This window comes from Streptopelia decaocto (genome assembly GCF_964273445.1).
Source record: "Streptopelia decaocto genome assembly, chromosome: 7".
Taxonomy (NCBI): Eukaryota; Metazoa; Chordata; class Aves; order Columbiformes; family Columbidae; genus Streptopelia; species Streptopelia decaocto.
In genome coordinates this window covers 11,798,099-11,928,893 of record NC_138661.1, presented here as the reverse complement: position 1 = coordinate 11,928,893, position 130,795 = coordinate 11,798,099, and the positions used below count along the sequence as shown (strand labels likewise).

At 45.5% G+C, this 130,795-nt stretch overlaps 1 protein-coding gene across 1 annotated transcript; it reads left to right on the top strand.

The window, feature by feature from the left end:
* Positions 1-45,384: 45,384 nt before the first annotated feature.
* On the top strand, positions 45,385-130,056 carry RCOR1 (REST corepressor 1). Its single transcript, XM_082059381.1, has 12 exons — positions 45,385-45,798; positions 45,905-45,964; positions 87,726-87,809; positions 106,014-106,066; positions 109,913-110,074; positions 112,673-112,791; positions 116,352-116,430; positions 120,588-120,782; positions 121,606-121,683; positions 122,388-122,445; positions 122,985-123,214; positions 125,639-130,056. Exons 1-12 carry the CDS (start codon positions 45,612-45,614, stop codon positions 125,678-125,680), a joined length of 1,347 nt encoding a protein of 448 aa, XP_081915507.1. The 5' UTR covers positions 45,385-45,611; the 3' UTR covers positions 125,681-130,056.
* Positions 130,057-130,795: the final 739 nt, after the last annotated feature.

The window sequence follows — 130,795 nt, the reverse complement described above, 5'->3', positions numbered from 1 at the left end:
GTTTGGTGGTGAGGAGAACAGAACCAGCAGATAGACCTGGGATGTGGCTGCGAGTCCCAAGTCCTACCTGCTTGGAAGTGCTTCTGCTCCTTGAGGAGGGACCTAGCTGGGTGAGATCTCCAACCACTGTTATTTCCCCAGCTCCTCTGCATCCCTCTCTATGTCCTTTGCATAAACAGCTGTGAAAAGGGAGCCTTTGTTCCCAGCAGCGTTGGAGGAATGGCTCGTGGTGGTACAGACAACCCTGCCTGCAAACAACTGGGAGGCTACAGTACAACCGGGAGGGTGCACGATGAATTATTCACCAGCTCTTTTCGCTCCTTCCAAGAAGTTTGCTGTAAAACCAGGAGCAGCAGTGGTGCATGGGGGGTGCGTAACCAACTGCACACAAGGAATTTGAGCTTTTGGCTCGCTGGGTACTCAGTCTGTTCTGGTCACAGGGACCTTCTGGTTTGTGCAAATTTGTGTCCAGACCTCTGTGGTGTTTGACTGTGGGTGGCCTATAAACGTGTTTTCTTCACTTTCTCGATGTCGGAAGACCTGAAAACCAGATTTACAGAAGTGCCAGGTGCCTGCAGCTTTGACAGACGTTAGTAGGGGTGATGCTTTAAACATACAGTGTTTAATGGTGCCACGTACCCTGACAACTCAGGTCTTGGGGTATTCTGCTTGGGCTCCTGCTGTTACTGGCCATTTGCAGCCTCTCCTTGGTGTGTCCCAGTCCCTGAGGTGGGGATAGCGACAGCCCTCCACTCCTTGGGCTGTAGTTAGAGAAGATGCTCTCAGGCCTATGGAGCTGGAAATAAAGCTCTGAAGGGCTTTTCTCAAAGGCACTCTGGAGAAAAGCCTGTGTGAAAAAAATACAGGTCTCTGTGCCTGAGTCCAGTGCTAAGAAAAAATGATGCTGAGCTCAGGATGAGCAAGTACTGCTTAGTCTAGGGTCTCTGTATGTGTGTCTTTTTATTTCTGCCTTTGACTGAAAAGTGTTGGCTAAGATGTGAATAAAAAGCATTGCTTTTTTCTTCTTCCCAACTTGGCTATTTAAACTACCATGAAAAATATAGCCATTCTTTTCTTTTATGACCTCTTGTAAGCTCTCAGTTTTAGCCTCCACTCCCCAGAACCCATGAAATAAATAGGCAGACACACCATAAAAATGAACAAAATCCCCAAAACATAGCCAGTTCATATTCTGAATGTCTTATTAAATGTGTATTAAAAACAACAAAAAAAATCCCTCTCTTTACATAAATATGTGATTGTTTATATATCTGTAACTAATTTGAAGCTATTTAAAGCAGCCTTATAGTGCACTGACATTCTAGAAAAAGAGCTTTACAATGGGGTGCTAGATACCTCACTAAAGGATGAGAACAGAGGAGATGTCAGACACCTGTATTTTGGCATGTTCAGAAAAGTTTTACCTAGAAAACTCACAGGTTTCTAGAAAAAAATAAAAAAAGAAGAGGTAGATTGTTCATTTATATCATGTATTTGGCTTTAAAGAATAAGAATATTTTCCTCCTGGGTGTTTAGTGCCCTGCCATACCCAGGAACCAAGCACTCGAACCAGGGATCAGCTGGCTACACCACATTTCATCTTCGAGCAGTGGGTATCCCAGCCTGCTCGCTGCCAACACCTACACCTCTACAGAGCAACTGCAGAGACCTGAGAGAGGTTATTCAAGAGAGACAATCTTGTACTGCTTTGTCTGTTTGCATAACTGCTATCTCAGAGCTGGAAAGCAAAGTCTTTTGTGTCTGTGGTTTCAAGGGAAACTTGTTGGGGGGGGGGGCAATAGAGAAGCGGACATAAAAGCAAGTGGACAAGGACATTGTGTTTCTGTTTCTTCTAGTGAACAGTGATGCACAGTGTGTTGAAAACCTGGCCTGTGTAGACAAGTCCTACCTGGTCCTCTGCCCCCCCTGGATGCAGGTGGTGAGTACTTCCATCTTCCCAGTTCACATGCTGACAAGGTCTAGGCATGAAGCTGAGATTGGTCCAGCAATTCCCCAGCCAGGCTTACCTATTTCAAGGTAAGAAGAGCAAGGTTAAGTTCTGAATCCTCATTCATCATTGTGCCCAGGACAGGAGCATCCTTCACTGGTGCCCTCCTGCTCTCAAATGTACCCTTGTCATTAAACCAGAGGGTGGCATCCAGGCTTTTCCCTCAGCCTGTCTGGAAGGAGAGGAAAAGGGAGCCTGTCTCCCAAGGGAAGGTGGAAACAGCTGAGCTGGTGAGAGGAAAATCCAACCCTGCTGGGCTGTGTCCCAGCTCTAGTACCCATTCTCTTTGCAAGTGCCTTGGAGGGGGGTTAAAATGTTGCTGCCTCTTCTGTGGAGACTGAGCTGGCCCCAAAACGGGGCTGAGCTCATACTGCTGACGATGATGGTGGGTGCATGACAACGTTATTTGACGTACATGATTATGTTCCCAGGAGTGGGTTATAGCAAAGTGTTGCCAGATGATGAGACCTTACAGTCTCAGGGACAGGGATGCTTTTAGATTTGTCTATTAATAACTCCCTATGTTTTCATTTCTGGGAACATAAATATGTATCCCCAAATGCTCCTGATTGTCACAGGCCTCACCAGGCTGGGAGTCGGTAATCAGTGACTGATTTCAGTTGTGCCAAATGTAAAGCTTAGTGATTGATTGGTGTGACCAGAGCCGACCTCGCCTCGCTTCTAGGCCAAAATCCTGTGTGTATGTGCTCATTACAGTGACAGGCTGGGAACAAAGCTGGGGAGAAAAGCTTCAGGAGCTGGGCCAGTCCTGGAGCAGGCTGGCATAACTTCAATTGATTTGAATCTGAATTACACCCATTTAGGCCAGGCCTGGAATTTGCCCCTGGCATGGGTTGGCTCTTTGCAGCTTCACTGAACTGGGTTATTTGTGCCCCCAAATGCTGTTTGTGGGGAAAGAGCTAAGCAAAAGCAGATCATGGTGCCAGCCTGAGCTGTGATTTTTGCCTATGAAAATTTGGAGTAATACAGGCAATGCTTTTTTTTTTGAGATCTAACTTAGGTTTTAGCTGTTGTTAAAAATGAAAGTGGTCAATGTGTGCAGACAAATGTGTGTGCATAGGATGCAAATATAAACTCCCACCCATGCACATACACTCTGTAAATACTGTCCAATTTTAGTAAAAGTGGTTTGTTTCTGGATTTAAACTTCCCACAGTTTTAGGACTTCTGGAGTTGAGATTATGTTACACTCTGCACAGGCCTGCCGAGATGCTCTATGCAAATGTTGGATTTGATTTGGTTGCTGCCGGTGTCTTGTGTGATTTGGGATCTGAGCTTTGTCTTGTAGTCCTGTCTCTGACCCCAAAAGTCTCTTTGGGCTTTGGACTATGTGAGACACTGTGTTTGGGGTATGTGGTTATGTTGGCAGGGGCCTCCAGACTGGAGATGGGCATTCCCACTTCCCCTAAGGGTCACTTTGTAGTGTCTGTTAGCTGTTGGGTGACTAAATTAAAGTGTTCAGCCTAGTGGCAGCATAGGACAGACATCAGCAACCCTGCTGATGGAACACACGTGCACATGTGTGTGTAGGGTCAAATACAGCGCAATGTATGGCAAGAAGGTATTTGCAGGTGACAAACTAAATCTGCTTAGACAAGACCTGACCTGGTCCTTCTGCAGCAGATGGGACCATGTCCCCAGGCCCAGAGTGCTGCCTCTCCCTCCTCTGGAAACATTAAAATCACCCAGGGTGAGCTGCTGCCTCCCCGCTAGCTCAGCATGGATATACCAGCTTCAAATATAACCCTCTGCATTTATCTGTTACAAATGCAGCTCTTCCTGGGATCAAACTGAGCAACCAGCATCAAATAAGACTTCTCAGAGCTTTGACTCGTTCCCCCTGCTTGGGGCAGGACAGTCACCCCCCAGGAGTGGCACAGGACACCGCCGTGCCCTGCAGAGGCTACGCTTCGCTCCAGAAGAAAATGGCACTTCTTGGAACTTGGGGTCCACTTTTAAAAACCCTAGTAATTTTAGGTCCCACATTTGGGCTAAAGTAAAACAAATCACAGTTTAGGGAATCTGTATTCTGATCACTCATATGAGAATTATTTTAGGACAAAGAGCAGCAGCATTTGCAGTCTGGTGCAATACTCTTTGCAAGCATTAATTTGATCTTGTTGCTGGGGGGACTTTCTGGAGAAAGGAATGGTGAGAACAGAAACGACAAAAAAGAAAGCAGAGAAGGAAACTGGAAAGTGAAGGTCTTGTCTCCCTTGGCATGTTAGGACCACCATCCTGTCTAGAGATGGTCTTCACCAACCATGGTGAAATGTCCTTGTCTAGACCTCTGTGCATGGACACAGAAGGGGAGAGAAGAGCAGTTTTGACTCAAAAAAAGCAGAACTAGGAGGGTAAAATTACGCTTTCCTGCTGTGAAGTGCAACAGCCACCTGGCCCCACGTGGAGTCACCCACAAGTCTACTGCAGTGAAGAACAAAATGTGGCCATAGTGACCCAACTGCTTATCAAGCTGGGGAGGTCAACTGATTTGGTGACAGCATGTTTGCGTAGTGTAATCCCACGTTAGTCTTTAAAATGCTAAATTAGGAGTGAAATCAAGATTTTTTTCACTGCTGGATTTAGTTCGTCCTTTCCAAACGAGATAACACAGCAGACTACCACATCAATTGGGTTGTTGTATTTCATCCCCTTTGGTTTCCTAGTTTGTCTTGAATAGCCAAGGACTTTCCAATATAATAGTTTTGTGCTCTGCAGAATGATCAGAGCAGGTTGTATTTGTGAACCATGGATAATGATTCAGAGAGCATCTCAGAAATGAAAGGTTGTACCTCAAACCTGGGCTGCAAGCCCCTAGGCTATGGAACATCAGGCTTCCTATTCCAGCCCTGGTTTTCCTCAGCAGGACCAAGGTTGTATAAAACAAGCTATCAGTGAGATTACTGCATGGCTGGGCTCTGCTTTTAGGGGTCAAGAAACTATTAAAGAACCAGTGCAGCTTGTAGGGCAGGACAGGCACTGTGCTGAACCGGGTGGCACTGGTTTAGAGGCTACTGGTACACAGGAAACAGTAGGAGATGGTGTGCAAAGGCTGTCATAGGATGCATGACTCATACTTAATGGGCCTTCAACAGGTTTTGTTAATGTTGCTGTCCCAAACAGCCTGGGAAAGGCTGGTCAGGAGAGATCTGGAGGCAGGTGGTCCATGCACAGCTCCTGTGCTGCTGCAGCAGGGCATGGGGGAGGCTGCTCCTGGGGCAGGGCAGCAGGCTGAGGGACCACGTCTGCCCTCACCTGCCTCTGCCTGACTTGCTCTAGCAGGCATCCTTTCCCTGAGGTGGGAGAAAGGCACACGTGCATTGGGAGAACTTTTTTGGGAATCCTTTGCCCTTGGGGAAATCCCCCTGGCTTCCCCCAGTGGGTGCAGGATAGCCTGGGTAGCAAATGAGGGTTCCCAGCCATTCCTGAGGATGGGTTGGATGGAGGCATCTTGTGTGTGGTGGTGTGAAACCAGATCTGTTGTTCTTCTGTGACACAGATCTCATTTTACCTCCCTGTTTCCTACCAACAGCATCTCAAGGACCCACCTGTGTCTTATGTCAAGCCCTTGCTTGAAGTCAGTGATGTTTCTGCAGTTTTCAGGCACTGACTGATCTCACTGATGACCAACAGCTTCCAAGGACACCTCCCCCCTCCATGTTGTCTTCTTTGTCCCTTGTGAAACAGAGAGGTATGAACAGAGAAGGAAATCAAGTGACAACGCTGACAGAGTCCAGCACAAACTGAAGGAATCAGCAGACACTCTGTTTTCAGTTATTTACGCGCAATGAACCAGATCTTCAGAGTTGAATTTTTCTTGTTCAGTTCCCATTGGATGCTCAAACCATGTACAATACTTTGCAAATATAGATTTCTACCTCCTGTGTAAAAACAGTGAGATGAATTGTTTTAGCATAGCTGCTTCTTGTAACACTGTTCTGGTTTAAATATTCAAGGAACCTTTTAGAGCCCCAGGTCCTTGTTCCTGGTATTAGACTCAAACCTTAGCTTTTATTTTAAATTCTGTTCCAGCTCTCAACTTCTAACTTAAAGTATTGTCCTAGAAGGGCTTAGGAAAATTAAGACATTAAAAGACACTCCCATGTGCATTATTTTTAAGATCACTTATGATTTTTACATTAGACAATTTGAGCCCAGTGTTATCTTTAAGTGCTGGAATCACAGCTGATAATGTCAAAAATAGAGTATTCAAGATAAGATTCCTTTCAAGCAAATGGTATGTAAGGAGGTGACCAATATTAAAACCTCTTGTAAAAACCTTGTGATACAAAGAAAAATAGGTGCTGTGAGTGCAGCCCAGCATGGTTTCCATCTGGTTCTGCAGGATGCTGGGAGGGCACAGACCCAGGCCCAGGGCAGCTTGCACCATCAATGCCCAGATACCACAGAAACGACCAGTATTGCCAAACCCCTCACCAGGTGGGTGTTTAAAGAGATCATTTAGACAGAAAAAAAAAAACCCTCAACAACCTATGTTTCCTGCAGATTGGCCTCCAGGTGATGGCTGTTAGTGAATTAATGCTGGCTATAGAGGGCACCTGTAAGCAGCAGGGGTTGGTTTGGGAATCCTGGAGGGGGGTGCTGCCTTGGGGCATTGATCTTTGCTGGTATGATCAATAGAGGTGTGGTAGTCCTGGGATCTGGGCTGGAGAGAAACTTGTTTTATTAAGCTTTCTGCTGAGGGCTGAGCAGTGCCTACAAGGAGCCTTCCTCTGCCTTGGAAGATGAAGGTGGGCTCCTGCCTCCCTGGAGGGTGTAAGAGCTGGGCTGGGGGCTAATGTGTGTGTTTTGGAGGATGGAGAAGCAGAGCCTGTGTGATGTTCAAGGGCTGGAGAGCTCTGTGTGCTTAACGATGGTGAGTTTGGCATGGGCTGCTCCCTAGTATGGGAAAACCTGCCTGCCTAAGTTAGTCAGAGCTGGGACCCAAGGAGCAAGTGGGTCCTGGGTGGGTGAGTTTGCAGTGTGAGACTGGATGAAGGCACATCTGCAGGCAGCTGGCCACAGGGGACATCTCCCAAAGGTCCCTCATGACAGCTAGTTGTTGTGTCCATGGAGTTGGTGATGCATGTGGAAGCAATGGTCGCTGCACTGGCTATGAGCCTTCCTGGCCAAAGTAATTATTTCTCTGGGAAGTATTGTCTTGCTGCTTTGCATGTGTCACTTTTAGGCTGATGTGTGGCTGGGTCTGGCCCTTCCAACAGTGTCTGAATACTAACAGCTGAAGGCTTAACAGTAATATGCTTAGTGTAATAAGATTTATTATTTTAAATGCCTGATTAAGAGTCCGAGGGACCACAATGGTTCCTCTCACCAGGGCACCCGGGGGGTGAGGTTTCCCTTCCTCCAGCAGCTGCTGGTGTATGCCTCCCCCCATATCTGGCCCCTTTTAGGTGTAAAAAGGTGTTTTGTTGTGTTCCTACCAGCCTCGGCTGCTGGTTGCATCAGAGTCTCCTCTGACGTGCGTTTCTGCCCTTGGAGCTGGATGACCATGGCTGAGTTGCTTCACCTTGGCAGGGAAACAGGCTGCATGTGAGGATGGTTGTTACATGGGGCTCCGGGACACAGACCTTTGCGTCTGAATGGCTGTGCTCACATGGGGAACGGTGCTACAAAGTGCCTGTGCATTGCAAAATTAGCCTTACGTGTAATGGTGCTGTGTGCGGTATGTCCCAGGCAGGGGGAACAGACTCAGAACAAGGTGGGAAGGAAAATATGTTTCTACTTCTAGCAGCTCAGCCGACAAGCTGCTAGACAAAACATAAATTTCAGCTTGATTATAAAGTATATTATACTAAATGTCTTCAACTATACATTCAAACTGCACCAGAGAGTCAGACTAGAAATTTAGAAGAGAATTGAATCTGAATATTAAATTAGTGACTCCCCAGAGGGAAATTTTCTCAACTTGTCTGATTCTCTGAGGAGGTGGTATTCCCAAATAACTGATTTTTTAACTAATGATCAGATGAAGACCCAACTTGGCACTAGTTGAACACATATAGATTTTTGTCATTAGTAATAATGAAAAAAATTATTTTAAACTTTTTTATTGAATATGCATTTTTTCATTGGAAAAAAAAACCTTGTTAATAATCCTACTTTTGCTCTCAGTCTGTGAGGTTGGTAAAAGATGTAACCTGTATCAAAGGGAACACTCCACCTTTCTGTAGCATTTTCCTTTAATTTAAAGACCTTTTACAGAAGCTGATGGAAGTTGTCACGATGTGAGCAAGACAGAAAAGTTGCCAAATGTGTTGGAAACACAAGCAGCTACTTCTGGGAAAACGAATGGCTAAAGACTAACAGGAAGGCAACTTCTTGATTCCAAATTTAGATTCAGTTTCCCAAATAGTGTAAGTCTGCTGAATTCCTTCTCCATCTGTTCAGGACCTCTTATAAATTTTGCCCTCGGGGATGCTGTGTCTCAGGACATATGAAGGTAAATGCTGTCCACATTTGACGCTATCAGAATAGCCATTATTTATTCTCTATTATTAGCATGTGTTGGAAAAAATACTAATTTTTCAATGTTCTCTGCCCTGGGCAATGTTGGCGCATGCAGAGCACAGCAGCTTGGGGGGGCGGGGGTGAAGGAGCTGGGGGGAGAGACGACTGGGGGAGGAAGAGGAGGGTGCTGCTGGGGAGGGGTTGTTGTTGTTCCTCCCATGGATGGACTTTCCTGGGGGAGGAGAAGGGCTCTGCCTCCTCCCTTGCTCAGCAGGAGCAGGTGTGCTAGTCCAGTAGACTTACTGAGTGCCAGTGATGGACTTGCTGTGTGTGGCTGTCCCCGGAGGGACATGGTCTCCATCAGTGAGCAGTAGTGAGTGAGGTACTAGAAGGTCAAATGCTGCTGTTTTTCCTTCAGTCCTTGCCAGTGGGGTGTACAATGCCATTCCCAAAAAGGAAGATTTGTCCTGGGCCAGTTAAGGGTGTGATGTTTGGTTCCCAACACAGCAAGGGAGCTGTCAGAAGCAGGGAGATGCTTGAAATGAGCCATTGCCAGGTGTATGTTTGGCTGATAACTGTGAGGACCTGGGTGGATGTGTGAAAAAGGGATATGAGTAAAATTGGGAACAGAGTGAGAAAGAGAAGGATCTGACTAATGGGCCTGTGTCTGAGGGACATGTGGAACATGCTGTAAAGCCCAACAGAATATCCTCACCAAAGGTGGGTGATCAGTTGCGTCCCTCTGCCTGGCAGAAGGGGACTGTGTCCAGGCTCTACTTTGAAATAAAAAGATGGATTGGGTTAACATACTATAGATGACTTGTTTATAATATATTCCTGAACCTATGTGGTGGCCAAGCAAGGATTTATTTTATTTTATTTTTTTTTAGCCGTGTGAACCACACAGGTGTGCACAGGTACTCAGGTACAGGTAGAGCGACATAAGCAGAAATATTGTAGAAAACTGAGTGCTGTTTGCCTCCACAGTTCTCTCATCAGGGGCATCGGGCCTGTTATCAGCTGACCCAGACCTAGAGGAAAAAGCACAGTGCACAGGTTCACTGACTCCCTTTTCCCTTCCTTTCCTGCTGAGTCTTGGATAGGTTTGGTGCTGGGGCATGTCCTGCAAGAGCTGGGTCTTCACACCTCAGCCATGGTTCTAAGGAACACAGAAGGAGAAAATGAACCCCAAAAAACAGCTATGGACACCATGTGCCAAATTCTTGCTGTGTATCAGTAGCATGTGACACCTGAAACTTGTGCATGGAGGGGTGGTGGCTAACTGGGAGGGTGTAAGCCTTCCTGGTTGAGGTGGATCAAAAGAAGGGGAGGACTTTTGCTGCTCTCTGCACATGAGTCTCTGCCTCCTTGTCCTGCTGGGGTGTATCAATCTGTTCTGCATCCCGATCAGGTGCTGCTGGCTGGGAGACATGAGGATCTCTGTGCTTTAACCCACAAACCTGCATTGCCCAGAGGTTGGCAATGCCTGGTGTCACTTCAGGAAGAGTGTGGGGGAAAGTGCCTGAGGGGGCTGCCAGCTCCAGGAGGCTCTGGTCAATATCTGAGCCTGGATGAGCTTCCCATAAGCAAATGCTTATGATGGAGAACTCTGTGGCACAGTCAGGCAGTGGCAGCCATCCAACCCCCCAAATCACAATCCAACAGAAACTTTAAACCAAAATTGCTGAACAGGACCTTGGGGAGGCCTGCAGAAAGCCCAGACTACTCGGGTTGGGACCATCTCTCCAAGGTGAAGTGGGACTATGTTCTGAACCAATGTGACCCTGAGTTCCTGGTGCAGTCGGTGGCACCCTGGGATGGGTGAGACCTACCAGGGAGTGCAGAGTGATGCTGGTTTGTGCTGATCTATGAGGTAAAAATAGCCTTGTTTCTTTTAACTTTATTTTTAGGCAGGAGAGTCACTTGAAAGCCCAGTTTTCTTCTCATGTGCTAGTTTTCCATCAAGTCCTGGTGAGAATCTGGTTTTTGCCAGTGCAGTGGAAGAGCTGTCTTGATGTTGGCCTGACTTGCTGTGCCAAAGTCCTCAGAGTTACTGCAATGAATAAGCAGGTCTTGCATTAGAAAATCAACCTCTTAAGAGGGTCTGCAGCTTTTGTAGTGGCCAGTCACATGTCTTGTGTTGTTTGCTTCCCCCGCCCTGGTGCCCCCATTTGAAGCATCTCTTGTGGCTGTGCCCCATGGGATCCAGCAGGAATTCACCTGAAACCACTGCTGGGAAAAAGGGCTTGCTCCAGCTTCCCCCAAACTTTCGGGGGTGCTCGTGCCTCAGGACTGAACTGCAGATAAGTTCTTGACCCCAGCCGTGGATCGTAGGGTGCCACTTTTGTCACCAGCAAGGCCAGCAGCTCCCAGTCACGCTGCCCTTCCTTCAGGAATGGCAACCTGCAGTCTTAATGGTTCATGGGTCATGCAAGGTGGTTTAAAATCTTACTGTAAGTGGGGATATTTGATCTCACTTTTCTCATCGGATGCCAGTGCAGGAGCCATGCAAGGAGTCTGCTGGAAGGCTGGGGCAGCTCACAGCGAGCGCTTCATTCCTAACCTGCCACCTTGGTTGAATAGTTGGAGTGTTTCCCTCCCAAAAGTTTTTGCATTTTAGTGGTTGGTAACTGTTTGCTTAAAAGCCTCCCTCCTGAGAGGAGAGACCTCTTGAAATCTTGTTGCTTGTTCCTACAAAATGCAGCAGCCTGTAGATGACACAGGCGTCAGCCCTGGGTGCAAAGGGGAAACAGATGGTGTGTAAAAGGCCCTGGCCTTGCCTTGTGGGATGGCTGAAAACTGGGTTCATCGGCTCTGTAAAGCCTGCTTTGCTTGTCATGGGACGGTACAGCACAGAAGGGCAGATGCTTGGCTCTAGTGCTTGTTATCACACACCCAGCGGCTCCCTGCGACGGGGGCTTTGATATCCCCATGTGTGTGTTGGCTGTGCTAGGGCTGTTGCCTGATGGGTCTTTTGGTCTTCAGACAGTGACTCCTCATGCTTGGGAGGAGCTTGGCTGGGAGCTGCTCTGCTTTGGTTTAGGTTTTCTATTTTTATTTAGGTTTTTGTTTTGTTTTTTAAATTTCCTCAGTTATTGTCACTGCCAGCTGATGTCTTTCTATGAATTCAGCTCCACTAGAGGGCAATGTGATGCGGTGTGGGGAAGGGACTGAACCAGCAAGGAAATGCCTCAACATGCACGTATGGATGTGATGGCGGTGGGCGCCCATGGGCTCTGGTCTGGTGTGGGGCTGAGTAAAGGGCTCAGCTCATCCCCAGTGGGACCCCAGTGCTGGAGTGAGAGCAGCTCCCGTGTCACTGCCCACCTGCCTGGTGCTGTAGGAAACAATCATCTTGCCGATAATCGGTGCAGACACAGGAAAGAACTTGACAGTCAATGAATGTCACCAACAGGCAGAAGGGAAAGCCGAAAGTAACACTGAGCACTTCTGAAATGGCAAAGAAAATGTGTAGGTGAGGGCATGGATGACGTGCACAAGTACGTGTTCCTGCTGTGAGTAGAGGAGCCTGCTCTGGACGCATCTTTCTCTTCCCTGGAGATGCTGAGGACGATTGCTCTGTGCTTTGAGCACCATCCAGTGTGGTGGGAGGTGATAGCACCTGCCATGGGTTGCCTATTCGCTTTTCCTCCCTGGAGGAAGATGGGTGCAGGAAGCACTTTGTTTTCATAGGGTCTGGGGGATTACATTTTACTCAATATATTGAATAGAAGAGAGAGTCAGCTTTCTTCCCTGGTCTGTGTGGATAAACCGTGTTACAATATCACACTGCTCTGTTTTGAGAATGTGTGTGATAGTGTGGCTTCTGATGGGGACCTGGAAAGCTGTAACAACTAAGTTTGTGGGGTTTTTTTCCGCTTTGCTTTTTAAGGATGTGGAGGTCAGCTGATCATCTGTGCTTTGTTACAGGATCAGGCACAAAACCTGCAGGAATGTGCCCAGAGAGGAATGGAGGCAAGGGGATGCTGCAGCCAGGTGATCAGCCCAGCTGTGGGGCGGAGGGCTGGGGGTGCGTGGGGCTGGCTGGGCACAGAGGTGAGGGTGATGTGGGTGCCTTCAGAAAAAAAAAAAGGTCCAGGCTTTGCCAATAGCAAGAGCAGACTTGGTAAGCTGCTGTGTCAGCTGGCCAGCAGCCGTGTGGTGTGGCTACAAAGCACATACACCTTCAAATATGGCTTTTGGCTGCAAGCTGATCCCTCCCATGGGCAGAACCTCCCCACCTCCACTGCAGGTGCTGCCTTCCTCTGCAGAGGGTCGTCTTCTAGGGCCAAATGCTGTCCCAAACACTTAATGTCCCAAATAGTATGATGGCTGAGCACTGCATCCCTTGTCTGTAGGGAAAAAGTGAGGAGTAAGATAATCAGGGGGAGTCTTGACCTGCTCCAAATGTATTTTCAGTGTTTAAGGTCACTTCTCCATCCAGATTTTGGGGCTTGTGCTGTGGCAGTAGACTCTAATGCTTCAACAGTGACTCTTGGCTTTGGCATTCATGTTTTCACAACAAGGCCCCCTGCCCTGGGCTGTCCATGCTGGCTGATTGCTGTCATAGAATGCTTTGGATGGAAAGGACAAACCTCCCTGCCATGGTCAGAGACACCGTTCACAAGACCAAGTTGCTCAAAGCCACATCTAACCTGGTCTTGAACACTGCAGGGATGAGGCATCCACAACTTTGCTGGGCAGTGTGTCCCCAGGGAAGGCTGTGGCACAGCATGAGCAGTGCTGGGGGGTGGCTGTGGGACCCTACTCCCTTCTGTGGCGCTGGGTGGACAAATACCTGTCAAACCCAGGGTGGCCCTGGCTCTGCCCCAGGCTGGCTCCTGGGGTAGCTCCAGCCAGGGCTAAGGGCTCCCAGTGGCAACTGTCTGTCCTGCTGGAAAATGCACTCACTACATTTAATGTGGAACCTGCTGCAAGGTGGCACATCAATAAAAATAGTGAATTGCTGACTTTGACATTCTCTCACAGGAAAACTGACCTTGGGAGATGATAAAATGCAGCTGGACTGAGGAGTTACCTAATGAAGTTTGACTTCAGTTATTCCGGGTTTTTTTCAACTTCTGGTAGATGGTCTTCACTGCATTAAAACTGTAGAAGCTCTCCTCCTGTCCAGCACCTTGGGCAAAGGCACGTGGGACTTGGTGACTCCTTCCAGAAGGCTGGCAAGAAAGCAAAATTAATTCCAGTTCAGTACATTATGTTAGTTTGTTTTTCTTCTGTGGTTTATTTCTCTTTAATTTCATCTGCTCCAAATTTGGCCTCAGAAATTTCCACTTCAACACAACTTGTGAGCTTTTGACAGACAGGCTTATTTAAGATCTACAGCTGGTAGAAGTAATTAAGCTTCCACTGGAAATGCAACCTCTTGAATGAAGGCAAAAGTACTTAATTTCAACTTAGTCTTACTTTATAATCTCAGGTTCAGCTTCACAGGCATGTAACATTTTATTGCTGATTGTGGGCTTGAATCGCCCTTTATTTTTGTGGTGGAAGCTCACAAAGGCATCAGAAGCCCCTGCTAACCTATTTCCCTTTCTTCACAAACCAAAGCCTATGACAGGTGTCTGCCAGTGGCAAGGAGGGCATTGTTTTATATTATCTCCTAATGTTTAACATTGGAAGTGCTGAGCAGGGCAGGATAGTCCTCAGCCATAGGGAAAGGGTACCTGGAGGAACATGGCACCAGAAGGTATGGTTAGTGTACACCATGCCCACAGTCCTGTGGTTGCTGAATGCTCAAAGCCTGGGGGTGACAGAAGTTGCCAGCCCAACAGGTGATGGTTCAGTGGGGGTTTGGTGTGTAGTGTATTGGTGGCAAGTGATGGGTGTGCAGGTGCTGAAGGGGATGGATGAGGAGCAAACCCTGGCTTCCCTTCTAGGACCACAGTCCAGGCTGGGTTTGCATCTGCCATGTGGAGAGCTGGAGGGGATGCAGTGAATCAGACCCACCAAGGTGGTGAGGCACTGGAACAGGCTGCCCAGAGAAGCTGTGGATGCCCCATGCCTGGAAGTGTCCAAGGCCAGGCTGGATGGGGCTTTGAGCAACCTTGTCTAGTGGAAGCTGTCCCTGTCCATGGCACTCAGGTTGGAACTAGATGATATTTAGGACACCTTCCAACTCAAATCATTCTATGGAAAGCCTGTTCCTTCCCCCAAACATGTTTCTACCTCCAGCCTCGACTCCTTGCTCTGCTGTTCCTACCTCCATGGGGCTGCCAGTATAACTTAGGGAGCATTTGGGTATCTGTTCTCCTCAGCAGCCCCTTGGGATAGACCTGGCTACAGGGCCATTCCAGCAGTCTGGATGGGCTCCCATAGTCAGGAGGCAAGAGGGGCTGGCAAAGAAAGACTGGGCTGGTGTTGCAGGAGCCAGGGGTTGTCCTTGTTTCACCAGGACATGAGTTACCTCTCCAGGTAACCTCTCCATCCTCACCAGGGATGAGTTACCTCTCTATGTGTGGTTCTTGCACTGCTAACCTGAGCTTTGGAGCTTCCAGCCCTGAGACCCTCCTGGGTGATACCTGCTCCAGGTCAGCTATGGTCCCCAGAGGTCTAAATGTGCAATTTCCATGTCAAAGTGGGGAAGTTTAGGCCTGGTTCAGGGAGAGGGCATGTAGAACTCACTCTACAGCTGCTTGGGAGTGTGTTCAAATGGAAATATGCACAGTTTTCTTAAAAATCAATACAGCAAATAGTAGTATGGAATCCTGAGAAAATCAGATGATCAAATTCTTGTCATGGAACAGCCTGCTCCTGTCATCCTTCTTTCCTCCCCCTCAACATTTCTAAAGGTTTTCCTGGGAAGAGTGGCCAAGGAAATTGCTGATGCTCAATGGAAAATTTAGAAATTACTCTTTTTGAATGAAAACTTTTTTTTTTTTTGTAATTGCAGGAACAAACCTTGTTCTGTTTTCCAAAAAACCTTTACTTGGTTAACTTTCTGGGATGAATCACTGCTGTTAAGAGGAAAGCTTTGCTTGTCTTGTCTTTGTGGCTTCCTCTTACACCAGTACCTCTTCTCCAGAATATGTGCTGTTAATCCTGTCTGAAGCCACTCACTGCCTTAAAATCCTTCCTGTTTGGCTGGCTTGGGCTGTTGCTGCTGTTTATTAACGAGCACAGTTAAAATGTGCTGCTGCTTTGTGCTGTGATACAGATTTGTCAAATTTTAATATCAGGAGCTGGAGGATTAGAGACCCATGAGTTTGGTTTGCTGGTGCAGTGAATATTTGTTCCTGTAGATGGGATTGCTGCTGCTGCAACCCCCTTGCTGCAGAGCCTTGGTGCAGCACGAGCTCTGGCTGCATGTCCAAATGGGCTTAAAACATTCTGACAAGTAAACTGTGTCAGCTGGCTTGATGCAAGATCAGATAGTGTTTGTCAAGGCTGCTCCAGCTGCACGGTTCATTGGAGATTACCCGTCTTCCCGCAGCTGGCAGGGCCCTGGCACGCAGCACCCAGCTCGCCACAGCGCTCGAGGTAATTCAGCCTCCCTGTGCTTGTACCTGAGCAGCACCAATTCTGCACTGCGGGTGACCTGCTGGTCTTCACATCTGGCAACGGCGATGGTGAAGCTGTGGCTGGAGATGGGTGTACTTGTTCCACCCCACAGCTGGCAAATACTGAGGAAGGAACTGTTTTAGGTGGGCAGAGACACAGATCACAGGGGACTGATGATGTGCTCAGGTAACTCAGCCCAAGCAAAGCTGTGCCATGGGATGGACCACTGGGCCTGTCCTGGGAGGAGCTGGGATGATCCTCAGCTTCCATGAACCCAGAGGCAGCTGGAGGAGTGCAGGCCCAGCCTGGAGGGGTTACAGGTGCAATATTTGTGGAAAGAGGAGATGGACTGTGTTTTGCTCAGCAGACCCAGGGGAAGCTGCATCCTGGGGAGCAGAGAGTGGGAGGCAGAGGGAAAAGCAGAGAGCAGTTTAAAGGTGCCCTCCAGTACTCATTTGCCTGCCTGTGCTGCGAGGTTAATGAGGAGGCTGTTTGGGAGCTTACAGCAGTGCTGCTGCATTGTGGCATTTGCTAATGCGGCTCTTAAAAGGGGAGAGAAAGAAATTAATTGAAACTTTTTTTTTTTTAATTTTAAATAAAATCCCTTAGATCTGGTGATGCAAAAAATGCTAACAAATTCATCCCTGTCAAAATATTTTTTGAGACAGTTTCATGTGCAAGCTGCCCCGTTTTCATTAATTTTTGCACTAAAAATGCACCCGACTTCTTGCTGGGGTTGGCCCTGGCAGTGTCCCTCAGTGACGCATTTGCAGTTGGCGGGGGAGGACGGAGAAGGTTCATGTGGGGTCAAACACATCCCAAGTGGGTGTTCCTCCAAGCAGGGAGAGCTGCAGCACAGAGATGCATCTGTGGTGGCTCATTGTCCTCAGAAAGGCCCTGAGGGGCTGGGGTGGGTCAGTAGTGTCCCTATGCCAGCTCTTATACATGTTCAGTGGAATCCTTTTCTGGTCCTTGGTCCTACTGGCTCCATGTGGGCCCCTCCTCTGAGTTTGAGGAGGGGGTGCGGTGAACTGGGACAAATCCTCCATCTGCTCAGCCTGGTGCTCACAGCAGTGAGCTTCTGGAGGTGTGGGTCTGCCAGGGCTGTTCTCAGCAAAACTGTGCTTTGGGTGTCACTTTGGCACAGCTAACCAGAGGTTTACATCTCTCAACCCCCAGTTCCTTCTATAACAAACATACACGCTACCCCCTGTAGCCTTTATGGGCAGCCTGGAAAGAGGCAAAGCCTGGGTGCTGTGGGCAGTGCTGCCCAAAACCCAGCTTGCTGCAAGTGCCTGCATTCACCTCCCGCATCCTCAGGTGGATCGTCTGTGTGAGCAACACGACTGGAGGCCTACTACTGGCAGATAAGTGATGTCTTAACGTTTTCAAAGTTTAAGAAATTTTCTTTTCTTGTTTCAAATGATTTCTAAAAAGTGAGCTGATTGTCTAGATGATTGTCCTTGCACCAGAGTTCATCTTTCCATGTTTGGTGCAGTCAGGGTCTAGCCTTTGGTTGCTCTTGATGGTACAAACAGTGATGATCCAGACAGAAGATGACAGTGACATTGAAACTAAATACAGTGAGCTGGACTGTTTTTCTTTGTAAGCATTTAGTTTTCCAACAGTTGCAGAAATCTTTGCCTGGGGATCCTCTACTGGGACAAATACTCCTGGGACAAGCAACTCAAAGGCATTTTGGGGAGGGGAAACTTTCTTCCAGCCCAGTTTTGGCAAAAGCACACTTAAGTGTAGGAGTACAGAGCAAAAGCCTCTGAGCTCTACCTCCATCTCCTCCCCCAGCAATGGGATGAGTTCCTCAGGAGCCGCAGGCCCTCCTCTCCTGCCTTCTTTACTGGAGCCCTCCCAGATGCTGGGGTTTTGGCATCTGAATTGTGCAATTTGTCGGCGACCTGAGCTATTTGGAGACTTGGGAACTTGCCACCAGGATGCAGAGCAACACTCTGTTTATAAGTTATGCTGCTGCTGTAATGTATGTCCTTGAGGGCGAGTGGCATGAATAGCAACTCTGACACAAAATGCTCCTGTGCAGCTTTGTTCTCCTCAGCAGGAAGAGCTGCACAGCACCTCAGCAGTCCTTCCAAGCAGCTGGCATTTCGGGTGCAGTCCAGCCATGTGTGTCCAACCCCAGATAATCACGGTTTGGGACTGCAGAAGAGGGGTTTATGTGAGATGCTGGGGATGCTGTTGGGGAAAGGCAGCCGGCATGGCTGTGCTTGAAGAGCTGGGGTTGGCATGCCGACCTGCTGGTAATGATTTGACCTCTTTATCTTAATTGTTGGGCCCCAGTTGGGGCGATTGTAATTGCGGTGGCTCCTCGCTGATGGTGAGCTGTGCAGGGTGGCAGACATGCATGTAGTGTGGGGATGGGGCTGGGTCAGCTTGCTGAGCAAGGGTACTTTCATGTGCGTTGTCACAGCCCACGCAGACCTCTGGAAATGCTGGGTGAGCTCTATAACCCAAAAGAGTATTAAAGGCAACCCCGGAGGGGAAAATGATAGGAGAAGGGGGTTAGGAAGGCACAAAAAGGGAATGAGGGGGAAGGGAGGCAGAGAAAAGATGTTTGCCAAGGGCCTAATTAGCATGAGTGAAAAAATGATGATAGGGTGAACAGAGAAGAGAGGCTGGGAAGGGAGAGCTGTGTGTATGGAAAGAGCAGCTGGTGGGGAGAAACCAGATGAAAGGGAAGAAACCTGAAGCAGGAGCTGGGATGAGAAAACGAGAGGGGGGAGGGCAGAAGGATTAGTTGTTTCCAGGGACTTTTTCAGCAGAAAATTAGGGTTAGGGGGAATGGAAATCTGTGGAAAGGGATGAGAGAGAGGAGAGATTAAATGAGGGAGGAAAATCTGTGGTTTTATATGTCTCCTCTCCTGGTAGAAGAGAATTTCATTTCAGAATAGCTGTGCACTTGGTTACACTGAGAGGAAAACCTGGGCAATCAAAGCAAGAAAAAGGATGAAGGTCCATAAGTAATGGAAAAAGAGCAAAGGGACAGAACCAAACTGTAGAGACATTTATTGCTGAGAGACTGAAATTGGATTTTCTTAGGGTAGAAGGGGGTTCAGCTCCCCTTCTCTCTCTGGAGCAACACTGGGACAACAGTTTTGCTGTTTCTCTGTTGTTTTTGCTGTTGTTCAGTTACATCCGTGCTGTGCGCATGTGAACAGGGCTGTTTTTCATTCCTAGGCCACTCCCTGAGCGAGCACTGTGCCCATGTGGCCAAGAAGGCCAATGGCTTCCTGGGGTGTATTAGAAGGGGGGTGGTTAGTAGGTCGAGAGAGGTTCTCCTTCCCCTCTACTCTGCCCTGGTGAGACCACATCTGGAATGTTGTGTCCAGTTCTGGGCCCCTCAGTTCAAGAAGGACAGGGAACTGCTGGAGAGAGTCCAGCATAGGGCAACAAAGATGATGAAGGGAGTGGAGCACCTCCCTTATGAAGAAAGGCTGAGGGAGCTGGAGCTCTTGAGCTTGGAGAAGAGGAGACTGAGGGGTGACCTCATTAATGTTTATAAATATATAAAGGGTGAGTGTCAGGAAGATGGAGCCAGGCTCTTCTCAGTGACAACCAATGGTAGGACAAGGGATAATGGGTACAAACTGGAACACAGGAGGTTCCACTTAAATTTGAGAAGAAACTTCTTCTCAGTGAGGGTGACAGAACACTGGAACAGGCTGCCCAGGGGGGTTGTGGAGTCTCCTTCTCTGGAGACATTCAAAACCTGCCTGGACACCTTCCTGTGTAACCTGATCTAGGTGTTCCTGCTCTGGCAGAGGGATTGGACTAGATGATCTTTTGAGGTCCCTTCCAATCCCTAGCATTCTGTGATTCCTCAGGAGCACTGGGCACAGGCAATGGCTATGCTGGGTCTGCAGCCCTGAGGCCAGGCGTGGGGCTCAGAAAGCAGCATGGTGCAGGGTGCTCTACCTCCTGAGCTGCTCCCAAAGGAAGATATACGCTTGCAGCAGCCTGCCCTGCTCCACCACCTAGCTGTGAGCTCAGGTGAAAGTTCGCTTTTAGTTACTGACTTTTCACATCCCCTTTGGAGCCGCCCCTGTTGAGCTGTGCTAGTGTGCGGTGCTCAGGATGCTGAGCCCCTGGGTGCATCTGTGATGCCCAGACCATGCAGCTGGGAAAGACACGCAAACCAGAGAGAAGCCCAAACCATGGCAGCAATGCTGGCCCCTTGGACGTGGCTGTGGTGGGACTGTTTCTGCCATTGGGCAGAGGCAATATCAGAGTCCATGTAATTAACTCTCATTTCTTGATTTCTATCTGCAGTATCTACCCTCTGTAATTCTGGTTAGATGGGTCTCTCATGTGTAGAGATGTTGCTTGCTATTCTTGCCTGGTGTGTACATCAATACTGGTGTGCTCCCACGGGCAGTGGAAACTCAGATCTGATTCAAGAAAAAGTTGTTGGCTGAACAATACAAGCTATATCCATACTGATGGCTGGGTCCATGAAAAACAGCACTGAGTAACCTGGGAACCGGATTGCAGGGTTTTTTTGTAAGAGGTTGTTTGTTTGTTTGGGTTTTTTTGTTTTGTGTTGTTTGTTTGTTTGTTTTGTTTTTTTAAAATTTAATTTTATGTGTGTGAATTTTTGACAGACCTGATAAAAACAAGTAACAGCTTTCACATAACTTAAAACACATTCCCCTTATACTGCAACAGGGTCTTTGGTAAAATCAAGTGAAAACTATCCATGTAGCCTATCAAAGGTGCTCGTGGAAAGGGTCCTGCTGTGAATTATAGATAGCTTTGGATTATAATGCATTTCTGGATAGCTTTTGTTTCAGTGTGAGGCTTGCACTCAGCATAGAGGAAAAAAAATGTCTGTTAAGCAGAAGTCATTATCAAAATAATGAGGCCATAGCACAAGCTTAAATCCTGCTCCTTGTCACCACCCAAGCCACACACTGGACCAAATGGTGGGGGGTCCCTGCACCTTTGCAGCAAGCCCACAGCAATGCAATGCTGTCTTGCTGCCCTTGTTGCTTGTCCTGGGTGTAAAATGTATGTCACTGTGCAAACAGGCGTTTTGCCTCTGGATGCGGGAAGGAAAAATCCAGACCTGGGCAAAATGGAAAGCAGGGTGATCGTGCAGGAGCAAAGTGAATCCTGTCTGAGGATGTAAGTGATGGCGATCACCATGGGTGTTATGAGAAAATCCTTCTTACGTGGGCATCTCTGCCGTAATGTAACTGTGCTGCAGGCAAAAAAGCCCAGTCTGACTTGGTAACAGATAAAGGCTAAGTGAAACTTTTCTTGTTTACTTTTCTTTGCTTTACAGCTCATAACTAGAGTGGCTGGGTTTCTTCTTAAAAAAAAAAAAAATAGAAATGGCTGAAAGCTAAAGAAAATTATCACTGAACAGTTTCCTGCTTTTCTAAAAATTTCAAACATTATTTTGTTTTGAACTTTTCTTCTATTTTTCTTCAATTTTAATGAAAAACTTTAACACCATGGCTTAGTACCAAGCCAGGTATTAAATTTCACATCAAACTGAACTGCCAGTACGAATAGTGCTCATATTAACAGCCATTTTCATAACACAATGCAAGGGACCTGCTGAGGCTGGAAATCTTGTGTGGAAGGGGAGACTCAGTGGGCCAAGGCTGCAGGGTGAAACTCTCTTACTGAGACAGGTCCTGCCCTGTGTTGTGCCCTGGTACAGCAGCCAGAAGTCAAGTGCATGCCGTGGTGTGTCCCTTTCACTGACGGACTCAGATCGTACAGTCAGATTGTATTGGCCTTGGCAACGTGGGCTGGAATAAGGAAACTACAGTCCTGCCTTTTCTGCCTTTAACAGGAGTTCAAGACTCTGAACCTTATTGATCTTCTCCCTCGCTCCCTCCAATTATAGGAGGCCAAAGTGACTTTGCTTGCTGGAGAAAAAACAAACAAACAAACCCACCAAACACAAAACCAGAACAAAACCAAACAACAACAGCAACAAAACAAACAAACCAACCCCAAAACAACAAACCCCAATAGCCCTGGAAAAATATCCAACTTCCTGCCCTGGCCAAATTAGGTTGGTGGTGTGTTTGTTGTTGGTTTTTTTTGTGGTTTATTTTGTTTTGGTTTTGTGTGTGTGGTAGTTTTGTTTGTTTGTTGTTTTGATGAGGTGATGCTTTGAGGATGGCTGTATGTGATGCGTGATAAACCAACCAAATCAGTGTGGTTTCAGTTTAACTGTTTTAGCAGCCAGCAGGCAGATGCAGAGGGGTGGAAGGATTTGGGGGTGTGCATATAGTCTTGCTGCCTGTGATGACTGAGCCTGTGATCAGCGTGATGAGCGGGTGGGTCCCTGACCTCCACTATCCATGAGCAGGGAGCGGTGACCGGTGACAGTTGCAGTCTTGCTGTTGGCCTCACTTTTAACGGTTTTGTTTCCTGTGTTGTGGTGGACGGGTTCACAGGCAGCGCTTCCTGGCAGACATCAGCTGGGGACCACAGAGAGCTGGATCAATAGTCTCACCACTGTGATGTCCTTTTGATTAGCGCAGTGTTTCAGTGGCCAAATCCCCTTGTTGTGTCAGCTGCCCTTGGCTGGAGGCACCGGACTGAGCCAGGCTCGGCCTGTCTCAGAAGTGACAAGGTTTTCTATAACGTCCCATTATTGGCAACTTCTACCTTGTGCCAGATACAGACAATAAACTTCATTTTTGTCTGCCAGAGGAGAAGCAGCTATAGATATCTCCCGTATGCAAATCTGCATGACCAAGTGAAGAGCACAACCACTCGTGGGGTGTCAGGGTCCCCTCCTGGGCACACAAAGACCTCTCTGCTTTTCTGGTCAAGAGTCGTTGTAAAACACACTTACTTTACTCCTCCCCTCCCTGTCTTTAGAAGGAAAATAATTTGGCCAAAAACACACTTCCAAGTCCAATTCTGTACATTATGGGTTTGAACAGCAAGGTTATGCTTGGGTTGTTCTCTGCCTTTTCCTGAGAAGATGATGTTTATGGAAAGCTTGGTTATCACATGTGCATTTGGGAGGTGAGACCTGAAGAAAAAACAATCCAGTGTTGCAAAACATGAAGAAATTACAGGAATTACCCGTAGGGGCCCAGTTGCTGTGTCAGCCTGGGAGCCAGGGCAGAGCCCAGCACCTCACTGCAGCAGCATCACCGCTGATCTCAACCTGGCTTGGTGTTGGGAGAGCACTTCCCTGCCTGTTTTATAACTAAAGGCTGAGGGAGGATGCCCTTGACTGTCAAGGCCTTTCTCCACCCCTTCAGACAGTGTCACACTGAGCGAAACCTGCTGGAGGTGACTCAGGCCCGTTTCGTTGCTCTGGCTCTTGGAACCACTGACCAGCAGCCTGTCTGCCTCAAACTGCTGGCCGGGCAGGATCCCTCTCAAACACTGGATGAATAACAAGGAAAATATAGACTGTTTCTGGCCCTATAAGGAGACAAAAAAAGATTCACTGCACTGCTTATTTTTATTTTTGTTGTTACCTTAGCGAGCATGCGCGACCACAGGGCAGTACGACAGGGCACAGGCTGTGCTGTGATGTGTGGCTGTTAAACTGTTCAAAAGAGTGAATCTTTTACCATTTTGATCAAAGCATTCTTAAAAGCAAGGGAAATCTTAGCATTGACTTGAAGTGCAGCACATTTTGTGTTTCAGCTGTCCCCTGTGGCAGAGGCAGCCTGGCCACCCATTGCTGGCGAAGCTGAGACCCCCAGAAGGGCAGACGTCAGGAGCCACCAGCCCCACCACCACACAGACCATCCTTCCTACCAGAAGGTACTGGCACGTCCTGATGATCCCGTCTGTTAAAAATGCTTGATGTAATTGAGGAAAAATGCTGTATTTATCTTTTGCTCATCTTAACTCAATTTGAAGGAAAGGCTCTGCTCTCATTGCTTGGCGAGGATGTTGTCCAGAAAGGTTAATGATAGAGGATGTTTATATGGGAACGGAGTTTCCCAAGGAGGGAGCTGGGCGGAGGAGATGTCTCCTCCAGTTGTCATTTTAATTTCCTGGTTTTAGATGATCAGTCTCAGCCTTTTAGAGGGAAAACAGGGGCAAGCTGTGTTGGACATATGCTTTGCCATCATGGTGGCGTGATGTGAATAAACTGGTGCCTCTGGCCCTGCTTGTGGAAGCCCCCATGGCTCAGAAGTCCAGCATCTGCCATGGGTCGGGGGGTCCTGCCTTTGGAAAACAGCCACCCATTAGAAGGCTCCCTCAGTTTAAGAACCAGGAGGGGTGTATCAGCAACATGAGGGACTTGTTCCAGCTTTCGTGCCTTGTGTGATGTGTGCCCCGTAAGAGCTATAGGGTAGTTGATGTGGTTACCCATGGGCTCCTGGACCTTCTTCCCCACTCACACCCATGTGGCGGTTGCATACACAGCTGTAGCAGTACCCAAACCTCCTACAGGTCTCCAGTGGTGTCATGTCAATTTGCTAGCCAGGAACTTGCATGGACAAAGAGATGCTGGCCATCTTGCTGGAGGCAGGGGCTGTTTGGCCTCCAGATGCCCGACCAAATTTATGTACCAGCACAGCCTCCTTCCCCATCCTGAAAGCTTGAGAGAAATTGCTCCGTAGCTCTTCTGCAGAAGGCACCGTGGAGACGTGGGGACCTAAGCAGTTTTGTGGCACAGTTCCCTGTTTAAAGGCACTAGCTATGGTTTGGAAGATAGGTGTGAGCTGGTAGACTGGGAGGGTCATTCCTGTTGCCCACAGTACCAGCTGAGGTTGGAAGTATTGATGGACCAGGGTGATTTGTACCAGCAAGACCTACTTTATAAAGGGGCTAGCAGATGGATGCCTAACAGAAATGACTGATTTCAGTGCTGATCACGCACAGCCCATCAGTGGGGTGGCGTGGGATGCCAGTCAGCTCTCAATTTGACCCCAGTGAAGCTGTAATTCTAGTTGGACTCTATCATAAGGCACAGGGTTTGCTGCGTTAGTGGGAATGGGATCAGAAACACCTATGTAGGAGACGCTGCACACAAACAAAGGTAATTTTTCATATTTTCACAATTTAACTGGTATTTCTGGGGGAAAAAAAAAAAAAAGGCTTCTGATGGTGAATTGTATCTAAAAGTTTCTGCTAGGTAGCTGCATCCTGCTGTGTCCTGCCCTGACCCTACATCATTTTCAGCTGTCACCAGCTGTCCCTTGCTCTCGCTGTGTGAACTATGCAAAACAAAACAAGCCCAAGTACAGTGTGAAAGTGTGAATGGCCTGTGTTGCAGACCTCCCTCAGGCTCTGTCCAAGAACGGAGGCCCGGAGTCAGCGGCTCTGGAGACATGCCCTGGGCCAGCTCCAGAAGACAACTTGCTCCACATGCCAGCAAACAGCCTCTCACCATCGGGGCCAAGGGGCACCAAGCTCCTGGCACTCACTAAAGCAGCCAGTGCGTGGTCAGGGCACAGAAAGGCAAAGCCTGAAGGTTTCATGGTTTCCGAAAGGATGGACTGGACTTTTGGGCGAGCAGCACCTTTGCTGCTCCTGCCCCTGGAGCTGCCTGCCTCCCTCTTCCCAGGGCAGCATGGGGCTGGGGAAACTCCTCCTTCACCTCATGTAATGCAGCAGGAAGTCTGTTATTTCTGCTCAATCTGGACCTCAGACAAGCTACTCAAAGCCCAGGTCTGGCTGACTGCAAGAAGTGTTACCGTGCTTTTGTTCACTTGGCCTTGTTTCCCTTTTTGTTTTCCCCTCTTGTTCTTCTTCATACCAGGCAGGGGGAGCATTTGAATCCCCAGAAAATTAGTGCAAAGTAGATTTTTAGCAACACCTGACATTTCTGCGGCTCTCCTGCAGTCGGAAGATGCCAGCAGAGGAACTACGCTGTGATTCAGGGTGGTGTTATTGTCCACGTAGACCACGGTTGGAGCCGGCAGCCTGTGAGAGCAGCCGCCGCTGCTCCTGCCTGCTGCAGCTGTGTGCTTGTGCTCCCGTGCCTTTCCTTTCTGACAGAGACACAGGCTTCTGTCCATCTTTATATATATTTAATGCCTGGCAGAAGCAACATCAGGCTTACCTTTGGGTGATTGGTGGTGGTGGGTGGTTTTTTTGTTGTTGTTTTTGTCTGGTGTTTTTGTTGGGTTTTTTTTTGGCATGGCAATCATTTGACCTCTCTCCCTCCTCTGCAACGGAGAGGAAGTTGACTGAATGTTTATTACATTTCGTAGATTACATATGCCCATCTACAGCATATGTTTACAACGAATTTATAGACCCCTATAAAGGGGTTTACAGACATTATATTTAATTAATGTGGCAGAAATTATATCATTGTAATAACTGCCTGGCCTTTAGAGGTAAAACTCAGTGCCAAGGATTCCCAGATGAATCATCTCTGATAAGAACCAGAAATGACACAGGCCATATATTGTATGGTGAATTTGTTTGGATTGGTACCTTTAGGGTATTCAGCCTTGCCAAGTCTCTGTGGTGCTGACACAGTTTATTACACATTTTCATTTATTAAGAGATTATTTGACTGCAGTTTGTTGTTTTATTGTACAGCAGGTGATAATTTTACACTAAATTAACTGTAACATCTCTGTTAGGAACAGGCAGAAGAGGCTTCTTGCTATGATGCTAAATACTAAGTAATGGCTTTTATTCATCAAGGGAGTAATTTACTCTCATGTGCAGGGCTTGAATAAGACTCTCCACCAACCTGTTATTAGTCTGTGCGTGTATGCGGTTCAGGTTAGGGTTAATGCGTCTTGTGCCAATGCAGACTGCCTCTTAAAACCAGATCTCTGTGCTAGCGTCAAACAGCTCACTGCTTTGAGGCTCATCTAAAATATGGTTTGAGGCTCCTGAATCTGCACATAGGCAGAAAAATGGCCACTGAGGTCTGGAGGTGGGTGATGCTCGTCGTGTCAGTCCGGGAGCCCGGCTTTTAGCATCGAGAGAGGTTACAGCTGGGCAGGCAAAAAAGTGGAAACTCCGAGCAGAGTTTGACTCTGCAGTAAAATAAAAAGATGCTGTTCCCATTCCTGGCTTAAATATTTGTTACTTCAACCAAAGAAATAGTTCGACCAGAAAATAATTTTCAAACCTTCTATAAAAACAAAGGAAAAATGAGCAACAACAATCATCCCCCTTTACCCACAGAATTTAATAACTTTTGAATGAAAAATATTTATTCAAAAGCCTGTTTTTTCCATTTAAAATAGATTACAGATGAAAATAATTTGCCTATCCCTTAATGAAGTCCATTATATCAGACTAGTTTCATAGTCTGTCTCACACAGATACCGTCAAGTTAAGCTTTGTGTTGGGAGATGGGAATTCCACATCAAATTGAATTGGAGACTGAAACAGGAACAATTATGGCTGCAAATTATTAAAGCTTTGCTATATTGGAAATTCACAGCATGCTTATAGCGGTAACTTACTATTAAAAAGAACCATGCTACAAAGCTAAAAATAGAGGAAAAAATCACAACCATATTGCTTTGATCACAATTCCATGTTTAAAGGAAATAATCATTGGCAAAATAATCCCCTTCCCAACTGCGCTGTGGATTAGCTTTGGTTAATGCTAACATTTCCTTTATACGGAGCACATCAAGGGAAAAATTATCAATTAAAATCTAAGGCTGGGTAAGTCATTCATAGTAAATAATTTACTTGGGGGAACCCCTTGACACACACAGGCTCTTTCTCACTTAGGACTCTTCTGCAAGTGATCCCCGACCTTCTGCACATGATATTGGTGAGCGACAACTTACTGAGCAGCGACCTGTGAGTCACACACATTTGTTCTGACTGGACAAGCAGATGAAGTGCTGTATTTCTAGCTGCTGAAAGGATGATCAAAGCTCCTAAATTAGACATCTAGTGGGTTTTTTTTTTTTATGAATAGTTATTCCACATTGTATTCTGGGGACTACTTGCTAGCGCTCCTTTTAAAATGTGCTGCTCAAAGATCATTCTGTGGCAAGCTGGTTAGCTGGAGCCCTCAGGGAAAGCTACTACCAAAGCAATATGCATCCACACTCTGGGAATGTGACAAATTATTCCTGACTGTTTTTTTCAGTATTCCTCAGATCTAAAAGCATTGAATGGACTTGTCTGTTTTATTTATTTGGAGGTGTTTGTTATTGTTTTTAGATGAGGGAATGTGAGACCATGTAAGTGACTGTTGTCTGCTGCCTTTTGGGAATGACATTTGATTTCCCCTCACCCTCCCCAGTGGTCCCTGCTTTCTGCGAAGGGAACACACAGCCTATTTCCAGCTTGTACTTAATGTGGTGTGGGTTTTTTTGTTGTAGTTTGTTTTTGTTTGTTTGTGATTTTTGTTCGGTTTTGGTTTTTCCAAAGCTAAAGCCAGCCTATGAAACAAAACTCTCCCAGACCCTGGACCTGGGAATCAACTGTTTGTTGATGCTCTGGCCATGCATCCCAGCTCAGGTGCAGACATCTGGGGGGAAAAAGACCTGCACACCTGGGAGCGGAGGAGACACCAGAGGCACACCTGCATGGAAGGTACACTTGAGAATGAACCCTGTGCAGGATGGCTCACAAAAGCTGCTGCTCCTAGAGACACAAGCAAAAAAAAGATGCACAAACTGGGGAATAAACTGAGATTCAAAATCCTTTGTGCTTATTCGGCATAACTTTTGTTCATAGTTAAGAATTTAGATGTGTTTGATCCTTTGAAGGCAGTTTCCCTCAGTGTGTTTTTAGAGGGATGTGGTCTTGTGCCTGGACTGGAACCTGCTGGTGCCTCCTGCCCTTGGCTCTGTAAGAACCCAGTGATGTACATCTCTGTAGTTTTTAGCTCTTTCATACCTAAAGCTGTCACACAACAGCATAATGTGATCTTGTAAAGCCCTGAGAGACCCCTAAGTGAGGGCTGTTCTACAAGGGCCCATTGAGATGACAAAGTCCTGTTGTGTTCAGACAGGATTGCAAACAGTGAGGTGAGGCATCGTGAGTGACCTGAACATCACCTAGATCGTGTCTGGTTAAATATCCAGCAAAATTACTAGAGCCATAAATGTAATTACCAGCAAGGATAACAATAAACCTAAAAGGATAGGGCTACTATGGGACATCCCATACAAAATGACGCTTGGAGGTTGCACCACAGTGTATGCTATTATGGTACATTTCTACCTACCTAGCATCACTGCAGCCTGTTCAAAGAACTGTAAGTAAAAACCCAAGCTGCTGATAACCCCTTTACTAATAAAAACCTTTCTTTTATTTGATGGTGTAAGACTTGAGAAGAAAATGGGGGGGAAGACACAGACCAGAATAAATTTTATGAGTAGACTAGATGCGGCAGAATAATTACAATTTCTGGGAGAGCACTGGGAACAGCATAAGAAGGCTGGAAAAGAAATAGCAGCTTAAATTTTGATTGTCTGGTTGGGGTGATAGTAAAGTCAAGAGTGCCATTTCCAGTATAAAATCCCTATATCCAATACTAAAAAGCATTAGAGCCTAAATAAGGATTTGAATACAAATATCTTCAACTCCAGCTCACCACAAAATTAAAGGATCTGTTCCAGGAAATACAGTATCCGCATGAAGAGACCCCTCTAGACCTTCGCCTTTGAAGCTTAAGTTTTAATTTGGGATTTAAAAAAAAATAATAACCTTGCAGAAGACCCTGCAGAAGACTGACATGGTGTCCTGGAAGAGATCTTGTGCCACTGCCGGCTTGAGTGGAGCTGGGTTGGAAGTCTCACTACTTGCCTGCCCCAGAGAGGGAACGCTACCTACAGCGAGGCTGCTGATGCAGACTGATTCAGCTGCGAACATGGAGAGAAACGCTGAATATGGCAGAGAAGCGCTGAATCCGGGACAGGCGGGATGGCACACAGGCTGGCTGAGCCCCGGTGATACTGGGTTTAACAGCAAATGTGCATGGTTTGGGTTAAGGCTGGTCTCCCTCTGTCCTAATGGATTGCAGATTATAGATTATGTGGGCTCTGCATGGGTAATTTTTTTCTTTTTCATCTAATATAAGCCCAGGAGGCAATATCATGTATGATGTGTGCATTTTTCTTGTGGTCTGTGTTTCACTTACTCAAAAGGGCTTCTTAGCAGCCCAGATACAGCAGGTGACCACTTCTATTATTCTTAGCATTGTGCAACGTTATTATTTTGCCTGTCCTATTTTATGTGCAGGCTTGAGTGCACTTGGAAGCACTAGGCAGATATCCAGTAGCTTTCACCATCACATCTCTGCCTCCTAGTGTAGACAGCGCTGGCAGCAAGGTCATCTTCAATAGACGCTCATGGGTGGCCCTACCAAACAAGATGCCTCCGTGCTGGAAGTGCTGTGTCCCAGCAGCAGCGATGGCAGGGGAGGGATGCAGGGGGTGCTGTTAGCTGAGCTGCTAACAGGGGTGGCCCATGGCTCCAGCGCTGGGCAAGCTGGCTCTGGGTTCATGGTCTCTGCGGTGTTTTCCCTGGGTCAGTGTCACAGACCTGGCAGCACCGGCAGGCTTTGCCTTTGGGTGACAGCGGGGAGACACTGACTGGCCTTGCTGACGCTCAGCCAGCTGCCCAGTTGCTCTGTAAGCAATTCTGAGGTTGGGTTTTGTTTTTATTTGCTGCATTACATAAAATATTCAAAACTGAAAATAATCTAAAGTGCCACAACTCCCAAAGATATTTCCAGAGGACAGTATTTTCTGATTGCTCCTGCTGGGCAGGGTCCCTGGACCTTCAGCTTGTGGTACGGCAATTTCCATTTTGATCCCTGATGTTCTTGGGTCAGTTCTCACTAGAGGAGCCTGCCCAAAATGGGGGCCTCCTAAGCCTGGTTCATGGGCCACTTGTAAGCTCCACTCCAAGGCACGTCTGTACAAATTCACTGCCTGTATTCCTTGTCTTCATGGAGCTTGTTGTGCAGCTGGAGATCTGAGTGTTCCCTCTGTGCATCCCAGTTCCTGCAGGGAGACATGGCAGTATGAGCCATATCAGTAAAAAGATCTAGTGAATCACATAAGGGTAAATGATTTCACTTTAGCCAGTGAGAAAATATGTGCGTCCACAGGCTCGGAGGGCAAGGAAGCCTTTGGGGGCTGCTGCTCTGCAAACAAGGGTTATAATTTTTTCACCTGGAAGAGCTGCATCTTCCCAAAGGGGGAAGAGCCTCCCTTGAGCTCCGGAAAACATGCTGAAAAATTTTCCCTTCTTCAAATAAAGAACTCATTAAATTTTCTGTTTCTCTGAGTCCCAGTGCTTCCCATTCCCAGAGGCTTAACATTGAGTCTAATCACCAACTAGAACAACTGAGGCCTTTATTTTGACGTAAAGCTGCATAAAAAAAAGAAAGTCCCCTGTGTATACAGCTGTAACACTTGCATGATTGTAAGAAAAATGAAGGAACCCACAACTAATTTCCAAATCTGTGTTTTCCTTTTGCCTATAATGAGTGTGATGCATAATTTACACAAGCAAGAAAATGTACAAAGCTGATTATTTTTTTTCCTTGCAGTTTGTTTTCATTCAGTTGCAGAAGGGCTGGAACTCCAGCAGGCTGGGATAAGAGCCCTACCCTTTCCTTGGTGTGGCCAGTACAGTACAGGGGATGGAGGGGAATGCTAGTACTCAAAGTACAACCATGAGGACTTGGTTGAGTCTTTCCAGCAGCTATCAAAAAAGAGTGTTTCACCTTTTTCCTGTTTTGAAAAGGAGGAACATGAGAGCCAGAGGGTGAAATGCTCAATAGTGTCTGGGGCAATCACAGCCTCAGTCGCCAAGATACCTGCCCACACCCAGGACTGTGGCAATAAACTGCTGACTACAACCAATATTATAAAAATTCCTCCCTGGATGTCACAGACATATGGATAGTTTAGCATATCTCGAAAACTCACTGGGCAATGACATATTTCCTCTTTGGGTTGACTCATGAGCTGCTCCTCCTGGTTGCCATGAAAATTGGAAGCGCTTTAACACTGCCTGCTGCAAGTACATTTCATGAAGAGAGAAAATCTCAATATTATTTCTGGATTCACTGGTTTGACCCTTTCACTTTTGCAGTTCGTGAGCTTTGCCACTCTGACATTTGTTAAATAGCTTGTTAGTGGCAGAAGCAACGACAATAAAATTTCTGTGTATAATTTAAAGCAAACAATCTCCTTTCTTAATCTGGCCTTCAAGACCTGAAGTAAACAACCACACTTCAAGGCAACACTACTAAGAAAAGAAAAGTCTGTCGGGTGCTACTCTTTTTTAAACCATGAGACAAAATCTCTAAGCCCTGAGTTGTCACAGGGAGATAACAGTGCCGTTAATTAAACAATCAAATATTACTTTGTTAGTAAATTCTTGCATTGGTCTGACATGGCTTGTGCTTGCTTATGAGACATGCAACTCTCTTCTTTTGAGCATTTATAATGGAATTTTTACAGTAAGTTATTTAATGTAATTTCTGTAATTCTCTAATCCTTATATTTGCATCAATGCTGAGTGTTGATTATGACCTGGCTCAGAGTACTTATCTGTAGCTGTTGGGGAAAACAACACAAAAAAGGGTTTAATGGTGTGCAAGTTTGCCACTGTTTCAGACCTTGCTTTCTGTCACGTGGGCAGAGGGGAAAGCGAGAGCGAAAAGGCTGGATAAAGCCATCAGGGCAGCTGACAGGGACACCAGGAGCTGCCCCAGCTCCTGTGCCAGTGACTCCTGAGCAGGGACAGTTTTTATGGGGATGGACAACATCTCCTGCCGTGTCTACTCACCCTGCCACACGGATGGTTACATCGCCTGCGAGCTGCTGATGGCCTGAGCTTCCATCCTGGTGCTTCAAGGGAAATGAGAAGCACTGCTGATCCACCTCGCCAGGTGGGCGGCAGGCAGGGCGCTGGGAGCTGGCGTAGGGAGCCAGGGGGACAACACAGGGACAGCACAGAGTTCTGCCAGCAGAAGCCACCCGGCCCTGGAGCCAGCGCCAGCCCGTCAGGCAGGGCCATGGGCCGCTCAGTCTGAAATTGCTGGTGGGTTTAAATCAGGCCGAGCATTTCACAATGCAATCTCTCTCTGCAGTTCCCTACGTGGGGCCTGTATTCATTTGTATACTGTACAGCTCCTTCACTGCCTGCAATACTTTTAACACGTAATATACATGTTTATCTCAATGGGGATAGACACCAATTAACACTGCTCACTAATGAGGGCACATTCAACTTGCATAACCTTGAACCACGGAGTGCACACAGTGATGTATGAATGAGAGGTTAACTGCAGATGACAGCTCATTTCTTTTTGTTCTTCTGCCCAGAACATCCTGCCAATACGCACATTACAAATAATGTGATATTGCGATGGTAAGGGGGGACATTTCAGAAATGAATGTTGCTTCTTTGTTTTAGGAGTGATTGCACGATTTTGGGTATTTCAGCCCGAATACCATCTACCGCCTTGGCTGCTGGGATCAGCTCTTTCCCCCCAGGATCTCCAGATCTCCACTGCTGGTACCCTCGACCGCAGCCGGGTTCTGCTTTCTGAATTAGAAAGCTGAATGTGAAATTAATTAACTTAAAAACCTACAGAAAAGGGCAAGTGGCATTTTTGATGTCTGAGACGCCCGTGCCCATCTGACTCACAGTTCGGAACTCGCAGAGAGGTGTCATTCGTAATTCGTGTAAATGCTCGCTTGCTCACCCACCCACAGCCCTGTTATATACTGCTTTTCCGTGCAAAATGCCCAGCCAGCATAAAGCCCAGTTAGCATCACGATATCTCCGCTCTCACACAGATTATGCCACATCAGTGTTCTTTCTGTGGGGGATATATTTACTTGCTGTAAGGAGCCACCTAGTGAAGGTTTACTGCACATAAAATCAAAATAACCATTTCTTCACTGTTTCCAAGCAATACTGAAAGAAAAAGTGCTATTTCTTTTTCCTCTTACCCCACTCCATGTGCTCCTGCTGCACTCGAGCCACATCTAAAGCAAACATATTGAGCAGGTCAGGCTGCGCAGGACTGAATGCTTATTCCTCTGGCCTCCTTTTACAAAAGGTAGGGAGCACACGTGCTCGCCCTCGCTCAGCTGTACTCTTGGGGTAGCCACGGAGTAAGGACGAGTCCCAAGGGACGTGCCCTCTGCACCGGCAAGAGCGAAAGCAAAGCGAGTGGGTGGAGAATACAGGGAAGGGCCATGCTAGGCAGAAGTGAAAGGCCTTAAAGCTGGTCCCGTTTTAGCGTGTCGGGAACGGAAGAACCGAGACAGAGGGTGAAGTGCCCCTCGTCACGCAGGCAGTGGTGGCATAGCTGGGGACTTAATTCAGTTTACAGAAGGCTAAGCCACAGCTCTAGTCAGCAGGCAGATAAAGGGAGTGGTGTTCGAATGGGGGCACTTCTGTGCTAGTTGGCTTTTTTGTTGTTGTTTTGTTCTTTAAAGGACAATGAACTTCAGCAGATGAAAATGCGAGAGTAGAGCTGAGAGTGTCTGTACACTATAGAAATTGGGAGTTATTACTGTTGGAGCACCAAAAGCACGGCCACATTGCAAATCTATATTATTATGAATTTTACAGTCTGCAGAAGATACTGAAGTTAAATATTAAGCACTCAGTCAGGGAAATGACAGCAGCTTTTCTACAGCTTAGAAGCAGGATTTTGTGTCGTGCTCTGAAACTACACCCAGCGTGTGTGGCTGGGTGGAGGGAGGGGGTGCAGGGGCAGCATCCCTTGTTTTGGTCGTACTGCAGTGGTCTCCAGGTTAAATCCCAGTGGCCACAGACAGTGGGGTCTCCATCAGGGTGTGCCTGGGATGCTTCACAACAGGCAATATGCCTGAGTCTCCATCGTGACATTTGCTCTGGAGCCTCCTTCGGCCCCTTCAGCCCCTCAGGGTGGGAGTCTGCAAGCAAGCAAGCAGCTCTGCAGCACTTTGAGCAGCCTTATGCTGTGCTGGCACCGGACTAATCCTCCCCATCTCCTGCCTGTGTGTTTCCAGCCCTGATTCTCAGTAGGCAGCTCGTCCGTCCCTCGATAGCTCGGCTCTGTGCTCTCCTGTGTTGTCCTCAGCTCCATTCCCCTGGGCACATCCAGCCAGCCCTTGGTGGGGGAGCGCTCAGCGTTGGCTCCTCTGTAGGGCTGCAAAAAATGGCTGGCACACTGGGGAAAGAGACTCTGAGACATCAGGACAGTAATTTTTCATAGCTATACTGCTATAGGATAGCAGTAGGGAAAGTAATCCAACTTCTATAAACAAGCCTGTACTCTACAAAACCCAGACACTCTCTCAGGCACAAGAAAATGCTCAGAATTATGAATGCCTGTCATTTTACAATAACTATTCCCTTCCCTTCCCCCCCCGCTTTTTTTTAATGCAAACAATGAAAAACATTTTTTTTTTTTTTTACAGTGAGAAAATCCCCATTTTTTGTTGGTGGGAACTATTTGACTACATCAATGATTAATAGGTTTAATGTAACAGCTGAAACTGAAATTTAAAAAGCAAACAAGCTAAACAGAGCCGAACGGATTTGTTATAATGATTTCATTAGGGATTTTTAAAAGTTTGCTTTAGACTTGCAGTTTGTTGTCAGAAAGAATTGGCTGAATTCAGTCAAAATGGTTTGTTCTTTGTCTGTCCGTGGTCACCATAGCTACCACTTCAATCTGTTAACATATGTGGTATTATTTTGTTCCTTTCTCTTAAACTCTATTCACAGATGCTGTCAAGATTTTCCTTTGTACATATCTGATCGGTTCGTGCCAGGTTTGGCTCTGTGCCTTTTCAGACGAGAGCCCTTGTGATGAGGACAAGGTGGTCAGGCAGGCGGTGCAGCAACGGGGACAGGGGAAGCTGGGGTGGGGATGGCTCCTGCTCGACTGCGGCATGGGGTCTGTGAGAAATACCTTGGGAAGACACAGGCAGGGGTGGATCTTTTTTCTGGAGAGGTAGGTATTCCCTGGGTGTGCTGTGCCAGATCCTCAGCTGCCATAAATCAGTATAAAAGCATTAATTTTAGTGGAGCTGCCGTGCCTGCTGATGGTCAGGTCCTGTGATGTTGCTCATTACACAGGTTTTGGGTAAGGAGCCAAGAGATGAAGGGAGGCACGGCTGCAACATTTAAAATAAATAAGTAATAAGATTGTATAGCCTCTATTCTCTTGCTTTTTCCAGTCTTAGAAAGGGTTCAGGTTGCCACTGAGTATGGAGGTTTATCCACTCTGTACAATGGAGGTGACTGGAATATTTAGTGGAGATCAGATTATCCACAATTCACATTTTAATTGGCATCGAGTGGGGAAAAAAAAGTCGGTTTTCTCTATTGCTGAATGGGAAGATGATTGAGACAGCTTAATTTTCTTTCCAGCTGTGAAGCAGGCAGGTAAATGTATTGATGTATGTATGCAGTACAGTTTATAGTGGGGAAGCCGTAAGAGAAATCAGATAGTCTGCAAAATACACAATTTTCTTTCACAACAAACCTCTCACAGTAAAGTTGAGTCTGTCCTTTTTTTTTTTTTTTTAATAGTATAAAAGCCTCTGCTTAAAGCTGTGTGTGTCTGATTTTCAGAGCTGCTGAGCACCCTGCTCTCTGATTTCTTTTAACTGGAGATGTAGGTGTTCAGCATTCCTGGCAGCCAGGGCCCTCTGCTAATGCCTGCAGAGAGTAGCTGGGAAAAGTGTGAGAAACATTATTGTAATGAGGGGCTAATTCTGCCTCTCCTTCCTGCCTCTCAGCACAGATAAAAGGGTGCCTGTGAGCCATGTTATGTGCATGGAGAAAGGGAATTCTGATTTACTGGCTCTGGCTCCCCAGGGGCAGCGATGCTCTCCTAGCACGACTCACAGTAAGTCACATCTGCATTTCCAGTATAAGGCCCATTTTTAGGGACTCCTAGTTTGGCTATAAAAATTCACTTAGCATGCATGAATAGAAACCAAATTGACAAGATAGACCATAACTGCTCTGAAAGGGCCATTAGTTCCTGTTGCATGAAAAATCCACGTTTTAAAAAAGCAAGTATTGTTCACATTTGCACAACAGGCTGTAACTGTTCCTTCTAAGTCATTATAGCCTGTACAGAAATAATCATTTTCAAAATTGCTATTGATACCACAGGCACAGAAACAGGAGGAGGCAGATGCCTGCGCTTGATATTAATCTACCACCTTCCAGTGCCTCTGAGCAGGTTCGGATCAGAATAAACTCTAGATGTACACCGATGTGACAATGACAAGGGGAAGACTACAGTAGAAAGATTCAGTCTGATGACTGAGAATTCGGTGCAGGGTTCCTGGTGTCTTCAGATGAATCCCAGAGGCGTGGTGGCTGGGAGAGGGTACCAACAAGTTGTCCGTTGAGAAACACCATCCAGCCCCTGTGCTGTGCTGGGGAGGGGGGCAGGGAAATGAATCTGTCTTTGGTGTTTAATGAGGGAGAAGTCCGGGGCAGATAGGAATATAGCTCTTTTTCTAATTGTGATTTTCAGAGGTACTAGGTCATGGCATTCTCTAAGATTGTTTCTTTTAGCTGGTGATTAATCCCTCGACACCAAACTGAGGTTTTATTGATTTCTTTCTTTTCCAGGTTTTCATGTGTTGCAGGTTTTCTTTAGACTAGTAGCAGTGAGGAACTACCTTTGATTTCTCTCTCCTCCCCCTGAGATCGCTAGCATTTGAGATTTCCCCATTACATTTGGAATGAATGGAAGAGAAAATGTAAAATCAAAGGTTGGCACTAGAGCCCTGATGAATTGTGCTGCGCCTTAGGGGTGTGTTCACAGAAACACCGGGCCTGAGCTGTCCTGTACTGGTTTTACAACAAACGGAATTTCCAGGGATTTAGGCAGCGTGATCCCCGTGTACGTCAGAAGGATGTGAATAAGATGGTTTTCTCCACTCCCATGTGTGTACAGACATACCAACCTATACATTTTTTACCCTGTTACAGAAGTTTGCTTGGACCCATGACTACATGTTCTGAGGGCAATTTCAGATGAATTTCTAACAGTTCCCCTTCCCGTGGGAATGCCAGTGGTCACGGGCCCTGCAGGATACCCCTGGCTGAATTTCCCAAAGATCATCCTGTGGCATGGGACGAGCCTGGGCTGAATGGTGCAGTAAAGGGTTGTGTTGGCAGAAATTCAAACCGGTGTTTTTTTGGTAGGATTTCAGGAGCAAGCAGCTGCCTCTCAGCTGCACCTTTCTTCACTATCGCTGGGATTACCACAAGAGCAGCCAGGCAAGCGAAGAGGAACCCCAGGGAGGCAGGGGACCGTTGTCCTGAGGGACTTTGCTGCAGGGTTTCTGCTGGCGGCCTGGACATGGGTGCAGGTGGCTGCCTGCAGTGCTGCAGGGGTGGCACACCTCTCTCTCTGGGCTGCCTTTTCAGCTCCCACCCGTGGATCCCAGCCACACGGGCCACTGGAAAGCTGCCACCACCATGGAGGGTCTCACGTGGAGGGGCTGTCCTGCTGGATCTGGCCGGTGCTTCTCACGGTCTGTTGGCCTCGCCACCAGCAGCATCTGTCCAAGGAGTAGCTGCTCCTGGAGAAAGCTTCTTCCGCCACTCAAAAAAAAATAGACTAATTTAAATGCTGAAGTGCAAGGGATCATGTTCCATGCAAAGCTCTTAAAATTAACATCTACTGGTAAACCCCTGGATTGCTTAAAGTACAGCATCCCATCTTTGTCCTACTAGGTCTTGTGACAAAGAGCTTCCCAAAGGGACTGTGTGTATTTCTTGTTCAAAATCTCCTGTGTGAAGAATTAAGTTATTGGACTCCCGGTCCCCCTGAAAACGATGGCAGCTGTCCCCTGGGACTCCATGTCCCCTCACAGACCTCAGCAATGTGCACGGGCTGCCCCGCTGCCGAGGTGGTGATGGTGAAGAGAAGTGAAATGAAGGAAGTGTATAAAAAGAGAGTGGTATTTTCCTGGGTAAGCATTGTGCTAGCTGCAATCGGGTCTACTGTGAAGTGTCTCCCCTAAAGGAAATCTCTTTTCCCCATTTGTTTTTTTGAGGAGTGATTAATCTCGTCACACCCTGTGTTTCTCTTCTGATATGGATATTTTCTACTTAAACACAGAACTGAGTGGAGCAAATCCATCAGCTATATGAGACTTTCTACTCCGATTTTACTATGTGCCTCCCCCTCATCCTCAGCAAGGGAAAGGTGCCTGTCCCACCTTATGCAAGACTCAGTTTCTGTGAGAAGGCACCAGCTATGGAAGGGTTAATAATGCCAGAGCCTGGGTCCTGTCTCCCTCCCTCTCACTGCTCTCCCTTCCCACTCTCTCCTCTCTTCAGGGCTGCTCAGGGGTGCAGGGTGGGGGGCAGAGTGGGGCTGCCTGCTCTGGGTGCTGCCTGCTGGGGGGTGCCCCCGCTCCAGAGCCCCACTGGCTGGGGGGGTGGGGGAGCTGAGGGGGACCAGGGCTCCTCAACAACCTTAAATTTAATCAGCTGAGACAAGCTCCCAGGAGGAAAAGGAGAGAAGTCCTGTAGGAGAAACACAAGGGGACGGGGAAGGCCGTGTGCCCCAGGAGCCAAAACCCTGCAAAGGGGATGCTGACAGTAGCACGTACAGATGGGTGACTCCCGTTCCCATCAGCTTCACCAGCTGTGAAATAGCTCCTAGTGCAGATGCCTGCACCCACCGGGGTCTGCATTCACACCTCACTGGGACAGACAGTGTGTCTTCTGCAACTCTGCCCGTGCCAAGACGCTGTGTGTTTGTCCCACTGCTCTCTAGCATCACCAGCCTCTGTCTGTGCAGAGTTTCAGTCCCATTTCTCCCTCCTCCCAGGGCCAGCTCTTGGTGTTTCCCCTCTGGGCCAGCCAGGATCCCCACTCCAGGCCAACACAGGGTTTTCTCTGCTGCTGCAGCTCCCCTGGTCCCACCATATTTTTACAATGAGGGTGGTAAAACACTGGCCCAGGTTGCCTAGAGAGATGGTAGATGTTCCATCCCTGGAAATATTCAAGGCCAGGCTGGACAGGGCTCTGAGCAACCTGATCTGGTTGGAGATGTCCCTGCTCATTGCAGGAGGGTTGGACTAGATGAGCTTTGAATGTCCCTTCCACCCCAACTATGCTATGATTCTATGATTCCCTGATTCTATGACTCTATATTCCCCTCGCAGCAAGCAGCAGCCCTTCTCCTGCCTGCCCCCACTAATCCAATCCCAGCTGCCTCTCTGCACCCTCACACTCCCATCACGGTCCTCCCCATATTTTTCTGCAGGCCTCCCACTCACTACAGGATATGAGCCATTGTCTCCAGTGGGAAATAAAAGTTTGGATTAAAATTTGCTGTATTATTCCTTCCCTAAAAGCAGCTTTCAAGCTGAAAGGCTACTAGTGAGAATTTCCAAAGGAGTGCAGGAGATTTAGAAATAGATTTTTTAAGGTCTTTTAGTTACATTAAAATTAAATTAGACGTCCCTAGGGATTTTTTCAGCAGAAGGAGGTGGTTTTGAAATTTGTATGTGACGTCTGTTTACCTCTTTAGGCATCTAAATACTTCCAGATATTTGGGTTTTGAACACCTAGGTCCCCTCGAAAACAAAGAGAGCCAGGCATCAACTCCCATACATTCCTTCAGAATTCCAGCCAAAATTTTTGTCCAATTCGGAGCATGAGGTTCTAATATAAGAGATTATAAACCCGATTTCCGCCCTGCTTTAGTAGGCAGCTTAGCACCGGGGGAAAAAATCCAACCCATAGTGGTGACTGTATAAACATTTTGTTCGAAGGGTAACATTTTCCTGATTAATAGCCTTTCAGTATTAAAAACAATCAGTCTAAAGCATGATTAATTGTCCCTTCTACTACTAGCAACCAAATATATGTGTGTGTATATACATATATATATATCTATATACTTGTGTAAACACCCAGGCACATTCTCACTGGGGTAAGCATTTTTTGTGTGTATGTTTTCAAGGAAAATACAATATACAGGAGGTGAGAGCTGCTTTTTACAGCTCAGACAAATGGGAAGGGTTTTAACTCTTGTAACCCCTTGTTGCAAAACCCGGCAGCCCCAGGGATGCGCGGCGAGCTTCACTGTCCTGGTGAGAGGGACAAAACACCCACCTGGGCAGGGAGGAGACCAAGACAGAGGCAGGAGACATTTTGCTTTTTGTTCAGGGAATCCCCTCTGTGTTTCTACTTCACCTGTATTTTACTTGTGAGACTGACATGGTTAATGACAATAAACAGTTTTCATTTAAAAGTTGGCAAGGAGAAGTGCTTTTCCCCTGCCAGAGATAACCAAATTTCAAGAAATTATTTAAAAGGACAGTCCTGCCTTGTCAAACCTGTTAGGCTACAGCAAACTCACAACAGTGACGCCACCTTTATAAGGAAAATACTTTCCCCTCTCCCCCCTGCTTTTGCTCTGATATCTAAACAGCTGAACAGGTTAACTCTTACATTACAGTAATGTCCAGAAGTTACAGTCAAGCTCAAGGGATAGGAAAAAACATAATCTTTGCTTTATATGACTCAGTCTGCTACAGACTGTATACAAAACTCCTTCTGATCCTACACACAGCTTGATGAGTCTTGGCAGGACATACAGGTGTGTGTGGTCACATGTAGAATCACGGTCCAATGTGTCTAAATGAAGCATCGATCCAGGCAAACAAGACCCCGTGCCCACCAGAGTCTCTCTTAGTGCTCATGTGGTTTCCTCCTCATCTGTCCCACCTTGTAGAACTTTAAAATAAAGAAGTTTTCACATTGGGTTTCTCCAGAGCAAGTGGCATGAGCCGGAGGAGTAGAATTTGTTCCTCTTTTGGCATTCGCAGCAGTCCGAGGCTGCAAAAAGTGCATTCACTGTTGCTGCTGAAAAATAAAATACAACTCTGTATTTTGTGTAGTGTCTGTGTACATGGTCGCCTACACTCTGTGAAGAGTTTTCTTTATGGCCAGAAAAAATTTTTCCAAGTTTTCTTCAAGAACAACACCAAAATCTGTAGTGCTGTGTTGGGACACTCAAAACTTCAGGCTTTCAGCCTAAGCAGAAAGAAACCAAGCACCATTGTTAAGGAAGCAGAAACAAACATGAAAAGTGTTCTTAATGGTTAGAAACAAAAACCTCCATCAGCATCAGAGATGGTACATTCATGGCTCATGAGTTTCTGTAGAAAAGTTCAAAAAAAGAAAAACAGCCCTGTTGGGGATGGAGAGGGTGGTGTTAGGCTGGGACAACAGCTGTGACAGGTGCAGACTGACTGTGACAGCCCCAGACTTCCTGCTCTGGACACACACACACATGTGCACAGTGCACACTCCCCTTGGCACTGACCTGCTCCTGTTCCTGGGCATCTCCGTGACGGTGAGCGGGATGGAGTGGCAGAGCGTGTCCCGCTGTCCCAGGGGATGGCTTTGGCAAGGGTGGCATTTGTCACAGTGCTGCCAAGCAATGGTGGGGCTGCAGGGGATGTGCTGCTCCCCCACCCCATCCCACCCCACCTCATCCAAACCCATCCCATCCCAACCCACTCCATCCCATTCCACCCAACCCCACCCCATCCAAACCCATCCCACCTCATCCAAACCCATCCCACCCAACCCATCCCATCCCAACCCACCCCATGCCATCCCACCCCACTCCACTCCATCCCAACCCACCCCATCCAAACCCATCCCACCTCTCCCCATCCCATCCAAACCCACCCCATCCAAACCCATCCCATCGGGATGGTGCTGCTCAGCCCCACATCAGAGGGGCAGGCCCAGGGCTCAGCTCCAGGAGAGGCCAATGGTTGTGAAGTGCTGGCAGTAAATGTAATTTTAACAGTTTAAAAGAGTGAAATTGTGTTATAAATATTTTAGATGATTGACTTAGATTTTAAACCTGGGCCTAAGTGGGTAACGGTTTGAGGAGAGGAAGAGGGAGGGAGAGGAGGAGGGAGGGAGGGGAAGTGCAGGATGACCAAAATTAGGTCCGGATTTGCAAAGTCATACACACGTGTCTTGGGGTAACCACATCTGTGGTCTCAGGTTCAAGCTGAACACTCAGGTGTGCTTTGGTCTAATTCTTGGGTGAGCTATTTTCCTTTTTCAGGTCTGGGAACTGCAAACCAGATTGAAAAACTTTTTTAATTTCACTCAAGCTCATTTTTACACGAAAAACTGGGTGCTCCCGTCCTGCCCTGGCACTTCTGCAATAGAAATATTGGAGTATGGAGGAGGACAATGAACGCTCTGCCGTGTTTGTATCCCTGCCATGAAATATATTCTACACTAAAGAACTAATATGCTTTGCACCAGGAAATACTTGTGGCTCTCAGTACTGGGGTTTAAGAGCATCGCTAATTATTGCTCTGATTTAGAACTGATATTTTTAAAGAGTGTGGGATCAAGAGTGGCCATCATACAATTTCGTTTTGTGAGCTAGAAGTTATTTTATGTAGTGTAAATAAACTTATTTTTTGTGCTGTAAATAAATAACTGGTGAATAAACATTTACAGGTACTTGCAGGTTTACATGAAGGAAACCGATTATGCATTTGTCAGTATATACACACCACACATATACTGAGTATAGAGGGGAAAGTAAATATTGGAAAGAGGGCACTAGGCTGAAAGAAACTAACATGCGTTTATAAAAGATATTTTTTCCCTTATTTTAATGGAGCAACTAACGCATGAAAATTAAGGAAGAGCCCTTCCAAACTACTACCTAGAACTGAAATAATTTTGATAAACTTAAACACAATATAGAGAAAGAACGGTAATCCCAGCACTAGAGACCGCAGCTTTCCCTCAGCAGCTTTTTCCCCCTCCCCCTGTGCAAATTCTCTTGGATTAAAATGGCAGAGGGAGGCGGGGAGTGGCCGGGGACAGTTCGATACGAGATAACCGCTGCTACTCAAACTGCACTTTTAATTGCACGGGCCAATAAAAAAAAATACCACCAAAAACTAACAAACTTGTACATAAGTTGATTTGAATGAAAAGAGAGGACACGCCTCACAAGCTGCTTTCCATGATTATGTATTGTTTTCCCTCACCCCACTGTACAGTTGAAGTTGCAAATAAACCGAGCAGTTCATACACTCTTGTCGCCCATTTTTGTCAGGCCGGGTCTGGACCCCCGTCCCCGTTTTACCCCTCGAGCAACTCCCCAAGAAGGGCACAGCGCTCGCGGACGGAGACAAGGAAAAGGGTCTCACTTCCCCTTTTGTTTCGCTCCCTTGCCCTTGGCCCAGGCTCCTTCCCCGTGTCGGGAGGCGCAGCCGCTGGGGCTGGCAGGGCAGCACACCGGCTTAAACCCGGGAGCACGGAGGGATCGGCAGATGCAGCCCCGACTCCGGCCTGTGCCCCGCGGGCTCAAGGGCCTCCCCCGTGGGCTCAAGGGGCTCCCCCGTGGGCTCAAGGGGCTCCCCCGTGGGCTCAAGGGGCTCCCCAGCCACGCCGCCAGGGTCCCTCGGGGAGCCAGGCTGGCCACGCTCCAGCCCTGGAAACGTGGGGCCAGCGGCTGGGCCCGAAGAGCGGCAGCACAGCCCCTCGAGGGGACAGGGTGGGCTCAAGAGTTACTTGGGGGGACCGCGGGAGCAGCACGGCCGCAGCCCGAGGCGTGGGCTGCAGCGGCTCCTCCTGTTGAGACACCCTGGCAGGCGGCTCTGCCCGGGGCAGCCGGCGGCGCCCCGCTGGGGGCCTGACCCCGCTCCGGGGGCCCCGTCCGTGCGGTGCCCCTCGGGGCTGCGCTGCCGGAAAGGGCGAGCGCCCCGTCCCCGGCGCTGTCCCATTCCCTCGACACCGCTCCCAGCCGGGCCGCCCCTCGCCCCTCTTCTTGGGACACTGCGGGGCGCTGAGTCCCCCAGCCCCTCGGAGGGCTCTTTCCCTTCCCGCGGAGCAGCCGCCGCTGCCGGCGAGGACCGTCCCGAGCGGCTCGGGCACAGAACCCGGGCATAGAACCCCAGTATAGAACCCCAGCCCCAACGGCCACCAACTGCCTCGACACCCCAGCCACGGGCAACGGGGGCTTTGTATCGGCTCCATTCAAACGACGCCGTAAGCTTCCGCCACAGGGGGGGGAAGGGAGGGAAAGTAGTCCCTCGCCACCCTCCTGCCGAGGCTGAGTTCACAGCGGGGCGGCGAACCCCGCTGCCGCCCCCTTCGCGGGCCAGGCCGGGAAGCGCCGCTCCGGCGGGGGCGTGCGAAGCCGCCTCTCCCCCTCCTCCGCTCCGGCGCAGCCCTCGGAGGAGAGGTATCGCTGGGCGGAGAGATCGCGAAGCCCGCACACGTACAGCCCGGCGATACGCCTCCACCTAACCCAGCAAACGGAAGCGCCGGGCCGCCACGATGGACAGGAAACGCCGCCCAATGGGCAGGCGGGCTGGCCTCCCAAAATGTAGGTTTAGCCAATGGGAAGGGGCAGGAGTGGGGGGAGGCGGGGCCGGTGGCAGGCAGCAGTGCAGGTTGAACGGAGTCCCAGCGCAGGGCTGGGATGAGCCTCAAAGTTCGGGGCGATTGTGGTGGGGGATGTAGCAGCGCCGCTGCCGCCGCTCACCGGCCCGCCCCGGCTGCTGCCCGCCCTCGGCGCCTCCCCCAGCCCCCCCCCCGCAGTTTTTAAACTCTCATCCCCCCCCCTTCCCTTCTTCTCCACACCCCCTACCCCCCCTTCCTCCCCTAAATGCCAGCCATGATCGAGAAGGGCCCGGAGGTCTCGGGGAAACGGCGGGGCAGGAACCACAACGCCGCCGGCGCGAATAATAACAACAACGGCGGGAGCAAAAGTTTATCCGCCGCCCCCAACGGCAACAGCAGCGGCAACTCCTGGGAGGAAGGCAGCTCGGGGTCCTCCAGCGATGAGGAGCACGGTGAGGAGCGGGGGGGGGGGTGGTGACGGGGGACGGGGAGGGGGGGGGGGGGGGCAGGGGCCGGGCGGGCCCACGCGGGTAACGCTTCTCCCTCTGCTCCCCGCAGCCGGCGGCGGGATGAGGGTCGGGCCGCAGTACCAGGCGGTGGTCCCTGATTTCGACCCCGGTAAGTCTTTATTAATTATATATATATATTTTAGAGGGGGCGCGTCCCCTTCATCCAATGCTTTGGACCCCCTCGATGAGTGGAGCCCCCGGGGGGGGGGTTCCCCCCCCCCCGGGGGCTCCACTCATCGAGGGGGTCCAAAAATAATCCCCTCTAATTCCAGTCCCAAACACTAAGAACAAGGACCCCCCCAACACACACGGCTGATAAAAGAAGTCTTGATGCTTTCCAGAGGGCGCTTTGCAGGCAGGGAGGAACAGGGAAGCTGGCAGGGCTAGAAGAGGCAGGAGATGGCAGTTGGGTGGTTTTTTTTCTTTCTTTCTTTCTCTTTTTTTTATTTTATTTTTTTTTTTTTTTAATTTTTATTCCCTTCTGGACTCGTGTGCTCGGTGGTAGGGGTGGAACTAGAAGGCATCAAGTTGTAACTATAATTTTTTCGAAGGTATTTAGAAGCGACTTGGATCCGTATTTTAATTTTCTTCTGGGAAGCTGCTCGCCTTCCCCCCCCCCCCCCCGCCCCGAAAAAAAAAAAATGTTTCACATTCCAGCTATTCTGCTGCTGTTCTTTGCAGGCTAATTTAAAGTAATATGGAAGCAAATTTTGACCAAACAAAGGAATTGGGGCTGTGCTGAAAGGCAGGTGCTGGAAGCACGTTAGTACTGATGTGTCTCCGTGTATAGAAAGACAGGCTGTTGACCTCCTTAGTTTGAAATGTAAGCAGTTTTTTTTGTTTTGTTTTGTTTCGTATTGTTCCTTTGTAAGTGGAGGTTGAAGCTGGCGAAAACCCTCCTTCTGTCTGGAGATCCTAGCGCTTGGAGTTGTCCCTTTGCCCAGCCCAAACTTAATTGAATCCTCCGCACCTCTTCCCTTAAAACAAAAAGAATGGTGTGGAAAGCCACGGGTGTCTTCTTATCGAATAACCCTGGGAGTTACTATTGTGTGGATTCGGGAAAAAGGTTCCTCGTGGATCGTCCTCAGGCTGTGGACTAATATGTTGGATGCTTTTTTTTAATTATTAAATGTATATGTTTGTTCTTAATTGTTAAGGTGTTGGGGGGGGGGAGGGCGGACACGTGAAGAGGATTTTTTCTTAAGTTCAATATTACTTGCATTTATTTACAGAATCATTTTTCCCCACTCTTTTTCCCCTTCATTTTCTTGACAAAATAAAGATACAAGGTCTTGGCACATGGAAACTCCATTTCTTGGTTGACCAGGAGGAGGAAGGGAAGGCGGGGGAGGAGGAGGAGGAGAAAAAGTGGGGGGGGAGGGAGGGGGAGCTGTTAGTTAGGCAGCAGTTGACACTGTTTTTCAATCTGTAGGTCAAATGCAACGTTTCTGTAACACACAATGCGCATCACACTGGCTATTAGCCAGGTATCACAACAATACTTGGGCTTTTTGGTCACCCCTGTGAATTACACTCTTTTGTGTAATTCATTTCTCTAACATAATAGATAGAGTGGGGGGGAAATACTGTGTGCCCCTTCCTCGCTATTATGTGCTCAGTTATACATTGTTCTGGTTCTAACTTATAGATGTACAGTGACCTATACAAAGGTTATTGCTTTCTGTGCTGTGGGGAGTGGAAGGGAGGGGAAAGCGTGTGATGTGGAGAAACACTTTTTTTTGGTGAGTAATATATATCCTAACACAGCATCAGCAGGCGCTCTGAGTGCACAGTGGAGTACAGCAAACTCTTAGTAGATTCACCCGAAGTAAATGATTAGTCTTCTAATGATCTGAATGGGCTACTGCTCTATTTCTTTTTTCTTCCTTAAAAGTGTACTTTTTAGTTAAGAAGTTTGAGGTGAACTTTTATCTGCTTGTGTATTGAAGACTTGTTTTCCTGGCTTGTGGAATTACCCCAGGAATAATTTTACAATGCAGTGTTGTTCCCTCAATTTTGTGATCTCTTCTCAGTCCTAAAGGCTAAATACCCACGTTGTGTATTATTTGTTATGCCTCTTTGTTTCTGTGTTTAAGAAAGAAAACCCTAAATAAGCTTAACACACTGCACTGAGACCTTTTGACTGAAACTGGCAAATTGTCCTGTCTCACTGTTAATTTCAAAGTTAAATGGATGGAATGGTATTATCAGAGCGCACAGATGCTGTATCCGTTTCTCACTGGAAATTTTAGGGACTGGTTGACCAAAAGATCCTAAAGCCTGAAGGTTGCTTGGTGTCATGTTGCGGAGGCTTTCACCTTCAGATTAGCTGTCTGATAAAACGTGGAGGGCTCATGCTGCTTTATGTCTGAGGGGAAAACGGCACAGAGTAGGCCTTCTCTGTATTTTTTTTTTTTTTTTGGTAACTTAATGTTCGATAATTATGCCTTGGGTTTGGCTGAGGTATATCTGTTACTGCAGATTCTTAGGTCAGCATTCTTCTGTGGGTGTTCCTCTGTCCCAATGCATAGGGGCAGAGAAAGCATTTAATTTTGTTTCACTTCTCAACCACATGCGAGCTGTAGCAAAGACCAATAAAATTAGGGAAGCTTCTCTGAAATCCTTATCTAGGAGACTATGGGAGAAAAGAGAGGTAGAGCAAGGCAGTGGTGGGATGTTGGCCTGGGTTTCATGAATTACATAGCCAGAGAAGTGCAAAAAGGTACCAAATGGTATAGCCTGAGTTTAATGACTGCCTGGGTTTAGGGAGGGACCTCAGCACAAGTTAGTGTGGGGGAGGATGGACAGTGCTTGTCTCTCCCTTGTTTGAGTAGAATGTGAGGAAAATTATTAATGGTTGTGCTGCTTTGTTTTTGCTGAATCCTTAGCATGAGAAAACAATAAGTTTCATTCTGGATTACAGTGTCCTGGTGCAAGTTTCTAATACTCCTTGTGGCTAAAACTTGCTGCAGCAGTGGCCAGGGGCCTGGTGTAATTCTTTGACTGTAAAAATGCTGGTGGCTGGAATCCTCTGTAGGAGGTGGTCCTTACAGCTCTTACTAAAAGTCTTTATGGTGGCAAGACCTATTGCAGAGCCTGTAGGTTCTTTGCCAAAATTAATGCCGCTATCTTTTTTACCTATTCCAGTTTCTCCTTACTTTGGGAAAGTTCTCACGGCATTGATCCAAGCTCTTTTATTCTTTCAAAAACTTACACCACTATTATTAATGGTATAGTACTTAGACCTCTATTACTTTTATTACTTGTATAATAAGAATAGTTGTACAGTAAAGGCAAAACTTTTGCAGAGGCAATGTGTTTATTAAACAGGCCATTTCAATTAGAGAGAAGAATAGGCAAAACTTTTTTGGTTGAAAATCCCATGCCAGAGCTCACTAGAGTCAGTAAAGCTTGTACTTCACCGTGTTTCACTGTTTGGCCTTGATTTCACAGGTGTGATGTGAAAAATTGCTATTGTCTCTCCTATTTCTTCTCTAATAAAGAGCTCAGAGTCACATATTTGCCAGCCAAAAATTCAGTGTGTTAAACAAAGGCTGGTATTGGTAGGTCAGCATTTCTTGTGAGTTTGCAGTGTGAGATATTGAAGGTTTTGAAGAGGGAAAACTATTATGGTTCTTTTAATCCATACAAACAAAACCCACATGTCCTCTTAATGGAAAAACTCACTGGAAGGAAACATTGCATATCTTAAAGCTAAATAAAAATCCTTCATATGGGGAAGCACTGATATTGTACTTGACTATGCTGATTGTTACTTATTAATTTATGCTGTTGGAACATTAAAAATAGGAAGAAAACATTTTTGAGCACTTAAACATATCCAGTGAATTTAAGTGAAGGTTAAAGCTTCCATGATTTTGAGGAGTGTGAAATAACTCCCCGAAGAGAATGATCTCTCTTGAATTTTGGCATACATTGAAGGTAGATGAGCTTTTCTTTCTCCTTTGTATCACTACAACTTTAGATTCCTTTGTTTGTTGCAATGGCCATAAAAATACAAGCCACATCTTGTAGCTTTGGACATCAGTTGTGTTGGAAACCAGCTTCTAGGGCTATTTCCAGTGGAAACCGATGAGCAAAAACTAGTTTGACTCGTTACTGTCTTGCAGAGATCTGAAGCTGGGATGTGTGACTTCAGTTACTTGTTTGCAATATTTCCCTTTTTTTTTCCTTTGTTGTATTGTATCAGTTAAAGTAAAAATGGCGGAAGGAAATAATCTGTAATGCTTTCACCTCTAGGTGCTCACTGCCAGAATCCTTGAGGAGCTCGCGCTCTGTTCCACACAGTCGTGTGCTGTGTGCTCCTGCACAAATACTTGGTATTCCCTGGCCTTCTTTCATGGCCAAGACTGTTTCAGTGTTACCAAAAATAAAGGGGGAAAAGAAAAAACAACCCAGTAACCCTTTTCAATGTAGTCAGAAACTCTGTCAGTGTAGTTGTGTCTAAGAAGGGTAAAAAAAAGCCCCTAAAATATAGTCTTTGGTGTCTCTGATCTGGAATGCCTGATAGGGAAGTGGTGGTGTGGCTCTGTCCTAGGGGCGCAAGCTGGTGTATCCATCCATCCAACCCTGGCTGTTAAAATGAGCCCACCCTCTGCCTATTTAGGTTCAAAGGTGAAAGTGTATTTAATGGGACAGCCCCTGGGTGGCTGATTCCCCCAGAACAGCTGTATTTTTCTGGTGGCTGTGAAGGCCAGATTTCATTAAGTTGGGTCTTCATTAAGTTGTGTTACTTGATGGGGTTCTGGGCAGAAGCACCTATTGGTCTGCACAATAGAGACTGTAACACTGTAAAAAGAGGTTGTTAAAAGCCCCTTGGCAAGTCCTACTCCCAGCCAGCTTGTTCTATTTCTTTGTTTGCAAATAGTCCTGCTCCTAACAGTCCTAACGGCTTGCAAATAGTCTGAGTTAAGAGTAAGAGAAAATGGTGTGTAGATGAATGGACTCATCAGAAGGGGAATGGAAAAAAGTGTCCTTGTCAGGTGAGACTTAGGAATTTCCATCTAAGCAAGTGGAAGACTCAAAACCAGGCTCCTGAAACTGGAAATACTGGTATCCTGGAAAGCTATCTCATCTCCTCAAATGGCTCTCTTAGTGCTACAGTGTCTTTGGAAAAGAGTTATGAGGATGTTTGATCTAATCAGAAATGCTAAACCATAATGTACTAATGCCCCATGTATTTGGGCGGACAGAGGCTGCCTAGTATCTTGATAAACCATGCGCACCTCGGTCCTTTTACTGTGGTCTGAGGAGATGTGCATTGTCCCCAACAAGAGTGCGTGTTCCTGACTAGGTGGTGGAAAATTTATGTACTGTGGGTTTTGTTAAGCTTTCTGGTGGGAGAAGAGGAGCTTTTCCCCCTAGCTGTAGTCTGCTCAGTTTCTTAGTCCCTCATGGGCTGTATTTGTCTTGCCCTCTTCTGCAAGTCACATCCTCTCTATATGTGCTGTACTGCAGAGCAGATGAGAAGTTCTTCAATAGGTACTCCACCAAAAGCTGTTACTGAAACCTTGTTTTTTTTGGCTGTCTTAACCCAGAGACATTTAGGTACAAGCAAAGGGGGTTCTTGAGGTCAGGCTGGTCCTCAGCAGTCCTGGGTAATGGGGAAATGGCTTCTACCACCTCCTTACTGTGCTGGCAACTCCACTGCTGTGTGGGTGAGTCTCAGACTTGTCTCGTTCCATCACTGGTACGTACTGCTAGTCCAGTCACTGTGGCAGGAGAGGGTGCAGTCCCACTACACCTACGTCAGGAGAATGAAGCTGACTTGTAGATGCTGACACTTCAGCTTATCCTCTGTTTTTTTAAATCCACTCTGGAGAAGAGTAGTGCTCAAGGTGAAGACTTCATTATCCACATTTCTGGCACTTCAGCAGGAGCACAGCTGTTGATCTGCTGCCATACCTTCTTTACCTTTGGTCTGCTCTCCTAAGGGAGACAATTTTTAAGCCTGCATGGCTCGGTAGTGTAGTTAGCTTTCACACAATCTGTTCACTTATCCCATGAAGGGGGTGCAGAGGCTGCTCCTGCTCCACCTCATTCCAAGGCATGGCTTTGGAGCATTCTCCTTGCTGTAGTAAACAAACAAGTCTCAGTGCAGCCAAAGCTTGTGGCTTCCTTCCCTGCCTGGCACATGCAGTGTTTGTATGGGGAGGTAATAGCTGTCTCATGTACTGACAAATGTATTAATGGCTGGACTGGAATTAATACTAGGTAGAGTGAGTGCTTTGTTCTTCATAGCTGGTTCCTGCTGCGTAATGAGTTGCTCTTAAAACTCTTGTTTTCAGCCCTAGTTAGATCTGTGACTTGGCCAAGTGAAGGCTTAGAGCTCCCTGTGATTAGTCATTATAATTAGCTCGGAAATCTTTGCCTCTGTGATCAAGGTGCACTGTGTAATGCGGCTTATAGTGGGCTCTAGTCCTGTCACATACCTTCAGAGTAGTATAAATGACAATGCTTTGTTGAACATCCATATGTATTTTTTTAAACTGAGTTGTAACTTTAACATGCATTTTTAAAACATGCACTGGGCAGGTAAATCTGAAGTAACTGGCTCCTCAGATACTTGTGGTTGATGCTAGTCCCTCCTTCCCTCAGGTATAGCAATTTCTGGTCATGGCCAATACTCATTCCCAGTGTAAGGTAAGACTGAGATGTGGTGACTAGTGTCTGATTGAGTCTAGAGACCAAATCAGAACCAAAACTTTGGGGTACTTAGAGTGTGTTTCCTTCCTAGGAAGCGTGTACCTGTTTCTGCGCTGTTTGACCTTGTTTTTTGAGGCTTTGGCTTGATAGTATAATAAGATGAGCAATCCCACATTCTTAAGTGTTGAAACTTGAAAGAACAGTCTGAAATTCAGTTCTTGAAAATACAAAGTTTGTCTGTAAACTGAACTTGGTCTTAAAAGTGCTTTTTTAAAAGGAGTGTTGGATTAGGTGTCTCTTTCTTTAAACTTGACAAGCTTTTAATTTATAGTTCTGTGTGAAAGTTTTGACTTCTTTGTGCTTTTCGAAAGTGCAAGAGGATGTGCTCAGCCTTAGTAAAGGCAGTGAAAGTTTCTCCAGCATATTCTAGAATTGGGGCTGCTTTTGTGCTCTTCTTGCTGTTTGTTTTGAAGTGCAACAGATTGTGATGTGGCTGCCTTTAAGTACTGTAGGTCAAACTCAATACATTTATTTTACTTCTTATGTAAGATTTTGAGACTAAAGTCTGTTTAACCTGCCTATCTTCAAAAATTCAACTCTATGCAGCAGTGTGTTCTTTGAACTTCGTAAAGGAAGTGTTGGTAAATGTTGCCTGTCTGGGGGGAGGAGGCTGCAGCAGTGTGATAAAATTGCAAAAATCCCCACTTGGGAGGAAATTCTAGTCTATGCTTCCCCCTTCAACCCTGTACTTCTATCATGCAGGTATCTCTAGGGAACATCAGCAGGGTGTTGCATGTACTCTGTGTGCACGTAACTAGGTATACCTCTAGAAAAATATCACCCTGCCTCATTAGGAGCAGGAGGATAAGGTGATGAGTTTTTGTCTTTAAAGTTACTTCATCTTCCTTGCCACCTCTCATATCTCTGTGTCCTTCACCTGGATGGATTTCACAAATAATAACCTGAGATCCTATGGCTTGCTTTTGTAGTATAGTTGTTTAATTAGAGGAGTCTAACCATGTGGCTGTCTATCGCAGCTTTTCAGTTCTGCTCTCAGTAGGTGTCTGTGATAACCTGTCATGATAGCATCTGCATGTACTTCTAGATGACTAGATGTCTTATCAGGTTGGTGTTTAGTTCAAATAGAGATTTTAGTTTGAAAGTTTGGTATTGAAAATAATTATTAGTGTACATGACCTTGAATTAGTGCCCTTCTAGGCTTTATAACCATAGTATGAAAGCACAACGTAACAAATGTGTAATCATAGTTGTGGCTTCTGGGTTCAGAAATCCCTAAGGAATATGCATGAACAAGGCTTGAACGCAGGGGCACGATGCCTGCCCTCCCCTCTTAACTGGTCCCTGGAGAGTGCACACAGACATTCTAGTTCCACAGGGAGACCGGGGATGGTTAAAGGCAAAGAAAAAGCTCTCCCGAGTAGGAAATGGCCTCCCGTCTTGAAGAGCTGAAGCAGCAGGACTGGGAAAGTCTGGTTTACATAACAGCATTGCCTTTGAAGCAACTCTCTATTTGCAGCTCACATTGAGATGTGGAGTTTTTTATCTTCCCACCTTCTTTGGGGAACTCAGCTTGTCCCTCTGTTCTCATCAATAGCACTGGTTTGAGTCTTGGCCACGTGTGAATGGGGATGTGGAGGATTCTTCACCCACTGCCTGCTTTGTGTTGACAGGCCCCTGCAGCAAGTGCTGTTGGCTGGAGTTGTATGTAGCTTTGCCTTTAGGTTACCAACAGCTGTGTGAGAAGCTAAAAGTGCTACATCTGTAATCAAGCTTCTTTTGTGCTGAACAGTGCAAATGATCTGTAGGTACCAGCATGCATGTCTATTCCTCTGGCTGACATCCATCCATCCATCCATCCATCCATCCATCCATCCATCCATCCATCCATCCATCCCTAGGAGGGGGTTGCTCTGGGTGTTTTTGGGGGGATAAAGGGCTGTAATGGCAGGCAGGTATACCAGGTGTAGCGTTTGTACTTTCTTGGTATTGTTTTCTGTCTGGGAATCTTAAGGATGTCCCTTCTGGGACCCTTGTGCTGATTGTGCAGCTGCCACCTCACTGCTCATGACAGTAGCCATGGGAACACAAGTAGGATGATACAAGTTTAAAACTCCAACTTGTTGCTAGGCAGACCCAGCTCAATGTGTGGATGAAGGAGTCTTAACAACAACAACAAAACCCATTCTGATATTCTGCCTCTTTTGTGGGGGAAGACAACTTGGCTCGTTCAAAATTCTGGGTATTTGTCTTGAGGCTGTCGGAATGAAACCAACCCCAAAGGGTCCCCTGACACCAACCAACCTTGGGGAAAACCCCTCTTGTACATCCGAGTGATGAGTATGTGATGGCTGGGTGAGTGGGAGTTTCAGCAGGTAGTTTATGATGACACCTTTTCTTAAAAATGAGGTTCTGTGAAGTCATGTGCCATCAAATGCAAAAGCATTGCACTGCTCGTATAGTCTGAAAGTTGTAGCCTGCATTAAAATAGATACTGCTAAAAGTGACGTACACTCTAAACAAAGGTCACTGGCTTAAAATATCACAAGATCTCTTCTAACCTCTGGTTGTAAAAACTTAAAATTATGACTAAGGCAAGGTAAACACCTTCAAAACTTAAAATGCTTTTGCACATTGTAAGTGTAGATGCTGGTATATGCTGGATAAGCTGGTGTAGCCCTTTTAACTTGGACAATCTCTTCTTGATAAGTTGCTTTGTCCCAAGCTCCTGTCTTGGCACTTCTTGTCTAAGAAATCAGGACAGCCTGTTCCCTCATGTTATTTTTGTCGTTGATGCCTGACAAAGGATGTATGGCAAATTATGGGGGTGTGAAGGGAACTGGAGCCCCAAACTCTAAGGGAGAGATGGGCCTTGTGTGCTCCTTGAGGGTTGATTTCCAGCACACCTTGCTCCCTGCAGCTGTTGGCTTCCTCTATCACAGCAATAATCAGTTGTGCTGTGGCAACTGGTTTAAATGGATATTTCTTATTTTATAAACATTTGCTGTGCAGTGACTGTCATTTCTGTTGGAATAAGGCCATTTCTAGAGATGCTCCCAATTACCACCTGCTCTTTTTCTTTCTTAGCAAAGTACACTCTTACCTAATTTAACCTCCCACAGCAACTGCTTTGAAGTCGTTTTCTCCCTGCACCTTGGCTCACTGCTATCCCTTTCCCCTCTGACCACCCTAACAAACTGCAGTTGTCCTGTTTTCCTTTCAGAAATGACGTACTTCTGGGGTGAGAATCTGCTTGCTTGGTTTGCCCCAGGTTTTTGTATTCAACTCTTATAAGAAAACATGGTTTTCCTTTAATATGCCTCAGCCCCTTTTTTTTTTTTTTCTTCCTAAGTTGCTGTTTGTGATTCTCCCACTTTCATTATAATTTATGTACAGCTTCTAGATTCTGTCTGTCCACCCTCTTACTAACCCAGCCCTGCTCAGATTTCTGTATTTATGCTCTTGAGCCCTCTTTCCCTGTGCTTTATCCCTGTAGGAGAGAGGCATTCTCTGTGCCTGAGCTACATTGTAGTTGTTCTCCCAAGTTCCCTGGAAGAAAGTGGTCCTGATTTTTACTGTGTTATAATTTTGCTCTAAAAGGGAGGAAAATGTAGCAGAACTCTGCCCCTTAACCTATTTTACGATTTGCACGCCTCTCTGCGTATGGTGCCTGCCTGCTTTTCAAGCATTTAAATAGTGATGGTTTTGCCTTTTCAGGCTCATTTTTTGCATCACTGAAGAATTTCTGCCTCAGCTTCTCCTGTGGAAGCCTCAAGGCACTGCTTCTCTTGTTGGAGCAGGTGCTTCCCCTCACTTTTGCCTGGTAGAGCATCTGTCTCTTTGGCCAGTAGTGTCACTCTTCTTCTGAACTGTTGCTGCTGTGAGCAAACAGGCATGTGAGGAAGCTGATGTCTCCTCCAGCCAGCCCCTGCCTGCTGGGCACTGAGGCTGAGTTGCTGTGAGTAGCTCTGAAGCCTATCTTACCAGTTTGGAGAGGAGGGAGGGGAGATCTTCCTCTGGTTTTGTGAATAAAGCAAACCTTGGGGTTGCTGGCTGACTCAAATCTGCAAGCAGTGAGGACAGGCAAGCACTCTAAAGAGCTTGTCCTCTTCTTTTTTGCTGTAGACTCAGCCTCAGGCTCATCGTTGGGTGGTGCTGGCAGCGTACAGCTGGATCTCATCTGAAGTTCTCATCGCCTCTATTTTCCTGTTAGGCTTTGTACAAGTATTGAATAACTTGGGGGAGAGGCTTGCTGGTGGGAACTTGGTGGCAGAGGGAAGATTTTGCAGAGCTGTCCTCTGGCTTTCAGCCCAAGATATGAGTTGCTTGGCAAATTGTTTCCTCCTGTGTGTACTGGCTCAGAGAAGTGGGTCTGCTCTCTGGGAAACTGCTGCATTGTGTATCTGTATTTTGGGTGGGTTTTTAGTCCTCTTGATTTGGTCCTTAAGACAGTTCCCTTCTCCCCTACACCCCAAGTTGCTTGGTAGTGTTAATGCGTGGAATCAGTTTCTTTTGTTTCTTTTCTTGAGCAATTTCATGTGAAACAGCAAGCTATCCTCCACACATGGGTCAGATGCTGTCCTTGTGGTGCAAACAGAGCAGGTACAGATCCAGCCATCCCAACGAGAGTCTGAAAACTGGCAAGTGTCTAGGAGTGTATTTGTGGATTTGAGTGAAAAATGACACTTTCTATTGGAGCAGAAGCAAAAGTGGTGGAACTGGGGGGCGTTGCAACTTACTCTGGTGCGGCTTGTGACTGAGGAACATCCATGGGCTGGTCCAGGAACAGAGGTGGGCAGCACTCACTTTGCCTGACAATCCAAGACTGGCTGCTACTGGTTTGAAAGGATGGTTGTATATGGAGAGCATCTTTATAAATGTTTAAGCTGTTCGAAGTGTGTGCGAGAGTAGTTACATTAGGCAAATTGATGTCTTTTGTTGTACCAATCTTGCTGAAGTTATTTTGGAGGATGGGAGAGAAATAAAGACAGAACTTCTTAAACCCCTAATAAGAGCATTTTTAGAGGTCATAAAACAACTAAACGAGGCACTGGGGGAATTATGCTTGGAAGCAGTCCTTATGACTCTGAAACTTGCTGAGAAGGGGACTGTGTTCACATCTTCTTCTGTGAGCCCTTGCAAAGAGGCTCTGGGAGCACACACTGGTCTCCTCTTGAAACCAACTGTCTCCAGCGCAGTTCGGTGGAATGCTGCCCTGTCTGGTTATTGCTTGCTCTGCAGCGGCGGCTGCGTTGCCCAGAGCAATACCTCCCGAGCAGCGGCGTGCCCTTTTGTTTCAGCTCAAGAGAAGGAAACTACAGGGTGCAGTAGTGTTGTTTGCAAAATGATTTCAGTGCCTGCTGGGGAGGGGGTAGGAGGAGATGTGATAGGGTCTCTGAAAGAGATGGGTAGGAGAAACCTTTCCAGTGACTATATAGTGCCTGTGTAAATAAAGGCAGCGGGTTTAATGCGAGCTGCCAGAGCTGGGACAAAGCTTGGAGCAGGTGTGCACACAGAGCTTGCTTAAGTTGGATAGATGCCTGCTGAAATGTTCATCAAACATGAGAATAAAAGGAAAAGGTTTGTATTTAGCCTTTTTTGATGATGCATTTTAAAAATAACTTAAATTTCTAAAGTGAGCAGCAGTTACAACCAGGGTTTGAAAAATTGCCTTGGTGCTTGCAAGCCACAGTGGGAAACACCTGTGCTGCAATACGCCCTGCAGCAGGAAGGGATAAAATGGTTGGATGCTGCTCGCTTGCTGTGGTGTTTGTTGGCAGTTGCAGCGGAGTTCTCCTTGTGTGCTAGGGTTGCCTTCACACTCCTATTGCTGCTTGGTTCTTGCTCTTCCATCAGTAGATGTAATTTGGCTTGATATCTGTATTTCACTGCTGTTCAAGTGACTCTGAGCCTCTGGAGTAGGAAAGAATGAATCTAGTTAGTCTTAGCTCAGTTTTACCCCGTGAAAGTATGGTGTGCAGTTGAGGCACTGAAGCTGTCTTCAGACTAAGGAAGACACTGCTGCACTAATGTGCTAATTTTATACTCTCACTTGGCAGGTTGCCTTTGTAATCAAAGGGCTGGAAATTTTTCAGTTTGAACAAAATGTTCTAAGTAGCTGTTCACTAGGTGGAAATGGATTTGATATGGGATACTGCCTTCAAAAGAAATCCATCTTTCCATTTCTTTCTGGGCATAATCATTCTAACTAAAATTCTGTTTCCTGACTAAGTGAAGCTATAGTCAAGACCTGGGTAAGGCTTACCTGTGAAGTTTCTGTAGCAGAGGTATATCTCTTTGATCTCTGTGCATCTGATGGGAATGGAGAGGGTGGATGCTTTCAGAAAGTACCTGAAAGTTCTAGGAATGACAGTTGTAATTAATTTCAACAGAACCATTCTGTTATGTGTCATTTGCTCCCTGTTTAGTTAAAAACTATTGTACAGGCTTGGTAGAGAGCGTGGTCAAAATACAAAAGCTTGTTTAAGCAAGTTTGGAAGAGAATGTCCTGGTAGGTTGTATAGTACCTGGCACATGGGGTTTATGGAGCAGGGAGTAAATATCTGCTTATCATCAACAGTATAAAAGTAATTAGAAACATCTCTTGATTCCCTTGGGTTTTTTGTCCTTTTTTTTTTAGGGAATCGGTGGGCACTGACTAGAGAATATACATATCTGGACTTTACTTTTTCCAACAAAAATGTCCATGGGAGCAATCACAGAGCAATCATATATTTTTGAAGTGGTTTAAAATGAAATGTTAACTCAAAGGCCATGTTATGTTACTAGAAAGCTTAAAACAAATGGCAGAATTGCTCCCAGGCTGTGTGAAACTCATGTCTTTTTGTTGCCTTTGATTTTTGTTTTTTTTTAAAGTAGCTTCCAGTCTTCTTTAATCTGTACAGAATTTTAAATACACTATTTTTAATGAGCCTAAAATTTCAAGTTCTGTAATATCATGAGAGCAGGCTGCTAAACTTTGTTGCTTTGAGTTAAAGATGAAACAAAACTCTGCCATCCATATGTTAAAAGGACAAGTGGACTTGACAACAACAATGTGTTTTATCTTCTGCATTTTGGCAAGACTCTGTAGTCTTGGAGGGCAGCTGTAAGGAGAGAGAAATCAGTGAAGATGCAAGAGTGATGTGAGAAGGGCTTGTGAGGCCACAGAGCTGGAGCTAAATGTCTTAGATGGGAGGACTAGGAAGAGAACCAACTGAGAACAGCTGAAAAGTGGCAGTGGAGAAAATCTTAATTAAAAGAAAAAGAAGTTTCATGCTTTTAGTGTCATCTTCTGAAGATGTTTGGCTATTCTTTCTGTTGTTTTGTAAGTTGGTAGATCAAGCATATACTTGCCAGTTCAGGTGAGTGCAAATCTACTCTTCCTACACTTTTACACTTTTGAGAGTATGGTCTCTGTGTTTTACTCCATGTAAGTTCTTGGCCAAATATTTGTTTGGGTTAAGGGGCCCTTAGGTTTTCTCTGTTTCCACTTCTTACCTCCCTTCTTTCCAGACTCCTTGTTTCATGCCTGAGCTGTGCAAAGCACTGTATTTCTTTCAGTGGTGGAAATACTGTTACTACCTGCATTCCTAGACCTCTTGGAGGCTGGGACAGGTCTTGCCTAACGTGAATCTCCTGGGTCATGCCAATTCCTGTTCCTTGTGCCATGCAACCTCCTCCCCCCGCCAAAAAAAAAAAAAAAAACACACCAAAACAACAACCCCAAACAAAAACCAACCAAAAAACCCCAAACAAAACAACAACAAAAAAACCCAAACCAACAAGCAATGTTGCAGTCGCTCATGCACTGTTCCTGTGTGGTGCATTCAGAGCAGGTCCCTCCTTTGTTGTGGTGTCCTTGCTGCAGCAGGTGGTTACTCTGGTGCTGAATTTGGCTGGGAGTGCCCAGGACCCTGTTCAGTAAGAGCAGGCACTTTGTGCTGCTGCTGTTAGGCAGGTGTCAGATCCCTGTTTTACGTGGATCACAGTATTGTTACACCCTGTTGTTTCACAGATGTGTCTGTGTCACACGACTGTAGGGTGACAAAGATCTTCTTGTCAAAGCAGATGTTTAAGTGGCTATTTAACTTGCATTGCAGTGTGCTATCTCCATGCAACTGCAATTGAGTGGAGAAGTGTGGGCTAATGTTGGGGGTGGTGGGAATACTGCCTCCAAATAGCCATAAATAAATAGTCTTTGCTTGCGGCCAAGCACAGCTAAAGCGTTAGTGAAGCGAGTGAGGGAATGAAGTAATGATCGTGGACAGACCCTGGAATGAATTGGATGGGGGAAGCTGTCAGCACACCAAAAATGACCCTTCTGTGTAGATGTCTGACTAATTGGCAGCGATGGGGGAAAGAGCACGTAGGATGCTGGGATTTGACACTAGCCTCTGCGGGGCTCTCTGTGGTGTATCTGACTGCTGGAGGTGGGTTGTGAAGCTGGCTGAGAGGTTCCTTCCAGGATTGAGATGTGTAGTAACAAGAGAAGGTGGGCAGTGGCAGGGGAAGAAAAACAACTTGTTCCCATCTTTCCGTCATTTGGGCTGCAAGAGTACTTGTGATGGGATTTGGGAAAATGAATACTATTGCCTGCGGCATTGGTGGCTCTTGGTACTTCCCTCCACATGGAGGAGCTTGAGACACTTGTGTGCCACACAGAATGTGGCCACTGTTCCTGTTTGGGGCAGGACTTCCAGTGCACAGTTAATCCAGGTACTAAGACAAGTAGTTGACGTCTCTGCTCTCCATGTGTGTTCTCCCTAGCTAAGCCTTCATCAAGTTACTATTCTGTTAGCCTCCAGCTGGGTCACCTCTCTTTGCACAGTGGAAGCTGGACTTGAATGAATGAGAATCCAGATGGGAGGTGAGCCAGCTTGGTATGCAGATAATGTGGTGATATTTCTTCCCTTCCTCCCCTTTTGGACCCAGTGGCTTAAAATGAAAAAGTATCCTCCAGTTGATGATTTATTTTATTTTTTATCAAATGAGGAAACAGGCAATGCTTCTAATAAGGGAAGGTAAGCTTGGTTTAGGTTACTTTGCCCTGCAGCAGAGAACACTGACATCTCAAGGTAAGAGGCGGTGGCAGGGAGACGACTCTAAAAAGAGCTTGATTTCATTAAGCAAAGTCACCTGAAATCTTGACATGTGAGAAACGTTTCCACTTGGCATAGACTGTGACAGGTGTTTCACCACAGGAAACTCATTGCTTGACTTCTAGTGTGACCTTGGGCAGAAAGCTGAACCTTTTAGCTTTCTCTGTTTTGCGTTAAAGCTACCTGTGTTGTTCAGTATGGGGATGAGAGTGGAGCGGACAAGCATGTGTGTATTGAGAGATATTAGAGAAGAAACAGCAACCTAAACAAAGTTAGTGCTTTATGAGGCAGGGCTGAAGTCCCCCCTGTCTGATTTGGTGACTAGTAAGATGGGGAGAGGAGGTGTCAGTGTTTGTGGTGTGTCTTATTAACAGAAACTGATGTATCTGGAGTCTGGTCCGACCACAGCCGACTAATTCATGTTCTGAAGGTAAAACAGGAAGAAATTTTACTTTGTAATCTGTCTTCCAAAAGTCAAAAGTGTTTTTGGCTGGAGGGTAACTAAGGTGCATTAACTATTCCACTGTGAATTCCTCATGGAGACAGTGTGCTTGCTCTAGCTTTGCTGCAAAAGCGGGTGCAGCCAGTGCTTGGCTTGCCTGGCCGTCTCGGGGAGGAGTCTGCATTTGTGCACTGGGGGGGAGGGAGAGATGTCTCTAGCAGGGAAGGCAGAAGCTAAATTTACACGTTTCCCTTTCAGGCTGCTTGGAAGGAAGAGAAATATATAGCAAATAAGTGTGTTAGGTTAGATGCTATTGTGCCAGACCTGTGCTGGGCCATATGAGCAGTGTTGATGTGTCTCAAAGTATAATTCCTTCCCTCTGCCTGTGATGGAGTGATGAGGGACTGGATGGTTTCCTAGACTGTCCGAGGCTGCTCATGTAAGGGCATGTTTCACTGGGTTATCTTAGCTTCTAGCTCACGATGCTGCCATGATGCAACAAAAACTGCTCCCAGGGACCACTGGAGTTGGGGAGTCCTCTGTTCTGACTGCTTTGGTGTTGTCCCTATTTCTGGAATGTCACTTTTGTGGGTGAAGTCTGGCATGGTGGAGCAGCCACAGCCCTGGAGCAGGGGGATTTCACTGGCTCAGGATAAGCCCTCTTTTCCCTTAAACAAAGGGTTTGGAGGATGTTTCTTGACAGTTTCTCTTCCATGCTTTTTTTCTGTGACTATTTTACCAGAGGGTTTCTGGAAATCTGGAGGCCTGTCACCTGCAAATCTGGGAGGGGAATACAAGAAATCGGAGAAGGTAGGGAAACTCCTGAGCCAGTGTGTTCTGGCATGCTGGATTCAAGCAATGCCTGAAGCCCAGAATTTCCCCACACTTAAAGGCCTCGTCTACTGCAAAAGCTGGAGAAGTGAATGCCAACTGATGCTGATAGAAGCATGTTCCATTCTCCTGGACTTGCTCTCACTGCCTGCCTAAGTAAACACGCTCTGCATCAGTCACACTGTCTCATGCCTCTGAGCTGATTATTTTCCCCACGATGGTGTAAAACAGGAAATAAATTCCAAATCTTTATTAAATGACAACTCCAGCACTATCCCCTGCTAGGTGATGAGACCACAGCTGGTCTATGGAGACATCACAGCATTTGTCACTTGGCTACCTGCAAGGTAGCCAGAGGGTGCTGAGTGCTGGCTGCATCCATCAGGAGTCCTTGGTAGTGGAGCTCATGCTTGATCCAGCCACTCTGTGTAAGGTGCATCTGTACAACACGTGAGTGGTGGTGTTTGGAAATGCTAACAGAACTCGTGTTCAGTTGGCTCTTCAAAGCGAGAGATTTAAAAGCAGGTCCTAAATGTGTCTGCTGTGGTCTGTGAAAACCGTGATCTGTTGGATGGTGAAATTGTCTTCCTAGGCTGAGATATAATGGAGCCTTAGGGCACCCTGAGGGGAATAGGCTCTTGTTACTCTGTGGAAGCATAATTTAAGGAGGCCCCTCTCTGGGTTCAAGGCCTCCTGGTGACCTGCTTTACTGTGAAGAGATGCTATCATGACATGGACAAGCAGAAGCTGGTCCAAGGCTATGACCAAGTCTGCCTGGCTGTAGTTTGATGTGTGTTATGACAGATGAGTGTGCAGGTGAGCAGAGAAGAGGGTAAAGAGGTCAGAGTAGCCAGGAGAGCTGCTTCTGGGTCTAGCAGCCAAACAGCCGTTGTCTTTATCAGCACGTTGTGTTGTGGAGAGGAGAATGAAACGAATACTGGCTCAGCAACCTGCTTGTTAGTGTGTATCCAAGTCTCTTGAAAATGTATTTCTTTCAGGTGTATTGCCAGCTATGCAGAGCAATTTGTGTCTCAGACAAATTGGTATGTACCTTGGTTATCGTAAGACTTTTCGCAGGTTATGTCTGTCAGACTTGTGGAAATCACCCATCCATCTAGTGACAAAAGCCCCTGCCGCTTATTTCTGGAAACTTGCTTTTGAATTGTCAGAGTGTGAACAATCTGGTGGGCTAAGGAGTGAGTCTGAAGTGTGTCATGCTGGCTTGATCCCTGCTTGGTGTGGTGTGTGTGGGGGAGCCTGGATGGAGCCCCCAGGTTCAGGAGCAGTTGCTGGAAGCCTTGGCTGCCTGCTGCTTGTGTCTTCTCGGCTCTCTGAAGTTTTATGCTTTTAAGTGAATGATCTTTGTCAGTAATTGGTCCAGGGATTTGGAAGAAAGGTGTGCAGCACCATGTTCTGCTGTAGAGCTGCTTGTAGGGGAGCAGGGAGCGATGTTACTGGTATTTTGAGAGCAGTCCTTGAGCCCATCATTCCTAACTACACTGTGACTGGCTCTGATTGAAGGTTAGCTGGGTGGCTCTGTTGCTAGTTTGCAAAGCTTTTTCCTCATGGCTTTGTCAATTATAGCTTTAAAAATAAGCTTGGAATATTGGCGGTATTCAGACTTGTGATGGTGGGATATGGTGTTAGCTCATCTGTGTTGGAGATGTGGGTCAGCTGCTGGCAGGCAGAAATCCCTAATGTAGGTGCAGTGTGGCCGGCAAAGAGCTTGCTGCGAAGCAGTGCGCTATGGTCATACAAAGCACAGCTCTGCCAATACATGGGATACATAGAGGGAAGGCTCTGGGGATGGTTCTGTGCTTAACTGCTATGGAGTGAATCTGTGAACTTCAGAGCATAAATGCCATTGAACCAGAGCCCAGATAGGGCAGTGGAACAAGTCCCTTTGGGTTGAAGGACTGTAGGCTGGGCCTTGTATTGCCATTTCTCCTTTCCCAATTTATGATGTTAAAGAATTGTGTGGTGGTGTGTGTGTGTTTGTTTTTATTTTTTTTATTTTTTTTTCTTCGCCTCTCCCCTCCTCTACTTTTTATTTTCATGTAGCAGGTTTTAATCCACAGTATTGTCTTATCCCATCACCTGTGATTCTCTAAAATTGTACGTTGGCAAGAGACTTGATTAAATCTTAGCAATGTTAAAAGCTTTTTTTAGTACTCTGGGAGATTTTATGATTAAAACCAACAATATTTCTAGAACCTAAATGTCTTGTCCTTATTTGTTTTAGCTTTTCATTTTGATAGCTGTCTCCAGTGATCTTTTGCAGGCAGTTCATCTGGTGCAGAGGTAAGACTTGCTGTTCTGAACTTTTCGGAATCACTTCTGCCTCCTGAAGGCTCTGCACTCGGTACCTACCGCTGCAGCACCTGCTTGGAATAAACTGATGTGGCACATGAGGAAGGATGGACCGGGGAAGTAGGAATAGTCATAGATAAGCAAAGGCATAGATAGCATCCTTTCTTATGGCTACTAGCTTGCTTTTCTTTCTAGTTCACTAATTTATTCCTTCATTTTCCTGTACATTAGTCTTTGAAAGACTGCTAGAGAAGGATAGACATAGAGGCAGTTTCCTCTGTTCTGAAGTCTAACAGAGATAGATCATTAGCTTCTCTGTAACTAATTTATCCTCCTTAACTACTGCTTTTTGTTCCTGGGTTTTCCAGATCTTGCTGACTTGCATCAAAACAGGAAGTCTGCAGTGCTGTAAATAACTGGGTAGTTCAGCCTCATTTTTTTTTCCATCCAACTTTTACCAGCCAGAGTTAAAATTCCTTTTTATTAGCATCAGTAATCCTGAGCTAGGGCTAGACTTTATCTCGGCACAGAATAACAAATCAAGTTTCATTATGGAGAAACATGTGGGATTTGAGGGAGAGTGGAGTTGGTCCTGCTTTGGCCTTCTGTTGTATTTTGGCAATATTCCCTACAAAGGTACTATATGTGAAGACACTGCAGAATGTCAGAGCATCCTTGGACTCAACCTGAAGGTTCCTGTCTGTCTCGACTGTAGAGAAAGAAGGCTTAGTTCAGCAGCCTCAGAGGAGGAGCGCACCAGATGGGCACAGAGGATTTCAGTTGCCTGGTGAAATTCTGCTGCTGAATTGACTCCAGTATAACCATGGAGCAGCTTCCTCCCACTGCAAGAGTGGACAGCGTGTGCTGTGACTACTTTTTCACTTATAAGACTGTGCAGTTTAACTTGCTCTCACCTTCCCTATGTGTAGAGGGATTTGGGTTATGTCATGACTGCCCCTGCTTGGTGTAGCAGCTGTAAGTAGCAGTGAGATTCCTGCAATCTCTGCAGTGAGATTCCTGGATAGAAGAACTTCAGGAACTCCTTTTGATAGCTCAGGTATATGGGTATCATCCTCCTGCTATTTTCTTTTATTAGTTTAAGGAAAACTTAATCTGTATAGCACAATTCTGGCTGCAGATCTACGGAGGTGTAGGGTTCTGAGTTATTCCTTATCCATACGAAAAAGCTTTTCCTGTATGAGCTGAGCTAGCGTGAATTTAATCTGCTGTAGTTAAGGCTCTCTAACCCTTATGGAGAAACTCCAGTCAGTTGTGAGTAGCTTGCTTTCCCCTTCCTTTCTTCTCCTTCCCAATGGGACCTCCTATTTAGAAAGAGGTTTTATGAAATCATAAATGATGCTTGGGAAGCTACAGACTTTCCTAGGCAGACAAGGCATCTCGTATCCTACTAGACACCACTCTGAGGCTGTGAGCCCAAGGACACTGTCTTTTGTCCTTCTGGAGTGAATGGTTTCTGCTCCTGCTTTGCCCCGTCAGGCCAGGAACCATTTTATGGTGATCTCTGATATCTAGGGCCCTGGAAAGACCTGTGTCTGAAGAAAAAGGGACACAGCTACTAAGAGACTTGCCCAGGTAACTGGTCTGACACTGTTGTCTACTCCCATTAGCACTGGAACTGGATGTGAAAGTGCTGTTGGTGTCTACACTGGAAAAGTTGTGAAATAATGGAGGTGTGACAGCAAAGGACAGTAGCTATCCTGCAGAACTCCACTTTGCCCCTTCCCCTTCCTTCTCAGAAGGGGAATTTTTGTAGCTCAGTCTTCTGTGGAAGTTGTTCTTCAGCAGGCATGGTGATCTGCCTGTGTTGGTAGACTGTTAATACTGGGAGATTCTTTGGGTTTGATGGATAGAAGCCTCCTATGAGCCACTGTTACCTCCAGGAGGTAACTTGAGTTGACTTTCTGTGGTCTTCTCACTTTGAAGTGCACTGTGGTAGAATTCCCCCAAGGTCTGTCTTTACCTGTCTTGTGTGTGTGCAGCAATGCTTTCTGCCATGGAGCCCAGAATGCTGTCCTGATTGTGGCCTTCAGACTTTCTAGTCCTGTGCTTGGGTGTCTGCAAGTGCTGAGTATCATTGCAAGTTGAAGGCAAGAGGAAACAGAGTTAAAATGACTTGCTTCTGCTTCAGGGAACAAAACTTGGTTTCCCACATAGCATCCCTGTTCAGTCACTTTCTGTGGTAATCAGAAATAAATCCATTTTCATACAGCCTTTTCTTCAGAACTGCATAAGCATTCTAGCAGATGATCTAAGCTTTTGTTGTAACAGTGCTTGAGAGGAGAAAACATGGGGCTTCTGGCTGCAAAGCAACTTAGCAGGATAAGGTTGTCATGAATCAGTAATGAAATGCAGAGAGTCCCATTCCAAGGATCAGATCTTTTAGGTCTATGAGAAGAAAAGAATTCCCTCAGGTTTTTTGTTTGTTTTAATAAATGAATGAAGTGGTTTTATGGGTGTCTTGTGAACTCTGGGCTCAAAGTCAGAAGGTCAGACTAACACAGGTCCTTATAACCAGAAGTAAATGATACCTGGGACTGGTTCATGGATGATAGCGTTGTGTTTCATGAAGGCCAGATAGATCTCTAGGGTGAGATTCAGTACATCAAACAACACTTAATCTCTATGGAAAGGTCATGGATGCGATGTAGTAGATGTGAGGACTCGATAGGGAAAAAGAGTAAGTCATTAGCTCTCAGAATCCACTTTCCCCTCTGTAAGTCCAGTGTTGAAAAATTAGAAGGGATATTCCTGAGATATATTTAGGATTAAAAGTGGAAAGCTTTAAATGGAGATGAGTGCTGCACTTAAGTTATTCAGAATGTTTTCTGCCACTAATGAATTCAAATGTTTGCTTCATTTAAAAGAAAATCAGTATGTATGAATTTGATTAGTGATAGCTTGGGATCAGATTTACTTTTTGTCCTTGCTGTTTCCATGTCACAGTGAAGGACACATTTAATAGACTGGGATGTTGTACTTGTTTCTTTACGTTTGCATTATGACACTAGGTCTTTATTTACGTACCATTTCAGAGCCCCCAGGATACATAACCTTCTGTTTGAGTTAACAATATTGATACTTTCTATTTCTGACACTTTTCCTCCCTCCTTTGTCTCATTTTAGAGATATACCAACTGGCAACAAATACACTTGTTACTGTAGTGTGCTGTGATGTTCTATTCTCATTTCTCAATGGTGGTAAATGTATGTGGTATTAAAGAGCTTTATCACAGTATCACAGTATGTTTGGGATTGGAAGGGACCTCAAAAGATCATCTAGTCCAATCCCCCTGCTGGAGCAGGAACACCTAGGTGAGGTCGCACAGGAACATGTCCAGGCGGGTTTTGAATGTCTCCAGAGAAGGAGACTCCACTACTTCCCTGGGCAGCCTGTTCCAGTGCTCTGTTTATTTGAAAGCACAGCTAATGGAAATTCATGGGCTAACTCAACTAGGCATGACGTGTTCCTTATTCCTAGATGAGCAAATGGAGTTCCAAGTTCCTACAGCTGACTTCTTCAAAAACTTCTCGGAAGAGGCAGGTAGAAAGAGACCTAGTTTTCACTCCATGTGTTTCAAACCTTCAGGATGATCCATGAAGTGAATAAGACTGATTATGTTAGGATGTAACGAGACAGAACAGTGTCTAATCCGTGAGAACATGGGGCATGGCATGGACCTTTCCCTTTGTCTTCTGCCTGTGTGCCTTGTTCTACCAAGGATTTAGGTGGCTGGGAAAGCTCCCTTTCTAATTCACAAGTGGCAGTGCTGAGAATGATTCTATTGTAGATGGCCTTGAAATCACCTGAACAAAGAAGGGAGAGGAACAAGGGAAACTCACCATGTTTTTTAAAATGATAGCAGAAGTGGTAGGGTTGTGTGATTGTTTCAAGTGAGTTTTCTACAGTAGTGCCAAGGGAACCAGGGACGAGGTTGTTAGTATAGCTAAATGGCAAACCCTGGGATGATAATTGCTGCTCCTATTAAAAAAAAAAAAAGGTTTCTAGTGGCCAAAATTGATGGTTCTGTAGGAACAGCAGAGGAAGGGCTTCTGAAAGCAGAAAATTCTGCTTTCCTAGCAATGTTGGTAGCATGTCCTTAGCTTATATATGTGAATTGAAACCTCTGTTCAGGAAGGCACCAACATCACAGGGTAAAGTTGGACATGACCAATTCTAAACTTGATGAGGGAACAACTGACCACCTAGCGAATACGCATACAGCTTGTGAGGGATCTACTCTGCAGTGCCCTGCTGTCAGGAGATGGCTGCAAGAAACAAGTGCTTACATTTTGTTTCTCCATACCATAGGCCGGTGTGTTCCCTGTCTCTTTTGTCTCTCCCCTGCTCCTACAGGGGAAATTCTTTCTCGCTGGTGGTGCAAAGGCATGGTGCCCTTGCCTTCTGTGAAGTATTACTGCAGGGCACTAGCTGAGCCTGCTGGCTTTTGACCTTCAGTTTTAGGAACTGAGAAGCAACCTAGAAACTCATTGTGAAAGCTTTAGCTTGCCAGTGGCATCACCCTGGCAAAGTGGGGCTTGGAGGGGGGGCGGAGGGGGAAAGAACGGTGTAGTTATTTTGTTCTTTGTAGTCCCTTGAGTGGGATTTCAGAAGGGCTTTGCTCTCAGGGTGTGGGGGGGTGGAGGTTGCATCACCAGCCAGTGTCAGATGGAAGCAAGTTTTTCAGCCTTATCGACTCTGCACAAAAAGAACTATCCAAGGGCAGTATGCCAGAGATGTGGAAACTTTGGTGCTCTGGTGTCATCTTTCCTAGAAATTGCTGCGGAGTTCTCTGCTGGAGATAGCACTCCCTCTATGCAGGTTAAATATTTGTGCTGTTTTCTTGGTGTATTGCTATAGTGAAGAGTGCAAGGATCCTCAAATAGATAGAAGCCAGGCATTTATTGGGCGTTGCTTAATTATATACTCATTTTTCTTGTGCAGGAATAACTTAAAACTTGCTCTCCCAGCATCTGTGCTAGTCTCATGTGATTTTTCTACATAGTGGCTGGGCAGTTACATAAAGAGATGCTGAGGTTGTGGGGGGACGTGCCAGGGCTTTGGGACTCACTGTTGAGCTGCTCTTGGACCAATAATGTCTTTTGTTCATACTTGTGGTTGAACCGTTGTGTTCTGTGAGAGGAGGGAAACGGAGGTTTTTGAAGGGGACTCTGTTTGCAAGTTTAGACTGACCTCAGCAGCAACAGTCATCAAAGCTCTCCTGTGTGTAAGTTGATGCCTCTGGTTCAGGACAGCACCAGATGCAATAGGATCATCGTATTCTGCAAGCCTGTAACAGCTGGCAGTAGATCTGGAGCACTGCTATGAGAAGGTGGTCTTTTAAGGAGTTTTGTAAGCAGCCTTCTTCTTCCTTTCTCTGGGGGGGCACAGAAACAAGCAAGGCCATGCAGTCAGCAGCTTGGCAGTCTGAAGTACTGTGCAAAAGGTGGCTACGGGTGTAAGACCGATGGTTTTTGGGACTGTGTTGCTAGAAGCCATGTGAGTTGATCTAGTGTGTGACTTAGCAGCCTGGACACAATGCTGGTACCTATGATAATCATGACTTTGAGGAAATGAACGTCCCAAATTTCTTGGGGCTCATCAGGGATGTTTCTGTCTCCCCGCCTTGTGCCAAGGTCTTACAAGCATTGTTGGTGTTCAGGCCGTGATGGAACAGAAGAGCTGGTGTTTGTAGCTTATGTTGGTGATGCTAGAGAAATACCTGGGTGCAAAGATGTAGCATCCAGTGTTGAGAAAACGTAGGCCATATTCCTGCTGAATGACAGGGTTTTTAAAAATGGGGTTTGTCTGGAGCTTCAGGGAGTCCATTTCCGTGCTGCTTGTGCCTTGTGCAGCCACACGTGTCATGAGTGCTCCTGCAGGAAGGTCCCAGAGCTGTGGCAGGGTAGTGGAAAGCTGTGTGCGGAGGTGTGGGAGGGCAAACGTGTCACAGTGCTGCGGCTGGATGCCCTCACACAGGGCTCTGCAAGTGGAGATGTACGAAGTGGTGACAAGAGTCATCTTGGGGTCTTGCTTGCATTTGGGTGCAGTATAGACAGCCAGCACTTTCTGTGGGCATTACTCTGGTGGGATCTTATCAACACTTATTCTAAGATGTTCTTGTTGTTTTGCACTGCAAGGGCATGCTGCAAAAAACTGCTATAGGAAAAGAGCTTTAGAAGTCTTGTTTGATGAAGCTGATGTACTCTTAAGTGTTTATTTTTTAACTGGAGTTCGCTTGGTACATTTTACAGGCTGTGGACTCTTCCTCCTTTGCTGTTGTATATTCAGGCTAGGTATTAATGAATGAAATTATACCAAGAATTACTGCCAGTATTGTGAATATCTGCTTACAAGTTGTTTTATTGTTAGAAAGTTGGACCAATCGGGGCATGCCTTAAAGGGAGCTGGGGCTTTCAGCAGTGTCCTTGGCCGTGCTAACAAGTATTGGTTTAATGTGTGAGGGGCTGTGTGTGTGCACGGAGAGCGAGGTGAGGCTGAGGGATTTTTCTGGAGTAGGAGGAGGAATAGAAGAGAGAAACCTGTAGAGTCAACTTACCCTGAATTCTTTTGCCACTGATTCTTTCCCTTCAACATAGATATAACTGAACTCTTGGCAATTTGTATTTGAGTGGTGCCACAGAGCAGAAGACTCAAGACTTTCAAATGCACGGGGTGAAATCAATGCTGCAGCAGTACCTACAGCTCCCAGTCGCGGGTCAGAGCTCAGTTGCTCTAACAATGGTGGTTGTTAGTCCCTGTTTCATGGTACCTGTCTTGTAGTCTCTCCTTTAAGGTGGCAAACTTTTGTTGAAATAGCAGCATATGAAAATCCAGATGTTAGGCAGAATGGTAGTCTTTCAGCATAGTGCAGGCTAGGACAGAAATGAAGAGGATGTGCAGCTTTTCTGCTGAGGAAGATGGAAATGTCTCAAAATGCTTGGCAGAGCCCCTCACTGCGGGTGTATGGTGCGGATTCCCTGGCCTGCCTTGCCTTGTAGTTTTCTTTGACAGTCTGCTTTTCTCTCTGGTGCCAGCATGTCTCAGCTGTTCTCTGCTCCAGCCCACATATGCACCTGTAAGGCTGTTGTGTTCACCAAGATGCTCTGCACAGACTTTTTTTTTTCCCCCCTTTGAAGCCCTGGCAACCTTAGCATGGTTTAGCTTCTCAGTCTCTAATAACTCTACTCTTCTAAATACTGCCCCTCCCCTGAGGCTCTGTCCTGTTTATGTTCTGTGTGTTTTGTTTCCCTTGCTGCCTTGTTCCTGTGTTGTGTGTGTGTTTGTTTTTTTGTTTTTTGTGTTTTTTTTTTTTTTGTTTTGTTTTGTTTTTTACTGCTGTATGGATGTGTATAAGCCCCATTAAGCACATTTCTACAAGCTGTGGAGCTGATGTTTGGATTTTAAGTGACCTGGTGGCAGAACAAGAGGCTGCATTGGGTCACCGATGCTGAGAAGATGATAGCGTTGAGGTGCTGCTCCAGAGTGGCCAGGGTGGTAGCACTGGGTGTAGGACAGGGACCATTGCTTAATGCCTCCTTCTGTGGCTGGGGCACAATACGGTGCCTTGTGGAGAGCTACTGGTTTTGAATTTGTCCTGTGCAGTGCTGGGAAACAAAACTGATGTGTGAGGAGGCACAGCTATATTCCTGTCAAAGAGCTCCTGGGGGCTGGCCACTGCATTCTTTTACATTATATAATTTGTGGGAAGGGAAAATGAGACCTTTGGGCTCTACAGACAGGCAGGGATGCTCTGGCTGCTTTCACTGTGATGATGGGTTTTGGAAGGAAGGGAGAGAGGGGATGTTTTGCTCTGAGCATGAATTATGTCTAAAAGGGATTTTACTTTTTTTCTTTTTCAATGGAGAAAACGGAAGAATTTTTAGCCTCAATAAAGAGGCATTTAAGTGGTGAATAGGATCTTGGTCCTCACATTGGAAAGACTAATGGCCCTGAACATGGTAAAATTAAGTTAATTTTGTAGCTGTGTATCTGCATGTGTGTGAGAGGGACCATGGTGTGAGGAACATGTTACAGGGCAGGTAAGCATAGTGCAAACTGCTTTCCTCTGCTTTGTTGGGAAGCATCTCCCCCTTCCCCTCCTGGGGCAGCGCCAAGCTGGGTTCCCCCTCAGCTCTCAGCCGAACTGCACTTTTCTCCTTCCTACAGAGTCTTGGCTCCTCTATTTATCTACACTGCCAGGCTGGTGTTCGGCTGCCTTCTCCTTATCTGCTCAGCCTCCCCATCCCATTTGTGCTCAGTTCCTTGTGGTGATGGCTGGAGAATAAGGCTCAGTCTCCCCTTCTCCCGTTTGCTGGCTGCCGAGGCTTTCCCAGCCCTCTCCCCTCTGTCTCCTGCTGCCTCTCGGCTCTTTGTGTGAGCTCTGCTCCTGACGCTCGCCACGTGGTGCTTGTGTTTTAGAGAGCTTGTAAGGCCTTGCGCCTGCAAACTTCTGTCGTCTTTGTTAAACGGAGTGGGGAAGGGGATCATGCTTTAGACGTGGATAGGTTGTAACTGGTTTGCTTTTCCCTGAAGCATCTAAGCAGCACAGAAATCCAGCCACGTGCTTTTCTGCAGGGTGCCCCAAGCACTACAGGCTGCTTTTCCATGCTCACCTTCATGCTTGTGTCCTGATTGATTTCTTTGTGAATATGCTGTGGTATGCAAATGCTGGCACTGCAGAAGGAGCATTTGTGATCCCAAAGCAGGGGCAGCTCAGGAAAATCCAACATCTTTGCAGGGCTGTGCCCCTGTTTTGTTCCTCTGGGCTGCAAGTGTACTTGCTGCTGCCTATTGCTGAGCACCTGGCTCTCCAGGGTTTGGTTTGCTGTTACTTGGCACCTTTTAGGATCAGTTACATTTGGCATAAAGTTCAGAGTATGGGCAGACCAGCAGTGCAGAAGGAGTTCAAGGTGGTGCTTGGTGCGGAGCAATGACGAATTAAGTGCCTGGCCTCTCTCGTCGTTATCATGCTGCTTTCTTGCACTGAAATTATTAATGTAGGTGCAAGACAAACTAGTTCTGAAACTCTTTTGAAGGCAGGAGAAGGAGACAAACCAGATAACTTGTTTTGGATAGTCTTTTGCTAGAAGTTGAATGTTAAAAACAAAATTTTGAGATTTGCAGCGATCGTTAGCTACATTTTAAATATAGTCCCCACTGTGTCTCTGAATTTGGCAAAAATGGGGAAAAAACAAACTGACTTGTGAAATCTGTCAGAAAAATGTGATCCAGGAGCTGCTTGCATTTCAAGGGCACATTAAATCTGACTTTGTGTTCTTGGATATGAATATTATCCTTACAGCACCCTGTTGAGCTGGGCCCCATGCAGACAGAAAGAGAGGGACTGTCTGTGCCTTGGGGAGCTTGTGAGCTAATGAATACAGCAGTCAGCTCCAAGGAGAGCTGCAAGCAAATTAGGTTCTTAAGATTTGATGTGAAATACTACAAATATGTTATTTATGGGTTCCTGTTTGATTTCAGTGTTTCTTAGAGTGGGACAATGAGGAAGGATGACCTGCAGTTGGGGCTCTAACACAGGGCCTGGGAAACCTGGCTCAACTCCTGTGAGCCTGGTGCTTGGTGCTTTGCGTGCGTGTGTGTGTTGATAAAAGCTCTCATCTGCTGGTAGGGGTGCTGTGAGGATAAGGACCTGGAAGACTGTCATGGATGGGGGTGAGAGGAGGATATGCAACCGTCGCAGACATTTAAAAGTCGGATTTGTGTGGGTTAAACTGGGCATGCTCGCAGCCTGTTGATTGCAGTTGCACACCACATCAGCGCATGACTCAGTGCTGGGTGGGATTTGATGTATAAGCTTCTCATATGCTCATGTTGGCCTGAGGACAGGTATCTGCTGCTGGAGGTGGCTGCGTCAGGAGAGGAGGCTGTGCCCCCTTTTCAGGACGCTGGTGTCTCTCCTGCTCTGCCAGCCTGGCTGCTTGCGTAACCTCTGCAAAACCAGCTTCAGGTAGCAGTGGGTTAGTTTAGGTGACTTCAGCATGGAGGTCAGGTCTCCCCTAGGTGCGCTTGTAGGGCCCAATTCTGCTGCTCTCGGGGGCCAACGCCTCCAGCAGGGCAGAGCAGTGCCGATGCCTTCCTGGCTGTTCAGCCTCCCCACAGCACCCAGCTGGCTTTGGAAGACGTGCCTCTGCTGCTGTTCTGTGGTGGGCTTGTCTGCTTACGGCCTTGAAAAGTGTTGGTATTTGACCCAGGTTTTAAAGAATAATAATAATGTGAGAAATCTTTACTGTCTTTGAGAGCTGACTGTGCTTAGCTGTTGCTGATTGATTCATTCTGCTGTGTAAAATGATTTGGTACTGTGGGAGTAGAGTAACATGGAATTTCTCTCTGATTTGACCTTTCGAGTTGACTTTTGTCTGGTTGGAGACACCAGTGTGTCCTATCTGCATGCCCTTCACACTACTGTCTCGCCAAGCAGTAACACATTTGCCCAGTAGCCTTAGTTCATAAGCCATTGAGCATAGCTGGTTGTGATTTTTTTTTTCTTTTTCTTTTTGTTCTTTTTTAATTCCCCCCCATCCCAACTCCTGAGATATAGGGTGAGGAGGAGGAAGAAGAAAAGTGCTCATATCCCATACTCTTTGGAGACCAGATTCTAGTTGGTCAGATCTGTTCCTGACTATCTCTTGGCAAGGGTTTCTGAAGTGTGGTGAAAAAATAAACCAGTTACGTTATGTTAACCAAGAATCTACATTTTATATCCCTGGCACTTTCTAGGCACTCGTTACTTGCACTGGTCAGTGTAAGCTATCTCAAAAGGATGCTGTTGTGAACTTTGGGTGGGAAGGGAAGACGTGTTTCTAAAAATATAGAAAAATAATCACTCTGCTTTGTGAACACTTGAGACTGAATTTTTTCTTTTTTCTTTCTTACTGCATTGGGCAATAGAAACAGGCCAGGTTGTCCTTACTGTGCAGGAAAGATGAGTAGAATGCTGCTTGTTTGGGTTTCCAGTGCTCGTGCAAGCCTATGCAGGCAAAGTTTAAAACTTTACCAGGGAAACCAGGTCTCCTGTATGAGTAAGGATGTTCCATGCTTTCTGAATCTGGGGTAGTGCTTCTGAGCAGAGGCAAAACCACCTTTTCCTCTCTTCCATTTCTGGTCCTTCCCCTCACTTCCCAAAGGGTCCTGGGGAATGGGAGAGGATGGCTGGAGATGGGGAGGGGAACATGCTTGGGTCAGTGATCTGAATGGTAGTGCTGCTTTGGTGGGAAAGGGAATGGTGGGAACTGCAAGGTCTGAGAAGCACTCTGTTGGCTTCTTGTTCCTTTGGTCGTGTCTCCTGGGGAAAGAAGCCTTGGGAGAAACGCAAGGTGTTCTGGAGCCGGGGGTTTGAGCCACCATGTACTTCTCACTCTTTGAATAAAGTGACACTTGGGTGTTCTCCATTTAAAATTACATATCTTGTTATTTTTGTTGCTTGCTTTTTATTTTTACTACTAACAGCTGAATTGTCCTTTTGTCTGTGTAAAAGACAGTATGTGTATGGGAGGAGGGGGTTGCAGAGGCAGTGTGGATATCTGCTGAATGGAGGAATGGGCAACCTGTTTAGTCTTGTGACAGCATGGCTACAAAAATGACAGGTGACACTTGTTGTAATGTGCTACATAATATTTGGGGAGGGGGGTAGGGCAGGGTGTAACAGCCCTTAACTGTATGTGTACAGTAGTGGTCTCTAAATTAGCTGTTGCCTTTCCAGATAAAGATCTTGGGAGTCATAGTGGTTTTTTTTCATCGACTCAATGGTAATAGTGAAAAGGCAAGTGTATTGTTAAAAGCTGTTATGAAAGCATCTGAGAACAAAACAGAACCTCATTATGGCATGTTTTATAAATCCTGTGGTGTACCCTCTTCTCGAACACTGCGTACAGTTCTGGTTGTGCCCCGTTTCCATCCCTCCCCCATGCATACATGCTTCTCAGAGCTGTAAGGTAACTAGATAAAGTACAGGAATTATTCCCTGGCTCTGTATGAGGGAGAAGCAGAAAAGCCCAGACTGTCTTGGAAAACAGATGACTGAGAGCAGTGTGGTAGAGGGTCTGTGAAACAGCAAGAGACATGGAGGAGATGGATGGGGCGCAGTTATTCTCTGCTTCTAATAAGCCAGGAAATGGGGCCACCAAATGAAGTGACTGGCTAGCAACATCAGAGCTGAGAAGGGAGTCTGTGCATGGGCTTTCTTTGTTCTTCTTCAGACAATAAACATATAATTAAATTGTAGCACTCTGCCACAGGATGTTGTAGATGCCAAAATTACAAATGGGTTCAAAAAGGATTAGATGATTTGATGGACTTTCCCCCTTCCCCCCCTGATCCTAAGAAGGGCCATTAAATCCAATGTTGCAGAGACAGTGCCAGGCACAGGAAGTCTCTTTACTGGTCCTGGTCTTGTTATTCCTAAGTGCTGCCTGTGAATAACAGGCAGGACTGGGCCCAAACAGCTCTTCTTGCTGCTGAGGGTAAGCAAACACAACAGAGGACCCCATTCAATGGGTGGGAAGAGCCGAGGGCTGGCTTGGTGAAGAAATGGGAGACCATATGAATGCAGAGCTGTGCGTGTAGGAGTTACTGATTGTCAAGGAACAAGGGAGACTGCAGAATCAAGGTCTGTGATTGAAAGAGGGGAAGATGTGTTTGCCTTATCTTTGCTTCCTCATCAGTAGACTGTTTGGCTTCAGATAGATTTGGCAGTTGGCAATGGAGCTGGCAGCACGAGACCTGGCACTTGAGAGAACTGTGCTATATGATGATTGTTCCTATTTTGTATATTAAATTGTCTACATGGGTATTACTTGCATACGTGTAGGCGTGCCTGTGTGACTTCTTGGTCACCTAAATGAAAGTGGAAGGGAAATAGTGTGGGGGAAAGGAAGGAAATCTTATTGGGACAGCGTTCAGGGAGATGGAACAGAAACCTACTGTACTTGGCTCCTTGTAGCTTGGCTCAGTTTGTAGCTTGGCTTGCAGAATGAATTGTGTGCATGCATTTACCTATTTTTAACAAACTTTAAAATGGTTCAGTGTGTGGCTCTGTGGAGGTCTTGCATTTTTTTAAGTGTTTTTTTGTTTGTTTGTTTTTTTCAGAGTTGTGAGTGCGCAGGGGTTCCCAGGATATGGGGCCCAGTGTAGTAGCCATGGGTTATGGGGCGGTAGCCACAGGGTGTGTGGGGCCCATGAGGCCCCATGTGTGGTCCCTGCTTTTGTTGCTGCTGACCAGCAGGGTGGCATGTGTCCAGTCCCATCCCAGCCCTTCCGATAGGGCTTTGGAGCTGCTGTGGCTCTGAAGCGTGGCCGGGGGAGGCCAGGGCTGCTCTCGGTGACATTGAGGGGGAGAAGCGTGCTTAGGAGGGCAGGCGAGCCTCGGAGCTCCAACCCAGTGCCTGTGCTGCAGGCTTTTGCTTTGTTCTGTTTTGGTTTTACATTCAGGATCACTGTAGTATAGTTACTAGCCCTCCTCATTGAAAAAAAGTGGTGCAAATTTTTACATTGTTAAAAGGCTTTCAAGAGATCTACGGTAAAGTCTTAATCAAATGTACATTTTCTCCTCTTAATTTTATACTCAACTCTCTGTTCAAACGAATTCCCTTTCACATTTCAGTACAAAACCCCAGCCATGTCTAGACAAAAGCCTGTTGTGATTAGCAGAGGTGTGCTTCTTGATACTGAGTGTGTGGGGGTATATTCATACTTATGATGTTATGTTAATGTGTTTCCTGCTCCTGTATGGGTTGCAGGGCTTTTGTATGCAGAACTCGCTGCAGAGCTCTGATTGGAATTGCATGCATGTAGAAAAAATAATTTTACACACTTAAGTGTGTATTGAAAGCCTGTTTGCTTGTATAGTTATTCAGACCTCATCTATGGCTGCACATTGGTGCCACCTGCTTGCAGGAAAGAATGAGCAGACTCCTATTATTCAGGAAAAAAAAATCAAGGCGAGGCCTCAACATCTGTTCAGGCTTTATTGTTTGGTCTGGCCTGGGCTGTGGGGAAAATGTAGGCCACAGCTTTGCTTTATTGCTAGCTCTTCGACTGCAAAGGCATCTTGGATCAGATATGTTCTTTAAAAAGTTTAAAATAAAACTTGAAAAATACAGAAAATACAAAGATGTGAAGTTCAGATGTAGTATGGGTTGAACTCGATTACTTTAAAGAAAAAGAAACTGTATTGCTAGCCGTACTTTTTCTCATTTTCTCTTCCAGTTCTTCTAATGGTAATAATTTTTATCACTGCAGAGTGACCTTTGTAATGATTGCTGGATGATTAATCTTTAACTGAGTAATTTTTGAAGCAATATTTTTCACACTGTTGTAATGTGTGATACTGTGGGTTTTTTGTAGCACAGCACCTACAGTTATTCTGAGGCAATACAGCTCTTCAGCCTGCATTTCCAGTGCTGCTGCTCTGTATAGAAACCCAAAGAGTCACCTTTGTTTCCCTAGGCAGATACAAAAATGCTCTCAGAACTTTATTTGCATATAGATTATAGTGCCAGCCGGGTGTAGTCATGTATAGGAAGAGCTAACTGCTGCTTAATTTTTAAGTTTTTAATTAAAAAACGTTCCTCAACTTGCATTATTCCAGTCGAAAATCTGCTGCGTTTCATGCTGCTATAGCGTGTACAGAGATGGTATTTCTGTGAGGTACTAGCTCCTATATCTAGGCAGCCCTCAGAAAACACGGATGAAAGGGAATCACAAGCATTATCTGCTGACTCGAGGAGAAGTCACATGCTGAAGGAGGTGGAGATGGGCAGCAGAGTTCTTCAGACGTCTTTGAGTTGCTGCTTGAGACGCCAGTGCCAGCAGCAGGGAAGGAGGGTGGAAAAAGCTTTTCTTCTGACTCTAAAATTTGTTTGAATTCTCTTGTGCCACACAGGTGTTTTGTTGCTGTATTGCAGCTGTGCATTTACAGTTACGCTGTGAACCTGACTGATATCAATGAACCAATGAGAGCAAGTTTTTTAAACTATGGGAGCCAGTTCCTCCTTTGCCTTATTTTGTTTCATCATGGGTACTGTAAGCAGGGGATTTCACCATATGCAATAAATGTACAGTCTGCATTGATGAGGAAAATACAGGGTTGGGAACAGGAGCACTTGTTTAGTCTCACTTCATTAGAAGTAAATACATTGAGACTTGGTCCAAAACTACTTTCAACAGCATTCAACAGCTGAGTTGTTATATGTCAGTTCCAGCTCCTCCCCAAGCAATAAAAACACCTATTCACCTTTGGGTATTATACAATGCTTTATGCATACAATGTTTTATATATAATGTTGGGGGTTAAGTTTATATATAATGTTGAGGGTTAAATATTAAAAGGAACAGGTGTTTCTTAGTCTTTATTTTTAAACCTGTAGTATGTGATTTAAAAATGAGTTGTACCAGTTATGGGGGGATCAGTAAGTGCTGTTAGTAATGCGATAGCCTTTGTAGATGAGAATCTTGCCATCCTGTACCTTAGGGATTTCAGTTGTTCAGTAAACTTCAACAATTTCATTAAATACATTGTTTAAATCTGGAAATCTTTTCTTACCTGTTGCTTTGCAAATGATCAGTACCTGAAGAATTCCCTATACTTCCATGGCAAGTGCTTTTTTAACTTTGATTTGCTCGTGTTTGCCTTCCAAAGAAGATACAGAAGTGTGTATCTCTGTTGAGCACCTGACAGTGGACGTGCTTTTCCAAGTTACCCTTTGCCGTTTCTAAATAATGGAGGAACTGACTAGCAGTTAATTCCCACTCTTCATGGTGTGTGTTGCAGTGCTCTCGCATAGTCGTGTGTTAGTGTGCTTTACTTTGAAACTCAGAGGGCTTGTGCAAACAGCAACAGCAAAAAGTCACACCAGAGACTATTGAAAGGGTTATGAAGAAGGAAGAATGCTGGAGACCTCCTGGCAGAGCTTCACCCCGGCTTGGGCAGGATGGAACTGGAAGCTAAGTGTGTCTTGGAATCTGCAGGAGACAGAGATCATCCCTCTGAGGGGTCAGTACAGGTGCCAAAACCAGAGCACAAAGTGCTCTTGAACAGCTCACAGCCACAGCTGGAACGTGCAGGATCCCTGGGGAGAGCTGTGAGACGGAGCAGCTCCCTCAAGTGCAGGAACTCAAGCGGGAGCTGGCACCGCTGCCTTGCACAGAAGCAAAATAATAGGCGACAGAGTGATTAAGGCTCTTTTGAGAGGCCTCTACTCCCACTGAGTTTATTCTGGCACGTTTCTTCTCTAACTTGAAGAAAAATAAAATGGGATGCATAAGGCTGGAGATGCGCAGCTCTCGGCTCCTGCTCACTGGTGGGCTCCATTGCCTTCCTGCCTGATCTTTGTGTACGCTGCCATTGCACCAGCTGTCCCTCAGACAGCCTAAACTGGTGCTGTGATTGACGGAGGTGTCCTGCTTGTCCCTGCTTTCTCATTCCCCTTCCTTGTATCTTAGGATAGGTGGTAGAAAACTAGGAATTGATGTGAGTTAAAACTAACTGCTTTTTTTGTGTGTTGTGTGGTTTGTTTTTTTTTTTTTTTTTTTTGGTTGTTTTGTTTTCTTTTTAGCTCAGATTCCCTGCTTTGGTTTATCAAGTGGGTGTTGGTGGAAGGGGAAACAGCTTTCCTGCCTCTTTTGCAGTGGTGCTGCTGAACTATCATGTTGGGTTAAAGGCAGAGAGATCCTTGTCCGTGCGGGCCTGCTGTTCCCTGTGCATGCACTTGGCTGTTTGTCTCATCTTGCAGCCACCTGATTTGATTTAATAACTGGGGAAATTGCTATTTGCTTTCTGTTTTGCCAGGTTGCTTCTAGAAAATGTGCTTGACTTGGAGGGATAAACTCCAGAGTGTCAACACAGGACACGGGGGAGAGGCAGGGAGCACATGTCAGGAGCTCAGAACAATGCTGGCTAAGCAGGACCTCCTGTCCCTTCAGAAGTGGTGAAGTGTTGGATGGATTCAAGCTGTGAAGCACAAACTTCACCCCCTGTTTTTTTGACGCAGCTCTTCAGAGGCTCTGAGTTCATCTCACCAAAAAGAGATTTAGGTGGGATGAAGGGAGTGGTATTCCTGCCAGGCAGAGCTTTCCTTCTGTACAGATGCCAGCTGTTCCATGGCTAACTTCAAATTGAGCTGGGGAAGGTCTCTCTGACCTGTAGTGGGGACTTCATGTGTATGGTGCAGTGACCTTTGGTAGGTGTCCTAACTTGCCAACACCCTGGTAGAGGTGGGGAGAGCAGCGCACTTGTTGCTTTCAGCCCCGCTTTGTTGTCCGTTTGCAGCGACTCTGCCAAGTGTGCTGGCTGAGGAGCCTGCAGGGCATGTGCCGCGTGTCTTGGCTCTCTTGCAACGTTCTGGAGAGAGCCTGAACAAAGATCTGTGGTTTCATGTCAACACAAATGTATTCATGATGACAAACTCTGCAGCATGTTCAGCACTGAGCTTATTCATACAGCACTTGGTGCAACTTTGGTTTGCCAAAGAGAAAATTTGAAGTTACAATATCTGCAGAAGAACCCCTCAGATGTAAGGAGAAACATGCAGATTTCTTGCTGTAGGGAAGGGTTCCAAACCCAGGATTTAAGGCAATAAACACATCAGAGGACTCACAAGGGTGTTTAGGGTTTTGGTATCCTTTAAGTTCTCTGCAAGTTCCACCTTTCTCCTCTGTTTCAGCAGACAGTCCTAGCAGGGTTGACCCTCTGCTCTCTGATGTGGAGTAGATATGGCAGAGGAGTGTGGCTCTGGGAGGAAGGGAGTGAGTTTTAAGAGTTTTGACTCTGGTTTGATGGTGTGTGGGCTTGTTTGTTGTTGTTGTTTGTGTGTGCTTTGTTTTTGTTTTTCTGTATTGACAAAAAAAAGTATATTCTCTCTCTTGACTCTTTTTTTTTTTCTTTCTCCTGTGTGAGCTGGTATCACTCAGGTATGGGGTCTAAGGTGGATTTACCCCTGAGGCTTTAAACTTTGTGGGTGGTAGTGGGAGAGCAAGACTGACATATTTCTGTATGCCAGTGAAAATTGGACAGACAGATGCTGGGGAGTGAGGCTGTTGTGTCTGGTAACCTTCACAGCGGGGAAAAGGCTTCCTTTAAAGACTCAGTCGAGATGGTTGGGGTGTGTGTGGTGTGGTGTATTGTTTGTTGGGTTTTTTTGTTTTTTTTTGCCAGCCTAATACCTCTTGGAGTCTGACCTGACTGCTGCTGCTGGTTGAAGCCTCTCTTGTTTTTTCTCTGCAGCAGACTTGCAACAGCTTTCCAAAAGTTTGGGAAGAGCTGTAGCTGCTGGAGGTCGGGGTTTCACATCCTTGTGCTGCTCTGCTCTTTCAGGTCCCTTGGCACGGGCAGCCCAGGGATGGAGAGAGAGCCTCAGCCTGCGGGCAGAAGTGATAGAACTCCAACAGCGATGTCTCTCTCTGCTGTGCAAATCAATATATTCCTACACACAGTATGGTCAACCACATGCTGGTGTTGAGATGTGCCTTCATCTCCAGGGGGGGTGGGAAAAAAGCCCCCGCAGCTTTTTTTTTTTTTTTTTTTTTTTTTTTTTTAGGATACTGTTGCCTTATGTATATTCTACCCTGGCTTATCTCTTCCCTTGTGCCAGCTGAACTGTGTTTGGGCTTGGGCAGTAAACTAGATCTGTAAATGGCATCAACTTTAAAAGTAACCTTTTGTTTACAGAGTGAGTTTTAACTTAGAGCAGTTCCCTCCTGTGTTTCAGCATATGGTTCCTTGGCTATGGGTACATTTAGAGGATGAGGGAAGAGAGAGGAATGGGAATTACTGTGAAAGAGGCAACGCTATAGCATGCCTGGTTGGGCCTGTACATCCGCTTGTGTAAAGGCAGTGGGAACTTGCATCCCCCGTGAATTCTGGCACTGGAACTAAGTTTCGGGGATGCTACTTGTAATAGAGGGTCTTTTTCTTGGGGTTGGAGGAAGCATCCATGATTCTTCCCAGACATGGGACAGAGAGGAGAGCCAGCAGTGGCAAAGTGGTGACAGTGTTTGCTCCCACAACAGCTGGAATGGGGAGCTAATGGCTATGGTGGAGACTACAAATACCTGGTGAGTAGCCCAGATGAAAGTACAGGATTAACTGAAATGTCAGTTGATCTCATCTGCCAATGTACAGCTTCTCCAAACACAAGCTGCACCGGTTTAACTGCAGTTATTTAAACAAGCAAACCCCATTGATCCTAAATTGATCTGTTCCCCTAAAACAGAGTGACCCTTGCCCTCCTTACGGGGTTGTTTTTATATGAAACACATATTGGGTTAAATTGAATTAACTTTTTAGCTTTGCCACTGAAGTGCAGTGTGTTTGAATTCACTCTGGTATCCTTTGTCCAGAAGCAGGGACTGGGAAAAGAATTCCCTTGTGTTGGTGAGCCTTGCAGCTGTGCTTGGAAAGGTGCAGGGAAGGGATGCAGTAACCACTCTGCTGTAAGCCCCTTCCTCTCCTCCCATGGCTGTTGCTCTAAATAACTATTCCAATGTGCTCCCATATTCTGAGCAAGCTCTTCAGCTCTTCCTTGCTAATGTCATGTAGCAAGAATACTTGTGCTGTGTGTATTTGTGATGGGGTCAACACTGGACTTGAAAGAATGCCTGTGGTGTCTGCCTTGCTTGTGAGGGATGGTAAACGTGGGTCTGTGGGCTGGAGAAGGGGTGATGGGGAGGATGTGGTGCTGGAAGGTGAAGTAGCTGGGTCGCAGGCTAAGTCACCAGCGATATTAGGGAGGGAGTTTATGCCTCTGCGGATATTTGAGGATCCCAACCCTTTTATGTGTGTTGGCCTTTGTAGGTGCTTCTGTCCTCAGCAGAGAATTTTAACTGACCCTTAGAGCGTGCCTTGCACTGGCCTCTACCTCTCCTGAGGGTGGATGTGCATGGGCTTGGGTGGAGAGGCAGGGCAGGAGAGATGTGGGAATACCAGAGCTGCTGCTTCACACCCTTTTACAAGTGCAATGTAACTTGGCTCATGGTTGCTACCAAGAAGCTGGAGAAAGGCAGAGGGGAAGAAGCTGGGCTGTGAGAATTGGGCAAAAAGGGGGTTCTGGGGGTTGCATGAAGTCCAGCATCTGCAGGGGTTTCTGGTTCTGGGTGTGAGACACAGGGAGCTGTGTTTTTCCTGACTCGTAGGGAGATGATTTGGGGCTGGAAGGTAGGTAGCTCCTGACTTGAGGCACTGCCTTTGACCTAAAGTGTAACTTGGGGTTTTAACTGGGGAGGTGAAACATCACTTTCCTGTGATGAGTTGAGCAGGCAGTGTTCTCCAGAATGGGACAGCTGGGCTGGGGTGTCCACCTGCTGTGTCAGGGAGGATGTTCAGCCTGCAAAACTAGGAGAAAACTTTGCCCTTTTCCTGAGCTAGGTGGGTTTTGCCAGTTTAGTGCATGAGTCTGTGGTAAAGCCAGGCTGATGATGTGCCTTGTGTTAAGCCTTGTTGGCAGAATTTGGGCATCAGGCTCATGAACTACATTGGCTTACTGGGGGTGCGGAGGTGTGTTGGGATTTGGGTGCAAAGTGTTTGACCTCCTGGAGACCTGACTGATGATTTCTGAATATTTTTATGGGATGAGACATGCTTTTCAGTGCAATGCAAAGCGAGGAGAGATACTTTTTCCATGTTTTGAACTCTACACTAGTCTTTATTTGGACAGACTGTGGTGTAGGGAGAGCAAGGGGCAGAAGCTGATAGAGGGGAAGGTTAAGGTTGCCTTTGGCATTCATGACACAGACTTGAAATTAGGGACAAAGTAAAATTTGATCACCAACGTTTCAAGACTTTTTTTTTTCTGGTGAAGTTGTAATTTTATATTCAGTATTATAATGATAAATTCAGACACCCTTCATGTTCTTTGTATATATCTGGACTCCACCCCCATCTCTCGCCACCAGAGGCTGTTGTTGTCTTTTCTCATTCCTGTTTTTCTGCCTTGCATAGGAAATATTGAACAGGCACAGTGCACAGAATATCTTGTATGTGCGGTTGCTAACCTCCTTTAAAAGAAAAAAAACTGTGAAAGATAATCATGGTGTTTGTCATGAAAATCCAGAAATTAGTCATGAAAATAAACTTTCTGTTTTATTGTGGCAAGGAATGAGAAACAACATAAACTAATGTTCGGGCAGTTAAGAAAAAGTTCAGTGTAAATATGTTGCTGGCAACTAATTATTTTTAATACATGCTATTTGTGCTTTAAATTTAATATTACAATATTTTCATCATCTCAACCCTGACTGTTCTTAGCTGAGTGGATTTTGGGTTGAAAATGGTCAAACCGTGAGTGTTCATAGCATTGTAATTAGTAAACTTTGTGCTGTGTTCAGATGAGCAAGGGCTGGGTGCTGCCAGGCCTCCTGCTGCAGCAGACACACACGAGCAGATAATGTTGTGATTTCAACCCCTGTGCCATGAGACAGTGTCCTGGCATTGCATCTTCGGTGTTAGTGGATTTTTTTTAATGCGTCATGAAGCGGTGGTTATGTCTTAATAGCACAGCACCGAGAAAATAACATTGTGTTGAAATATTGCATAAAATGTCAGCGCTACGTGACGTTTTGCAGTGGAAGTAGCACCGCAGGCACTTGTTCATAACAAGACCTGCAAGTTTCCCTCGGCCAGGGCGGGTGGTTGAGCTGGCTGTGCGTGTGCTGACTCAACGGAGCAAGTTTTTCTCTTCTCCTCTTTTGACTGCTTCTGAACGAACAACAGCAGATTCACAAGAACTCACAGTTGAAATGTAGCTTGAGGTTGCTCTTTCAAACTACGTGCAGCTGCGGTTCTTCAAGTCAGACTTTTCAGAGCTCTCATGCCAACCAGGTGTTAAGTTGGTTAGAAACAGACCTGGTTTCTGAATGTCGGTGCGTGTACCCAGCGTGGGAGGGAATGCATAAGAATTTCTCTGGAGCGGTTGAGCAGATGACCTGATTCTGACCTGGGGGAACCTGGTGTCACCTTGGTGGACATTCCTGTCTGTCTGGGAATGGAGGTGTAGAAGGGTTGCTGGGGCAGGGGAGGAGGTGCTCAGAAGTGAAACCCAGGAGGTTCATGCATATGTCTACCCTACAAAGCGTTAATCTAGCTGCACAGTACGGTCTCATGATGTCAAGGGATTGGAGCCTGCTGCTTGAGCCTAGTTCCTCCCTTTTACATTTAATGATGGCTGGAAGAAAAATAATCAAGTATACTGGAAGAGAAACATTAATTAACTTTTAATTTAGGTCCAACGTATGCTGCTTAGTGTACTGCATGAAAGACTGAGTGTGCGGTATCTGTCATGTTATATAGGGGTGATGCATTGAATAAACAAGGAAAAGCCTTAGGTCTGATTGTGAAGATGGGGTTTTAACTCTGCAGACGGGTTTTGTATCTTGATTAAAAGCTCCAGATATGTGGTAAGTCACTTTTGTATCCATTTTGCATCTGAAATGACTTTCTCTGTAACTTGGTTTGTATCTGTTTTCTCTTAAGCCAAACTTGCACGGCGAAGTCAGGAGAGAGAGAATCTCGGCATGCTGGTCTGGTCACCTAACCAGAATCTGTCTGAAGCAAAATGTAAGTATTTTCAAATACTTTTATACCCCCTTTCCCTTACATATATCACCACAAGAATGCAAAGTTGCCACTTTCAGTAGAGGGGTTATGTCTGTGACCTTTCCATTATGATCTGAAATTAATTTAAACATTGGAAAGAAGAAAAGCCTACAAAGCAATCCCCAGAAGAGCTTTGTTTCCCACTGGGCAGCTGCTCAGAGCGCCGAATCCACGGAGGCAGGGAAACCAGGAGAAATGTGACACACTTTCTTCCTTAGTATGAATTCTTTAAGATACTTATCCATGGGCCTACACAATCTGCTTTTCTGCTGTAGAAGACGACAGAAATAACTGGGGAGAGCAAAATGAAAAGTATTTGGGGGATGAGGAATATATGGTAATTAGTAGTACCTTTTTCCCACAAAGACACAAATAAAATCCACATCTGGAGCCCATGGAGGTTTAAATGCCAGAACAATTGCAGTGCCTTGGAATTCCACGTGAGGGCAATTACCAACTCTCTGTGTGTGTCTGGGAACAAGTCTCTGTGCTGCTGCCAGATGGCAGAACTAGTGTTTGAAAGGTTTGTCTAGCTACAGTTCTCATGAATAAGTAGGACTCCTTGATTAAAGGGCTGCTGCTTGAATGCAGTAACTACACCTAAGTGCTTTTGGGGGAGGGAGCTGAACAGAGCTATTTTTGATTTTGTGTTTGTACTTTTTTTTTTTCTCCTTTCTGATTCTGGGACCAAGAATAAGAGTCTTGCATTCCTGTTCCTCTGCAGTTGTGGTGGCACTGTTGAGTTAATATCTGGTTTTGCCCCAGACCCAAGGGCTAAGATGCATCACAAGACACAAATTAAGGCAGCAGAAACTGTGCACAAACTGGCTCTGTCATGAAAGGGCTGGGCTCTGCCCTGGGGCATTTGTTCCACTGAGCAAGTTGCCCCTTAAATTACAGAAGGATGATGGTACTGTGATCTGCAGATAAAAAGGGCTTTCCAAGGATTGTGTCTGCCTTCTCTCCTACCAGTGGTGTCCTGTCTGCTCCCTGCTGGTGGTTGTATGGTGAACTAAATAAGACTGATGAGGACAGGGATATATTTAGTGTTTATCCACAGCTAGAAACTCTAAAAAGGTATGAAAGCAAGAAATTGTTGCCTCCACCAAAAGGCATGACTGTTCATGGGTCATCTGTGACATGGCATTCTTGTAGCTGCCTCCCGAGTCTGAGAGTCTTTTGAATCTTGGCTCAGCTTTGAAACATTTAACTCATGCCTGATAGGAAACAGGTTTCTTGAACAGGGAAAGGGGAATGCAGGAGAAAAGAGTGAAGATACATGGAATTGAGTAAAGTAATCTGTGCCCAAATATTGTGGCAGTTGGCACAAAAATATACAAGGATATTATAGAGCATAAGAAGGATATAATATCTACTAAGAAGATGTCATGAACCTAAGAGGTAATTAAAACTGTAGCATGGCATCGTTAAATAAAAACTAGGTAGCAGTTGACTCTTGCTGGTCCAATAAAAAAGTTGGGGAAAACAATATGAATATTAGAAGAGGGCAAGAAGAAATTTCTCATAAGATTCAAAAATTTAGTGAGTGTAGGCTCATTTGTGATTTCACCTTCCAAAAAAGATACAGAAAAAAAAATAAATATTTCATATGGTATTTGGGTTAGAGAAATGACATACATGTGCCATACATGACACACTGAATATCTCCCAAGTGCCTAATCAATATAGAGGGATGCAGTTGTGAAATTGAGCATCTAGTAGTAGTAAAAAAAAAAAAAAAACCCAAAAACTAACCAAACAAAAAAACCAAACCCAAACCAAAACAAAAAAAAAAAAACACCAGCAAAACAAAGGAGCATTGGAAGAGGTGGCTGAGGGGACCTTGGGGTCACAAGAAGGCTCCAGCAGATGGGGAGAGGACAGCTGTGCAGGGAATGAGAACAGGGTAAGAGTGGGCTGGTTGGTCATTGATTTGTCTTGTGTCAGTTTGAGCTGACACTGCCAAAAGGTATCAGTTATTCCTGTCTCTACATGGCATTACTTAAAAATGAACTGTAAAAAAGTAATCCTGCTGAAGGTAGCTGCTTTTGTTCTTTTTGAGACTAGAAACTGATTGATCGGTAGAAATAACTTTATAGCTCTAATGTATTCAGCAAGCTGTTAGGCATTGATTTGCTACTGCATGAGAACCTGATTCAATCCCCCTTCCTTTCAAAAGACAGGAACCTCCTCCAAAGTACCAGTACTTACTAAATGTATTACAAGCAGAGTTCTCTAATCTGTTTTATGGTTTATGAAGAACTAACATCAGGGGACAAGAGGTCTCTTCAGCTACTCTCAAGTTCACTGACAAGTCTCGGCATTGTTGACAGTGAATCATAATTAAATGGGGTCCCTGGGGATGTGTAAGAGAACTGTTGATGATCAACATTTCTATCAGTGGTATGGGAATTGATACAGAATTGCTTTGGAGAGAAATTGAGGATGAACCACAGACTGACAGGACAGTAAATAAAATGGATGCTACCGATAGTCTTGTAGAGTGCTTTGGGTCTTGTCCTAACTTGAACTGATGCCAACGCAATGGGCTCTTAATGACCCAAGTGCAGGCTTCTGAATATTGGTACTGAAAGCTCTGGCTTTATCTTCTGCATCAAGGCTGATGTTTGGAATGAAGTGACTTGGAGACATAGTGGGCAGGTAATTTGACAAGGCTTCCTATTGTCCTGTGTGACCCAATGGATGGGAGTGTAAAGAGAGAGAGAGTCACTGGAATGGTTTGCTGCCCCTGCACTCAGCAGCGTTCATGGAAAAGAACCTCAGAATAGCGGCTTTAATGTTGAAAAACTGAGAAATGGATTGAGACAGGAGCTACTGAAACATTTTGGAAACTGGAGATGAAGCAAACTCCATCTGTTTAGCTTACTGAAGAGAGACTGAAAGGGGACTATTGTCAATTATTTTCTCAAAGGGAAATTTTGACATAATAAGAGACATGTGTAATACAAATAAGCGGCTGCAAAATAAGTCCACGTGGACTGAAATGAAATGCCTGAGTGCGTGTAGGTTTTTTATGATTGACTATTGGGAGTTATCCAAGGAAGTGATGGATTCTCTGTTTCTTGATGCCTTTTTAAACCATGAATTATGTGGTGTGTGTGTTATCCTCGGTGGGGGGAATCATTGGCAGTGTAAAATGGCAAGCAGGAAGAGCTGTGGTCTCTGGGAGGTTGACGTAGCCCCTTGGGCTGCAAGTACTATGAACCCTGGCTAGCACATCCATTCTTAATTTTGCTGTTCAGGCTGAGGTGTGGGTGAACAAATCCTTCCAATCAGCAGCATGTTGGTACCTGTGTCTAGTTACTTTCATTTGTGCTCCAAAGCCTTTAATTCATCCTGTGCCTGTTCTTGTGGTGAACTCTTTTCAAGTCATAGGACTCTTCTCTGTTCCTGTGACTGTGGCTCAACATGAAAACAGAAATTAGTGCAGCACCAGTTAGCTCTCTGCCGGGGTGAACTGGGAACTCTTGTGAGCAGGACAGTTCTATGCAATCAGTGGAGCTCTTGGAAGTTGCCTCCAGTAAAGGTGAATCTGTGCTACAAAACATGATGAGCAAATCTGTGAGGATGCTCAGGGTAATGCACACTGATGGGCTGGCCAAACTGGCGGAGATTGTTGGAGGGTCTTCTATAAGCTGCTGAAATGAGTCCTGGAAAGACCAGTGTGTCAGCCAAGACCTGGTGGGTATCTGCATACCTGATGCCCTAGGCTCATACCGTTAGTTCAAGCTTGTTTGGGTCCTATGCACCCTACATGCTGGAGCAATGTTTTAATCATGTTGGAGAAACCTTTTGCCTGGGTGCCATGAAATGATGGATGTGGTAGAGAAGACTAAAACAAAAGTATGTGTTGGCACACTGATCACTTTTTTTATCCTGTGCCTTGTTAACCATTAATCCTGGGTACAAAGCACTGACTGCCTTGCTCATATACCAAAGTGAGCAGCTGCCAGCATGTTCCATATCTACTTCCAGACTTCTGCCTTTGAGGGGTCACTTGCATAGCAGTTGCCACCATTAGTGAGTAGTTCACAAAGCCTTTTTTTGAAGAAAGAAATTTCACTGTGCAGTAACCGAACATTTGGACTTAAAATAATGGTGCTCCCCTTCCAGCTCTGCTCCAAATACCCTGTGTGCTGTGGCTGGTGTCGCACCTCTTGGAAAGGGCTTGCTCTTAAAGTGACGCTCCTGAGAGACACTCTGAGTACATGGTGCCACAGAGGGCAACTGTTCTGGCTGTGCTGGGACACTGTCATGGAGGGTGGGGAAGGAGACAGAGGAGGAGGAGTGAGGTCTTGAGCAAGGTGACATTGAGGAGTGGGAACAGCTAGATGGAAAACAGGCATCTGCTCTCCTTAGTGGCAGGTGGGGAAGGTGGGGGGGGCAAATAGTGAAAAATGCATTGTAATGATGCTGTGGAAATCCTGCACAGGATAGAGCTGGGCCAGCATGAAGCTATTAATAAACCACCGGTGTCTCTCTGTGCCAAGTACGCCAATGGGTGGAACCATAAAAATGACATTGGGTTTGTTTAGCAATGAGCAAGTGCTGGCATGCTGCAGCTGCCCAGGAGTGAGGGATGGGAACCAGGCGGGAGGATGGGATGTGCTGATTGCTTTTATGCATCTGCAGTTCAAAGGTGAACTACAAGAGGAGAAAGATGTATTGTTTTGCTAGTGATAAGCTCTGTTTTGAAAGTCATTTTTCTTTTCCTAACAGAATACATGTGGCTGCTAGATGGGAGTTCGTTTCTCACTGATGTCTTGGTGGGCGTCTCCAGTGGATTTAAGGGGTGTCACTGAAGAGGCAGGTGCTGTCCCAAGTACCTATGGGACAGTGGCTTGTGGTCTGCAGCAGAGTCCCCTGGTCTTGCAGTGCTGCTTCTGTTTGACCTGATGGTTGATCGGTGTGCCAAATTTGGACGCTCACCAGTTCTTCCCTCTGTTACCCCATGGCATCTCTTCCTGCAAGGCTGCAGCTGGCTCCCTGCTCTCTGTTATGTACGCTTTGGTGCACTTGGAGAGAACTGAGACAGCCTCCTTCCCCCTACAGAGGGGGAGGTAGAAGTGCCCAGGGGACATGGGGACAGAGGAAAGCCAGAATTAGGTAAAGCAGCGACTGCACCAACATCCTCGTGATGTGCTTGGCCAAACCCCATGGGAAGGGTCCCTAAATGTGCTGCAAAACCTGATGCTGGGAAGGCAGCAATGTGCCAGCTGAGGCTCAGATGGAGGAAGAAGTGCTGGTTGCTATGGTTACTAAGGATATTAACCCTGTGGTGTCTGGATGGGCAAGGTTTAGTTAACTGTGCCACAGGCTGGGTAACGGTTTGGGAGTGTGGAACAGTGGTGCCCCACCCTAAGAAGTTATGAGTTGGCGTTCAAGATCTCAAAAGCCTATGTCCCAACCAGGTCTGTAAGTGTGTCCTGGTCTTGAGTGTGTCAGCTGCTGCCTTTGGGTGGGAATGACTTTTGGTAGCTGTCCTCTGTCATGAAGGTGAGGTGAATCCCAACATTTCTGAGAGCAAATTTCAGGTTTAAGTGGCAAGAGTCTGCCTCCAGCTGTATAATGGTTCAAGGGATGATCTTTGCATAGAACAGGCTATGATTATTCTTCGTTTTCTCTTTTAAAGAGGATGTTAAACAAGCTTAGAAATCACCTTTGAATTTTCTAACTTAAAATGACTGCTAGAGTAGAAAACAGGAAAAGGTCTTCTCAGGTTGCTGAGTGTGTCTGATCATGCTTTGTGTGACAAGTCTCTGTTTTCAGTGTGTAGCTGAGCCGTAGCTGTTTTAAGAAGGGTGTCTGCTTGGGCATATCCTTTCCCCTTCAGCACTTATTTTGGCCTGTGAATTCTGTGGGCATACAACTCCATCTATCATCGTCAGTATGGTGCCCTAGCAATAAATAAATGTGAGTGGAAAACCACAAGTGGGAGACAGTGTTGATCTTAAAATCTCCCTTTTAGAAAATGAAGCCCCTGTTTCAGAGGATGCTTTTAAACTGGAAGGGATTAGTGCTTCAGAGGTACCTGAGAGCCACCCCTCCCTGGTGCTCAGGCACCCCTGCCTGGGCAGTAGCAGTGGGGGAGACGATGTATCCCAGTGTGTATTGAGCATCAGCAAAGCTGCTTTTTAGGTCCCTCCTCTCCATCATGCTGTAAGCATGATCCTTGAAACAATTGGAATTGTGTTTTTTATTTTTGGTCCCCTCTTCCCTCCCTGTCATTTCTGTGACCTGGTTTATAACACAACCCCATGAAAGGTTGTGTTGGCGCTCAGAGTGCAGCAGCCATGGGCAGGGATGGGACAGTGGGAGCTGTTTAGGCTTTGCCACCAGAGAGAAGAGTACTGTTGAACTCTTAGCTGAGCTCATACTTTTTTTTTGGTGATTTAACTGCTGTGGGAGGTTTTGGAAGATGGAGTGTATGTATTATGTATTGTGCTTTTCTTGCTTGGAGTTTTTCTGCTTGTTTGTGTCTGAGTGTGTTTGTTGAGGTGTGGGTTTGTTTTTTGTTAGTGTTGTGGGTTTTTGTGTTTGTTTTTTTTTTTTGTTGTTGTTGGTTTGGTTTTGTTTTGGTTGGTGGTTTTTTTTTTTTTTTTGGTCGTAGAAATAGTGTTAGCCTTAAAAAATAGGTGCCAGGTAGAGTCTAGACTTTCGGGTTTTGAGAGGTGGACTTCAGGGGTTATAATTCTGTGAAGCTAGGTGTGTGCTTTTAGTCACCCAAGTGAGGATAGAAAACCAAACCAAACCAAAAAAAAAACCCCAAACCAACCAAAAAATACCACCTCATGATCTCACTGTTTGTATGTGCTCCTTTCCTAGAAATACCAGTTTGTTGGCTGTCCAAGTGACAGCAAAAAGGATTAATGAAAAAGAAGAATTGGGTTTATGTTTATCCCTAATCCAAATTCCATGTTCTGCAGTGAACCTGGCAGCTGTGAAGCTTGGATGCAAATACAGTAGCTGAAGAATGCAACTCTCTGAATTTAGAAATGAGAGAACTGGTGTTTAATTTAAGATTCTGTTTGAGTTTAGCTGTAGAAATAATATAGTCATGGCCACTTCTCCCAGCAGCTGCTGTTGCCTCACTTCAAAAAATGCTCAAAAGATGAAGGCATGCATTTTTTCATTTTAGCTGAAGCAACTTTTGATGCTTATAGTAGCAATATTGCGAGCAGCAAAAAGAAGATACGAAGCTTCAAAGGCAATGGGTGTATCCCAGAAATGGCTGAGTTGCCTCAAACTTAGCTGCAGTTTCCCCTTTGTCATCTGCTGTGCTCGTTGCTGTTGCAATGCTGTGTGGAAATCTCACAGCAGCTCTTTCATCATTATTTCTGCAGGTTGATATTTCTGGATCCTGAATGCATATTTAAATTAAGATGAGGTTTTAACCCTTTCACAGCAGTGGTTTGTATTGGAGCTGGGAAAGCAGTTTGGTTTGAAAGGACTAGGGTGTGTGTTTGGGATGGATTTCACCCAAGGTACAGTGGATTGTGTTGGTGTCTGTGTTGTTTTTTTTAGCAAAAACAAACCATACCAAAACCCCGACAACCCACAAGCAGAAATCCTGAAGGAGAGAATGTACTGGAGAGTATCCAGGAAAAGAATATCTTATCTAAGGCAGCTGTGTTACCCTGGAGGAATTTTTGCTGCTGTGCTGGGAGTGCGGGGGGCAGACGGGATTGATGGGTGACAGTCATGAATTTCCCTGTGTGCCTTGTTCTCTCCTACCACCTGTTTGTTCCTCCTTTTTACTGCAGCGTGGAACAGGCTATCTCTGACCATGTCGAGATGACCCAGTTTGAAAATGCCGTCTGCCACTACCATTGCTGCTGCGGGGACTGAACTAACGCTGGCACTGGGAAAGAGCTTTTCTCCTGAGAGGAGTTTAGAGACAGGATGATGTGAATGTAATGGAGTGATGATAGCTGTGTTAAGAGTTACCCTGGCAGCGAGCCTTGATCTGCAACATGTCTGGGAGCAGACTTAGCCAGCCCGATAGGCGCTGTGTGAGTTGTAGGACCAGTATGACGAGAACTAGCAGGCTGCAGCTACACCGTGCTGCTTGGAGCCAGCCCTGGGATGAACGGACTGAGTGTGCTCTGGTCTTGGTGGGAACAACAGACTCGGAGTGTTTCAGAGGACTAAGCCTTTTTTTCCCTGACCACTTGTCTCTTACTGTAGCTGTGAGAGGAAGAATAAGGAAGGAAGGAATTGGAGGATAACTCTTTTTCTCTCCTTACCGCAAGGTTAGTCAGCAACTGCACCGATGGGGAGCATGTTTATAGGGATGTGATGGGAGCTGTGAACAGGCAGGGAGGAGCTCTTGTGGGCTGTGTTCTCCACTGAGGCATGTGCAAAGAGGTCATGGTCATAACTGCTTGCTGAGTTCATATGCTGCTGAGTGTGACCTTTACAGAGGTGCTAGTGCAGGAGGCAGAGCAGCTAGGCTTTCTCAAGGATGTGTGCCAGAGCTTCCCTCACCATAATGTGTTTGCTGTGGCATTATATGCTCTAATTATTCTAGGAACCACTCCTGCTAATTATTTTTCCTGTACTCTTATTTGTGCACTCCATGTTAAGTTACTTTCCCCATCATGTGCTTCTCATGCAGATTCATATTATGATAGGGTAGTGGTGAATTTTCTAGCACTGCAAACATCAGTAATGAAGTGTAATAACTGCTCAGTGAGGACTGGGCTTCTAAATTTCGGCTTTAAAAGTGTGACCACCTGCCACTGATGCTCCAGGATCTAGTTAGTGACACTGGTTTATTGTAGACTTTTCCACTCAGTCTCTTAGGATCAGCTTTGAAGGCTGAAGGCCTCTATGTAATCCACATTTCAGCATGTGCTGTGTGGGTCTGTAACTTGACTTTTTAAAATTGACTTAATTTAATGTATTTTTGAATACCTTAATATCAGTCAACATAACACTAATACTTCTGTTTTGAGTCTGCTATAGAGATTATACTGTCCATGATCTGGCTGTGTAAGCTTGCTGTCTTTCTGCATAGACTGCTTGGGGTCACTTCTTTGCATCTCTTTGGTTTCAGACTTGTAGTAAGTAAGCAAGTGCAAGAATGGATGTGTTGAGTGTTAGTCCCTGCCTACAGTGGAGTAATCCCTGTGAGTTTGTCTGTAGGTAGCTTCTGATCTCTGGTGGAGAAAGGGCTCTTCACCTAAACCTGTTTATTGTCCAGGATCTCATGTTGTGTGAGGTAAGGTACAGGGAATTTCATGAACCGCTGCACCTAAACCTGCAGTACGTGCTTGTTTATGTTGCCTTAGTTTATGGCCTGCCTTATTAAGTGGTTAAGCAGCTGCTGAATCAAGCAGCCAAACTGTTCTTGCAGGAGCCTTGAGGAGAAGGCTGGGGCGGACAGCAGGGGCAGAGCCACGGCTGCTCTTGAGATAAGCTCTTCCCTTTAGGCTGTGCAGCACTCTGTGCATTGGAAGTGTTTGTCCTGTCTCTCTTCTGCTTCCCGCTAACTTGTTGACATCCAGCTGATGTGAAAGTGAGGAAAATGGGGTCTTTCAAAGCAAGTTGGAGACCTATTTTTTTCATTCTTAGTATGCAGGTGCCGTAGTGCAATGAGTGGAGTTGTGGAAAGGCCATTGCCTTCTCAGAAGGGGAACAGCCCCAAACATCTGCAAATAGGTTTGTAATTGTAGATGTAGAAGCAACAAAAGCATCTCGGTAATACTTCAGAAAATGCAATTAGCTCCTCTCCGACATCAAGCTGCCTCCATTTAGTCCCTATCATTGTTCATCTGATTTTGCTGGAAACAAGTTTCATGCAACTTATTCACAAGTGCAGAGGCTGCCTGAGTTGCTGAGACTATTGTGTTACTCATACAGCTGGGCTTGGAAGTGAGGGGGTTGGCTGCAAGAAATAACTGAAATAGCAAGTGGTGCTTTTGTGACCTGACCCACTCGCCATTCAGGATCAGGGGGTTCTCCTGTGGCAGCTGCTGAGGAGCTGGATGTGGGTGATTACAGCTGGAGGCTGTCTGTCTGTCTCTCTCATCTGTGACAGCTCCTGACTCTTGGCACATCTACTGAGGGCAGCTCCTCTGCCTGACTCCGACTCGTCTCCTTCCTTTCACTGCCTGCTGGCTTGCCTGATGCTTCCTTTCTGCCCAAGTGACATCCTTCCAGGAGGTAGCTAGGGGCCAAACCAGTCACTTCTTTTGCTTTTCTGTGCATTATAAAGAGGGTCAGCATGGCTTCTATGCTTTTGTCACTGGCTTTATTATCAGTTACAATAATAATGAGCTGTAATTTAACCTGAGGGCTTTTCTGCTCCCACACGCCTCTTGTGTGTGTGCCCTTATCCTGCACACAGACCCTGTGTCGTGGAGTAGTGGAGTTACCCATGCTGTTTAGGAAACCTGGTTCTAATACAGTGCTTTTATTAGTTTGTATTCCTACTATATAAGGGAATATAACAGTTCTGGGTTTAGACATGAGCTTTCAGAATCTTGTGGAGGGTGGAAAATGGGCCTTGTGGAAGGCTTCACCCTCTTTAGGGGGCTTGGAGTCTGGATATTCCTTGGTGTATTTTGAATCTGGTTGGCAGCAGATTGCTTGACCAAGTTTTATGGTAGTCTGTGCTATTTTACAGACCAAGAATTTCAGCGTATATAGCATGACATGGATGAAAAGCTGAAAATGTTCCGAGGTAGAGTACCAAAGCCTCGTATAAGACTGCTAGTAGTCTGAATCTCTGGTGTCCATACTGACTCTGATATCAGTGTGCGTCAAACTGTGTTTTTTTGAATTAGTGAATCTGGCTTTTGGAAAGGATGCACTGGATCAGGCATTCTCAAGGAGAGCAATAAGAAAAAAATTCTGTAAGAAAATCTGCATGAGGGAGGTTTCTTCTCATCCAGGTTACCATCTCCTGCTGTGAAACATCTGATCAAGTTGTTTTTTTTTTAATATATATTCTGCCCCTTGTCACAACTGTATTGATAATGTTGCTACTTGCGTTACTTGGGCATGCTGCTGCCTATAGTTGAAGTATATAATCTGAGGCTATAACCTGTCAGAGTTAACTCAAGCCATGGTTTGACAGCAGAATAAATCTGGCTTTAGGGCTCCTTGGACTGAATTGAGAGCCCTGTGCTGAATAATGCAAAGAGCTGTTGTGCTGTAAACTCACTTTGTTGTTTGGGTGTGTATTCTGTGCATTTATCCTGTCTATGGCTTCCTGTCTCTGTCTTGGAAGGTCATATGTGGGAATAAGTATTCCCTTTCTGCCAGAAGCTACCGTGTGCTGGATTTATCCAAGAACCACAGAATAGTTTGGATTGGAAAGGACCTTCAAAGCTTATCTAGTCCAACCCCTGCCATGAGCAGGGTCATCTCCAACCAGATCAGGTTGCTCAGAACCCTGTCCAGCCTGGCCTTGAATTGTCTCCAGGGATGGGGCATCCACCACCTCTCTGGGCAACCTGGGCCAGTGTTTTACCACCCTCATTGTAAAAAACTATCTTTATGTCTAGCCAGAATTTCTTCTCCTTTAGTTAAAACCGTTACCCCTTGACCTGTCACAAAAGGCCCTGCTAAAAAGTCTGTCCCCATCTTTCTTATTAGGCCCCTTTTAAGTACTGTTATGTCCATGTCTGGGCTTCATTAATACACCAACCCACACGTATACACACACCATGGTGAGCCTTTTCTTTATGTGTTAGCTGAGGGTGCAAATTTAGGAATGAGCATATGTTGGTAAAAGCTTTAAAAGCAACAAATGTCTACTAGCAAAAGGCCTTTCCTTGCAAACAGTTTAAAGTAGTTTTGGCAAGATATAAAAGCCTTTGCTAGATTTGTCAGTACACCTGTGTCTGCTGTACAGCTTTCTTGCTGGTATAGCAAAATCTAAAGGCAGATGAGTCAGGTCTTTAACCATCAGTAGACATTCAACTTTGGACTTGCCCTTAGATGCAGGCCAGTATTAAAAAAAAAACCCAACTAATGATAAAAAGTGTGTGTGTGGGGAATTAGAGTTTCTTTTCTAGCTTATTAGTGTGTACTGCTTGGGTGGGGACTGGTTGCCTTTGTGTGAGAAAGGAAGCTTTTGGTAGGTATCAGAGCTTTTAAAGGGATAAATCTCTTTTATTCCTTGTTTTCTGCCCTCTGAAGCTGTGGTTTCCAGGTTCCAGGAGCAGCCCTTGCCTCACTAGTACTAGTTCACGTAGCCCTGCCTGTTCCTGCCCGCCTGCTTGTCCTTTCGCTGTGCTGGGCTTGTGACAGGAGAGCCTGGGCCTGTCCCTCCTGTTAGGTGAGAGCATCCCCATGCTTTCAACCACCACTGCTCTGTGCTTGAATGGCTTCACAGCCACCTGGGTTGAGGGACCTAACGCAGCAGGAGGAGGTTGGTTGGTTTTCAGGTGGAACAGTTTCCCAGTTGGGTTCCCTGGGGGTCCAGGCAAATGTTTGTGCTCCCAGGTGGGAAGGAGTGGCTGGAGGCTGGGGGTGCCTAACGTGGCCCTGCTGCCAAAAGAGACTTCGAATGCAATGACACCCTATGGTACTTGGTATGTAGATGAGATGATTTACAAGTAAAATTTGAGCTGCGGAGAGTTAAGTGGGTGGGAGGCTGAGAATATACTGTGGGTCCTGTGACTCAAGGTACCCTGCCCTGCTGCAGAGTATCCTTCTCTTGCTCCTGTTCAAGGAAGTTTCTCTGGGTGAGATTGGTTTTCCTTTGCCTTGCAGTTGCATCCAGACATTTTCCTCAGCTGCTGCATATGCAGCAGGATTGAGACATAAGCCCTATTCTGCCTTCAGTTGCATGAACTGATCTTTAAGTAGTCTTTGTGCCTGTGTAATTAAAGCTCTCTGTTCCTAGAAACAGTGTTAAAGGGGCTGTATGCCTGCCCAGGTGGGTGCAGCACAGGGCACAAAACACGGCTGTGTTCCGGCTCTCTGTTCCTCTCCTGCCTGTGACACACATCACATCTTGTGAAGAAGAGGAAACAGCTTTTCAGAGGCAGAAGACCCTTTTAAATAGGCAGGCTTTATTTTCTTTTCATAGAATCATAGAATACCAGGTTGGAAGGGGACAACAAGCATCATCTGGTCCAACCTTTCTTTTAAGTGATTCTCCTCAGAAAAAGTGCTTTGATCTCTGCCTGCTCCCCCCTGCCTCCTGTTGCAGCTGGCTTTTGTTAGACACTTGTTGTCCAAACTCTTGTGCTTTTTGCAGCTTCCTCTCCTGTGCTGGGACCACGAGGTGGCAGGATTGTTCCACTGATGCTGTGAGGACAGCAGGACAGCAATGCAGCTGCTCTTTTTTACTGCCAAGGCAAAAACTGTGCTTAGTTGTTTGTGTACTATTGTAATTGTGTTTTGAAATTGGGAAGAATTTCACATGTATGTGTCTAATCCATGCTTCTTATTTTCTTTATGTAACATTGATTTGTTCTGGATCTTGACTTTTTTTTTTTTCCCCCCCGTTCTTAAGGGTGATGAAGGGGAGGGGGAGATATACAGCAGCATCCAGAATTCCTCACAGGTTCCAGCATTGATCAAACCCTGTGAAGCACATTACTGAGGCTGTGAAGGCTGCTGCTTTTGTCCTCATTTCACCCCGTTCTGTCAGGCTATTGCATCACGTAATATGCAAAGTGTTCAGAGCTCCTGCAGTACCCCAGTAATAGGGGTGAACTGAGGTTGCAGCAACAGCTCTACCTCTGCATTCCTGTTGCTTTCTATAGGCTTTAGCACACTCATTTCTGCTGCAAACCCTCCTTGGGGTCACTGAGTCCACTGAACATGATATGTTTGTGGGGTCATTAAGAAGCAATTTGGGTACAGGGGAGAAATTCTCCCAAAACACCCACTCAAACATCATTTACTCTGATCAAATGGTGATAAGGGGAGTCATTGCTTTCAGGCATTTCTCTTTTCAGAGTTCCCTTACCCCTGAAATTAATGCTCCTGTTTTACATCTCTCAAGTCACTGTTCTAGGATGCGGGACTGAAAATCAGCAATGCAGTTGTTTGCTTTTGTCTCTCCTTCCCTCTGTCAGCCAAGAGAGTCCCCTTTCTTTTGTCTCTAGTGATGAATTCTTGCAGGAAGATGGTTAGCGGAAGAAAAGAGTGTATGAGAAAGACAGCTGGAAACAAGACTACAAAATTCAGGGGACTGACAGCACCATTTTGGTCAGAAACTCTCCTCTCTAGATGGTGGGGGGAAGCATCTTTCTTTGCTTAATTTTCCACTGCCCTCCATTTCCCTCGTCTCTTTGGCTGTTTTAGTGCTACACCCAGGGTCATTGGTCATCTCATTGTAGACCTCACTTTGTGTATTAGGGAGAGGTGTGTTTCATCATCTGCACACTCTCTGCTTTTTTTTGCTGGTGACAATGTGTATGTGGGTCTCTGTTCCCTTTGCGTCCCCACCTTTTGTGCTACTTCTGCCTTCCTGAGCATGACTGACTGTTGGAAGGGGCTCTCTGGGCCAGTCCTCGCTCCTTTTTGGGTGCGGGGCAGACAGAGGTGTCCCGCTCACCCCCACACAGCTAAAATGAGTGCAAGAGTAATGTAAGTGCAGTGTAACCAAATAGGTGAAGAAATACCAGTTTATGATTCTCTTCTCTGTTCCTCCCCCCATCTGGTTTCTAGTAGCAACAAGAGCTTTCACAGGAGCAATGCATCTCCCGTGTCACACGGCTCTTCAAGCGTTGTTGTCTTTTTGGCCTGGTTTGTGCTGAAATATCGTTCTGGCATAGAGAAGTGAGTTGGGTGGGAGGGGAGGATGCTCTTGTTTGCCCTGTTTGGAGAAAAGTTACACTGGTAGAAAGAGTGCATGGTGGTGTAGCTTATGCTGGGAGAAATGGGATGGGATGGGATTGCTTTGCTGTTCTTCCTCTCTTCTGTAAAGCCACTGAGAGCCGTGCTGGCAAACTGTCTCTTCTGGTGTAAGCAGAGCTCTCCGCCCCAGGCTCCTCTGGCTCACAACTCTGATGTCTAAACAGATTGCTGGGTTACACGCTGAGCGTGACCAAATGCCACTGAAATGCAGTGGAGCAGAATTTCACGTGCCCACTGCCCTGGGCTTGCTAGAGGTGCATGGGGAAGGCAGCGATGGAAGAGGGCGCTTATTTATCTGGTGTGGCATGCGAAGCATTAAGCTTATGGCAATTCCAGGCTTTACTGGTATGGGAGACTAAAGGGATCCTGCGATTCAGCTGGTGTCTTGCTCTTTCTTGCTCACTTCATATGGAGGGGGATGGTAAAGAAAGAGCAATCAGAAAGATTGCTCAAGGGGCTGTCATACCTCTTAGATGGTGCAAGCATCAGAGTGAGCCTGCAATTAGCCAAGAAATGACAAGCAGAATGGGCTTGAATTGTCAGTAAGCAGGCAGGGAACAAGCCAAGAGTAGAGTACGACGATGTACTCCTTGTCCTTTCTTCCTTCATCCACAGACACTCTTTTAGTGTATGGCAGGAGCATCACTGTGTGCTCCTCCTGGACAGTTTACTGCCTTATTGTCTTTTTCTTATATTCTTTTCTCTTCCTCCTCTGTAACAATGAGGTGTAACATTTAAGCGTTTCAGATCCTACTATGGCAAGAAATGCATTCTACTTCCTTTCATAGTGTCTGATCACTCAAAGTCTACTGTTAGGCTCTGTGCTATATTGACTCAAAAGAAATACTATTGATATGGGGGAACCTTGCTAATGTTCTTGCTTAGGAGAGAGAATATTGTAATGATTTTTTTGGGGGGTGGGGAGCAAGGGGAAGGAAGTATGTTTTCATTGCTTATAGCATCTGGCATAAGAAATGTAATATGCTGGAAAGGAGAAGGACCTCATCTCTTCTCTGTATCTATTAAAGGATAAGATGCTGAAGTCAAATCAGGAACTGTAGATCTTTCCACAGTGAAAGCGAGCTAGTTAATGCAGCAATACTTAGCATTCAGGAGCTTAATTCAGCCTTGAACTTCAGAGAATTTAGTTCCTTGCCCTCCTTCTTCCTTCACCTCCCCCTCAGACAAAATATATAACACTGCATGTGCAGTACCTGTCCTAAGGAAATCGAGAACAGTTAGCTGAAGTACAGGAAAATACCCCACTTAGGGTTTAGAGGCAGCCTTTGTTTTTGGTGTGGTTATAAAATCTGGAAGCATCTGAAGTCGCTCTTCTGCCCACAACCTGCTGATGTTCCCTGCCCTCTTTGGTGTGTGTGGGGAGGAGGCAGTTCCCTTCTCTGTCACTGTTTCCCGTGTGTGGTCCTCCTGGATCATGTTCTCACCTTGGGGTGTGGTTTTGCAATTTTTTTTTTTTAGCTGATTTTCAAGGTTTCTACCCTTTGGTAACCATCAGGATGTTCAATTAGGCAATGCAGTGATTTCAGCCTAAGAAATTTCTATCACTTCCACTGTCCGTACAACTACTTTATTATGTTTCCCTTGTGCAAGAAAAGGTTGTTTGTAAGAAGGGATAGTTTTCATCCCAGTTTAGTATGGTCCTTAGAAACAATATGTTGATTTAGGCAGATGCATTTGTGCTGCTGGGGTGCAAATGAGTGACTGTGGCCACACCTTTCTCTAAAGGGCTAATAAAACTTTTACTGAACACATCTAGGATGTGGTCCAACAAACAGGTTTGTCAGCCCCTTGTGAGTGCCTGTTGTGTGCAGGTGGGAGCTTGGAAAAGCAAGAACCTCATGGAGTGCCCTTGCTGATGTGGAACTGTCTGTATTTACTGCATGCTCTTCTCCTGCCACAACTTGTGGCTGTATTAATGTTCTCATGGACACTTCCATGGCACTTAACAAAACCCTTTTTCGCAACACCTTTGTTTGAAAATTAACTAATGCATCTCCTTTCCAAATGAAGGACCGCCATTGATATAAAATCTCATATTGTCTAGTAAGAAGGGATGTTTACTTTAAGTACCTAGATTTAATTTCTTTGTATTGATGACAAACTGAAAATCAGAGGCTGTTGCTCTCCTGCTGTGCATTTTCTGATCTATCCTCTGTTTTCCCAATAACTTTTGGGTTTATTGCTTAGTTTGCTCAGCTGAAAGAAGAACTGAGGAGTGTCCCAATTTGAAGGAAAGACTTTAAGAAATGCTGTGTTATTAGATGCCAAAGACCCTATGTGAGAGTTCTGATAAAGACAAAAAACATGGGAGAAGTACGTTTGAGAGCTGAAGTTAATCCTAAGGCCTAAATGGTGGGAAATGTGGCTTCCCGAGCTGCAGAGCGCACAGAACAGTTTCCTTCCAGGGTGCTGTGCATGCTCCCCATCAGTCGGGTGCTCAGCACAGGAATTTGCATCCCTCCCTGGGTATCTGCAGAGAAGGAGGGGGGAATGATTTTTGAGTTCATTGCAAAGTGACTCATCTTTAAGTCCAAAATTTGTATAAGAATGAGAATTCTGGCTCTGAGTATCAGTTCTAAGCCTTTCAGGGTACTAACACCTTGGGGATCCTACAAGACAACCAATGCTTCCAGCATCATCGTCTCCATTAGATGAAGCAGGAGTCTCACCTTTTAGCTTCTATTCTTTTCCAAGGGTGTCATTAACATTACAGTGAGTTTAATAATGACCAAGCACAAGGGCACAGACTTCAGAACACTACCACTGGTGCTTTGATCTAGTCCTCTCAGTGGGAGCTGATAGATATAATACAAGCTCAGTCATACTGAAAGAGACATATTGGTTTTAGTCCCATTTATACAAAATATAAGTCCTTTGGACATCTTCATATTGTAAAGGTTAAGAGCTTGTGGGGGCTTAATGATATATAGAGGTGGGGTTTGGTCCAAGATGAAAACTGCTGAGGCATAAGGGCTGAAAAAATTGCCAAGATATCTGCAGTGGTTGTGCAACACCAGGAGTCTGGCAGTATTGGAACATATGGATTGTGTCTGGGGGGTTTTGTTGGTAAGAAAACAACTGTTTTGGGGCATTTTTTTTTTTTAAAGGTAGCTGAGACAGTCATTCATGTCTATGGTTTTGGTGACATATAATGTTATTATGTATATATAATATTCTGAGATGTGTGGAGGATGCAATGACTATGACTGAAGTCAGAGCTGCAGTACTGGGTTTTAGACTGGGAAGAAGAGAAGATATATATATGAAATGCTCTCATGCCTTCTCTTTGTTTTTCAGTGGACGAATATATTGCCATTGCTAAAGAGAAGCATGGATACAATATGGAGCAGGTAACAACCCTTTGAATACTTTCTTTTAAAATCTTTTTCAGCAGGTATTAAAACATGACTTAAAGTGCCTGCCTAGAACTGCTTCTTCTGTACCATCTGTTTTCTCCTTTCCCGCTTCTCCAAAGCCTGACTGTTCCTAGTTGTACCCTGTGCCCCAGGGATATGGAGTTCATTCCTAGTTTTACATCAAGTGTGAAAAGAAGAAAAACAAAACCATTGTAATTCTAGTGGAGTTTGGACATGAGTATTATGCTTCCTATGGTGACTATGTCTTGAACACTTTCAGAACCCCTAAATAACATTAAAAAGATTGGCTTGTCTTTGGACAGCTGCCTGATTGCATTGCAGTTTCCAGTCGACTGCTTCATCTCTGCTTCATGGATGTCTTTGCAGTTATTAATGAGCTATTGAACCATTATATGCTTTTCTGAAGCAAACCAATATCTCTGGTTAATTACCTTAAACCCATGCTGAAAATCATTTTGTATTTTGTTAGATGAGCACCTCAGATGTCGGTGTGGTAGCAGTGGATGAGGTTAGCCGGTGCCTTTAGCTGAGGAATGGAAATCCTGGTCTGAAGGAGCAGACCTCTCCTTTATTCCACATGGTCTAGGGCTGTGTGCTAATCTTCACCATGTAAATAACATCAATTTCAACAGTCTTCTGGGGAGACAAGTAGACCTGTGCCTGGGAAGCGCTTCTGAATTCTGTGGAGTTTCCTCCTTGCCTGGAAAGGGAAGGTGGGGAATTTAATGACTTACTGTATTGGCAAATCACGTGCTGTCTCTACGGAGGGCTTCTGTGAAAACTTGAAAGTTAATGAAATGAGTTAGGTAAAGGCCATGAGCACAGAAACCAGTGATTTGAATGGGCAAGGGTTTCTATTTAAATGACCCTGCTGTTGTCTTTGAGTCAGACTTTCAGTGGTTGATACTCATGCTCAAAATGACTTCTTGTAGAACAAGAATGTTGAAGCTGAGATAGCCAACAAAATTTCCAGCAAATCCAGGAATGATCAGACTTGATATTTATAGTTTTTAAGAGCAGGAAACAGAAATAAAAGGTACACGAAGACACCAAAAGGCTGCAAACTTTGATGAAAATAAGGATGGTACCTTGCATTTCACTTGGGAGGCATATATTGTAGTATTGGATATTGTGGGTATTATTTGCCAAAAGAGATGGTCTCAGGGTAATAAAAATGGATTTCATTATTTTAGTGGAGAAGTGTTGTTTGGAGAGTGAAGACTGATCAAAATGAAGCTTGCAAATTTTTAAAAAACACTGAATTCTTCTGCTTTGCAAAATTTAGATTTGGCTAACAGAGATTTGCATTCATTTTAATGTCAGACATGCAGACCTCCCACTCATTCCTTCAAGTCTTTCTCCCAGTTTTTCTCCCTTCCTCTGTGTCTGGAAGTTATGGGAGTTGCCACACCAGGATGTCAAGTGGCTGAGCAGCTTGTAAAAAATGTCCCTCCTTCTAAAAAATTTCTCATTCCTTCCCTAGTACTCTCACATAATACTCTGGAGTTAATATTCCCACGTCCTTTAGGATTTCCTAGACAGCTAAGCGAGGCACTTCCAGGAATAACTGGAGAGGTTCTATCTTGTATCACTCTGGAAGGCATGTACTCACTCTGTATCACAGGGTCAAGTGTCAAGGCTTTCAAATCGGGATGACTTGTTGTGTCACCAAGGGACACTCCTCAGCAGGTATCGTCAGGGTTGCTGTGGGCTGGGTAACTGGACAAGCCGATGTGGACTCCCTGGAAGCCAGTCACAGCTTGCTTCAGCATTTGGCCACTGTCTCTGGGCTTTGCTGGCCAAAGTGGCCCTTGCTTACACATGCCTGACAGCCATTCTCTTTGGACCCCTGTGCAGGTGGCTTGGCTGACAGTCATCACGCAGAGATTCCCCATTCTTCTGTCTGTGCCCCCTGCCCAAAACCTACCTTTGCAGACTAAGACGTGCCCGTTTGTTGATGGGAGGGACGAGCTGTCTGGCAGGGTGGCTGGGGCACGCACCGGCACTCCTCCGTGCAGCAGCTTTACCATCCAGCTGGCTGCATCTGTGCTGCTCGTGGCTCCCGTAGCTCTGTCCTTTCTCTCCCTGTGCCTGTGGCCGAACGCCCCGCTGTTGGCTGGAGAATCGGGGCTGTGCTGGGGGGAGTTCCTGCAGCCTCGCCAGGTCGAGGGCAAACGCGCTTCAGCTGGTGTGGGCAAACTGCAGTAGGTGGTTGTGCTGAGCTGTGGCAGTCACAGGCTTTTGGCAGCACGGCAGCAAATCTGGCTGGGTGCTGTGCTCTCTTGCCAGCCCCTGTCAGATGCCCTGGGACAAAGGAGACTGGAAAAGCTGTGTACTTGCCTGTGGATGAGTGCAGAGCTCTCCTAGAGCAGCATGGAGCAGAGGAGGAGTGCTGCTCTCCTGTTAAACAAGCTGATAAGGAAAACCTTTTTGTTTACCTTTTGCTTTGTGCAGGCAGCTGTCCTCTCAGCCGTTGCTAGCACCTTGGTGGTATTTAACACTACCGTGCCCTCCCAAAATATCTCCCTCCTTGTTTTTCCCTTGCTGTCTCACAGGGATATTTGGTACAGCTCATGCCTGAAGCTGTGGGGAATGGCAGGGGAGAGAAAACTCAGTCCTTCATAACTGCAGAATAGTTTATTTGGCCTCATGCTTGCCAGAGTGGATGGACACAAGTGGCTGCTGTGACATCTCAAATGACTGTGCTGCAACCAAGATTGCTTCATGCTCTGCACGGTGGAGAAAAGGAGCAGAGAGTGCCTGTGCAGCACCGAGAGGCTGGGAGGGCCAGGACAAGATCTTGGATAACACTAATATTAGTATGCCTACTCTCTGCAGAATCTCAAGGTAGCAAGATCCCATAAAGGAACTGCTTTTTGCATAGCAAAGCATAACGGGGAAACCCCGAGTTTGGAGGGATTTTGTAGCTCTGAGCAGCCAGGGTGAAACTATTAGATGAGGGTAACTGTGGCTGTGAAACCAGAGCTGAGTTTGCATATGGCAGGCAGGTTACTCCCATGTTTTACTCAGCATGTTACAGATTGTTTTCACTTTACAGCCATTGCAAAAGGCTGGATTTTTAGTTCTGCAGAGTTAGGCCTTCCCAAAATGACTGGCAGTGGTGGCTGGCATGCCAGATGTAGTGGTGTGTCATAACGCACAGGGGCTGCGCACCCCTGGGAGAGGGGTGGCTGTGAGTGAGCATCTTGGACAGTGGGAGGAGGACGGTTTGCAGGTGGTGAAGTGCAGTGAGTGCACAAAACAAGCAAGATTTTTTCCTCCTGCAGGCCAGGGACACTTTATCCAACAGATCAAGGTTGTGCATGTTCTCTGCCTTTCCCTCTTCAGGTCTTCCCTCATCCTTTCCCTCTTTTCCCCCTTGCCATCAGAAAGAGCCACTTAACCAGCCCCCAGTCAACTAGACCATCCTCCTAGTTGCACTCACTGGTAAGAGGCTTCCTTCTAGTCCAACCTGGTTTTTAGGTAGTCTTCCCAAGTCTTTGCTTAGCTTTCCTGTGCACACCACGATCAGTAACATTGGAGTAATTTCTTCAGTTTTCTTCTCCCTCCTTTCTGTTGTTGCTCTCTTATTACATTACTACCTGTGTGGTTTGGATAAATTTGAAGTTGGTCTTCACAACCTGTCAGGATGGGGTTCTGATTCCAGGTTTCTTGCACACAAGAAGGTGTCTGATATAGCTGAGAATTAAATTCGTCTAATGTGTTGCCTGAGAAAAATGCTGTGACTCTCCCTTAGCATGCATATAGTAGTGTTTCTTGTGGTTACAATTGTCCCTTTGGTGTCCTTGTTATTTCTAGGCCCTTGGGATGCTGTTTTGGCACAAGCACAACATCGAGAAGTCTTTGGCAGATCTGCCAAACTTTACTCCGTTCCCGGATGAGTGGACAGTGGAAGACAAGGTCTTGTTTGAACAGGCCTTCAGTTTCCATGGGAAAACCTTTCACAGGATCCAGCAGATGGTAAGTGGTGTCACAGGAATGGAAAAGCAGAGCAGTTGGTTGGACCATCATCTTCAGTGCTGATTGTGCTGAACTCCTGTCTAATGCTCTTGGGGAGAGAACAGGCCAAAGGGGATGTTAGAGGAAAAATAATCGGGTGAATAGAAACAAAGAACACTGCCTCCAGAGTCTCTGTAGAGGTGTTTTCCTGAAGTGCTTTAAAGATTCAAGATAAACTTTGTCTGTGCAATTCTTTTGGTTGGAAATTACAGTTTTCAGTCAGTCCCCTGTGTGCCATGGTAGTGTTTGTCTCAGCTGGAGTTCAGGCATGGTCTCTACACACGTGCCCACCCACACACAAAGTAAAGATTATCTCTCTGCAAAGTTGATTTTCTTTCTTACAGCCTGCTTTTTAGGAATTCATTTTATTTGACTATGAAGTTTGTGCTTAATGTGATTTGGGACTGTCAGTGGATGCTGTGGTGGAGGTTTATACATCATTGCAAGTATTCAGTCCTTTGCTTTCAGTTAGTAGTGATATTTTTTTAAACTGCAATTGAAAAATTCAAGGGTAGGTTTCAGCCTGAAAGGGAACTACTGGGGTGTGTACAACTTTATTTCAAAAGAGGGAGAGGATGGGATGTAACATTTTTTTATTAATTATATCTTGAGAGTTTCTTTAAGTGGTTCATCACCTGGGTGGGAACCAGCCTTTGTTCTTTGCTCTCCTTCAGTAAAGTGCCTCTTGAGTGTTCCAGCAGGAGCTGGTTATGTTGGTTGTGACCCTTTGAAGTGAGGCTGCTGCAGTCTGTTCAGCCTCTTTAAAGCACCTGTGAAGGTCTATGTTGCTGATCCTGCTGAAAAGCAAAAGGCAACTAAGTATGAAGCAAAACTGCCAGGTCCCTTTTCAAAAGGGTGGCAGGGGGTGGCTCGTTTTCCTCATGTCCTCTTTGGATGTTCCTTCACTAGTGTTTGTTTCCAAATGTTCTGGGAGTCCTAGGGTCTCCAACTCCCTTGGGTCAGATGCTGGGGCTCGCACACACTATGGACAGCTGATATAGACTGGAGAGTTGTGGACTTCTGAAGAGTAAAGCTGTTTCCTTCTTTATTTCTCTGTTCTTATGTAGTGGGGGAAAGAAAGGGGGAGGAGAATGTCCTGGGGAAGACAGAGAACATAAAGCCTGTCCTGTTGCTTGGTTAAATGCCAAAGCAAGAAATTCTCAATTCAGTTTATGTGCAGAAGCATGACTCTGTCCCTGAGTGAAGTGCATTCCAATACAGGGATGCCAAGCTCATGCACTGTTCCCTAGGTAATGATATTTTTTTACTGTTGCTCCCAGAAAAGCCATACTATGTGAGAGGAATTAAATGGCATGAAGCTTTGTGTTTAGCAGGGGACAGGAATCAATGGCTCAGGAGCACGTTAGTTAGTTTTATATGCTGCCCCATTAGCACCAGTGCAGCTTGAAACTGAGGGGAAAATAATCAAAGCCAGAGAACTAAAAGTAAGTTACGTGATTTACTGGAGCTGGTTCTGATATTTTGGCACCCTTAGCAAGTGTTTGTAGCCAAGTTGATGTTTGTCACGTATGGCCTTGTCCCCGAGTTTGTTCTATGGAAGTCTTTAATTCCAGCATACCAGCCTGCTGCATGGCTGCTGGCACCACAACATGGACACAGTGCCTGTGCTTTGCCAGCACAGACAGATTTATGCCTGTGTGCACCTGTGGGCCAGGTTGGTAGTTCTGGTGCCATTATTAGGATCTAAAGTCAACCTGCAGTCTGGGAACCAAGTTTATCTCAAGTGAAGGCTTAAACTGCAGTATCTGAATAAGAGAGATCTGGCTCTTGCTCACAGTTTTGTTTTCCTCACAACCTGTCCTGCCCTCCAAGCTGAATCAGACACTTATCTAAAATATATTTTATCAGCAAGAAAGTCTGGACTTCTACCTTGTGGAAGTCCTGTGTAAGAACATCCATGCAGACTACCTCTGAAGTAGAGAATTAGTCTTAATGTAGTTTTATGCTTTTTGGACTTTTCATTCATAGCTACAGGGCAATGGCATTAGTGTAAGAGGGCAAATAGAAAAATCTGAGACTCGTGTTTTTCCCATATCCTCATGTCGGCATACAGTAACATTTCATCTTTTGAAAACATCTCTTGTTGAGACCTTTGAATAGACTTCTTCATGTGCATGGTGTGAATAAGCCTTTTTAACCAAATTTCAAAGATATGCTTAGGATGTAGCCTGCAGTTACTGTGATTGCTTACACATGCCTGTGCTGGCTTTTAAAACTGTTATCTCAGTTTCAGGGCCTCATTTTGGATTTGCTCTTGCTATGTTCCTCTATTCTGAAGGGAACCGGCTACCTGGCTGGTGAATGGAGGCTTGCTGAGATGCTCTTAGAGATTTTGATGTCCTAAATAGTTGGCACTAACCCAAAGCACTCCCCCGCAGATAATTTTTGGAAAGGCTGCAGAACTGCCTTACTTGAGCCTTTGAGAGAATCCAAGGTAGAGAGATCAGATGTTTCTTGACAAAACCAGACTGATTGTGTGTGAACTCCTGGGGATACTTTACATATAAACATATAAAAGGATACATGTTTAATTTACAGCTTCCTGACAAATCAATAGCCAGCCTGGTGAAATTTTACTACTCCTGGAAGAAGACAAGGACTAAAACTAGCGTGATGGACCGTCATGCTCGTAAACAAAAAAGGGAACGTGAGGAAAGGTAGGTTTGCAAGCAGAAAGGCTTGACGCACACTGATTTCTTTAGACTATCTCAGAGATTCCTGTTAGCTTGTAAGAAACCACATGTAGGATTTCCCCCAAAATGTTTCCTGGTACCGCACCTTCTTTCCCCACCCATCTTCCCTGCTGTGCATGTGTTGCTTTGCTTAAAGCCAAAAGGAAACTGTTGGCAGTTAGGTGTTCTCCCTTTTTCAACACTGTATAATTCCTGTTTGCCCTCTAGTGCAGTGATTACTGTCCCATCACTTTAGAAGCTTTTTCTCTGATGCTGCTTGAGGGTGGAGAAAATGGAATTAAAACTGTTTACAAGCTGATTGGCACTGTTGTCAGCAGAGCCAGAAAAGCTGATAAGCAGGACAGTAAAAGGAAGTAATGAAAGAGCTAGAAATCTGCCGTTGTTTCCACTGTGTGATGCTCAGTAGAGTGAGAACACGCAACTGGTGAGGAACAGGCTCCAGTGCAGAACGCCTCAGACTGTGCATATGCACACACACTTCCCCTGCTTTGTCCTTGGAAAACTGTTACTAGTATAAGGCTGTCAAGCCAATGCCCTGTTCCTTGAGAAAGATGAAGTTAAGGCCATATTTTTGAGTGACTGAGAAGAGGGTAGCACAGGGAAAGTTAAGATGAGTTCTCTGGCAGAGGTGTCCCAAGGAGAGCTGGGTACATTAGAATTTGGTTGAGGGTGGTGGTGTTAGGGAGGTCACTGCCACTGAGCTTCAGGAGATGAGCTTGACTCCTGCTTGTGTAGCTTTGTCTGCAAGTTCACCCTCCTGGATACCCCTGCAAACCCTTGAAGGTGGGTCACACAGTGGCCTTGTGTGTATTGCTGGAGGCATGTGTACAGTTAGAACTGCCACTTGCTGACTTTACCTGGTTCTGGAGCTGACAAGGGCCTCAGAAATGTGGTGGCCTCAGGTGCATGTGGGGAGAAAACCAAGCACTCAAACAGCAGCAATGCCATCTGCTTGCTGCAGGTGCCTTCTCAGCCTGCTCTAAGATGCAGTTAATGTCTTTGCAGACCAAACTTGGGGTGTGCTTGGCTTTGGAAGACTCCTAGCATAATGGTGCAAAGTTCTGCAAAAGCTTTTCCCTCAAAGGACTTGCTGCTCTAGCACTTCCCCAGGAGCTGTACGCTGGCTCTAGGGTATATGAGTGAGCGCTGTTTGGGAAGGGGGAAGAAACGTGTTTCCAGGGTTGAGCAGTACTACACCAGTGAGTCACTCAGCCTCTCCCATCTCTCCGCTAGATCAGCAATGCTTGCTTAGCAGGCAGGGCCAGGGAGGATACTACCAGCTAACTTGTCCAGTATTTCATTGGCTTTCTTTGACCTGAGTCTCTTTTTCCATTCTGTTCTTTTCCTTTCTCTGCAAGGCTGTTTGGATTTATTTTCTTCTCCCCCTCCTGATTTTTTTTTTTTTTTAATTTTCCTACTAATTTATGAGGGGGGTAGAAAAATCTCTTAAAAGGAGTATGTGTTTGTCTTATACTACGTTTAATACTACCTCTCTATCGTTGCTTTTTGCTCATAAATGAAATTACTGCAATTTGGAAATACACCTCTCTGGTACCTATGCCTGTTTGCTGGGAAAAGCAGCACCTCAGACCATCTGGTGGTTGGGAAAGAAGTATATGGGCTGCTGTGTGCTGTAATTGTGTAACCTGTGAGGAAGGCAGCTGGATTGGAAATGTGTAATTTGGTTTGCGTCTGCAGCAAGCTAAGCACCAGGCCATCAGCTTGGCGTTTGATTTCCCTTCTTCCCCTCCATTACGTAAAATAGTCAGAGCTCTACACCCCCAAAGGATTTGTTGGTGCAGCCTTGCGGGGCATGGAAATAAAGCTGGGTGAGTTTGGGGTGCCCAGATTTTGAGGTCGTAATGTGCCATTGCATGTTTGAAAAACTTCAGAAATGTTCTTCAGTTAATAGTATTAATGTCTAAAATGGCAGAAATGAGCGGGTGGATTTTGGTCTAGCTCATATCTAGGGAACTTGCTGGAATAGAAGAGCAAACTATGACCACAGTGAAGCCTGTGGGGCTTTGCCCTTTGCAGAAAGGCTGAAATTTGAACCTAGGTGAGAACACAAAGCAGCTCTTTTGGAGTGGCAGTCTGAGGTATCTCAGTCAAATGCTGCTGTATCTCTTCTGTGGTTTGTCAGGGAAATTCCCCAGCTCCTCAAGTTTGTCACTAAAATAGCTCCCAGTACATTTGGGACCAGGTTTTCAGTGACTGTTCTTAGTTGTAGCTGATGAGTTTCATGTGTGCAGCTCTGGGAGGGAGTTCTTGTGAGTTTATTCCCTGGCATCATGATTACATGAACTAAATGCCTTGTGTATCAGCTGGTGAGCCAGGCAGCCTGGGAGAGCAGCAGCGGCTTGTACAAGTGACTGCTCCTGTGGAGACAGACTCCAGCTCAAACCACCCAGCGGCACGTTCCTCCTTGGGGTATTTCTGCACAGGAGGTCACTGCAGCAGGGGGATGGCTGTGAGTGAGCCCTGGTACCGCCGCCATGCTCAGAGTCCCCGCCGTGCCTGCTGTCCCCCACTCCTCCCAACGCAGCCCAGCACCCCAGCAGCCCGGCACAGCTTCTGCTGTTTCTCTGCACAGCTCCACTGTCACCTGCCTGCACCAGCCCAAGTTCCTCGGCCCAGGCTATATAAAGTTTGACATGAAAAAATAGATTAATAATTTAAAAAAAGCTGACCTAATCAAAGCCTTTTTTTTTTGTGTGTGTGTATTTCTTCCTCTTCTGGGCATCATCCCAAATGGTGCAATTAGCTTTAGTTGTGTACAGTACAAAAATTCTAAATGGTGAAAATATATTTGATTTAATGTCTGATTAAAATTCCAATGAAGCCAAACTGGCCAGGTGTGCCAGAGTCACTATCGATATGGCCCCAATTTCATGCCTATTATTGTTCTGTAACTGATAACCTCTCTTTCTTTTCCAAGAGAGAATGAAATGTGAGGCTGTCACTGGAAAACAAAACAAAACAATCATACACACCCAAACTAAACAAACAAAACCCACAAACAAAATAAAACAAAAGCACCACATTTTTTATGCTTGTTCTTGGGGGAGTTCATCTTGTGCCTGGCTATTTTGCTAAATGTTAAGGAGTTATATGAAATATGTGTTTTAGCTACTTGCTGTAATTCTTTGTTTCTGTCTCAGTTTGCCTAAAGTTAAATTCTCAATGTCCCATGTTCTTTAAAAGATAACTTCTGCAATTGGTTTCATGTATTTTGCCTTCATTTGAGCAGACTTATTCTGCCTAAGTACACTACGGAAAAGTCTTTCTTTACAAGACATGGTCCATAGTATCTTTACAATTAAGGATTTATTGACTTAAACCAAAACCAAATAAACAAAAAACCCAAACAAAAAACACCTCACCCCAACCGCATTAAAAACCCAATAAAACTAAGGAAAGCTGTTGGACTTGCTATTGCACCCATGCATTTCTTTTAGCACGCTATTTATGAAAAAAAGAGTGCCTCACAAACTAATACAATATTTTTTGCTTTTGTTTTCCAGTGAGGATGAAATGGATGAAGCAAATGGAAATAACCCTATTGATATAGAAGTCGAACAAAACAAGGAGAGCAAGAAGGAGGTACAATTCTTTTCTTACTACTGTACAAATGAAAGTGTTTACTTACTAGCTGCTTCATGTAGAAGCTGACAGTATCTAATTTTCTTTATTTGTGCATTGTATAGTTGTCGTACAAGAAAGGAATTGTCTTCAGAATTATTCTTAGATCAAGACAAGCATAGACAAATAAGTTGTTATAGATGGAGCTGGGAAAATTTAAGCCTTTATCGCATGATAATGGACTATGTGAAGGTTTCTAGTCTCTTTGATTCAAGCCTGGCTGTGCTAGCTTGAACTGCCGTCAGTGGTGGTTTAGATCAACCTAACTGTATGGAGATGGAGTAGAAGCACTCAGTGTCCCCACTGAGTTAGCTTGGTGGAGGGAAGATATGTCCTTTAGTCTGTTCAAGGTAGACTAGCAAGAGTGTATTTATCTATGCCTTAGATTCTAAGTTAAATTCCTGATGTACTGAAATCTTCAGTGATAGTTCTCAGGATTTCAGTAGCACTAGGAATGTAACCAGTGGTGACCAGTAGAGGAGAAAGCTTTCGTGTGGCCAGTTCATTTTGTCTGACAGAGGGGCCTTAGCCTGTTGTTATGCCCAGAGTATTTTGTCTACTTAAAATGTAGCACTGGCACCTCACTTCAAGTATTTCATTTTGAGCGGGCAAACAGTTCTAGGTAAAAATAGAGCCACACAAATGCAATAGTTTTGAAAATACAGTCTGTGGTGCTTAGCAGGAAAGTGTATGCTTTTATTTTCATGTGTATAACCTGCTGGTTGTTATTACTAAATCAAAAAGCTTTGCCGTTTAGCAGAAGCATGGGTTGTATGTGTGAGTTAGTGCTACAGGAAGATGTTTACCCTAAGGCCTTCACTCCTTAGTGAAGTAGCTCCCTTTCCTGATTTCTCGTAGCCTGATTTCTCTTTCACGGTTGTTGTCTTTCAGGTTTTTTTTAAGGGTATATGTAGGAAAAAAAATTACTAGAATTATTTGAAAACATGCTCGCTCACAGGCAGAACCAAGGGCCTAAAGGAGCTGTTTTGCCAGTCACTGTCAGTGAGGTTAATTCCCATAATAAATTATTTTGAATGGAAATAACTGAAAAATCACAGCACTCTAGTCTGTTCTTCACCCAAGCCAGGGTGCTCTCTAGACGTTCCAGAATAGCCGAGCTGTTGCTTCCACCGAAGGAGCTGGCATCCTTGATGACTTCCTAGGAGCACAACAGATGTGAAGCCACTTGCGGTCACCCTTACAAGACGCTGAGTTCTCAAAAACCTCAGCAATACCCAAACCAGAAAGGTTCTCACTGGCCTAAGTTGCAGCTGCATATGCTGCAGCTCTCCACTGTAAATAATTAATACTATAATCCCATTTCCCATTATTCTGATAAGTGTTCAAGTTTAGATTTTTCCATAAGCTCTTTGAAAGCTTGCATCTGTAAGAGAGCTCCCTTCAGTCCCCTTGATGATTGCTTCCTTCCCTACCAATGCTGGCATGCTCTGAACTTGCTGCCGAAGAGAGGAAGGTTCTTTGCCAGCTTGGCTGCCTCTGTTGTAAGGCCAAACCAGAGCACATGGCTGACAGATGCCATCAAGACATTTCTATAGAAAGTCTTGTGTGCAAGGAGGCTGCCTGCCCTCCCTGTCACGCTAACAGAGGCCCTGGCACTCCAGCCGATCAGAAAGAGGTGACCAGAGCTCATGGAGCACGTGCAGTCTGGCTGCATGTGCAATGACAGGCACTGTGGGGGCTTTTCTGGTGGGTGAAATGAAGCTGATAACCTGTGTAGCCTGTTCGTTTGATGTGATTTTGCAGTACCTGAGCCTGGGGCTGATTGAAAGTGCCTTGAGAGCAAGCAGGTATCTAAGAGGGGGTTCTGTTTTCTGATGGTTACATTTTAGATGTGCAGGGGTGGTGATGGTTCCACTAGCCCAGGACTCTTACCGTAAAGAACCTCCCTGTCCGATTCCCGCAGAGATGGTTTTTCCAGCTCTGAGACATGTCAGTTACTGTATGACTTGCCAAGTAATACTGGGATTTCTCAGAGTATGTGAAATCTGTCATTGTTTCCTCTTTTGGGGATCATTGAAGGGGGAATCTTCCCTTTTTTTAAGGTACTTTCAGTGTTAGTGCAGGTTTCCTCAGACAGTGACTTTATAATACTGAGGTCATGAACTAGAACTGCTTTCTCCGCATCTTCCCTGTTCCTGGAAGCACCTCCCGCTTCGTCCTCAGCTTTTACATAGCTTGAGATAGCTTGGTCTTTTCTCTTTACACTTGGAAATCTGGGGAAGGGAACTTCGTATTAAGTGGTTTGTAAGACTGAAGTGCGCTGGATAGCAGTGGCAATATCTAAATAAACAGAGGAGCACTGTTAAATATCTACATTTTAATTTTCTCTGGTTTTCATAAATTGATTTACTTCTACAGAGACATGTGTGTGGCCAGCAAAGGAAGAGTTTCCAAGATGGGGTTGGCGTTCGAGTTTAGAGAGTCTATGCAATATCACTGGGGCCTAGAGGCGTGTGGAGCCGTCAAAAACCATTCTGCTGGAGCTCTGGCTTTCTGGCTTCTTGTCCACAGCACAAAAGAGCTTCATATTGTTTGAACTGTGTAAAACAATAATTTGAAACTGCTTTCATTTTTCCTTAATATTGAGGCTTCTGGGATATTTGCACTGCAGGTGTTGCACATTGGTCAATTTACAGCCTGAATCTGTGGCGAGGCATTACTGCATCATCCTGTGAAATTCTCTATGTAGATGAAATATGAATAAATCTGAAATGTCTATCCATGTTGAATAATTTACCTGGCTCAGTTATCAAAGTGCTCACTTGTGAAGCGCTGAGCTTACCTCACATCTTCATAGCTAAACCAGTCTGGTTTCTCCTGCTCCCCACTCCCTTCTGCAAAAAGAAATAGGATATCCATCCTGCAACAGCAATAGTTACTTCTTGCTCCTGGGCTTGCCTTAGGCATCATCTCTCATGGAGTCATTGGCACTAAAAGGGGGAATAAAAAAAGTAGAGAACAGGCAATTGTCCACATTTCTGCTCCCATGTGGCTCTGGCTGTTGAGCCCATGAAGAGGTTGCAAGTTTTTATCTGCCAGCAGCTGTGCTGGGGTCTTCCAGTCTTTGGGAGGCAGAGCCTCATGATTACATGGGGCTTTGTGCTCAGCCTCATGTGGATTTGAATGTGTTTTAATGCTCACTAATGAGCAAATGCTGCAAACTGTGTAAAAACTACATGTAGCTGTAAATTAGGAGGGAAACAATAGCGGTAAGTGAAGCCAATGTGTTTGAAGCTGGCAGTGATCAAGCAGAGGATTTCAGATGTGTGGCCTCCCCTCTCTGCTTTTCCTTTCCCCGCCACCCTTCTTCTGTTCTGTGTTCTTGGCCAAGCTCCAGCCACTGGGTAATAAATCTTGGGTATGAGTTGCTTGTTGAAAATAACTACTGGAAGAGATGGTTTTGGTATTAGAGAATGTGCTCCTGAAGGATCTGTAGTGTAGCATCCTAGCTAATCTACCTGTTAGAGGTGTGTGCCTAATTCCTTGCTTTAGGCAGAAGGCAAAAATAATTAGTGTCATGTGAAATATTCCCTTTTCCAAAAGAGACCTAAATTTTATTTGTGGGCAAAACTGCCAGTTCCAAGAAACAGCATAATGATCTAAGAATCACTTTGTAGTCACCTCACTCCTTTATCTATGGAGTTTATTTAAATATATTGAGTTTATTTTTTTGTCCTGACAGGTAGAAAAACAAGTCTCTGTAAACTCTTCTAGTTGTGTCCTTCCCCTGTCTCCAAACTTCGCTTTGTTTCCTTCTGGTGTTCAGTTAAACTGATGTGTTGAGGCCTGGTGATAGAAGCAAGAATAGAGGTTTTGGAGTCTTTGAAAATAACTGCTCTGTCTCCCAAACTGAGAAAAGGCAGAGAAGACAACCAGTATCTATGTAAATATTGAAAGCTGCCTAGAAGAGAGATTTGTAGAAGATGCTATAAATGGCATGTCATACAAACAGTAAAAAATGTCTTCCTGTTCGCAGGCAGCCTTTTTCATTCTCCAGCCTTTGAGGATGGCTAAAAGTCATAGAATCGCAGAATGGTTTGAGTTGGGAGGGACCTTTAAAGCTCAGCTAGTTTAGTAAAATGACTGCTGTTTGCCAGGTGCCACCTGCTGAAACCGTTCCTCAGGTGAAGAAGGAGAAGCACAGTACACAGGCCAAGAACAGAGCAAAGAGGAAACCTCCCAAAGGAATGTTCCTTTCCCAAGAAGATGTGGAGGCCGTTTCTGCCAATGCGACAGCTGCTACCACTGTACTCAGACAACTGGACATGGAATTAGTCTCAATCAAACGACAGGTAGGGATGGAATGGTTCAAGAATAACTGCTCGTTTTGATGGTGGTGCCCATCATAGTCTGCAGTAGTTCACAGGAATTTGTAGCTTGACAGTGAAGGAACATGTGTTGGTGCTTAGTGTTTCTTGCAGTTCAGAGTTGCTTATGTTTTAACGGTGGACTTCCCCCAGAATACATTGATTTCAGCAGCATCTGATTTCCAGCTGTAACCGTCAGTTTCCTTTGCCTACAGTACTTTTGGAACAGGCAAATGTTTGTTTTATTCTTTCTTAGACAGGCATCATACAAACTTCCCTAGGTACCTTTTGCTTCCCTGATGGATCTGCTTTTTAAACAAATGTTTTTCAAATATCTGTTAGTACGGACAGGTTTACTACATGAGTTTGTTTCCTAGATCTGAACATTTTCACTGTTTTTAGAGCAGAGATCTGGCTCAAGCTCTTTATTAAACTTAATAGAATTGGTATTTTGGCCTGAAGCCTTTTTCTTGGCACTCTGGGAGAAGCAGAGCTCTCTAGCAGTCTTTGATTCATTACTTGTTGTGAACAGGGCCTGCCTTCTTATGCTGGGCTTTATACAGACCTGGAAGTTGGGGCAGTTCTTGCTCCAAATAACTTGCAGACTGGATTGAATAAATTAAATGGGATTTCCTGATGTACCAGCTCCTTCTGAATTCCTTTACTCCAATATGCAAACTTTATTTTTGGAAAAGGGGAGTTGTGAGTAGAACTGGAATGCTTGTGGGGTTCTTGCTGGGGCTGCTGGAGGAAGGCTTGTCCAAAGATTTGTTTTATCCCGGTTAAAGAGATGAAACTTTCTTTACAGATTCAGAATATCAAACAGACAAACAGTGCACTCAAAGAAAAACTTGAAGGTGGTGTAGAACAATACAGACTTCCAGAGGTAGGATCACTTTCTGACCTTTGTTTATTGTGGAGATAAATGCTAATCTGTGTTTACATACCAGGTCTATTCTGGTTTCCAGTAAAGTAGGACCAATGCCCTACTAGTTGTCAGTGCGAATCAAGACTATTACCATATTCACTGTTGTTGTGTAATGGAAATAAGAGATGAGAAGAAAGAGCAGTGTTTAACATGTGAAAGTGGTTTCTAACAGAAGTACAGGTATCCCAGATATGCCACATTTTGTCAGTGTTGTATCCATATGCCCTTGTGAGAGAGGTAGTTTCTTTGCTCTGAATACTGAGAAATGTAGGAGAGGATGTTAACGACCCATCCTTCTCTTGGCACTGGGTGCTTTTGCTGTTTTCCTTCCAACTCTGGTACCTCATGCTGGAAATAATTTGCCCAAGATTACAGAGGGTGTCTGTGATCAAAACAAGTAGGTGCTTTGGAAGAGCGTGGCTCGTGGTTATCTGCTCAGACCATTCCCTGTCTTTTTGTATTCCCATGACTTAGAGGCAATGTGTGTCACAGTTAACTGAATGGATGCCGAACGCAGTTCTTTGTTGAAAACATTGTTGCTACTAAAAGGAATGATACAGTTTGATGAACAGCCAATTCCTTGTTTGGTTTTTATGAGCTTAGACACAAGGGAAAGTTATTGCTTATGTAAATAAAGTTACCTAATTTTTTTTGATGTCTAGGTCGTTCAGAAATTTAATGCCCGTTGGACCACGGATGAGCAGCTTCTTGCTGTGCAAGGTATGGCACTATGAGTCTATTTGTCCTTCAGTTGGTGGTAATCAAAACCAACTGTGTTTCAGAGCTGTGTTACCCTTAGTGGCTAATGAAGGATTTTGTCATTGCTGTGCATTAAAGCCCAAAGAATGGAATTTAAGAAGGAAACAGTATCACCCCTACCCCTTCTGGGGCAGTGTAAATTGCACAATATGAATGTTTGCAAGTAATCTCTGCTTGTCCAAGATTTCAGAAAGTGAAACTCTACTGGAGTCACTGTTACGTTCTTTGCCTACTCAGCTTCTCAAGTAGTACAGGCAGATTTACACAGGTCTTCTAGATATGGCTCTGCCCATCTTTATTTTCTCCTCTTCTCCAAGGGCTGGTCTTAACTGTGTCTCCTGCCCATTTTAGACTTTTTATTTTTTTTCTGGATTAATTTGAGAAAGGCTTGAAACGTTGACAGAAGTTCATCTTAGGGACCTCATGCTGTAACTTGAGCCTGATTTGTAGTCTTTGTGGAAATAATACATTACTTTTGTTTTTCTTTTTGTTGCTTTTAGCTATCAGGAAATACGGACGAGACTTTCAGGCAATCTCTGATGTGATTGGAAACAAATCTGTGGTGCAAGTGAAAAACTTTTTTGTAAATTATCGACGTCGTTTCAACATAGATGAAGTTCTACAGGAGTGGGAGGCAGAGCATGGCAAAGAGGAGACAAATGGAACCAATAACCAGAAGCCTGTAAAATCCCCTGATAATTCCACTAAAATGTCCGAAGAGGAAGATGAGGTAAATCCAATTTAAAAGTCACATAAAATTCCCAATCTGAGCTCAGTTCAGATAAATGTATGTATATATTTATATAGATAATCTTTTTGCGAAAGCCATTTTTGACAATCTTCAGTCTGAGAATATTTCACTTCCTCTGGATATACAGATTCCATTACTGATTTTGGAACTGGGAATTCCAGAAATGTATGAAAGTGGAAAGAGAACAGTTAATTTGTAGCCCTCTGACAGTAACTGTATCTCATCAGCACATGGTCATTTTAATGCCTCTTGCTGCTGACGCCCCATACATCTTTATCTCACTTGGATGTTTTCCCTGCACTCAGTTCTCCAAGCTGTTCTAGGTTTGGCTTTATGGGACTGTACAGTCTTCTGAGGCAAAGCTCGCTCTTTCGTTTTTGACAATGGAGTGGTTTCACTTGGGGGAAGGGAAGAAAGCTTTAAACAAGGCAAGTGTGTGAAACTCTTTGTTCTGGAATTACCTAGAGACAAAGTTTCCTTGATGTACAGCAGTTTCTGTGAAGACAGAAATTCTAGAAACAGCTTCTCCTTGATGGAGCTTCATGGAGTTAACACTTCTCCAAAGACAATGTGTGTTTAAAGTTGACTAAGAGACTGTAGGGTGTTTAAAAATGAAAATTAGTTACAAATATGTAATATTAACAGAGTCTTGCAAAAGAAAACCCTGCTGGAGGTTTGTATGTTTAAAAATGTCTGATCTAGGGCTCCCTTTGGCCTAATTTTATAAGACAGCTTGGCACAAAAGCTGTATCTTCTAAATGCAAGCACAGTCAACAGTGTAAGGCAGATTTTGGTCTTACATGGACTAAGGCCTTCTTAGTATACTGTATATTTTTGTTGCCCTGATTTTGGTTGGCTCATTTGTATGTTGCTGTTCAGACTCTGAGAGCAGAACTTCATTCCTTCACAAATCCTAATAACATGTTATTCAAAGATGCTTATATCTGCGGACTAGGTCCAAAGGTATGGCGGATGAACAAAACCAAACTCAAAAAACTACTTGTGTCACTGCCTCTTCCTGTGACTGGCAAAGTTATATCTCTTGGCACAGCAGAGCTTTTTTTCTCTGAGCCCTCCAGAATTATTCCTGGCTTCAAATATGCCCTTGATCCTGAAAGTTACAGACAAAAAAGGGGAGTCTCACTTGAGATAAGAAGACAATGGTTGCAGCATTAGCTGGAATGTGCTGATGTGGCCAAGTGTGTGGATCCCAGACAAGTTAGAAGAGGAGGAGGGAGAGTGGAGGCATGACAGCAAGGTCTGGTGGAGCAGCACTCACAGCCCCAAACTAGTGATGGAAAGTACCCAGGCTGGAGCTGAGCGAGTGCTGGGTGGTGGAAAGGGGACCAAAGCAATGGGCTGGTGGGAATACCTGCAAAGTCTAGAGAAAAGGCAGCTATTGTGGGAGCCAGGTGGTTCACTGTGTCCTGCAGTACTGTTGGGGACGAGAGCAGAGCCTGCCTTCACCAGGGCGGCAGTGAGCTGCCAGGCATGACACACCACATATGCCTTACACTAGCACTGTGTGGCTTGTGGTTCTTGCTGAAGCCTGTTCTGGACAGCAGGAACCGCTGTGTCACGGCTGGGAGGAGGAAGGTGCTGGCAGCATGAAAGGGATTTTAATTACCAAGCCTGCAGCTCTTTATGAAAATGCACAAAGGAGGAACACAAGGGTGTTGCACAGTGGACATTGAATGACCACCATGCTCTCTGAGCACGTCAGACATTGCCTCTCAGGCTGGCTATAAATGTGGTGCTCCTGCCTTCAGAGGTGACATAGGCACGGTGCTGACTGGATGCCTGTCTGAGCAGTTCTGGGGAAAAGTGAAACATCACTGGGATTATCTATCATATAGGTGAGCTGTATGGGCTAGGAGGGGGGTTCCTGGTCCCTCCTGAGCTGTGCAGCTCCTGCCTGCTCCTGACAGCATTTGCACAGGCAGCTGGTCCAGTCAGTTGGCCTCAGCAGTAGCCAGGAGAAGATTTTGTTGGCCTACCACTGCAGTCCCTCAGGTTCTTTCTCCCCTGGCCTGTTGTGTGTGCCTGGCTGCTGGCCTAGTGAAAGCTTTGTCAGCCCTCTGACTGCTCTGGGCTTTCCCCTTCGGTGTGTTTTCACAGCAAGTGGCCACAGTTCCCTTTTTTTTTTAAGGGGGGAGGTGAGACTGCTGATTATAAAGCAACCTCAACTCCAGTCTTAATTCTGTGTGTTTATACTCCCAACAAATCCCAGTGTGGCTCAGAGTAGGGGAAGCTGCTGTGATTGCTCCCATGCGCCAGTGTTGTCTGTTTTGTTGCTTTTGGTACCGTGGATCTGGGGTGAAGTTTGGAGATGCAGGAAAGCTGATGTGTATTCATTTTTGAACTAAACGTCTCCTTTTTCTCCCCCCTCCCCCTTCCCTCCAGGCTACTTCTGTTCTTGATGTCAGATATGCATCTGCTTCGTGAGAAGGTGCTGTAGCCTAGAACAATTTGTGTTGACTACTGTGTTATCCAGGATATCAGGTATTAGCAAACCTCAGACAGCCATCTGCATCATATCTGTGGACAAGCAGCTATTACCAAAAAAAGGCAAACGCTTCCAGTCCCGTGCTACATCTGCCTTAATCTCCCCTCATTTTCTCTATACTGCCTCCACTTTCTTTCACAAGCACCCAGGTAGCTCAGCTCTCCATTTCATCAACGTCCTGTCCTGCTTAAAGCATGGGGATTTCTAGATCCAGTAACACCTGTCTGTAAATTTTGACCAACCTGCAAAACAAGGAGCTCCTTAGCAGCCCCACAGTAACTCTACACATTAGGAGTTCTTGTAATACTTGGTCCGTAGAGTATAAGTACATATTGCTGCATGGCCTTGTGGTCTCCGCTTCCTGTGTATTCTTACGATGACACTATTATTAGTGAGCTTTCTATAAAGGAGAGGTCTGTGCACATGCCAGTGGTGTCAGATTTGTTCCGAAATGACAGGGCATGTTAAGAAGAAATCTTGAATAACACAAAGTGATAGGAAACGTTATTTCTAAGGTTTGCTCAGCCCAAGGTTGTAAACGTATAGCTCATTACACGTCTGGTTTGTGCAATTCTTTACACTGTATTTGTGTGATCTTGCTTCGTAGAAAGCTCCCTAATTGAGCATTTTATTCCTGTATATTTTAATGGCTTTTATTTAGTGCAAAAGGGAATAAGTAACCTGAAACTGTTTGATATGCTATTTAACCCCTGGCATTCAGCATTTGCATTGTAACTTGTTAAATGAGCGCTACACAACTTTCTTTTTCCTGATCCTCTGCGGGATTAAGTCAAAACAACTTTCTCTGGTGCCTCTCCTTTTGGAATATGTGCCTTTTTACATTTGGCTACCATAGGTCACTTTCTGTCCCAGTGTCTCATTCCTCTTCAGAGCGCTGTTTGCCAAAGACATCAAACCGCTTCTCCCACTGCAAGTCTGGATGAGGGTTGGAGCACAAAATTCAACCTTCAGGTAGTTTTTGGTCTCTTAGAAGTTTAATGGAGAAGAACCAGGTAATTCCATTGGCCATTTTAACCCTTCCGAAGCACACATCGCTTTCATGTTCTGAACCAAAATATGCAATTTAAAATCTAAGAGGTGCTTTTCTGAGTACTTGGTGCATGCAGCTTTCAAATCCCTAGCCCCCTGCTCGGATGACCTGTGCTGTGGCCTATCTAGCTGCCTTGAACTGGAGCTGCTCTTGAAAGTCCCATATGAGGACTTTGCAGCTTGAACAAGGCGGTTGCCGACTGCTGAGCAGACAGTGTTCAGAGAAGCTAGAAGCAGCAGTATTACTTCTTGTCCAGTGGAAAGCTGCAAAATAACACTAGTCACAAAGCATTTAGAAATGGTTAATTTAATGATGTTGGAAGAAACCACCAGGTGTCTTTGCATGGGGGAAAAAAGGACCTTCTTTGCCTCTGTTCCTCTGCAGAGGGTTCAAGCCAAGACAGCACACAGCGAAGTGTGGCACCAGCCTCTTAACACAACCTGAAAGGAGCTAGTCCGTGTCCTGGCCTGCAGCTGAGGAGCTGCAGCTCGCGGTCTGAGCTTGGTGCTGATGTTTGAGCTGCCGGGCTGTGCTGTGTTGTGCGCTGTGATGGTTCTGTTCCCTGTACTGGAATGAGGCAGGCGAGTGCCAGCTGGCTAACAGAGCCCGCTGGGACTGCACCTCTGGCAGCGTAGACACAACCCAAGGAAGGGCGGGGAGGTAGTGTCGTGTACCACTGAGGCGGTCACCTCCTTGACTCATGTGTGAGGACAGTCATTCATCATCAGAAACAGAGCAATGCTGCGCAGGCGAAGGAGGGGTAGGCATTTCTTAGGGCAAGCTTGAGTGTTTCAGCCGTTTTGGAGCTGATCCTGAGCAGTTTCATTCTGGTAGCTCCAGAGAGATCCTTTGAGGTGGTGGGAGGATGGAAAGGAACTATTCCCTGTCCTCTGTATTGGAAACTGTAATCCCAAATTTGTGGCAGCATCTATACAGCTGTTGAAGCGACCTGGCAGCTCTGGTGGTGGCCTTGCGGATGTTCCCTCTGTCCATTTGGAGTTGGGAGTATCTTGTGGGAACGGACACTAGTTGTTAGCCAGTGTGAGTTAAAGATGGGCAAATAGCACTGTGAATTCAGCTGACAGTTCTGGTGTAAAGCAACGCCGCTCATTAGAAATAATCTAGTATTAAACCTCCCGCTGGTACCAATGCGTGGAGAGAGGTCCTCGCTGGTGGGAGAGGGTTGTGAGCTCCCGTCCCAGCTCATCAGACTCACCCGGAGAGGCTTCTGCTGGAGAGTTGAGTTACCTGTGAGAACTTCCCATTGGTTTTTGCCCTTCAATCTGTCCATCGTATGATCAGAAAAGTTGTGTTTTGGCTTCATCCCCAAAGGGTAGGGGGAAACATGTATAATTCGTGATATTAGGAAGAAAAAAGTTGTTTACTTTTCAGTTGACGGCTATCTTATTGTAGTTGATACATACAATATAATAGCACTGTATTTTAAACGTTTAGTTTTTTACGTCCTCTTTAACTATCTTTTAAATGCGAAGAAATCATTTTAGCTTTTGAAAGTTTAAATGATTTGGTCTTGTTTAGGTGAAGACCCTCTTCTTGTTTTTCAAGTGGGTCAAGCATTAGATACATCAACTGGTTGCATTCTGATTAGAAGGGTCCACAAAGATAACTGCATAAGATAGAATATTCACTTAAATTTTGTTTCTTAAACTATCAATGTGAATGTCATAATTATATATATTTTGTGGAAAATGGGGAAATTATTTCTCCTAAGTATAAGTTATTGTGCAAAATATGGTATCGTTAAAGAAAATGATAGTTTAAGTTTTAGTTTTAGAAATCTTAAAGATATAAAAAGTGTATTGCATATGCATAAACAAATTTCATTTGTTCTATTTAATTTTTATGTAGTTGTGTAAAGTGCTAGGTAACTTCTTTTTTCGCTTCTCCATTAAAACAACCTTGTTACTTGAATATTCGTGTTTAACTGGTTTGAAACAGTGATCAATTTTTGTAATATAATCTTATAACCAAGGGAAAAAACTACATGCCTCAGTTGTGCTTAACAATATAGCAACAAAGTACAATCAGATGCTTGAGACCATAGTAGCCATAACTGGTAGTGCAACCACAACGGTTGTGTCTTGATATATTTAATACCAATGGGGATAGTGAATTCTTAATATATTTTTACAAGTTTGCAACCAGGAAGACCCCATAAATATCCACTAGAACACTTTTTAAATAGGTAATATAAGAGTGAGACTCTTACTCTCTTAAAGCAATGTCCTGACAAACATTTTTCTTTCCTGTACAAATACATCTGAAACATTATGTAGTAAAATATGCTCATTGTCACTTTAAATTTCAGTTTTTATTCTCCAAATCGCTAATATGCTCTTGGTATTCTTGCACACCCAATACGAGCCAAACAGTGCATTACACTAACTTGATCACTGGATTTGTGAACATAAATCTCCAAGTCAATGAAGCGCAAAACTATCGTAGGAGATTTCTGAGCATGCGTTTTTTTCAAATCTGTATAAAATTATGCATAGCCCGTTCAGCGATGAATGGCCTGATATTTACTCTTTACAGAAAAAAAAGAAGGGTTTTTATTAGCTCCAGCTTGTCTTCAGCGAGTCAAAATCTAGTGATCTTGTGCAATGCCCCTAAAGCAAATACTTTTCTGCCACTCCCTGGATTAATGCAGCTTTTCCTGTTGATAGTAAAGCACAATTGCAGTGAAAGTTACAGTTCAGAAGATGGAAGGTCAGTATAGTCTATGCATGTTGTATAATAATGAGTGTTTACATTCATATTCTCCTAAAATAAAATTTATACTGGAGTGTATAGTATTCCATTATGTAGATTTTATCAATTTTGTTAACTGCTTATAGATTGCTTAAAAGAAGTTTTTTCAAGATTTTAAAAGATGTATAAGGTTAAGTTTGCAAATATAATGGAAATGCTGTATAGCTTTTGAAGTGACAAAATACTTGTTGGGATTTTAAAGAAAGTATGTTGTAATAATGCTGTTGTAAGTAATATTTTAAATGTCTTTTTTGCCTGTTTTCTATTATTCAGCACACTTACTGTGATGAATGTTCATAGCATTATAAAATTGCTTAGCCACTGAAAAGTAACATTTGGTTTTGAATTATTTTACTGTATGAGGAATTATAGTGGGGTAAATTCCTTTGTGAAATTCTACATAATTCATTTTTCTATGATTTCCAATGTTTGCTGACATCAAATAAAATTTTTTCAAGCCATTGATGTAATAAAATATGTAGTAAAAAGTTACTGATGCAAAATGTGGTTTTGGAATGTAATCGATACTGTTACCTTTCAAATTTTGGTCAGGAGAACCCCCCAGGGCTTGTCCCTTCCCATCCCATGTCACCAGCACAGCGGAGGTGGTGGAGCCCGGGGCAGCTGCTGCGGGTGGCGCTGGGCTCTGGGGATGCTGAGCCGCGTTCAGCGGGTGCTGCCAGCTGCAGCCACCCCAGGGGACTCGTGCCGGTGGCCCTGGAGCGACCGTGGCTCCTGGTTTGGATGCAGCGTGTCCCTTCCCCGGCCGTGCAGCCGCGGGCTCCGCAGCCGCGCTGGCTTTGGCAGCTCCCGGCTGTGGGAAGCGGTGGGACTGGGGTGCTGGCTGGTCCTGGGCGGTAGAGCTGGAGTCCGGCTCATAGAGAACGGATGGAGATGAGCTGATGGTGTCATCGCTGTCTTAATGAGGACCTGAAGAAAAAGCCCTGCTGGCTGCTGCATGCAAAGGGCCAGCACTTGGCTATACATGCTAACAAGATTGTCATCTTTGTCCTGCAATCAAAGAAATGCATTTGAAATGTACAGGAAAAGGCAACTCTTGCAGTGCGTAGATGTTGCTATCACAGATACTCAGAATTGTTATCACAGATGCTCAGAATTGTGGGAAATTTTGCCCTGGGGTTGAACTTTGGGCTTTTCAGGAAGGCGGTGTGTTCTGCCTTCACGTGCTGGGTGCAACCAGGCGCTAAATGCGGAAGCACAGACAAGACAT

What these genes read in the sequence shown, in the direction of transcription:
- RCOR1 (XM_082059381.1), top strand. Translation starts at nt 45,612, where the DNA reads ATGCCAGCCATGATCGAGAAGGGCCCGGAGGTCTCGGGGAAACGGCGG. An exon ending in TTCACAGGATCCAGCAGATG is followed by an intron (nt 110,075 to 112,672) that starts GTAAGTGGTGTC and finishes TTTAATTTACAG; the next exon opens with CTTCCTGACAAATCAATAGC. An exon ending in TGTCCGAAGAGGAAGATGAG is followed by an intron (nt 123,215 to 125,638) that starts GTAAATCCAATT and finishes CCTTCCCTCCAG; the next exon opens with GCTACTTCTGTTCTTGATGT.